We start from the raw sequence: 121,896 nt of genomic DNA, 5'->3' as shown, positions 1-121,896 counted from the left end.
ATTAATAGTTGCGACTGGTTAGGACAGTCAGCTCCCAACACACACCTGCTATTATATTGCCAGGATGAGTGCTGAGAGTCCTCCCAGATAATACTTTGTGAATCTATAATCTAAAAAATGGGTTAATAAGAGGTCATCACACTGAACTGTGGTTGTTTGCGCTCCACTGGGTCTCCCTCAAAGATGGGGGGGGCAGGGGCCCTGCCCAGTGGTTGGGAGAAGAGCCCGCACACACAATTGGTCCAATGCTTTTATTGACTGACCCTGACACACAGGTCACCTGGCTAACCCAGTCTGCAGCCAGTGTAGATGGGAGAGCGGGAGGCGGAGAAGCCTGGAAGAGCCCAAAAGAAGAGGTCTGGGCATCAGACAGGACATCCTTCTGGTCTGGTTTATTGTGGAGGGTTTCTAAGAGGTGGCCGGAGCCCAGGGACAGGGAAGATTTTTACAAAAAGACGCGCACTACGTAAAAAACCCTACTCTGTGCCCAGCTTGGGCTTCGGCCCCACAGTCCACGGCTTCCCCGAGGGCGGAGGGGTCCCCCAAGTTGCGGGTCTGGGAGATGCTCCGACCGTCGGGGCAGCGGGCAAGCAAGTACCACGATGCAGCCTCCAGGCCACCGCGCCTCTGCTCCTCGGTGGCGTTGGTGGCGTCAGTGGAGCCCAGAGTGCACCCCAGTGTCCCGCCATACCTGGGAGGGCGGGCGGCCTCAGAGCACGGCCAGGTTGTGGCAGGACTTGGAGCGGGCCTTGAGTGCCCGGCGCCGGGCGCTGCGGGCCGTCAGGCGGGCCAGGAAGCGGCGAGCGCGCTGGCCGAGGCTCGCCCGTCGTCTGGGCGCCGCGGGCTCCCGGGCCGAGCTGTCCCGGCGGCGCAGGCGCAGTTGGCGCACCACGCCCTCGAAGAGCTCGGCCACGTTGTGCTGCAGCGTGGCCGACGTCTCGATGAACTTGCAGTCGAACACCACAGCGCAGGCGCGGCCCTCTGAGGGGGCGGGGTCAGGCGAGATAGGGTGGAGGAGGAGATAAAGGTAGGAAGAACTGTGCTCAGCCTCGATCAAAGCAATTTTTCCTTTCCCCGTGCCTTTTGTCGGGTGCCAGGGAACTCAGACATACATCAGACCTGGCTTGGAGGAGTTAGTTCGTAGGCTTGTGACTGATTCTGGTAGCAGAAGGAGGCTAGAAAGACAGGGAGGCTGGGAGCGGGTAGAGAAGGGCCTTGAATGCCGGGTAAGGGGTCTCATCTGTTCATCGGAATTATCTGGGGGAGCTTGTTAAAATGCAGATTCCTGAGCCCACCCACAGAGATTGTGATTCGGTAGGTTGGGATGAGGTCTGGGACCCTACGTTTTAACAAAATCTCCTGGGGATAATGTTGCAGAATTTTGCATAGCATATGGTCTTCCACCTCCAGGATGCCCCTGGGCTGCGAGGCAGGGGCCTGGATTCTATTTCTCGGTGGCTGGTGATCCTGTGGAACTGGCAACCCCACTCTGGGTCTCAGTTTCCATATATTTTAGATTTTGCCCTGTGAGTAGGACCATCTTTATGCGTCCCACCTGATTTATCAAACATATTAAAATATTCCCCATCTCACATTAAAAACAATTTATATATAACTTTAGCCGTTTTGGTTTGCAGTTGCTGGCTGACACAATTTTGTCTGTAGACAATTAAAGCTTTGTGAAATTTGAATTGATAACTTTCCCACTGTATTTTGTTGCCTAATAATTGTCTTTTCCAGGTCTCAGATGTAAGCCCTTGAACAGCTTGTAGGCCCTGGGCCTATCATGCCTAGTGGATAAAGTGTCTCTGACTAAGGGCATAGGAGAGCCATAGGGGAATTTTTCAGCAAAGAAATGGCAAGGTCAGATCTGGTTCTGGAAAACTCTGGCAGCCAGCAAGGAGAACCAATTGAGTGGGGATAGAGAAGTGCAGGGGTTGGCCCAGGCTAGAGTGGAGATGCCAGGAAGGGGCAGAGGCTGTGGGCACGTAGGGAAGGGAATGCGGGGTTAAGGGAGGTGGACCTGACAGGATTTGGGGACTGGTTTGGAATGGTTCCTAGTTTTCAGGCATAGGCAAATAGATGCAGGATGAGAGTGAGGTGGGGATGGTCACTGAGATGAAGAACACTGGAGGAGTTGCAGTAACAGTGGGACGGAGACAAAGGGGAGGAGGAAGGGGGAGTGGAGGGCTCACCTTCCACGGAGACTTCCCGGCAGCGTGCCAGGTCCGCCTTGTTGCCCACCAGGATGATGGGCACGTGGTCCGCCTGATGTGTGCGCCGCAGCTGAATGCGGAGCTCAGAGGCACTCTCGAAGCTGCCTCTGTCCGCGATGGAGTACACAATGACATAGGCACTGCCCACCTGCAGGCATGACTCCTGGCTCCAGCTTTCATCCTGTAGGGGAGGGACCCCAGGCCCATCCTCAGAGGGTACCTAGGCCCTGGCTGAGAAAGGTGGGGGCTAGGATGGTCTAAAGCATGGAATGGGGCTGAGGTTTATACTCAGGATGGGTTTGGGTGACAAATTCTGCCACAATTCCGTGTCAGCTTGGGAAACTACTGATCCTCTCTGAGCCCCAGTTACTCTGCTTGAAAAATTGGGCTAATGACACTCCCTTACTACATTCTGTCATTCATTGGTCCTTCTGTAGGCTGGGCACCAGACACAAAAGATTTATTTGGTTCCTCTTCCTGCTAAGGAGGGCTCTGGCTTTGCCTGCTCAGCTCTTTTGTCTGGTTTCTAAGGAGGGTTCGGTCTTGCTAGACAGTTCTGTTGGTCTTTTGCAGTTTAGAATTAATAGAAAAAAGGAAGGGAGAGAAGTGAGGACAGGAAGCTGACTTCAAGAGAGGGGTGAGGTAACAACTGGAATGTAAGGGAAGCGGGTAGGAGAGGCCAGGGGCATTTTAAGAAGTGGAGTCCTTTCGGGTTGTTTGACAAGGAAAGGGAAGAACTGGAGGAAGTTTGAGATTCTGTTTTGGATGATGATCTTTTGTCAGACTCTGAGTCTGGACCACCTGGGGAACAAATTTATAAGTGTTTAACAAAACACAGTTCCTGTCCTCCAAAAGCTCATGGTCTGGAAGGGAGGGTATGGAAATGGAGAGTTATACTGCAGTGTTAAGTACCATTAAGAGCGGCAGATACAAGGGGCTGGAAGAGCCATGGGGGGTCCGTAGGCAGGGAGAGGTTAGGCCAGAAGAACTCAATCTGGCAGAATGTGGGTGGGCTTCACAGTGGACTGGTGAGTGGGGTTTGAAAGGATAAGCAGGCTGAGCAGGAGAGAAGAGAATGTGGTGGAAGCATTGTTTGTGAGGGGGAGAAGAAGCCAGAAAAGTTTTCTGATAACCAAATAAGATAGATGAATAGGAAAGCATCAGATCCATGGTCAACCTCATTGTCAAAGGGAGTAAGTTCTCAACAGCCATATTGAGACTTCCCTAGGCCAAATAACTGTGGGCTGAATCAGACAGATGTGGGTTCTCAACCTTGACTATGGATAGGTTCCTTCCTCCCTCTGGGTCTCAGTTTCCCCATCTCTAGAATGAGAGGGAGGGTCTTGACCATTCATTCATTCCTTGCACAAATATTTATGGAGGATTTGCTATGTGCGAGCTGGTGCTATGAAACCAGCTGCTATGAAAGCTGGTTGGTGCATGGGTTGGTGGGTAAGAACCCCTTGGGAGTATGATTAACAATATAGATTCCAGGACCCCATTTTTGTAGGTTCTTATTCATTAGGTCTTGGGTGAGGCCTGAGATTTTGATTTTGATACTCTCTCCAGCGACTCTGATGGTCAGCCAAGCTAGGGCACTACTGGACGAGCTAAAGGTCCACCCAATTCTGCCTGATTCTGCCTCTGTGCCATCAAAGAATACCATGTTGCTCAAGGATGGAAAGGATGGATGCTTATTCCATTAAGACTGCTACTGTGTGGCCCCTCTTTGGGACCTGCTTACACAGTCACTGACTGGGGAAACTGTACCAGTCTCTCCATTTTACTTGTAGGAGAACCAAGGGCCAGAGGAGAAGTGAAAACTCTCAAGGCCACACAGCCAGCTGGGCACAGAATTTCAATTCCTGCCTTCTAGTCCAGTACTCTTCCCTCACACCGTCTCCCAAATGGGACTCCTAGTCTGATCCCTCTTCTTAATTCACTGGACTCTGCCCCCCCAGGATTCTCAACGGCATCCAAAAAGTAAACCCTTCCTCATCAGCGTGTGAGCTCCATGAGGCCAGGGGTTACGTCTGCCTTATTCACAGCTGGGTCTTCAGTGTCCTGGCCCATGAGATACACCCAGCTGGTGCTTCGTAATGAATGGATGAGAGATGGAGTGAAATCTCAGCTGGAGGTTCAGAAGGTCATGCTCCTGGGGGGATGGAGAGGGGCAGTCCTAGTGCATAAGAGGACAGGCTCTGGGGTCTTACAGATCTGGGTTTGAATCTCATTTGCTATCTGAGAGCTTTGGACACATTACTTAACCTCTCTGAGCTTCGATTTCTGCATTAGCAGAATGGCAATCAGAAGAACACTCACCGGATAGTTTTTGTCTTGACTGAACGTTATAATATACGTCCAGTGCTTAGCACAGGGGCTGACACTAAGCAAGAAGGTGCTCCATAAATGTCAGCTGCCTTTATGAGAATCATCATCATTATTATTATGCTCACTTGGACCTGGGTTTCCTTCTATGCTTGTTAAAAGGAACTGACCACAGAGCTCCTTCATCCCTCGCTTTTGGGCCTATTACTGGAGCTGTCAGCCATTCCTGTCAATCACCCAACACTGGCCTCCTCAGCCCCACCCGATGGGCAGGGCCTCCCTGTATTTCATGGGAGGAGCCTACCCTTTAGCCGGGTGGGATCCTGGGTGATTTTAAGATCCTTCTTTTTGTTTAGCTCTATTTCTTCAACGTTCTACAATAACCATGTATTACCTGAACAGCAAGAAAAAAGAAAACTCAAACAAAATAAGAAAAGCATACTAGGGACATGTCCCTGCCTGCTGCTCTCTTCCTACTCTGGAAGGGATTGGGGAAGGACACACTTTAGCTTCCTTTTTTACTATCAAGTTATAATTAACAAAAATTATCATTCTTTACAATTCTTCACCCATGCTCAGCATTTTTTCATGCTCCAGACTGCGCTCACTTCTGTGAAATTGCATAAGAAGTTTTTAAAACCAGCTGGTAAGGGAGGCAGGAACGATCAACCCATTTATCAGAGAAAACTGAAGCCCAGAGCGGGGAAGTCAGAGGGAGTACGTCAGTTGCACAAAGCTACACAACTGGTCAGAAAAGAAAGAGGGCTTCACCTCAGGCATTTTGGTGCTAAAACCAGTGTTCCTTCCTCTGCACAATGTGGGTGGGTGGGTGGAGTGGGACGAGGGTGCTAATAAGGAGGAGGCTGGAGGGGGAGAAGCACATCCTGGGATGTCTGCAGGGAGGGGGTCAGTGGACCCAGAAAAGGGCCGGGTCATGAGCTCCCTCTGCTTTTGGTTGGAAAGGCTGCTTAGGAGCTGTGGGTTTTGGGGAGTGCTGAGGATGGCCCCTGCCCTGTCCTTGCTCTGTGGTGTCCTTGGAGTCTGGTAATAGGCTCAGCATCCCTCCCCCAAGTCTTGTTTGCTGTGTCATACCAGTTTCTCAGCCTCCCAGGTGTCCATGACCACCAGCGTGGTGTCCTCTCCATCCACTGTGAGGGTCCTCTCGTACACATCTTCTGCAACCGAGGAAAGAGCCGGAGCTCAGAGAGGTCTGGGGAGGGTGTGGGTACCTCCAACCCCCGCTTCTGGTCACAGTGCCCCCTCCACTTCTTGAAGTGCTTACCACACTTGTCTGATGCTTGTCTCTCCTGATAGGACAAGACAGAAGCTCCACGAGGAGCCCATGTCTCCCCAGCTACCAGTACAGTACCTGGCACATAGTAGGTGCTGAAAAAGCTATTGTTGGTGTGGTGGATTGAATGGATGTGGGCTGATGGGGTTGAAGCTGGGCTGGGGATTCTCCCAGTCCTGCTCTGTGCCTGGCTTAGTGTATGCTTCAGGCAGGTCACATTACGCTCTCTGAGCCTCAGTCTCCCCATCCGTCACACATACAGGGGTACAGATGGATGCCTCTCATATGGGTTCTCACTCTCAGAGGGCTCAAGGCTGGGGCCTGACCAGAGTGTCCCCACCTTCTCTCTGCTTTTAACCAACCCCCTTCCCCATTCATCTTTTGCCCTTTCAGCCAGTCCTGCAGGAATCCATCTTCATTTCCTCTCTCCTGTCCCTGTTCCCCATCATTGCTGGAGCCCCTGGCCCTCTCAGCTCACTGCCTCTTTTGGGAGTAAAGGAACCCAGAGCCCAGTTCTTGGAGTCTGGGAGTCTATTCTGGGCAGGATCTTACTTTTGCTGCAGATCCTGGTGGCCGTGGATGGGACTGGGAGGACCTGAGAGTCAGGGGGAGCTGGGGCTGGCAGTTTCTGAGCTGGGTGGAAGTCCACCATTTCTTTACTCTCAGAACTGCTTTCCTTACCACATGGAAATGAATCATACACCTCTCATCCATGAGAAATTGGCAGAATTCTCATTCGCTATTCAAAGAATTTCCCTCCCGTCGACCATCGTGCAGGCTGCACAACTCTAGGAGGGCACTGTTCACTCCACAGTCTATGTGAACCGCACCTCTTAGCATCGAGCAGTGCATGCGTTGTACAACTGTTCTTGGCAGCCTTGTGACCCTGATGACAGTGCTTTTTATGCCTCTGGCCACATCCCAGCTCATCCCACAGGGTCCCTACCTCCCAGCTGTTCATGGAGGTCCCGCTCTTGCTTCCCTGCAAAGAGGCTGGCCAGGCTGGTCTTCCCTACGCCAGGATCTCCAAGCAGTACCACGCGGTAGAGGGCCTCCCAGGAGCCTTCAGAGTCGCTGGATTCAGAGGACCAACCGTTGGGGGCAGGTGAAGGTTTCCGGGTGGGAGGGTTGAGGGAGGCTGATTGGCCCAGCCGGGGATGCTGGGATTGCGTGGAGGGCGCTGCGCACAGGAGGCCAGGCTGGTGGCCCCGGGGGGACAGGGGCAGAGGAGTGCTGGCTCGACGATGCAGGGGCGTCTTTGCTTCTTGCTGAGTGTTTAGTGTCATCCTTGGGAGGGGGACTTGGCTCCTTCCTTCCTTCTGTGAGCAAGAAGGGAGAATGGGCGGTGTGAGCAGGGTGCTTTGAGCCCCCCTTCTTCTGTAGAGTCCTGACAGCTGCTGAGATGGCCTCCTCCAGAGCCCCCTCTTGAGTTCACATGGGAGGAGGAGGAGTCTGGGCTCCTTGGGGTGCGGGCTTTCTGGCTTCAGGCCGAGGGTATACCTGGGCCAGGCTGGGAGGAGTGAGTGTGCGAGCTGTGAACACACACATGCATGCACACCCAGAGGCCATTTCCTATGCCTTGAGGATGACCCACTCCCCATGACACAGTCAGGCAGAGAGGCAGCAGTGAGGCGGGACGTCCACACAAGCACGCACACACTTGTGTACACAGACCTGCCCTTCCCATTCAGAACATGCCGTCCATGCTCTGAAAGGCGCCTGAATTGCCCCCTCCTCCCCTTCCCCACAGGACTCTTCACCATGATTCAGGGTTGGGGGGTACAGAGGAGAGTTGAGGGCCCCTCAACTTGCTCACTTCCACTGCCCCATCTCACGAGGGCTGAGGAAAAGGGAGGAGGGGGTGGGCTGGTACTCCGAAGGGCGAGGGGGATCTGGGGGTTCCCTCTGGCTGAAACCGGAGCGCTCTGGTGCCATGGGAACGGCGTGTCTGGCCCGCCCTTTACGTGAAAAATTCAGGAGAGGTTGGCGCGACGGCCTCCAGCTGCTGTTGGGGAGCGGGGCTTCGAGACAGCCGGGACCCAGGTTTGGAGACAGGACAGGGTCCTGGCGGGGGTGGGGGCTGGGAGGAGAAGACCCAGAGGGCCCGGGAGCGGATATGTCATTCCCCGAGTCTGAGTCCGAGCTCACCCAGCCTGGGGTCCTGGGTGCGAATCCCCCGGTCCCGGGAGGGTTCCCTGTCCGAGACTCCCCAACCCTCGGGGCCCCAGGTCGGAGGACCCTCACCCCCGGGAGGCGGGTTCGAGGCCTCCCTCGCCCCTGCCTACGCCGCAGAACCCCCCCACGCAGGCGCCTGGCGAACTCCGCTCCAACTTGACTAAGTTGGCGGCGGGCTGCGCCGGCCTTTACCTCGCCGTGGGGAGGGGTCCAGGGTCCCCGGCCGCAGCCGCCGGCCGCTCCAGGCTGTACCACCGCCGCGGCGCGCAGCCCCTCGGGCGGTCCCGCCCAGTCGCCCCGGCGGGGGAGGAGCCGCGACCCCGCCCCGTCCAGCCCCGCCCCATTAGGGCAGCCCGGGGGTCCCCGCCCCAAGGCCTTGGCCACTGAATGACTTTTCGCAGAGCTCAGCTGACCCGCTGCCTCAAGGGCTTCGCCTGGGGTGGGAGTGGCGGTGGCGGTGTTGGGGTGGAGGGCCAGAGAGAGGAAGGATGGGGATTCTCGATTCCTGGGTCTGGTTCCCCTCTGCCTCCGCATCTGTCCACTCCAGCCATAAGGCGCACCGACTTTCTCCCTCACAAGAACCGCTTGGAAAGCTTGTTAAATATTCAGGTTCCAGCTCCCACCCTCCAGAAGAGGCAGATTCGGCAGTCCTGGGAGAGGGGTTCGGCAATCTGCGTTTTAAACAAGTGTCCAAGAGACCCTGATGCGGAGTTCATGGACCCCACTTTAGAAACTCTGCTCTGGATGGAAAATTAATTTTGGGAGGTGGCTTGAGGGGAGGAGGGAGCCCAGGAAGTCTGCACTGAAGAGTTCTAAATATCTTATTTTAACATCATTCATTCATTCATTCACCAAATTCTGGGTTAAGTACCCCTTACGCAGCTAGGGCTGGCCGGTGCCTGGAAGAATGGCTGTGCCCTCTGATGAATATTTACTGAGCACTTGTGCTGTGCCTGGTATGGTATGTGCACTTTTCACTAGCTCATTTAATCCTGACACAACACTAAGAGGAAGAGAAAACTTACCTGGGCCTGGGACTCAGGTCTCTGCTTCTCAGCCCACTGTCCCTTTCTATCTTGGCCCATGACTTTTTTTTAAATAGCTTCCCAGGCCTAGAGGAGGAGGAAAGAGACACTATGATCTCGCTATAGGAGAGAAGTTGGCTGTAGGGAACTGGTGGTTTTGGCCTTCTGTGGGCCTCTCTTTGAGGAGGGTGCTTCCTTTTCAGTCATGAGGGACTGGGGCCAGTATGTTTATGGGGCCCGCAGAGACCGGGCTGTACCTGTGGGTGGGGCTCCTTGTCATGGGTGAGGGGGTCCAGGTGTCTGGCCTAGAGCACTCCCACAGCAGCCTGGTGGACTAGCTCAGCCCCCGCAGGGCTCTGGGCAGACACTGAACCCCCTCATGCCTGGCTTCCTGCTGAGGTTTGGCCCTCCAAGCTTCCCTGTCCCACCTACAAGATGGGCTGCAAGTGGTTCGCTGTTGTACGTTGTCCGGGAGGGAGGCGTCGTAGTTTAGAAGTCCCAGCTCTGCAGCTCAGTGGCTGTATGGCCTTAGTCAAATCACCTCCCTTCTCCGGGATTCAGTTTCTCTGTTTAAAACTGAAATCTGAGCAGGTTTCACCCTTGCTACAAAACTTACAGTTGTCTACAATACAAAAGCCTGAACTTGACCTTCAAGGCCGATGGCGCTCTGGCTCCTTTCCTCTGCAGGGTCATTTTCAATCTCTCCTCCCAACAAATCCTTTGCTCTGGCTACGCCCCACTCCTTCAGGCACATTCTATTCCTTCTGTCTGGAACACCCTTTCCTCTACTCATCTTTCAAGATGCGGCTCAGATGCCTGTGTAGCAGACGCTGTTCTAAGCTCTGTACACAAATTCTCTCAGTGGTCCCCAAACTTTAGCGGTGCAATAGAATCTCTTGGAGGATTTGTTAAACCGCAGCTGGCTGGGACCCACGCCTAGAGCTTTGATTTTGTAGGTTTGGGTAGAGCTTGATAATTTGCATTTCTAACAAGCCCCAGGGTTTGTAGCTGCTTGCTGCTCTGTGTCCTACACTTTGAGAACCACTGTATTATTTCGTTTAATCTTTAAATGTGCTAGGCAGCCATTGCGCTCTATGAGGTAGGTACTATTACTCTTCTCATTTTCTGAATAGGCCTAAATATGTGCCTGTTTGAACGGGTTTCTGGTCCCATCTCCTGGGCATCAGGAAGGGAAACCTCCATGTATTTAGCTTTGCAAGGGGGGCTTGTCATCATTTCCTAGATGACAGCCTGGGGCTCAGAGAGGCTGAGTGACTTGCTCAAGGTATCACAGCCATCAGGGGGAGATGCTGGCATTGAACCAGGTCTCTCTGAAGCCAAGGCTTTCCCTACCCTCTCAGGTGGGGAAGATGTCCAGTTTCTGACCCAGGCATTGCTTCAGGAAATCCTGTCCCCGGCTTCAGAGCTCAGTAACCTCCAGAGGGTATGGCTGACCAGTTCCCCATGTCGTTGGCTGAGATCCAGCTGTAGCCTTGGGCCCACAAGGCCTCAGACTCCCACCTAGGTCTCCTGCTGCCTACACTCCTGCCTGGATCTGTAGCCCAATAAAGGCTGGGCTGCAGGCAGCAGGCTCAGGTCGCTTGGCTCGTCTCCTCTTGTGTTCTTCCCAGTGGCCTCCCCAGGAGCCCTGTGGCCATGACACAGCTGCTTCTGCTCATTGTGGCTCTCCTGGTCCTGGGTCATGTGCCGCCAGGTAACATCGCCTGTGTGTGTGAGTGTGTGTGTGTAGAAAGGAGGACTGGCTCTCAGGGCCTGGGGACAGAAGGGGCCTGGGCCAGTGCTGACGTTCTGGCCCCACCGCTGACTTGCTGGGCAGCTTAGACTGAGTTGCTAAAGCAGCCCGCCCCTCAGTTTCCTAATCTTTAAGATGAGATTCACTCCACAAATATTCACTGGAAAAATATTTCCTGTGTGCCAGGCATTATTACAACTGCTGGAGACCCAGGAGAGACAGAAAACAAGGTTCTTGCCTTTGCAGAGCTGATGTGTTAGTCAGTGGTGACAAAAAATAACCAAATAAACATATAATGTGTCAGATGGTGATAAGCGTTAAGAAGAATAAAAGCAGAACTAGGGGTTTGTGTGACGTATGCTTGTGGGGATGACGGGTGAGCTGATGGGGATGGTCAAGGAAGGCCTCTGATAAGCTTTTTTTTTTTTAAGTTTTTATTTTGGAAAGTTTGAAATTTACATGAAAGCAGAGAAAATAATATAAGGCACAAAGCAAGTTTTTAAAAAACTTTTTAGGGGCCAGCCCGTGGCTGAGTGGTTGAGTTTGTGTGCTCTGCTTCGGTGGCCCAGGGTTTCACTGTTTGGATCCTGCGTGCAGACATGGCACCGCTCATCCTGCTATGCTGAGGCGGCGTCTCACACAGCACAACCAGAGGGACCTACAACTAGAATTTACAACTATGTACTGGGGGGCTTTGGGGAGAAGAAGAAGGGGGAAAAAAAAAGAAGATTGGCAAAGAAGTTAGCTCAGGTGCCAATCTAAACAAAAAAAGACTTTTTATTATGGAAAAATATAAACTCATGCAAAACCAGAGAATAATGTAATGATGTGAGTTTTTAAAAGGAATCTTTTTATTTTAGAAAATTTCAAACATGAATAAAAAAATAGTACAAAAACCCTTATGTATCCATCCCCCAACCTCAACAATTATCAACTTGAACCAATCCTTTTTTCTTTTTCACCTGCCCCTTGTCCCCAGTGAACTATTGTGAAGTATGGTCATGTGCCACATCAGGACGTTTTGGTTAATGATGGATTCATGTACGACTGTGGGCCCATAAGATCAGTACCATATAGTTTAGGTGTGTCATATAGCCTAGGATGTTAGGCTATACCGTCTTTGTTTGTGTAAGTACACTCTATGATGTTTGCACAATAACGAAACTACCTAGCAATTCATTTCTCAGAACGTATCCCTGTTGTTAAGCAATGCATGACTGTAGTCTCAGATGTCTTCTAACTTTCTGTAAGGAAGGTTTGAGCAGAGATGTGATGACAGTGAGAATACAAAGAAGATTGTTGCAGGCAGAGGGAGCGGCAAGGACAAAGGAGGCGGGAGGGTGACAGGTGTGTTTGAGGAGCAATGAGGAGGCCAGTGTGGCTGGAGTGGGGGGCATGGGGAGACGAGTGGAGGGAGAGGAAGTCAAAGGTATGAGGAGAGGACAGTGGATGGTGTAGGAGAAAACGTAACAACTTCTGTATCTCGGGGTTGTTGGAAGGTTGAAATGTGATGATGTGTTAAGAGGAGTTATTATAGGAACTGCCCTCACCTGGGCGTCAGGGCCTTGGGTTTAGGTAGATCCACCACTTACTGGTTAGGAGAAGCTGGATAAGTCCTTTTCCTTCTTTCTTTGTAAAATGAGAGGGTTGACCTGAATGAGCACTGGTTGTTCCAACTCTCTAAGTTGTCATTCTGATAATCTCCCTTTCCATTTATTGAGTATTTACTACGTGTTCAGGCAATATGCTCTAGTGATTAAATGCTCTACACAGCCCTCTGAAAGAGACTGGTCCAGATGAAGAATCGGAGGCCAAGGTCATTCAGCTGGGAAACAGCAGAGCTGGGATTCGGACCCAGGCGGTCTGAGCTGGGTTCGCACCACACCGTTAACCATTATACTACACACCGTCTTCAGAGTGTGGATTCTTTGCCTCGTAGAGATTTTGAGGCCAGCTCTGTATCATTCTAAGATTCCCAGCCTTGGCAGGATGGAAGGATGGGCCGGTTGGCAGGGCTGAATAACACCCATGGGTTGGCCCGGGGTATCGTGAGGATTCTGTGGGGTATCTTAATCCAGGGAGAGGCAGAGGAGCCTTTCCCCTGTACCTCCCAGTCAGCCCCCATTCTTCTGAGTTGCCAGGTCACCTGTCTGGAAACATCACTGTAACAGACAGGCCTGTCTAAGCGATCCTCCTCGCCCCTCACTTGGCCACATCTGCCCTGATGGCCATCGCAGCACCCTGATCGTTTCCTTCAGCGTGTTTACCACTCTACTTATTGTATTTATTTGCTTGGGTTTTAACTGCCTTCCCTGCTCGGAGCTCCTTGAGGGCATGGACCATGCCATCTTGTTCATTGTGGTACCCCTAATGCCCCATGTCTGTTGTATGAATAAATAAAGGAGATGCCCCACTGCATGCTATGATCAAAGACGCTTGGAGGGGGTGCAGGACCTATTCCCCCAAAGCCTTGCCTTTTCCATGCCCATGGTTGGAAATTCCTCCACTAAACCCTAACATTAACAGGTCCCTCTGTGTGTGAGGCAGTTTGTATAATGGTTACGAGTGGGGACCCTGGAGCTGGATTGCCTAGGTTTGAATCCTGGCTCTGCTCCTTAATGGCTATGTGACCATGAGCAAAGTTGTTAGCCTTTCTGTGCCTCAGTTTCCTTGGCTGTATACAGGGATTGTAATAAGACCAACTATAATCGGATAGTGTTGTTATGAAAAGTGCTTAGAGTATATCTGGGATGTGAGTTAACCTGGACAAGAAATTAGTCTCTAACTTGTAACCAGTGGTCTAACTTGCCCCCTGTGGGCTAATCTGGACTGAGATCTGTGGTCTAAATTGTCATTGGTTGTCTCATCTATGAGTAGTGGTCTAGCCTGTTATCTCTAGTCTAACCTTTGCCCTGTGGTCAGAGCTCATGTCCCATGGCCTAACTTATGACCTCTGGGCTGCTCTATGACCTGTCATCTAACAGATGACCAGAGAGCTCACTGGTGACTTGTGATCTAACCTGGGCCCTGTGGCCTAACTTGTGGTCTGTGGTCTAAACTGGGGCTTGTGGCCTAACCCTTGATCTGTGGTTAAATCTGTGACCAGTGGTCTCAACTGGAACCCATGGGCTGCTCTGTATCCTGTGGTCCAACAAAAGCCCAGAGAGCTAACCTGTGACCAATGGTCTAACCTGTGACCTGTGGCCTAACCCTTGATCTGTGGTCAAAACTGTGAACAGTGGTCTAACCCACAACCCCTGGGCTGCTCTGTGACCTCTGATCTTCCTCTGCATAGGGAGAAGTGAATTCAAACGGTGCTGGAAGGGCCAAGGGGCCTGCCGGACTTACTGCACAAGGCAAGAGACCTACATGCATCTGTGCCCAGATGGCTCCCTGTGCTGTCTCCCCTACGGACTCAAGGCTCCGGCGGCCCCCAAGCCTGAATCTGTGTAGCCGGTTCTGGGGCTGGCACCCTTGCTCTCTAATAAAACACATGCTGCCGACTGTCTCCTCTTGCTGCTTGCTCACTGCCCAGCCACCCCCGGGGCCAGGATTTTTCTACATTCCTTTGTCTCCTATTTTAGCATTTCAAGAGTCTGCCCAGGTGGAAAGGACCATAAGGATTTTATGAAAGTGAAGTTTTCGTGTAAGTAGGGAGGGGTGATAGAGGAAAAGTCTGCTTCTTTCAGGCCCAAGGAACTGTGGGGACAGCAAGGCAGGGGGAAAACACGAGCAGAGTCCGCGAGGTAGCTTGACAGACATGCATTCTAATTACCCTGTATTGGGATTGTGCTTGGCTGAAAAAATAGGAAACTCAACTTGCAGAGGCTTATTTCTCTCACATAAAAAGATATCTGGGGGCTGGCCCGGTAGCACAGCGGTTAAGTACGCACATTCTGCTTCAGCAGCCCAGGGTTCACGGGTTCGGATCCTGGGGGTGGACATGGCACCGCTTGGCACACCATGCTGTGGTAGGCGTCCCACACATAAAGTAGAGAAAGATGGGCATGGATGTTAGCTCAGGGCCAGGCTTCCTCAGCAAAAAGAGGAGGATTGGCAGCAGTTAGCTCAGGGAGGTAGGCAGCAACCACATCAGGCAAGCATCTCTGGGATCCTCTTGGGTCACATATAGCTACCAAAACTTTAGGCTTTATGTCATTATTAGAGGGAGGGGTGGAGGGAGAGGTTCCCCCTCTTTCAATGTCGTTGGAGCAGGGGGGAGGGTTGGCATGGGCTAGTTTCTCACTTTTACCTGGAAAGCAAAAGCTTTCCCTGGAACCCCCCTCAGCAGACTTCTGCTTACTTCTCAAAGGACCAGAACAGTGTCACATGGCTATTGATGTAAGGGAGGCTGGGAAAAAGGTATTTGGCTGTTCTCGCCTCTATAGTAGACTTGAGCTCGGGATAAAGGGAGCTGGAGAAGACCCTTAGTGTTGGTCCACCCTCTCCCTGGGGGTAAGCCCTGAAAGGGGCAGGTGTTTTGGATAAGTTGAGGGGAATGCCAAGGGCAGAGGGGCTCTTGTCCACTGTCCTTTGAGACTTTTCAGAGAATGTCAGGGTAGCCTTGGAGTAAGAGAAAGGACCCTGCGTGGCCAGGCTAAGAAAGGAGTGGTGAAGTTCAAAATACTCAGCATCAGAAGGGATGCTGAGCCTGGGGCTGGAGCAGTCTTGGAGGCTACCTGCTGTGCTAGGTGGGAATCCTTTGGTTTCTGGTGTGGGAGGGACCTGGGATATGCCAGAGGCAGCTGGAGTGGAGGAGGGGATACCCAGGGGACTTGGGCAGCAGCTCTTTACTAACTGGGGGGAAACACTGAATTATTTTCATAACAAAGCATACCACCTGAGTCTCAGTCCTCCTTCTGTGCCTCCCTTAGTTTTTGGGTGGTCTAAACATGGGCCTGTTTTAGAACCTAATTTGGTGGGGGCAAGGTGGGCTCGGTGTCTGGAGTCTAGAAAGAGGACAAGATAAAAACCCTAGAGATGGCCACAGAACCACAGAGAGCTGACATGACACTGGGCCTCAGTGAGTCTGCAGGAGGCCACACCAGTTCATCAGCAACCAGCCTTAGCTGGAAGCCAGTGGATGTTGTCAGTGACAGGCCCAAGCCACTCAGCTCCCAGCAGATGCCAGCAAGCACTGGACCATTGCGTCTCCCCACCCTTATCTCAGCCATCGTATTTGGGAGGAGCAGGGAGAGGAGAGGAGGAATCTGAAAGCTTGAGCAATTATACCAAAGAGACCAAGTCTCTCTGAACTCAAGAAACCTCAAGAGGATATTTAAATTGTTGAATTAGACCAAGTTTTGAACTGGATTGAACTAAATTTAGTTCGGCACTCCGACCCCTCCCCCCTCAGTTGATTTACAAAGAGTAAAGAAGCTCTGTTTTCCTTGCATAGTCTAAGGGGTAGTGGGAGGGAATTTGTGACCGTGTTGCAGAAGATGGTGGTGATTTCAGGAGCGAGGAGTCAGACACACTCAAGTTCATATCCCAGCTCTGCCACGTGCAGGCCACCGGCCACGTGATGAGAGCAAGTCACCTCCGCTGTCTGATGTCAGGATCCTTCTCTGCAGAAAGGGCATAATGACAGCTCTTAAGAGGGTAGCTGTGGGATCAAATGAGATGACCCGGCACTGTATAAGTGCTTAGTCAATGAAAGCTGCTGTAATTGCCAGCACTTTTCCTGAGCAAGAAGCACGCAACTGGACTTCTCCACATAATTTCAGTCTTACAGAACATCTGCAAGACCGATACAAAGAATTCCCATAGATCCTTCACCCAGGTTTTCCAAATATTAATATTTTTTTTTTTTAAAGATTTTTTATTTTTTCCTTTTTCTCCCCAAAGCCCCCCGGTACATAGTTGTGTATTCTTCGTTGTGGGTTCTTCTAGTTGTGGCATGTGGGACGCTGCCTCAGCGTGGTCTGATGAGCAGTGCCATGTCCGCGCCCAGGATTCGAACTAACGAAACACTGGGCCGCCTGCAGCAGAGCGCGCGAACTTAACCACTCGGCCACGGGGCCAGCCCCCCAAATATTAATATTTTACTACTTTAACCTTATCATTTCCTCTGTCTGTGTGTGTGTATATATAAAACTATATATAAATTTAGTAATATATTTATAGTTATATATACATCTCAGACGATGATCCTTTATACCTAAATACTTCAGTGGATTTTTCCTAAAAACAAAAGCATTTTCTTATACCACCACAGTGCAGCAATAAAAATCAGGACTTAACATTGACAAATTCTATTGTCTAATCTTCAGATTAGCAAAAGAAAATCCATGGATCAGGCATTACAGTCATTTGTTATGTTTCTTTGATCCCTTCTAATCCAGAACTGCTCAGTCCTTCATGACACTGACGTTTTTGGAGAGTGCAGGCCAGTTGTTTGGTGGAGTGTCCTTCAGTTTGAGTTTGTCTGATGTTTCCTCGTGACTGGATTCAGCTTAGGCCTTTTTTTGGCGGGAACACTACAGACGCGAGGCGGTGTGGCCCTCAGTGCGTCATGGCAGAGGCAGCCACTGGCCTTCCGAGGGCTGAACCAAGACAAAACAGACGAGACGGTTTTCTGAAGCTTAAACCTCACAGGTGCAGGGCTGTCTCCTGCCCAGTGTCCTAACAGACCCTCATCGAAGCCTATATCCAACCTCCCGGGTCATAAGGATGCACCTAACAATCCCAGGAGACAAGGCAATTCTAGGGAGGGAGGTTCCTCAAGATGCTTCACAGATGAGGCTCCCGAGCCTGGAAAGGAAAGGGGCTTGTCCAAGGCCGTGCAGCTGCCAAGGCCCAGAGCCAAGACTGGACTTAAATCTTTGGACCTCAAGTCAAGGCTATTTCCAGAGTAGAACAATAGCCACACGTGGGTAGGACAGGCTAGTGTGAAGGGGGAGCTTTGTGAGGAAGGGAGCTCCCTGGCACCGGAGGTACGCAAGGTGAGCCGGGTGGGTGGGGGAAGCCAGAGGAGGGGTTTTTGCTCTGCATGGGTGCTCAGAAATCCTATTCAGAGCACAGACCCTCCCCAAAGAGTCACTGAATGGCTGAGCTTATGAGGATAATAGAATCAGCCTTTAGTAAGTGCCGACTGCTCACTTCATTCTCCCAGTCGTATGATGTTATCATCCCCTCCTTTTCTGTAAGGCAACTGAAGCGCTTAGTTAAGTGAGCTGCGCAGGTCACATGCCCAGTAAGCTGGGACTCCACCCCTGTCCTCTGGCACCTCATTTTGTCTTCCAGACTCACCCTTATTTGTACTTTTAAAATAACATTTTTTTTCCTACTTGTAGAAGTAATAATATGATCACCTGCGAAAACTTCGAAAACAGAAGCACAAACAAGAAAGCAAAATCCTCAGTGATTTCACTCCACACAAATACCCACAAATAAAACAGGACGCAAAACGTGACTTACAAATGAAATGGATCACACCATACATATTTTTTTGTGTCCTTTTTTTTACTTATCGAAGATCATGAACATTTCCTAGTCTTCCAAAACAAGATTTTTAGCACTAAAATGCTTCCTGAAATTTCTTTAAAAATTTCCAATTTTTATTACTTGAGTAATACGATTAGGACACATTGTGGAAAAATAAAACATGGATGAGCTTCAAAATATTCAATACTCTTTCAAAAGCCCTGTTAGCTTTTGGTATATATTTTGTCAGGATGGAGATAAAAAAAGTTATATATATATTTTAAAGAGATTGCAAACCAGTGTGGATGTATATATAATATATATTATATTCATATATATATGCGTTTTCACATGCATCAGGCATTCTTCTATTAGAGTATGGATTAGGGGCATTTCTCATTCTGCTGATCTGGTGGATCCCCTTGGGCTTACAAGGAAAGAAGAGAACAAGGTTACAGTGAGGGATCTTGTAGGAGTTCAGGGTATGATTTGGTGACTCCCCACACCCTCCCACCCTGGGTTTTCAATGGCAGAGTGTTGAGTGGAATTGCTTCTTGTGCCAGGGCTACACTGAAATCTGAGAGCCAGGCAACAATCGCATATGGCCCAAATTACTCTTTTTTTTGTGAGGAAGATTGGCCATGAGCTAACATCTGTTGCCAATCTCCCTCTTTTTGCTTGAGGAAGACTATCCCTGAGCTAATACCTGTGCCAATCTTCCTCTATTTTGGGTGTGGCATGCTGCCACAGATGGCTTGACCAGCAGTGTGTAGGTCCACGCTCATGAACTGTGGGCCACTGATGCCGCGAAGCGCGCGAACTTAACCACTACGCCACCGGGCTGGCCCCCTAAATCACTCTCGAAAATGCCTTAGGAAGGTGCCTTTCTGGAGCCTGCCATACACAGCAAGCTTCCCACCGTCAATGGAACACATCATGTTTGCTGATTACACCAAAGAAAGTAATTGGTTATGTTTAGGGGCCGTTTTTACGAAAAACAATTCTCTCTCCACAGTGGAATCGCACAATGCAGTGTGATGCCTTCATTGCCAGGTGCTTTCCCGGCCGGGGAATCGAGACAATCCCCTCACCCACTCACCCAGGCACTGGATCAAGGGGGGTTCCTCTGGCTTACTTGGACTGCTATTGCTCATATTTGCAATACATATACCTGAGAAAGGCCTCATTTCCAGAATGTGTAAAGAACTCCCACAATTCAATAAGAAAAAGACAATCTACTAATAGAGTGGGTGAATATTTAAGCAGACAGTTTACAAAGGAAGGTATACAAATGGCCCATAAGCCTGTGAAAAGATGCTCAATATCATTAATCACCAGGGAGATGCAAATTAAAACCACAATGAGATACCGTTACACATCCAGCAGAATGATTAAAATAAGAAAGGCTGCCCCCGGTGAGTGTTGCTGGGGACCTGGAGCAGCTGGAACCCTGATACACTGCTGATGCGAATGTAACGTGGACAAGCACTTCGGAAAAACATTTGCAGAGTTACTTATAAAATTAGATGGAAATGTGTACGTACAAAGACTTCTCTATCAATGTTCACAGCAGCTTTATTTATATTATCCCATAACTGAAAACAACCCAAATGTCCAAATGGACGGATAAATTGAGTTACATCCATACGGAACAATATTACTCAATGAACAACAGTAACAATTTACTGGTATACACAACAAGAATTAATCTCAAAAACATGTTAAGCAAAAGAAGCCAGAAACAAAGGCACACATGCTAAATGATTCCATTTATATGAAGTTTCAGAAAGGCAACACTAAACTGATTTTAAAAGACAGAAAATAGTTGAGAAAAAACCCTGAAAAATCTCATTTCTCCATATGTCTCTTTTTTTTCTGAGCACATGCAGTTGAATTTGGGTAAGTTATCTGTGCTTATGATGCAGGTCCTTTTGTCTCACAAAGAATAGACCATCCAAGGAGAGAGGACTCTAAGGGCAAGATCAAGATTCTCAAAGGGGTGATACTGCCCTCTAGGGGTTATTTTTGGAAATTACTGGGGAATTTTTTTTTCTTTTTTTGGCGAGGAAGATTGAGCCCAAGCTAACATCTGTTGCCAATCTTCCTCTTTTTGCTTGAGGAAGATTGGCCCTGAGCTAACATCTGTGCCAATCTTCCTCTATTTTATATGTGGGTTGCCACCAGAGCATGGCTGACAGTGGTATATGTCCCTGCCAGGGATCCGAATCTGCAAACCTTGGCCACCAAAGGGGAGCACGCCGGACTTAACCACTACGCCACTGGGTGGGCCCCTGGGGGCATTTTTTTTTTTGAGGAAGACTAGCCCTGAGCTAACATCTGTGCCCATCTTCCTCCACTTTATATGTTGGACGCCTGCCACAGCATGGCTTGCCAAGTGGTGCCATGTCCACACCCAGGATCTGACCTGGTGAACCCTGGGCTGCCGAAGTGGAACGTGCGATGTTAACCGCTGCGCCACTGGGCCAGCTGGGGGCATTTTTGATTGTCAAAATTAATGAGGTCCCTACTGGAATTTAGTGAGTTGGGGAAGGGGGATGCCTGATGGAATGCAATGTGTGTGACTGTCCTGGAAAATGACGTATTGACTTGTTTCCCAAACAAAATTCCAATGTCCTGCCAGACATTTACGTAGATGAAACCCGTTTGTAACTCTCTAAGCCCGGAACCTAAGGCTGTTTTGCAAGCGTTTCTTGGATATTGAATTTTCCTGGAATGAAAGTACTGTGTAGATCAAGGGATGATTATATCTTGTTTTGGTTAGAGCTTTACCCAAGCTGTTCACCACTTTGGAAAGTCAGGACACAGGTAGTGAACACTTCGGGTGGGATTTGAATTGCACGTGTAGTACGCCCGTTTGAGCCTGCGTTTGAAGCTATTATGCTCAGGCTATGTATAGGTACAAGACCTGACTATTTCATCGTGTCTTTAAGTGGACTTACACATCAAAATACATATTGTTATAAAATGGTTTCTTTTCTCCTTCTTTGTATTATACTTAGGGCTTAATTTAATTTTTCTTGAAATTATGTGAGTTATAATATTTATGAATTTTAAAGTTTTTTTTTTTTGGTGAGGAAGATTGGTCCTGAGCTAACATCTGTTGCCAATCTTCCTCTTTTTTTTCTCCCTCCCCAAAGCCCCAGTACGTAGTTGTATATCCTAGCTGTAGGTCATTCTAGTTCTTCTATGTGGGATGCCACCATTGCATGGCTTGATGAGCAGTGCTAGGTCTGCGCCGAGGATCTGAACCAGCGAATCCTGGGCTGCTGAAGCAGAGTGTGCAAACTTAACCACTTGGTCACAGGGCCGGCTCCTGAATTTTATTTTAGAACAGAAAAGGGGCATTGCAAATATTTATTATAAAAAGGAGCATTGGGTCTCATAGGACCCAGTGAATGTCAAGCTCTCACCAACAGACTAGTGGGACCTCATGAGGGGATGGAGATAGAGGCCGTCCACTACCTCAGAATTCCACCAAAAAGCCCACATTGCATTGATGTTCATTTCCTTCTAAGCAGAGGGCCTCAGTGTTTCACGGGGAGAAGGGCAGACATACTCCTCCCTAGAAATTTATTGCGAAGATACATGGAAATGTGAATACGTGGGACTCTGTGCATGTGCCATCCATTTATACTCTTCTAGCCCTGCTCACAGCCTTGGCTGAAGCGATAGCCATATGCAGACAAGGAGGCCCTTCTCCCCCATGCCCCAGACACACTTGATTGGTGAGCACCTCCCCAAGTGAAGCCAACCCCATAGGAGGACCAGCGACCTACGAGGTGGGTTGGTACAAAATGATGAACTGGATCAGTCAGATTCTCTGTTACAAGAATTTGAATTGGGAAAGACATAGAATAAAGCAGTTTATCATTGGACTTGAAGCTGAAAAGATGCCTTAGTAAAAGTAGGGTAAAGCATAATTTGAGGAAGCAGAAGCTTGGAGTAAATAGAAGCAATTGGAGGAGAGGCAGACAGTCCTCTCCTTTAACACGCAAATTGTTCCTGAACTTGGGTTTTCAATCCACACATGAAAGCGTTGCGTGGTCTACTACACTGCCTGCCTCTCAGATCTCATCTACTATCTCTCTTCTCTTGCACAGGAAGCTTTAGCCACATGGCCATTCTTTTAGTTTCTGGGACAAGACACCTGCCCCTACAGGCCTATGCATATGCTGTTCTACCTGCAATATTCTTCTGCAAACCCCCTCCCAACTCTTTGCAAGCACGATTTCTCATCTTCCAGATCCCAGGATAAATGCCACCTCCTCAGAGAGGGCTACCCTGGTGGCTCACGGAGGTCCGCCTCCCTCATGACGGTCCTTATTCTCAATCACTATGCTCTTCATAGCCCTCGTCACCATACGTAGTTATGAATTTATTTCTTGTTTATTGCCTTTTTCCTCCACAAGTTGTAGACTCCATGATGGCAGAGCCCATGTTTGTTTTATTTACCATTGAATAACTAGAGACTAACATGGTGCCTGGCAAATAGTAGGTGATCAAGAAATGTTTGTGATATAAATAAATGAATGTGTTTTATGGGGATTATGATTCAGTAACTCTAAGACATGGTAAAAAAATCCTTAGTTTCACAACATTTTAGATGCAATTTTCCGTGGTATAGTTCCAGCATTGTGTACATGTTCATCAATTTTGCTCCAGTTCTTCCTAATTTGGACCCACAGTCCAGTGAGCATCTGATTGTGGCTAAAGAGTCTCTGATTTTAGCACACCTAATGGTTTCCATTGTTATCCCAATTGTATTAAACTTATGATTTACAAAAAAAAAATAATAAACTTACGATTTCCCCTTTCACATCACTAGCGTCAGCACTCTATTTTTTCCGTTTTCCATTAATTCAGCTGATATTTATTGAATATGTATGATGTATTCAATAATTCCTACCGAGGATTCAGCAGTGGACAAAATAGATAAATTCCTGCCCTTATGGGAAAAACTCTTTATTGTGTTGCCTCAGTGGAGGATCATGGCTTATCACTTAAATTTACAGCCCCAGGGGCCCTGACTGAAGTGGAGGCCAGGTCCCTTTGAGGGAGGACTCTGTACTAATGCCACAAGTATATACTGAAAGTATTCCTTCAGGCCAAGGTGCCTGTGGCCATTTGCCAGGGTGACTATGTATTTGGTAAAGGCAATCCTATTTCTGAGTTGACAGTAATGACTAGGGACTAGAAATGTCATGTGTCAAAATTGGAGGATGTATGGACGTCAGATGATACACACATTTTGGACCAAGAATATCTCACAGTTGAACAATTGAATCCCCCTTAAGCTGTTGGTGATTCCCCCCTTCCTGAATATGTAATTAGAGTAGATATATTGGGTAGCTGGCAGAATCTTCACATTGGCTCCCTGACCAACGCAGTGAGGGCTATTTTGGTGGGAAGGGACAAGTGGAGGCCACTGACACTCTCCCTGAGTACTATAGTAAAAGACCAAAAGCAATACTGTGTCCCTGGGGAACTGTTCTCAACTTATTCAGATGGCGAGGCTGCAGAGAGAGAGCTGGGGGCGTAAACACCCTGACGTTACTCCCTCCCTCCTCTGAAAATCCTGCTGAGATTACTCCATTTCTTAAACCCAACTGGAGGCCAGAGGCAAGAGATGCTATTGATGCAGTCCTTCCAGGGTCAGACAGCAGGGTGGAGAAGGGTAGAGAATGGAACTGGAGGAACTAGATGGGCAAATGGAAGGTTCTCTCAGGCTCAGGAGTTGTAGCTACTTCCTGTACTTACGAATATCTGGATTAACTCACCTCACTTTCAGCTTTTTTAAGGGTTCCAACCAATGTGTGACCCATCTCCTATATTGAATCCCTTTTTGGAGATACCTATTATGTTTTTTTGTTCTCCTGACTGTACCCTGTCTTTAGTCAAATATTGATTCTATTTATTTTTTTGAGGAAGATTAGCCCTGAGCTAACATCAGCTGCTAATCCTCCCCTTTTTGCTGAGGAAGACCGGCCCTGAGCTCACATCTGTGCCCATCTTCCTCTAATTTATATGTGGGACGCCTGCCACAGCATGGCTTGCCAAGTGGTGCCGTGTCTGCACCCGGAATCCAAACCAGCAAATCCCAGGCCTCTGAAGCAGAATGTGTGCACTTAACCGCTGTGCCACTGGGCCAGCCCCTCTGGGCTTACAATTCTTAAAGCACTTAATGTTCATAGCTTTTACCTCTTTTTTAAAAAGCTTGATTTTTATTATATATTGAGAAAGGAAAGGAGTATTTTAAAAACATATAACAGTATAAAAAACAGTAAGACAACAAACATGTCTATACCTACCATCCAGATAAAAAAATAGAATATCAGCTTTACCCCTTCCACTTCCTATATCCTTAAAGTTAACCATTATCTTAAATTTATACTTTATTGATAGTTTTGTCATCTATGTCTACTTTCCTAACAAAATATTTGTTTATGTGTGCACAATTTTGAACAAGTTCTGGAAAAAATTCTGTTAGATTTTGATTGGAATTTCACTTAACCTAGGAAACAGTGTAGAATTGACATCTTTAAGATATTGAGTGTTCTAATTTATGAAAATGATATGTCTCTCTATTAATTTAGGCTAAGTTGTCTTTCAATAAGGGTTTCTAATTTTCTCCATAAAATTCTTGAACATGTTTTGTTTGAAATATTCGCGGATATTGGGAAGTGCTTTTTCTTTTGGTTGTTAGCAGTTTGACTATGCTATGCTTAGACTGGATTTTCTTTGTGTCTATCCTGCTTGGAGTTCACTAAGCTTCTCGAGTCTGTGGATTTATGTCTTTCAACAACTTTGGAAAATTTTCAGCCATTATCTTTTTTTAAATTTATTTTTTATTTTAAAAAATTTTTTAAATATTTTTTTATTGAGCTTATGATAGTTTACAACATTGCGAAATTACAGTTGTACATGATTATTTGTCAGTCATCTTATAGGTGCACCCCTTCACCCTTTGTGCCCACCCCCCACCCCCCTTCCCCTTTCCCCTGGTATCAGCCATTATCTTTTAAAGATATTTTGTTTTTTCCATTCCCTCTGTCTTCTCCTTCTGAGATTCCAATTACATATGTTTTAGACCATTTGATATTGTCCCATATGTCTTTCATGCTCTGTTATGTTTGTTCTGCATTCTTTTTTGTTCTCTCTGTGCTTTGATTGTATTTCCTACTGATCTATCTTTGAATCTACTGATCCTTTCTTCTACTATGCTCGGTCTATTGTTAAGCCCATCCAATAAGTTTTTAATTTTAGATTTTGTATTTTTCAATTTTGAATGGCCAATTTATTCTTAGAGGTTCCACTTGTGGTAGACTGATACATTGATGATTGCCAGTGAATCACGCCTTCAGTATTCATGCCCTTGTGTAGTCCTTTTCCATACTGACCCTGGGTCATGTGACTTGCTTTGGCCAATGGGGCTTGAGAAAACACAATAACAAGTTTGATAAATGCTGCATATTGGGGCTTAGCCTCTTAGACCTACCATCATTTAAGAAGCCAAGGTTAACTTCCTCGAAATGGAGAGGCCATGTGGAAAGAGTCATATGAGTGACCCCAGGTGAGAATATCAGAAGAACCACTCAATTAGCACACAGAACTCTAGTTCTTATTTTAATCCACTAAGTTTTGGAGTGGTTTATAGTGCAGCAATAGAAAACTGATACACTATTTTTCTGTGTATTAGTTTAAATTATTCATCCTTTCAATCTTTTCTTCTAATTTCTTTACCATTTATAATAGTTATTTTAAAGTTGTCCGTTAATTCCAACAACTGTGCCATCTTTGGGTCTGCTTCTATTGACTGTTTTTATACTTGATTATGAGTCAAATTTTCCTTTTTCTGTGCATGTCTTTTAATTAAAAAAAAATTTTTTTTTAAAGATTTTATTTTTCCTTTTTCTCCCCAGAGCCCCCCAGTACATAGTTGTGTAGTTTTAGTTGTGGGTCCTTCTAGTTGTGGCATGTGGGATGCTGCCTCAGCATGGCCTGATGAGCGGTGCCATGTCTGCATCCAGGAACCGAACCGGTGAAACCCTGGGCCACTGAAGTGGAGTGCTCAAACTTAAACACTCGGCCACGGGGCCAGCCCCTAATTTTTTTTAATTATGTGCCAGAAATTGTATTTAAAAGAACTGTAGAGACTAGAACAGGTATTATTTTCATTCAGGGAGAGCATATTCTTTCCTCTGTTAGCCAGTTGGTACTGGTTGTTAACATACCTCTGCAGACCAAGACAACAACGTGCCCTTAGTTCTTGTTGTGTTTCCATATAGGTATGAGGAAAATCTGGAATTTCAAAGTAATGATTTATTAGATGATAATGAGGTTACAGAGATTAATACTACAACTAAAGACAGTTAGTAAGAGCACAGTAGAGTTACTGAGAACAACCTGAGTTAATCTCTGAAAATGAACACACTTATACCTTAAGCCTCCATCTTAAAAAATTCTAGAAACATAAAGATACATAAGTATACCTTTCATTGGCTGTCAAAACAATATCACCATATATCGTGTAGATTCCAGAAAATTCTACCGCATACTTGTGAGAAAGTGAGATTGAAAAAGAGAAATAATGTCTTATTGTTATTATGAAAATAATTTTGACTTCATGGACCTCCTGAGAATTGCTGGGGGAGACTAACAGGCAAACACAGGGATCAGCCAAAGGTGTTTATTGACAGAGCTCAGGCATCCACCTAGGTGAGACCCAGGGTAGCTTCATCTGCATTTTCATGGCTTTAGGGTCCAAGGAACCCGAAGAACCGTGGGTCATCTTTTGGCTGGTACTTGGGCTTCACACAGCACATTTTACTATTTGTGCAGTAAACATAGATCCTTTCCTTCCTGGAGCATTTGTGGCGGCATTTGCCATGAAGATTCCAGCATTTTCGGGTGCCACCTGACACAAAAAAGAAAGAAGCATGGAGACAGTGTCAGTTCTAAGAAGAAGTAGGTTCTAGACTTGAAAGGTCTGTAAAAGGATTAAAATGGATGTGATAGAGGGTCCTCAATTTCCCTTGACTTTGATCCTGGCTTCTCTTCTCTTTTTCTCTTCCCCTCCCTTTCTAAAAATTGTGGTAAAATACAAATAACATAAAATTTACCAGTGTAAGCATTTTAAAATTTTCAGGGGCATTAAGTATAGTCATAATGTTGTGCAGCCATCTTCACTATCTAGTTCCAGAAATTTTTAATCACCCCCAAAAGAAACCCTGCACCCCTTAAGCATTCTCATTTTCCTCTCCCCTCATCCCTGGGCAACCACCAATTTCTCCTCCTCTCTACAGATTTGCCTATTCTGGATATTTTATGCCAATGGAATCACATAATATGTGAGCTTTTGTGTCTGGCCTTTTTCACTTAGCATAATGTTTCCAAGGTTCATCCATATATATATATATATATATATATATATATATATATATAGGCTAACGTTCCATCACTCTCTTCATAATTTTATTTTTGTTTTGTTTTATTTTTGCCAAGGCCTATCATCAAGATGGTGGCTGTACTTATTTTTTTTTTTTATTACGGTAAAATACACATAACATAAATTTACCATCTTAACCATTTTTAAATGTACAGTTCAGTGGTATTAAATGCATTCACATTGTTTTGCAACCATCCATCCTCATAACTCTTTTCACCTTGTAAAACTGACACTCTGTACCCATTAAACCATAACTCCCCATTCTCCCTTCCCTCAGCCCTTGGCAACAATCCGTCCATATCGTCACCTTTTCTACCCCCAAACTTGACTAACTGACACATTATAAGGCTTTCAAAAACAGCTCTCAAAAGAACTGTTCTGACAGTTTCCGGCATGAGATGGCACCAATGGCTTCAACCAAGAGGCACAAAAATCTGGAACAGTTTCCGACTATTCCAACCACAAGTTTTGCAGGAGTTAGAGAGGAAATCTACTATTTGAGCCAAATCAGGACCTCTTTCTTCTCTTTGTTCTATAAAAACTTCAAGCCTGCTCTGACTTGGGTCTCCAGCCGCTTCCTGATGTCCATCAGCTGAATAAAGCCTGTAACCTCTATTTGTGTCAGTTAAACTATTTTCTTCAGTTTGGTGCCATGACTATTCTCTGTTTCACTAATTTGTAATTAAATCTTTATTATTTCCTTCTTTCTGCTGTAGGTTTAGGCAAGGCTTATTTTGTGATTAGGAATAACCTTTCTTTGAGATTATTTTTTGACCAATATGGGGAATCAGGGAAAATTTGTGCTTCATTGGAAAATTACGCATTGCCTGGAGCAGTGGCCCTCAACTGGGACGATTTTCTCCCTTAAGGGATGTTTGGCAACGAAATGTCTGGAGACATTTTTTGTTGTCAAAACTGATGTGCGGTGCTACTGGCAATTAGTGCGTAGAGGCCAAAGATTCTGCTAAATATCCTACAATGCACAGGACAGGCACAGCAAAGAATTATCCAGCCCAAAATATCCAGAGTGGCAAAATGTGAATAGTAGCTGACAGCGTCAATACTCTCTGGACTAGACAGATCACCAGCTTCAGAGTTATCTGATTCTGATTCTGTGGGAGTTACTTTACAACTCTATGAGCTCTTGATAAATGACAGTAATGCAAAAATAATTATTTCTCTCTATATGCAAGTATATTCTGTTCCTTAGAGGTTCAATTGACTCCTCTCTTCCCCTGGCCCATGGAAAAAGAGAGTCATTTTCTGTCTATTGGTAAATTTATTTCAACATTCTTTTGCTCCATATATACATTTGTCCTTTGAACCAGTTATAAAATCTGCTTCATTCTCTCATTATAAGTTAAATAAAATCTTTAACACGTGTTTGCCAGGAGCCATGGCTACATCATTTGATCGGCTGTTTGACAGGGTCCAGCCGATTAACACCGAGGGGTGCAGGGTCGCCCCTTGGTGAAGAATAACCGGCCAGCCCCTCACATAGTTCTGATACCTGTGCTGCTTCTAATTGCCCTTCATTCCTTTTCCTTTCTTAACCTCTAGTTTTCACTCCTTTGGGTGGCTGCTTGGGAGGCACTACCTCCTGGGAAAATTAGATATAGTAAGAGAATGTGACCACCTCTAGGTAACTTTCAAGATATTTTTCATTTAATTATTGGAGGAGCACACAGTCCCATTTGAGACAAGCAGAAAGGAATCCTGCCCAGATAAGATGTCGAATTAGGTTTATGGCCTCTGTCTGGTTAATGTTTCCTTTTCCCTCCAGTTCTTTGTCTAAATATATATGCATCGTCCTTCTAAGTTTGCTGGTTAATTGGATGATCAAGAAGTATCTATATATTATTCTTGACCTTCTGCTTTCTGTTAAAATGTTATAGAGGTTTTCTCCTAAAAGCAATAAATAATAAATAATTGATGAGTAGAAGGGCCGAGGGGTGCAGGGATGCCCCTTGGTGAAGAATGGCTGGCCGACACCCCTGATATTTTCTGAATTACATGCATGCTTTCTATCAAGGTTATGTCTATACTTATTTCTGTTTTTTATTCTTGAAGATATATAGTTTAGCTTAGCTTTTCAGCCCTTTACTTTACTAACAAAATGATATTTTCTCCGGGCAGTGTGCTTAAGGGACTGTTAGCTCTACAATCTAAAAGACAAAGGAATGCTTTCACCCCCTAAAGGGCGCGGGAATGTAAAGATGTTTAACTGCCCGCTGAGAATGCAAATAGCCCTGGGGATAAGATACCCTGGAGTCGCCTTTTGTTCCCATTAACTATCTACACTAATGGCGTAAATGATTGAGGGAGGCAGGGATGGCTCCCCCAGGATGTAACCAGACGGAACGCTGTCCTGTCCGGAGGCCTGGACCTTCTCTCTTTGATTTAACTTTACCATGAATTACGACAGATGTCTAGGTACCTATCTCTTTTAGCTTAGAGACAACAAACACTAGTTAATTGCGGAGAAGACTACCATTAACCTTATGCTCTATAGAATAGAATGCTAATAAATATTCTTGTGCTCGTTTTTTACTTCCTTATCTCTCTGAGAATATTTGTAGAGCTATTTCTGTACCAATCTTGAAAAAACATAAAAACGACACTTGTGCACAGTAAAGTTGGACTTGCTAACACCAACCCAAGTCTCACGTCCTATTTATTTTCCCCTCATTGCGCCGACACCGTCCATCCCTCAGGAACCTGGACTCAGCCGGGGTGGGACTCTGGCACGTGTTCAGTTTTATATCTGTATGAGAGCCATTAGTTTACTTAAAAAAATTGAAAGAAAAAACTTTTCTGGAACCTTGAGCAAACTGCAATCATAAGCACCAGATTCTGAAAAAGTGTATTGAGAGAAATGTGGACGTTTATTTCAATCAGATGGATTACGGAAACACTAAGAAGGCCGCTTGGTGTTTCTGGACTGTCTGAAACGGAGCTCGGTGAAAAATTTGACCTATCACAGTAAAGAAAACTTAAAAACTATTTAGACAACGTTGGTGGGGACGTTTTAATTGGATAATGGGGACAGCTCCAGTTTATGTCCCATCTGACAGTTTCATAACCCTAGGAAAACAGTAAAGATGAGACATGAAAAGGAATCACCATCTCAGGGACCTTTTATACAACTCCCTAAATCTCAAGGATTTGCATATGTACTTACTATCGTCTGCCTTTTCTGGGAATGACCAGACACTTTTCCTACAGCTGTTCCTACAAGATGGAACAGCTCTTCTTGTGGCTGAAAAATGATTATAGTTTGTCTTTCCTACTTGGGAAATGCTATTTACCTTTCTAGGGACAGAGGCACTCATTTTACTAACAATGTTACTAAAAATATTGTCATAATCATTTGACAACTTGAGGAATTCCAGAAAGCTGCTGTTCATCATCAACTGGCATTAGACATCATCCCACCACGTGAGGGGGCCACATGCGTAATTGTCAGTGACGACTGCCACAGGTACATTTCCCAAGACCTCTCTGATTTTTAAAATTTTTTTGGTGTATCAATGCATCTGTATAGGCAACCAAAACATCTATTGAGTGAAAAATATAGTCTGACCTCTGGAACCTAGGGGTTTGCTTCTGGTGGCTTCTCTTGGATATTACCAACAGGATTGTGGTCCCTGGTGCACACTTTTCTCCAAAGGTTAGTGCTCCTTTTTCTTTTTCTCCTGGTAGGAATACCACTCAGTAAGGGTGCCCTACCATGCCTAATCAAGACCAGCAATATCATCCTGCCCAAACAGACGACCTAAGCTACAATTAAAGACCAAAATTCCCAAGAACAAACTGCATCCCCAACCCACCAAGGGCCTTCTTGATGTGGTTCCCAGAACTTACGCACCTCTGTAATTTTGGTTTCTCTCCCAAAGATTTGACTGGTGATAAAAAGAGTTCATTTTGGCCAAGAGAAGAGCCTATAAAAGGATTTCACAGATATGATAGAGGATCCTTAGTTTTCCTTGCCTTTGACCCTTTTTTCTTATCATTTTTTTTCCTTTACCCCATTTTTTGCTACCTACTCTGCTCATGAATCTTAACTAAGTGACAACCCACGATGCTTTCAAAAACTGCCCTTGGAAGAACTGTTCTGACAATTATTAGGATGGGATTGCACCCACGATCCTGAGCAAGAAGCATGACAAATGGAAACAATCCCCAACCATTCCAACCACAAGTTTTGCAACAATTAAGACAAAATCTGGTTCCTAAAGCAAACCAAATAACACATATGAAAACTCCAATCCTGCTTTGGCTGAGAGAGCTACTTTGGTGTGCATCAGCTGAACAAAGCCTTTAACCTCTATTTGAGTCATTAAACTATTTTCTTCCGACAGTTTTAACAGAGGGTCAAAAAAGGGGAAAAAGTGTCGGGAAATGGAAAAGGAAGGCTTTGTAGGGGTGGCAGAGACTCATATCTTCTCTGGTCACCCAATCCCAATTGTAGATTTTCATGGATATTTCCTCTCAGAGGATCAGTAATGCATAATGATTAAGAGCATGGACTATGGAAGCCCCAAAGGCCTGGGTTTGAAACTTGGTTCCACCACAAGTAAACTGGGAGATCTTGAGAAAGTTACTTCCCTTCATATTTCTCTTTTGAAAAAAAAATAGCACCTATTTTATAGAGTTGTTGTGTATACTAAATAAAATAACACAAAATCCACTAGCATTAAAAATTCAGAAATGAGGTTAGAGAAATAATGAGGAGTAAAAGAAAAATCTTTTTAGAAAAACGTCTAACCTGGAAGGGCTACAAAAGCAAATAATCTTAACAGATAATATTTTAAGAGAAAAAGAGAAAAAATATGCAAAAATTAAAAAGAAGTGGGATTTCTTCTTCAGGCTGAGATGGAGTGACAGGGACCATATTTACCCTCCTGCTTTAAACAACAAGATAATTGGACAAAACGTGTATGAAAAAATGGTTTTCAAACATTGGACAACATGCAGCATAAGATCATGATCCTTGAGAGAAGGGAAACAAACAAGGTGAGTCCTATGATTGCACCAGTTTACTGCCTGGAAGCAGTTTCTGGGCTGTAGTGTAGGAAAAGGAATTGAAATAGAGCCTGGTGGTCTTACTGAATGGGGGAGATGGAAACTGAAGTTCAAGGAGGCCAAGTCAGCTAGGACTTGTGGGTCACAGTGTGAGAGAAGAGGGAGCTACACACACACACACACACACAGAGCAAGCGAACTATGGAGATCTGCAGAGATTACTCCTCTAGTCTTTTTTTATTATTATTTATTTATTTTTGAGGAAGATTAGCCCTGAGCTAACTGCTGCCAATCCTCCTCTTTTTGCTGAGGAAGACTGGCCCTGAGCTAACACTTGTGCCCATCTTCCTCTACTTTGTATGTGGGATGCCTACCACAGCATGGCTTGCCAAGTGGTGCCATGTCTGAACCCAGGATCCAAACTGGTGATCCCTGGGCTGCTGAAGCAGAACGTGTGCACTTAACCACTGTGCCACTGGGCTGGCCCCCCTCCCTCTAGTCTTGGGGTACTTACCTGTGCATGTGTAAGAGGAAACCACCAAAGGCCTAGGAAAGAACCACCAAAAAGAAGTAGGCAGAACAATTCCCAGTGATAAAACAGAGTGGGGAATAGTTTGTGTTCCTACCTGACTGAATGGAAAGACCTTGTAAAATCTGCAGCATTTGGTACTCAGAGGCTATTATCAGTAGTGGGGCTGAATTAGCCATAGATTAGAGGAAGTCCTGTACCCATACTAAAAAGCTTAAATGTAAGTCTTGAAAAGATTAATCTGATTTCAACTAACTTATTGCATGCCAGAACAAAATCCAATACTCTTTAAAGGAACACAACAAGATCCAGCAACTGAAAGTGTAAAATCCACAATGTATATCATTCAAATAATTTTCAAGGCATGTAGAAAAAGCAGGAAAATATGACTCATAACCAGAAGAAAATCAATTAACAGGCCCAGAAATGACACAGATGAGAGAACTAGCAAACAAGGATGATAAAATAGCTACTATAAATACACTCCATATACTTAAGAAGGTAGAGGAAAATGTGAGAATGATGAGCAGAGAAATAAAGATGCAAAAAATGTTCACACAGAAATATTTGAGATGAAACATTAACTATTAAATGAAAAACCTACTTAGTGATAATAACAACAGAGTAGACACTGCAGAAGTAAAGATAATGAACTTGAAGACACAGCAACAGAAACTACTCAAAATGAAACAGAGAGAAAAAATATTGAAAAAAAAGAAAAGCATCAGTGAGCGACAAGACAATAACACGCAGTATAACATATATACAACTGGAGTACCAAAAGAAGAGGAGGGGGGAGGGACATAAAAAACTTTTAAAGAAATAATGGTTGAAAAATTTTAAGTTAGATGAAAACTGTAAACCTATAGAATCAAGAAACTCAGTGAATACCAAGCAGAATAAAACATACAGAAAACCACGCAAAGGCATACCATAATCAAATGTTTGAAAAGCATGTCAAAGAAAAAACATCTTAAAAACAACTAGAAGAAAAGACATGTTAAGTATGTAGGAAAGAAGGTAAAAAATAATAGAAGATTTCTTGTCCGAAACTGCACACTAGAAGACAGTAGAGATATCTTTAAACGAATGAAAGGAAAAAATACAATCTAGAATTCTTTGCATAGCAAAAGTCCTCCAAAAATGGAGAAATATGCTTTTCGAGATCTTCAAAAACTAAGAAAACTTCAGGAGCGACATCAGCAAGATGGTGGAATAGGAGGTCCCCAGCCCTCATTCTCCTACAGAAACACCAATTTGACAACCATACAAATGTGAAGATGTAAATCTTAGAGCAACCATTAAGATAAAAACAGAGGTACAGCTAAAAGGCAAGAGTGGAGACAAAGTGGAATCACAAAAAACTCAACTAATCTGAAAGATGGGAGGAAAAGAAGCTAAAATGAACCAAGAAAGGATGGGCAGATAGAAAACACATAGATGGCAGGTTCAATGCGACCATACTGATATGTATATTAAGTGTAAACAATCTGAACATCTCAATTTAAAGGCAGAGATTGTCAGACTGGATTAAAAAGCAACACGTAACTATATGTTGTTTATAAAAAAATTCATGCTACATATAAAGACATAGTTATGTTAAAAGTAAAAGGATAAAAAAATACCATGAAATCACAAATCAAAAGAAAGCTGGAGTAGCTTTGTTAATATTTTAAAAAGTATATTTCAGAACTAAGTAAATTACCAAGTACAAAAAAAGTCATTTCATTGTGACAAAGCCTCAATTTATCAAAAAGACATCTTAAATATGAATGAGTCAAATAACAGAGTTTGAAAATCTATGAAACAAAAGGCTGATGGAGCAGTGTATACAGAAGCTGGAACATAATAACGTACACCTGAAATTTACACAATGTTCTAAGCCAATAAGACCTCAATAAAATAATTGAAAAAACAGTAATTTAAAAAAAGCTGATAGAATTGAAAGGAGAGATAGACAAATTCACAATTATAGTTTCAGATTTCAACGTTCTTCTGCCAATAATTGATAGAATAAGTTATAGAAGAATCAATAAGGATATAGAAGATTTGAACAACATTATCAACTAACCTGACTTATAGATATTTATAGAACACTCTACCCAACAACAGAAAAATCTACATTTTTTCAAGTGCTCACAGAATATTCACCAAGATATATCATATTCTGGGTAATGCAACATCACAATAAAAATAAGAGGATTGAAGTCTTACAAAGATGTATTTTCTGTCCACAGTAGAATTAAACTGAAAATCAACAAGCAAAATGTAGCTGGAAAATCCCTAAATATTTGGAAATTGAACAGTATACTTCTAAATAGATAATGGGTGAAAAAGAAATCAGAAAAGTTTGACATGACTAAAATTAAAAGTACAATACACAGAAATGTTTGTAGCACCAAGATAAAGCAGCAATTAGAGGGAAATTTATAGTTATGCTTATTTGAGACAGAATGGTCTTAAATCAATGATCTATGCTGATGTCTTAATAAGCTAGAAAAAAGGGCAAAAAACCTAAAATAAGTGAAAGGAAGAAAATCATAGAGATTGGAGCAAAAGTAAGTGAAACAGGAAATAGCGAAATAATAGACAAAATAAAATCAAAACCTGCTTCCTTGAAAATATAAAAAAAATTGGTAAACTTCTAGCCAGGGCTGCTCAGGAAAAAAAAAAGTCATTAATTATTATTATGAATGGAAGAAAGGGTCTCACTATAGAGTCTATAAATATTACAATGATAATAAGCCATAATATGAACAATTTTATGACCATAAATTTGACAACTTACATGAAATAGACAAATTACCTGAAAAACACAAACTACTGAAGCTCACTCAAGAAGAAATAGACAAATCATGAGTTTGGCCCTGTGGTTGAGTGGTTCAAGTTCTGCACACTCTGTTTCCATGGCCCAGGTTTGCAGGTGTGGGTCCCGGGCGTGGACCTACTCCACTCATCAGCCATGCTGTGGAGGCATCCCACATACAAAATAGAGGAATGATTGGCACAGATTTTAGCTCAAGGTGAATCTTCCTCACCAAAAAAAAAAAAAAAAGACACACACACACACAAAAAGAGGTAGATAAATAAAAAACCCCTTTATTTATGAAAGAAATTGAATTTGTAGATAAGTACCTTCCCACAGAGAAAACTCTAGGTTCAGATGGCTTCATTGGAGAATTCTACCTAACATTTAAGAAATAACGCCAATTCTGTTTAAAGTCTTCTAGGGTTGCCTTGTTACAGAAACTGAAGACATTCCAGGAAAATAAAACTAAAGACTAACATCCCTCATAAACTAGATATAAAAATCCTTAACAAAATCCCAGTAAACTGAGTCCAGAAATGTATAAAAAGGATAATACTTCACTACAAGAGTGAGTCATTCCAGGAATGCAAGGTCAGTTCAACATTTGAAAAATCAATCAATATAATTCACCACATCAACAGACTAAAAGCTGACCCCCCAATCATATGTTCATTTCAATAGATGCAGACAAAAACATTTAACAGAATTTGTCATTTGTTGATGATAAAAAAACCCCTCTCAGCTGACACTGAATAGAAGGATACTTCCTCAACCTAATTAAGGGCATCCAAGAAAAGCCTGCAATACCATCATACTTACTGATGAGTGACATACAGATTTAAAAGGCAGAAGTCGAACTGTATTGTTTAAAGACAACGTGGTCATCTATGTATAAAATCCTAAGGAATGTACAAAAAAAGCTATTAAACCTAATAAGTGAGTTTAGCAAGGTTGCAGGATACAAAATTGATGTATAAAATTAATTGTATGTCGGGGCTGGCCCCATGGCTGCAGGCGGCCCAGTGTTTCGTCAGTTTGAATCCTGGGCGCGGACATGGCACCGCTCATTGAGCCACGCTGAGGCAGTGTCCCACATGCCACAACTAGAAGGACCCACAACTAAGAATATACAACTATGAACCAGGGGGCTTTGGGGAGAAAAGGAAAAAAATAAAAAAATCTTTAAAATTAATTGTATGTCAATATACTAGCAACAAACAGTTGAGATTTTAAAAATATTTACAACAGCATAAAAATATGTAACAGTGATAAATTTAACAAAAATATATGTGTATTTGTTTCTTATTGTATCGCTGCTGTAACAAAATTACCACCAACTTAGTGCCTTAAAACAACATAAATTTATCCTGTTTCACTGGGCTGAAGGCGCCAGCAGGGTGGGTTCCGCCTGGAGGCTCTGAGGGGAGAAGCTATTTCCTTCCCCTTTTCACCTTCTACAGACTGCCTGCATTCCTTGGCTTGTGACCTCTTCTTCACATCACTTCCATCTCTTGCATCCACTACCACTTCTCCTACTCCACAATCTGATCTCCTGCTTCCCTCCTTTAGGTCTCTTTCGATTACATTGGGTCCGCCCAGGTAATCTCCCCATCTTAAGTTCCTTAGCTAACATCTACAAAATCCCTTTTACCACATAACATAACATATTCAAAGGTTCTGAGGATTAGCACTTGGACATCTTTGGGGAATCATTATTCAGTCCACTACAATATGCAAAACATTTTAAATACAAACTACAAACCATTTCAGAGAAAAAGAGACGATATAAATAAATGGAAAGAGATACCATGTTCATGGATTCAAAGTTTTACTATTGGTAAGATCTCAATTCTCCTTAAGCTGATTAATGCAGTCCCAAGAAAATTTCCACCAGGCTATTTTGTAGAAATTGACAAGCTGACTCTAAAATTTATACGAAAATGCAAAGGACCTAAAACAGCTAATTTTTAAAAGAACGAAGTTGGAGGACTTACACTACCTGATTTCAAGGCTTATTATAAAGCTACAGTAACCAAGACAATGTGGTACTGGCATAAGGATAGACATATAGATCAGTGGAATGGCAGAGAGAGTCCATAAACTGGTCCCAACCTCTATGGTCAAATGATTTTCGACAAAGGTGCCAAGGTAATTCATAGGGGGAACAGGAAATTCTTTTCCTCAAATGATGCTAGCATATCCATGTGCAAATAAGTGAATCTCAACCCTTATCTCACACTATACACAAAAGTTACCTCAAAATGAATCATGGACCTAAATGTAAGAGCTAAAACAATAAAACTCCTAGAAGAAACTGTAGGAGAAAAAGTTTCTGACTTTGTGTCAAGTACAATTTTTTTTATGTAGGATACAAAAAGCATGGGCCACAGAAGAGAAAAATGAATACATTGGACTTCTTCAAAACTAAAAGTTCTTACCCATCAAAAGATACCACTAGGTAAATCAAAAGGCAATTTATAGACTTGAAGAAAATAGTTATAAAGCGTACATCTTTTCTTTCTTTTATTGAGGTCACATTGGTTTATAACATTGTGTAAATTTCAGGTGTACATCATTATATTTTGGCTTCTGTATAAAGTGTACATCTTATAAAGAATGATTACCTAGAACATGCGGAACACACTAGTCAACAGAAAACCCAATTAAAAGTGGATACTTCACCAAAGAAGACATATGCAAGGAAAATAACCACATCAAAATATGCTCAATTTAACTGGTCATTCAGTATTTTAGCCATTAATAAAGCAACAATTAAAACTACACACCCACTGGAATGGCTAAAATGAAAAGACAGATAATACCATGTGTTGACAAAGATGTGGAACAACTGGAAACCACTTTAGAAAACAGTTTGCAGTTTTTTATAAAGTTTATCACAGACATATCATACAAGCCAGCAACTCCGTCCTCAGGTATTTACACTAGAGAAATGAAGACTTGTACTGGGCCATTCATAGTAGCTCTATTTATAATAGCTAAAAACCGGAAACTGCCCAAATATCTAAAAACTAGTGAACTGATAAACAATTGTGGTATAGTCACACAATGGAATACTACCCAGCAATACAAAGGAACAAGCTACTGGGACACGAACAACATGGATGAATCTCAAGCATTATGTTTACAGTTGAAAAAGCCAGACACAAAAGCATTCATGTTGTATCATTCCATTTATATGAAATTCTAAAAAAGGCTAAACTAAAGTGACAAATGTAGACTAGTGGTTGCTGGTGGCTGGGGGACAGGAGAGGTGACTGACTGCAAAGGGGCATGAGAGATCTTTCTGGGGTCATGGAAATGTGCTATTACCATCACTGTGGTGGTGGTGACATGAATGTATACATTTGTTGAAAATTGTATTGTACACTTAAAATGTATACATTTTATCTCGTGTAAATGATAACGATAAAACTGAGAAAAAAGACATAAAAAAAATTTCAATAGAAAGTGACAAATATTAAGACAGGCAAAGGAGATTCAACATAGAGACAAGAAGAGGCCTTGAGAAAGAAAACCAGAGCAAGATATCAGAAAAACTACTACACAAACTGTAACACAAGAAAATGTTCTTTAAATAAAAGTGTATCTGAAAAAAAAAGTGTATCTGAGTATATCTGATATAGTGGTGTGGGAGAAAGAAAATACAGATGCAATATGGAATATTTTAAGTACAAATCCTGTAGTCTGCACTTTGAATAGGAAGTACTGACATGAATTCATGAGGTATCTTACATATATTCAATGTGTAGATTTTCCCCCGTAGTTCTGTCTATTAAAAAGATGTACAAAGAAGGACCAATTTAGTAGCACTGAATATTTCTAGCATCTAGATTATAGTTTTGAAATACTATTTTCCTAGTAAAGAAATCAGAGCTTCTCGAAGAAATGGTTGCTTCAAGATCTGGCGCAGGAACTGTACGAGACGAGCCTAGAATATCTCGTCACACGAGATGACCAGTTGCGAACCAGTGAAACTGCTTTTGTTACTTAACAAAAGGGCAAAGTGCTGAAAAACCTCTTCTCAAATTATGCCTGCCAGAAGCTTAGTATTTGAAATCATATCGGCAAGACTGGAACATTACACTCTGCCCTGAGGAACGGAGTTTCTCAATACAGAAGAGCAGCCTCATTTCCAGAGCCAGCGACAGAGTGTCAGAGAAGGGGTTTAGGAAAGGAAATTCCGCATGTCTCTTAATTTTGTCCTTTTCATGAAAATGGGACACTGAACCCCTTTGTCAGCCTAAGCCTGATGTGAACCCCTTTACACACCATCCCAGGGCCCTGCCTTGCCTTGAGGTCTGTCAAAGACTGCTTCCTCTACATTCTACCTAAACTCCGCCCTGCCCCTCAATCCTATAGCAGCCCTATTGGTTCCTTCACCGGGTGAGATGCCCCTTGGTTCCTTTGACGTGTATTTTTTTTGCTGCGGCAAGTTAACTATCCGACTTGGTCAGAAATCAGGTGTGCCCCTCGTGGTGCTTGTAAGACGGGCTTTATCACAAAACTATCAAAGACTACCAGGAATATGTAAAATAAGGCACAGGAATGACATTAAAGAGGCTCCCACCAGCCAAGGATGGGACAATTTGAGTTTCACTAACAGTAAAGATAGCAAAGAATGAAAATTTATCAAATATATTTAAATCTATGAGTTTATAATGATATTAAAAACTATTTTGTCACATTTAGGGGATGATAGGAAAATAAATCATTATCTTGCAGATTCACACACAAAGAAAAAATCACCAAGCATTTATTCTGTCCTCCCTATGTGAACTGTACTGCTGGGTAACCAAATAGCAGATGATGAGGAGTGTCTTTCTTATATTAGTATTCCAGCTAACCAGTGAAAACGCATCATAGAATATCATCATTTTGCAATGCCCAAATAATTGCTGCATCTAGGCTTTGAGCATCGATGACTGTAATTGTCACCAAAAGAGAGACAACCAAGATATTATGTTCCTCCTGATAAAAGAACATTATCACCATCAAAAGTTTTGCCAAAAAGGGTAGAACTTGAGCCCGATCAAACCTCTGGATCCAGGTACCAATGTGCAGGAAATACAGAGGTCAGAGGAAGATGCTGAACTTCACCTTGAGTATGCAATTAACAAAATCTATACTGTGGGAAACTACGGGCCAAAGGACCCATCAGGTAAATTATAATGACAAGAAAGGGATGAAGATGTAACTGGTAAATTAAAAAATTAAAAGAATCTTACGAGACATCAGATTTTAAAAGTGGGCATGACAAAAATAGGGTTTCAGGGATGCATTCTTAGCAAGGAACTATTAAGAAATGCAAAGAGTTGACTGCAATAAAAGTCAGCATAGTGCTTACTTTGGGGGAGGGAGACAGTTGTGATGCAGGGTAGGTGGGGGGCTTCTGGGGTGACTGCAGATGTTCTGTTTATGGATCTGGATGGTGGTCACAAGAGCGTGCACTTCATAACAATTCATTCAGCTGCACATTTGTTGCATGTGCTTTTCAGGATCTGTAATTCTGTGTTTTACTTTACAAAGAAGAGAGGAAAACCCTCACCATTTAACAATGAAATCTCAATTTTTAATTCCAGAGTGTCAAGATGAGCTGTTGTGACAGTGAGAGGAAAGAGGGTCTCACACACTGTGTCTTGGCCTTTTGGGGCCACTTAGCAATAACTCACACATTTAAGAATTGTGCACAGTCTTTACCTAGCAATTTCCTTTCTAGATATCTGTCCTAGGGAAACACTCACATGTATAGATCAAGAAGCTTATTCACCGGAGATACAACTATAAACTCGTTAGAGGTAGACACCTGCCCTCAGGGAGCTTCCAGTCCAGCGAGGGGAGAAACAGCCATTAAAGAAATAGCTACCCGGATATTTGACTGAGTGGAGATGCGATGAAAGTTCCAAAGGAAGAACTCTGGGTGCTGGGAGGAGGCGTAATGGGAAGGTAGGTGACGTGCCCCATAAACCTAATGTCTGCTGGGTCCTGGGGCTTTACACATAAATGTCCCGAATTTCCACAACTAACCTAATCTTAATATTTTGAAAATATTAAAGTGAAATCTATTTCATTCCCCTTTAATCATGAGAGACTTTGGTTGCCAAAATGCAGAATCGGGCAGAGATTCTGGGCTTTGGGGGAATGGTAAACAACAGTTAGAATGACAAAGTCCCTGCTCAGCTTAAATGAGATGAACTGTTTTAGTTCATAGCAAGACAATAATTTTAAGAACCAAAATTTATCAAAAAACATCAGGGATTTCCAAATTTCAAAGAGCTCCTTTATATATTATTAGGTGAGGAGCCTGGTGAATTCAAGAAACATCATCTCACCATAAGCTACAGGCAGCAAAGGCTGAGGGTCCTGCTAAAGAAACTTCCATTCAGTCTTTGTCACCACCACCTGACCCAACAGGAAGTAGGAGGGAAATGCTCTTCCTAGGCGAAACTGGGATGCTTAAATCCACTTCCTGTAGCCAGGGCAGCAGCAGCCTCAGGCCTGGGAGCTCCACTAGACCCCACACCTCACCTCTGCCGGGTGGGCTGACCATGGACCCACCAGCAAGCTAGGGACAAAGACCTTCCACCCCGCCCCACTGGTGGCCTGCTGTTTACTGAATGAACCAATCAATTAATTAACTAACGACATATCAAGTTACTTTCTCCGAAACCCAGATGCTATCCTGGGAACCAGAAGGGGGACACAAGAAAGGAGAAATGCTAAAAGACCGAATATTTATTCAAAAGAGACTGAACTAACTTGGAAACCATTTTAAACCAGGAAAGATGAGTATTTAACTGCTGAGGCTAGGCACGCACAGACCCTCTGCTCCCTCCCCCGCCTCCTACCCCTAACTGTCCCACAAGCAGGATGGAAGTTCCTGGGAAAATTCAGATAAGTTACAGAAAATAAAAAAGCTACATTTTTTTTGCACACCAAAATTTCAGTGTGTTCGATGTTGTTCCCTCAACCTGATGTTACGATACCCGTACTATCGTTGTAGCAGTTTGAGAAAGGAGGAAACTGAAACTCTGAGCATCTGAGCCACTTGCTGCGGATCCACAGAGTTAGAAAATGGCGGGGCAGTTTCGAACCCAGTTCTGGGACTTTCCTCTCTACCCCAGGTGAGTGGGGTTTCAGGCAGTTGCCACAGGCACATAGAGAACTGAGGTCAGCTTGTTTGAGGAAATTCACACATTCCGACCCTGTGGAAAGGTTAGATGAAAGCCTTGGGGTGGACAGAAGCTTCCATCGGTTGAGCAGGAGGGGCCGGATAGCTCATGCTGGCGTTGGTGGAATGGGTAAGTCTGACCACGGCCCTTGTCTGCTTAAGCCTTCCCACGGCTCCCTGCCCTGGCATTCAAGGCCCATCAAGGCCCGGGCCTTGAAAGCTCCCTCAGCTTTACTCCTCGCCACGCCCCTAACCCACGCCTCCATTTTGTGCCAGTTCCCTGAAGGCAGCATGCTCTCCCGCCTCTGGACCTCTGCATAAGCTGGGCTCTGCCTGGGACACCCTTCCTTCTTCCCCCTCTTTTCCTTCCCCTTCTGATTTCCACGCTCTTCTCAGGACTCTGGGTATCCCTCCAGGAGGACTCTTCTGGCCCTCAGGCTGGGCTGGTCCCACCCATGTGCTCCCCAACTCCCAGACTCCCCTCTGTTGCAGCTCATGGCACTTGGGGTTGCAAATGCTATTTATCATCCCCCACAGGGCCATGCCATTTATCTCTGTGGTCCTAGCTCCCAACGCAGGGTCTGGCACAGAGACAGGAACAGCGAATACGAGCTTTTCTCCCCCCTTAAGATAGTTGTGATCTTTACAAAAGCTAGATCATTCTGGGGACTATTTTGTGAAAGAGCCCCTGCTGCCCTCTCCTCTTCTGCTTCGCCTGCCCACCTCTTCCCTTCTTTCTCACACGCTACGCCACCTGCGCATGCTCCCTGGGAGAGCAGGGGTGGGGTTGCTGAGCGAGAAGCTCTGAATGTTGTAGGTAGTTTCCAAGATCTGGCACCTGCTGCAGGTGAGGGCTCCTCCTCTACGTGGCCCCGAAAGGTGACCTCCTGAGGCCTGGCAGCCCATCCTCCCCGCCCTTGGGATTCTGTGACCAGGCCTCACTCTCCGCACCCTGCCCCTCCCCGGAAGAGGTCCAGGTTACCTGGAGTGAGGTGGGACAACAGCAGCAGTGCAGCCAGAGTCAGCAAAAGGAGCTTCATGGCTGGAAGTGGCCCAAGGCGAAGCTGCAAGTCCGATGCGATGGCAAAGCTAATGGAGAAGAGCTCTGGGCTCACTGGCTTGTGGTGCTTTTGTTCAACTGGAACAGATGTCACCCACACATGCCCTCAGCTGCCCACGGGTACAGCCCCCGCGCCCCCTGAGCCCGCAGGGTGTAGTTGCACACCCTCAGCTGGCACGCCTCCTTTGGTCATTTCGGCCAGCAGGGAGAGGTCAGGCAGCAAGGTCCAACGTCCAAGGCTTAGTACAGGTCCTTCTACCCGGCTCCAAACCGCCTAAACTAAGCGACCACAAGGGGGCGCCACGCACAAGAAATCCAGAAGGTCGGGGAAGAGTTAGAGGGTGACGCTGAGCAGTATTTTGAAGAATAAATACCAAAGCACCGGGCAGATGAGCCAAAATGGTGTTCCAGGCAGAGGAAAGTCTGTACAAAGGCTTATATTGGTGTTGAAAATGAGAAATATGCATAACTGGAGCTAAAACTGGGAGGAGAATGGTAGTAAGAGATGAAGCTCCCAGCACCAGCCTGGCTGTGCCCTCTCAGAAGTACCAGCAGCCTTGGCCACCTGCCATCTGAGTACTTACCATGCAGGGTCGTCCCTCTGGGCACCAGGCTGTGCCCCTTCTCAGGAATCACAGAAAAACAAATTCAAATGACAGCGAGGTATCATTTCTCCAATCAAATTGGCAAGGATACTATTTTATTGGTCATCCCACAATTTTGTAAGATACAGGGAAGGAGTAATATCTTGATTGTGGAAGTGCAGACTAGAGCAACTTTTTTGGAGGGTGTTTGCCTTTAACCAGATCCTAAAATATGCACATCCTGCAATCCAGCAACTTCATCTGCAGGACCTGGTAGTGGCCCCCTGGGTGCTCAGCAGTGACTTCCCTTTCTTCTAGTGACAGCCCTTTGATTTCTTTTGGGGAACCATCTCTCCTTCACTCTCATATTCAATCTTCCAATCCTGCTTTTGGACATTTCATTCTCTGATGCGCAGACTCATCTTTTAAAAATATAAATTAGATGTTGTTGCCGTATCCTATGGCCATCCTTTGCACCCAGGATACAATTCAAACTCTTCTCCCTGGCTTACCTGATCTGGTTGCTGCATACCTCTCTGATCTTATCTCACACCAATTCCCCCTCCTCCCCCACTCCTCAGCCAGGCTGGCCTTTCTTCTTTCCATTGTTCCTGTCTCAGGGCGTTTGTGCTTGCTATTCTGAGATTATTGCTATTCTGAAGCTATTCTTGCTAACCTGAAATATTGTTCCTGATTTTCCTATGTTTGGCTCCTTCATTCCACTTATGTTTTAGCTTAACTATTACCTCCCGAGAGAATATTTTTCCTAACCACTCTTTCTGACGTCACAAATTGTCACTCTATATTGATTTTATTGAGCCCCTGCTGTATGCCATCCTAGAGCAGGAATTTTGAAGTCAGATAGCCTTGGGCTGAATCCTTGACCTTTAATTTGTGAGCTTTCTGACATTGTATAAGTTACTTAACCTCTGTGGATTTAAGATTTTCACCAGTGAAAAGAGATCTTAATGTTACCTATCTCATTGAAGTGTTTTAAGGATTAAATGAGTAATCTATGTAAAGTGCTTAGGACAAGACTTGAAACAGAGTAGCTTCTCATTAATTGTTAATGATTATTATACTATCACATCATCATAGTCATTTACTTAATCTCAAAATGTAGACATCTTAGAGAAAACAATATGTAATAACAATGCCTGGGATTTCATCTGGGAAGAATCAAATGTTTGGGGTGAGTTATCTAGATGCTTCTTAACTCATATCTGGCTCCTGAAGGCTGGGCTAGTCTGGGGCTGTCAACCATAGCATATGGCAGATCATTCCGTATGGCTTGGGCTTCATTGAGGGGTAGAAGGACTTTCTACACGGAATCTCAGTGGTCCAAGAGCAAGCGCTCCAGCAAATAAGCAGAAGATTGCATGGCCTTTTATGACCTAGCCTTGAAAGCATCACTTCTGCAGAACTTTACCAGACAAAGCAGTCATAGGCATGCCTGGATTCAAGGAGAGGGAAATTTCTTCCCTTGATGGGAGGAACTTCAAATAATTTTCAATGTTTTAAAATCACCTTCCACATGTTAGACATTCAAGTGGAGGTGTCAGGCTAGATATGTCATGAGTCAAAAGAGATTAGAGAAGAGCTTAAGGCTATCAATGTAACTCTTGGAGTTTTCAGAGTATGGATGGTATTTAAAACCAAAAGACTGGGTAAGAACCTGTAGGTGTGGCAATATGAGTCAGTTCTAGGAAATGGGATGAGAGCAGAAGTGATGTGTGCCACTTCCTGGTCATATCCTTACAGAAAGTATCCTCTTACCCTACATTTCTCGTTTTTGGGAAATGGAGAAAACTGGAGCAGCTACTTTTTATAAATGGATGGAAGCTACCTGTTGAGACTAAGCTAATGAGGATTATTTTAGGCTGGTTACTGTTAAAAACTGCAGATGAGAAGGAGGCTCTGAGGGATGGAATTTGCTTGCCCTTTGATGAGAGACCTTTGCATTTGTGAAGGAAGTCTCCATCTGTGGGGGGTGTCTCCCTCTCTGCACCAGGAGAAATGGGGGATGACCTTATCTCTAGAAACTCTTAATGGGGACGGCAAGGACTTAAGTCTTGTTTATTGTGCTTGTCTGGTAACCTCATGTAGCTGACTCCCCCCACCACCAGCATCCTCCAGGAAGTAGAGGACATCCTGACTTAATCCGGTCCGGTTCTTATCTAAAGTTATAGGACCACCCAATAACCAGAACCCACCTGCACTGATACCATTTTAATGACTTTTTAAACATATTCTTTCCTTTGTCTTGTAAAGAGATAACTCACATACCTATGCCTTAAATTTAGCCCTAGTCTCAACCCATGTTTGCAGCAGCAGCAGCGGGCGCAGCAGCAGCTCCTCCTGCCCGTGGGTCCTGTCCCCGTGCTATTTCACACTATTCTCTAAATAAAAGAGCACTACTGCCAGACCTTGAGAGTCCAAAAGATCTTTCTTTCGACTCCTCGGCTCACCGACCCCGCATCATAAGCCATCTTAGTAGCCTCCAAATTGTTGTGTGAGAGGAAAATATACTTTCCTTTTATTTAAGCCATTGTGTTTTGATGTTTCTTTATTACAGCAACTTAACCCACACTCTACTTGATTTTCCTAACATTTAGTGGTGCAGGGAGTAGAAAAGAATGCTAAAGTAGGGAATCTAATTGGAGACCCCCTGCACAAATTTTGGACCTCAAAGAGCTATTATATCAGTGGGAACGTGAATTAGAAATAATGGTGTTCTCACTATTGAGAGAATCACAGAAAAAAGTGTGCCTGTCTTGAGTTTTAGCACTGGGTGGAGATGGGGGAGTGATACTGGCTCAACACAAGGTTGGCACGAGGGAAGCCATATTGTAGAAAAGAAACCATATTGTAACTTTGAATGACTTCTGATTAACTAGCCCTGACCCACCAGCCCTTTTGAATCTTTGCTTTAGTTTGCCTGGATAAGTAAGGGTCTATCTCCAGGGGATTTGCAGCCTCTGTAGATTTTATGGCCCCTTGCAGCTGAGATAAGATGATAACTTTGTTCCTTTGAGTTCCTTAGGAATGTGATGACCTCTGTGCAGAGGGCCTCTGCGTATAGCTGTCATCAATGACAACTGAAAGATCAGAGTATAGGGTGTTCTGGTCTCTGACGCATATCCAGTAAAACAAAAGACTATTGGGAACTAAGACCAGATGTCTGCCCCCAACCAGGGGATCAGATGGAGGCCCCACCCAGAGACCAGCTGTATCCCCCACCTGGAGACAAGCCCTGTATATAACAGGCCTGTAGTCTTTGTTCTGTAAGATGGTTCTTTTGGACATTGGTCGGCCATCTTCCCTCTTGCTAGCAAGCTGTAATAAAAACTCCTTTTTCTCCTACCACCTTGCCTCTTGAGTATTGGTGTGTCTTATGGTGGGCAGATGACCCCCCCTTGGACAGTAACAGGAGGACTTGTAAATATAATTAAACCCTCCTGTGGGGTTGTAGACGAAATTTGCAATACCTAGGTGATACTCAAATTCTCAATTAAGAATTTACCTGATGTGCCTGGTTGGAAGAAAACAGAAACTTTGAAAGAACCCTCTTCAACTCAGGCTACAAGGAATTCCCATAGATAAAGTTCCAAGATGATCTCATTGTCAAAAATCACAAACCATAAGGTAACAGGGAAACATGACTGAAAGTCAGTAGCAACTTCATTAGGAGAATCAAATCCATAAAGACTTCAGATATTGGAATTATCAGAACCATGATATAAAATAAATGTAGTTAATATACTTAAAGAAATAAATCCAGGGAACGAAAACATGAGTATAGATCATGAGACTGTAGGAGAATTACCAAATGAATGGAAAAATAAATAGAATTGCTAGAAATGAAAAATATGATTGAAATTAAAAATTCAGTAGAGACTACCATTTTCTAGAACATAGCAATCTACATTACTTGGATCAAACTTCTTGCAAAATGACTAAAATACTGCATAAAATATTTAAAAAACATTCCTAAGGTATCAAGGAGCTGACAAGATAGGGAATAATTAAAAGGCCAAAATTGAAGGGAAAATGGGAACCCAGAAAGATGTGTAGAGCCCTGGAGCTCCTTTTGCCCTGAGGGCATCTGCAAACTTGATGTTTTGATGGTCTTGAGGTGAGAGGAAGAGAATTCAAAGGCCAGGGCCCACTCAGGGTAAAGTTCAACGCGAGATTATGTCCTCACATTAAACTGGGACTACAGAGTTCTATACATCAAGAGTAAGGGTGAACCATAAGTAAAGCTGCTTTCCCTCACTCAGATATGTTCTTTGTTGCTAAGCAGAGCAAGAGAGAAAAGTCATTAGGATGATGTAACTAAAAGCTGATCTTCAGTGGCTGGCCCGTGGCTGAGTGGTTAAGTTCATGCACTCGGCTTCAACAGCCCAGGGTTTTGCCAGTTCAGATCCTGGGCGCAGACATGGCACCACTCATCAGGCCATGTTGAGGCAGCATCCCACATGCCACAACTAGAAGGACCCACAACTAAAAAAATATACACCTATATACTGGGGGGGTTTGGGGAGAAAAAGCAGGAAAAAAAACCAAGATTGGTAACAGTTGTTAGCTCAGGTGATAATCTTGTAAAAAAAAGCTGATCTTCAAGTGTTTTTGTTGCTCAGATGTCACCTGACTTGCAAAACAAAACAAAACAAAAAATCCCAAGCCTTCAAGTTATGAATTTATTTGAAAGTGATTGCACACTGGTAATGTTCCAGGCATTTGGCAGAAGAAATTGAAGCTGGCTATCTGAGGGTTATTGTAGATATTCAACAAGAACATGGTTGCCTTTTGACCTTGTTCCCAACACAGACATAGATGGATCTTGTCAATTTGCTGTTTTCTTATTTAACTTGAGGGGTAACTCAGGTCTCCAGGATTTGTGAGTTTGTTTTGCAGAAGAAAGAGAATGCCTTTGGGGAGGTTGCGATCACTGGATGGCCGGATCCCAGTGGTTGTTGCAGACTGCCCAGGGGCTTATCAGGAGTGACCCCTTTATTTCTCCCAAGCTCCTTCTGCCAAGCCCCTTAGCTCTGTAAAACCCCATTTTCTGCTCTTGTTAATGAGGATTTGAGTGAACCCATGCTCCCACCTTTGCATCTTGGCCAATTCGAATAAACCTTTCTCCATCTCCAAGCATCATGTCTCAGTGTTTGGCTTGTTGCACATTGGGCACATGAATTTGAGATTAAGAGGTCTGGTATCAAAATGCAAATGCTCTCTGCAGGAAGGCCCCAACGAAATCACAAATAAAATTCAAGGACAGTTAATAGTACATATTCAAAGATTATGAAGCACACAGAGAAATAAGGCACCGTCAACAAGAACCATAAGAAACATACCTATGAAACTTCAGTTATTAGAATTATCAGAGTGTGTGCATGTGTGAGATGTTTAACATAACATTTAATTAGAGTTCCAAAAAGAGAGAAGAGAGAATGGTGGCAAGGTTATTTTGGAAAGTTAATGGCTGAGAATTTTCTAGAACTGATGAAGTACATAAACTCACAGATTCAAGAAGCCCAATGAATCTTTAACAGAATAAATAAAAAGAAACCAACATTTAGACTCATCATAATGAAACTGTAGAACACAGACACACACAGACACACACACACAAAAGAGATAATATCTTAAGAGCAGCCAGAGGGAAAAGACCGATAACTCTCAGAGAAGCAACAGTTAGGCTTATAGTTAACTTTCTTTTCAATAACAATGGAACACAGAAGAGAGTAGAATGATATTTTCAATGTGCTATGATAAAGTGTCCATCTAGAGCTATATAACCAGAAAAAATATAAGAATTAGGGTGAAATAAAGACATTTCTCAGCAAACAAAAATTAATCAAGATTGGTACCAACATACCTTTACTAAAAGAAACCTTAAAGGATGTACTTTAGGCAGAAAGAAAAATAATCCCACATGAAATGTTTTAGGTGCAAGGAGAAACGATTAGCAAATAAAGCGATACATGTGAGAATGACCTAAACAAATATTGACCATATAAAACAATAAAAATAACTTACAACAGAAGGAAGTCAAGAGCAACAATAGCTCATCCATAGAAAGGGGGTCTTCGTGTCACAAAATAAGAAGGTTCCTATTAACTTTATCCATCCAGTGAATTTTTTCAGGTCTAAATTTTTTATTTGGTTCTTTTTAAATAAATGTTTTCTGTTTCTCTGCTGAGATTTTTTTTCTTTTCATTCACTATAAGCATGTTTTTATGATGTCATTGCGCAAAATTATAGTAACTGTTTTAAAAGCCTTGTCTGTTAATTCCAACACCTGAGTCATCCTGGGATTGATCCTGGCTGATTGTTTTTTTCTCTTGAGAGTGGGTTACTTTTCCTCTGTCTTTGTATGTTGAGTAATTTTGGATTGTGTCCTGGACATTATGAAAACTATGTTACATAGATTTTCAATTCTCTGATATTTCTCCAAAGAAGTTGACTTTTTGGACATATAATTAATTTGGTTGGACTCAAAATGCAAACTCTGTCTCTTGGGTAGTAGCTCAAACGTTAGTCCAGTTCTTTTATTCTTTGCTGGGCCGCATGAAGTCTGCTCTGTACACATGAGGTTCAGGGGTCAGCCAGAGATTTGGTCAAAGTTTGTAGACAGCAATTGCACCTCCTTCTCTCCATCTCTCCTGCCTGGTATTCCCACCCTAACTTTACAGTGTGGTTCCAAACTCTGTCCTCTGTTTTCCAGGCCAGAGAGACTGCAGGTTTTCTATCAGAGTTCTAGCTGTCCCACATGGTGCCAACTGTGACTGCCCTGAAGGTGGAAGCTGAAAAAAGTAGAAACTTCATGTCATCTTCTTCTTTCAAGGGTCAACGCCCTTCCAGAATCTGGCTGCTTTTGTTTTGTGTACAATTCCTTCAAGTAATACTTTTTGTATTTTGTTCAGAGATTACAGTTGTTATCTGTGGGAGGTTAGTTCCAGAAGAAATGGTCACATTAGAAGCTCACTTCAAGATATTAACTTTAAACTATGGCAAATTAAGTATGCATGCTAAAATTTCTAGAATAACTCTAAAGAGAGTGTTTTTGTTTTTTTAACTGGGGAGTAACAACCAATTAGAGGATCTTCGTGATAGTTAAGTATTTCTGCATAACAAATTACCACAAATGTAGCAGCTTAAAACAACGCACATTATTATTTTACAGTTTCTCTGGGTCGAGAGTCACCTAGTTAGGCCAGATTCTCTTCTTCAGGGTCTCATAAGGCTGCAATCGAGATATCATCAATTATTGAAAGAGTGTTCAAATCACTTACTATAATTATGGATTTTCCTATTATTCCTTGTAGTTCTATTAGTTTTTGCTTCACACACCTTAAAGATATATTTTAAGGTGAATAGCATTTAGTATTTTATGTCGTTTTGATGAATTGGCCCCTCTATCATTATGAAGCTGACAGTGAGGATATAGATAGTTAAAATCACTATCAACGAACTTGACCTAATTACTATTAGGTTTGATTTGGGGATTTTTAATACCTCTAGTTGACATGTTTAATCTTTCCTCTAACTTCTTGAATATATGGAATACAGTTATAAGAACTATTTTTTCGTCTTTGTTTACTAATTCTATTATCGGTGTCATTTCTCACCTGATTCTATTGATTGATTTTTCTCCTCTTTATGGGTTATATATTTCTGCTTCTTTCCCTGCCTGGTAATTTTTGATTGGATGTCTTTTGGGATCAGGAATAATTTTATATTCTTAAAATATTTCTGAGGTTTTCTCTGGACACAATTAAATTTGATTATTTTTGGTCCTTCTTTTAATCAGATTTTAGTGTGGGGTTAATTTCCTCCCAGCACTAAGGCAAAACTCTCTTGAATGCTCTATCTGATATCCTGTAAGTTATGAGGTTGAATACTCTGGCTGGTTGGAACCAGAACTGTTTCTATACCTGTGTGAATTCCAGGGATTGCTTCCTTTCAGGTGGCCCAGGATTGGATGGTTTTCTGACACACACGCTCTGGTAATTACTGAGCTGAAGACTAGAGGATCCTCGAGGGGTCTCTGGAGACCTCTCTCTTTTTCTCTGGGCAGCTCTCTCCTCTCTAACATTCTACTCTGTAAACCATATCTGCTTTGATCTCACGGGACTCCCAGTTCTGTTCTCTTCAACACTGGGGGACATCAGGCTCCAAATGGCTTCTTTCTTCCTGTGTCGTGACCTGGAATTTCTCTCAAGGCAATAAGGTGGGTCAGTCATAGAGCTCATCTTATTCATTAATCAGATCTCAAGAATCACTGTCCCTCGTTGCCCAATGTCTAATGTCTCCAAAACTGTTGATTCATACATTTTGTCTGGCTGTTTAGTTATTTCAGGTGGGAAAGAGCTGTTTCAGATGGAGTGACAGGAGCTGTGTTGACCTGTTCCTGTTATAGTTCCTGTTACTCCATCTTGGCCAGAAGTGGAAGTCCTAGTCCGAGATAGTTTACCCACAAGTTCTATCAAACATTCACGGGACAATAATAAAAAAATAATAACAAAAATTTCAGCTTACACAAATTCTCTCAGAAATGATAAAAAGGGAATATTTCCCCATCCATCTTTTGGGGTCAGCATAACTTGGCTTCAAAGCCCAAAGAGGACACGATTAGGAAGACTAATCTCACTTAGGAACATAGATATGTGAATCTTAGACACATTGTTGGCACAGAAAATCCAGAAATATATAAAAATGTTAATATTTTGTCACTAAATTGGTTTTATCACAGGAATGCAGGTTTGATTTAAAATTAGAAAATCAGTTAATATAATTTGCCATATTAATAGTTTCTGGTTAAAAAACACAAAAATTAATAGCATTTTTAGGCATCAGAAGTAAAAAAAACGTAATTTTTAAAAGCACACTATTGGACTTTTGGGGTGAAATACACTCATCTTTAGTCATTCATGCCTCAAATCCCACTTAAACTACAGCAACCAAGGAGTTTTTTTTTTTTTTTAAAGTCATAAACTAATAAAGGGAGAATGAGGTGGAGAAGACAATAACAATGTGGAAGCTAGAAAGCAGATGGATGGGTTGGAAATACAGTAACAGACTAAAGAAAAGTGAATTAAAGCTGACAGTGGGAAAAACCAAGAACTAACCCAATTTAAACCACAGAATAAATAAGAGCCCAGAATCCGGTGGTACCATGTCCATCTAGAAATAAGGAGAAATGTGGAAGAGTTAAAACATGGAGTTTTGGTTGAAAGGATGTTTAAGAACAAAATCCTTAGATGCTGTGTCTCTTCTCCCTTTTATACGGACAGCCATCACCTTACGCCTACAATACTACAATACCCTAATCATGACAAAAGGCTTAAAGACTTTCTCTAGCAAGGATGATACAGAAGGCCTCGGGACTCGGGGATCCCAAGCATCATTGAAAGTAAGTTTAATAAACACAGAGTATGAGGCTTAACTGAAGCATGCAAACTGCTTGCCGGAAAACCCTTTAACCTCCAGCTTTCATTCCCCACTTAGCCCTCAAAATTTCCAGCAGGAGATTAATAGAGAAGCAGAAAATATCTGAAGATACTGACATTGGCATTTCTCCACTGAATGGCCCAGTCAAATCATCTTACTGTCAGTGACACAACTGGCAAGGCCCATCCATGTGCTTAGAGCTTCAGTCAGAATTTTAGCCCCTCACTCTCAAATATCAACAAATAAATATTATCATTGAAGTCTCTCTTATGACAAATAGAGACCAAAACCAACTAGAACAAAGCACTCATGGAGTTTCTAATAAGCTTTGCAATGGCACACTGTTATATCTGAGTACATAGTTAAGGATGATCAGTCATATGATCCTTGATTGGAGGAAAACACCTCATAAAATAGACCAACCAACCAACCAAAAACTTATAGGAAACAGATAATGCAGGGAGGAAAATGTCATTAAAATCCTCAGAGAAATTAGAGAAGTTACTATAACCATGAAACAAAAATAGGATGCTATAAAAAGGAAAAGCCAGGCAATAAGTAAGAACTCTTAGAAATTAAAAATATGATAGCATAAAATGGAAAAGAAAGATTAACAGTGGGCCGGCCCGGTGGTGTAGTGGTTAGGTTCATGGGCTCTGCTTAAGTGGCCCGGGGTTCACAGGTTTGGATCCCAGGTGCAGACCTATGCACTGCTCATCAAGCCAGCTGTGGTGGTGTCCCACATACAAAATAGGGGAAGATGGGCACCGATGTTAGCTCAGGGCCAATCTTCCTCACCAAAAACAAAAAAAACAAAAAAAGGGAAAGATTAATAGAAAGGTTGGAAGATAAATTTGTTAAAAACATCCCAGAAACTAGAGGAAAAAACCCAAAGGAATGGAAAGCAAGAGAGAAAATATAAAAAAATTAGGGAATCAGTCCGAGGAGCCCAACATCTGAAAAATAAGAATTCCAGAAGTAGAGAACAGAAAAATAAAATGAAGGGGAAGAAATTACCAAAGAAATCCTATAGAACAATGGACAAAAATATAAATAGACAATTCACAAAGAAAGATAAAAAAGGGCTTTCAAGTATATGAAATGAGGGGCTGGCCCCGTGGCTAAGTGGTTAAGTTCGTGCACTCCGCTGCAGGCGGCCCAGTGTTTCGTTGGTTCGAATCCTGGGCGCAGACATGGCACTGCTCATCAAACCACGCTGAGGCAGCGTCCCACATGCCACAACTAGAAGGTCGCACAACGAAGAATATACAACTATGTACCGGGGGGCTTTGGGGAGAAAAGGAAAAAAATAAAATCTTTAAAAAAAAAAAAGTATAGGAAATGATGTTCAATTTCGCTCACAATAGGAATTTCAGAAAATTGTCTCTTGTGGGTTGATTTATGTGCCCCTGCAAAAGACATCTTAAAATCCTAACCCCAAGTACCTGTGAATGTGAAACAGTGTCTTACCATGTAAGCATAGGGTCTTCCATGCTCCTTCATTAGTATCCCATGGACCCCATTCCCGAAATTGCGTGGTCTGTTGTGACCCACTCAAGGATCTTGGGGAGAATACTAAGCCTTTATAATAACCAGAGCAAATCTTTGTGCATCAGCTATACAAGGAGGAGGTCCAAAGTGGGACCGTGGTTTGCCAAGTGCCATATAGCCTATTGGACGTAAGTATCAAGGGAAGAGGCCTCTGATCCCAGTGTGTAAAGAGAGTTGAAGCCTGATGAGGGCAGCCTTGAGAATCCTTATGTGTAAACTCAATTAGCCTGGCCTGTATTGGTGGTGAAAACACGGAGTTCTGCAGCATTCCATTTTCTGTGCTTTTTTAGCATTCAGAGAACCCACACATATGAGGATTCTGTTGATCTCTGCAGCCCATCTATTCCTATCTGCTCATGGGTGAGATTGAAGCCCAGAGAGGGAAAGTGACTGTCCCAAGGTCACACAGCAATTGAGTGGCACAGCTACCACATGTTGCTGATTATTTTCAACTCTTCCCTCTCTCACCCTCAATGCCGAAATCCTCCCTGAAGCAAAGCATTTTAGGCAGTGGGGCCTCTTCTCTTAGAGAGAAGATAATCAGAGAAACACATTCTTCCCAAGGTCTGAATGAATGTCTTCCTTTCTCTACTCCCCTATTCCCAAATTGAAAAGTTACATTTTAAAAAAAGGAGTTTGCTTAACTTATGTTAAAACTGTGACAAAGGTGGTTCTCTAGACCAGATAATGTAGGGCTTTCTAGGGCTTAGTAAAGACTGCATTATTTTGGGTCTGGCCCCATGGCCTAGTGGTTAAGTTCGCACGCTCTGCTTTGGCGGCCCAGGGTTTCGCCAGTTTGAATGCTGGGCACGGACATGGCACCGCTCATCAGGCCATGCTGGGGTGGCGTCCCACATGCCACAACTGGAAGGACCCACAACTAGAAACACACAGCTATGTACCGGGGGGCTTTGGGAGAAAAAGGAAAAATAAAATCTTTAAAAAAAAAGACTGCATTTTTTTCTATGTGTGACATGGAGTCTTGGAGGGTTTCAAGTTATAACAAGGGCTGACATATGTTTAAAAAAAAAATCCTTCTGGCTGTTGTATGATTTCTCCCTGCTGGTCCCTAAAAGACGTTGGGCAAAGGGAGGCGCATCAGCTCGGGGATGTGTGGTCCCTCTGTGGTGGGGGGCATTGGGATAGTGGCTGAGAAGTCCGAGGGAGGCAGGCTGTTCCAGGGCGGGCTGTTCCCGTGGGCAGCTGAGGGCACGTGTAGGTGACATCTGTCCCAGTTGATTAGAGGGAGAAGAGAGCCCAGAGCTCTCCTCCATTTGTCGTCAACTCACCAGACCTGAGACTACTCCTGGGGTTGGCTGAAGTCATGAAGCCTTTCCTACTGACTCTGGCGGTGCTGCTGCTCTTGTCCCAGGTCGTTCCAGGTAACCTGGACCTCTTCAGGGGGTGAGGGGTGGAGAGCGGGTCTTGGTCAGGGCGCTCCAGGGCCCGGGAGGATGGGCTGGCAGGTGGCAGGTGAAACACCACTCATCTGGGGAAGAGAGGAGAGCCCCCAAATCCTGGGTTAGACCCCGCCCCACCATTCACTAGCTCTGTGATATCCCCGGGAAACTCCTTGGCTCCTTTGAGCTTCAATTTACTCATTTATCAATTTGAAATCATAAATCAGGTTGAAGGATTAACACTGAACACACTGAAACTTTGCTCTGCAAATGTAGCTTCTTTATTTTCTAAACCCACAGAATAGGGGAACCGGCACCCAGACAGCCAGCTTTGCTGGTGGCAGGTGCCAGACCTCAGGCACCAACAATGACCCCAGACTTTTCCCTTATTCCCTCGGACCCCCTCTCTTTGGTCAGCTCCAAGGGTCAGGGGCAGGTGGTGTAGGTTGTGAGGGGCATGGGGGAGGTCAGCGAAAGCATGGAAAGCGACCTTTTCTCACGATAACCCCTTGGATTTCACACTATTCACAACTGCCTTAAGGGAGACGGAATCTCATGATTACCGTTGCCTGTCTGTGCCAGCCCCTGAACTAGAGCCGTGGAAAGGTTTTAAGTAGAGAAGGGCCCTCGTCAGACTTTCCCAGCGCAGGGTGCTAGGACCGTCTACTCCTTCTCATCTGACCGGAGCTTCCATCCCCACCACGCTCCAGGCATCTCCCTGACGTTTCCTCAGGGTCAGGACCTGAGCACGCTGCTTGGGAACACTCTGGACTCACACCTTGTGTCTGCTCATGGTAGACACACACACGAAACACCATTCACCTGGGGAGGAGGGAAGGCCCTCCAAATCCCAGGTGAGAACCTGCTCCACCGTTTATTAGCTCTGTGACCCCCAGTAAGCTACTTGGCTGCTCTGAGTTCCAATCTACTTGTTTCTCTATTTGAAATAATGTATTAGATTGAGAGGTCAACATGGAATACACTGAAATTTTGGTGTGCAACAAACAACTGTAGCTTCTCTATTTTCTATAACTCATCTGAACTTTCCCAGGAACTTCCATCCTGCTGGTAGGAAAGTTGGAGCTTGCAAAGGGCACGCGGGCTGCAGATAAACTCAGCAGATAATTACACATCTTTTCTGGTTTAAAACACTCTCAGATTAATTCATTCTGCTTTGAGTGAATGTTTAGTCTTTCAGTGTTTCTGCTTTTACCCTCCTCTCTCCCTTTTCCTTCCCATCTTGGCAGCTGGATTTAGAGGACAGTGGATATGTCATTACTTAGTTAAATAATCCATTTATTCAATAAATATTGTTAGTGGATTCCGGGGGCTGGGCACTGTGACAGGTGCTGGAGACAGAGCAGTGAACCGACCACCCGCCCACGCCCCACCCGCCAACCAGTCACACAAACAAGATCCTTGTCCTCTCAGATCTTACATTCTGTGGGGAGGAGGGAGGCAGCGACAGAGTAAACAGGGGAGGGGATAGCAAATATTAGAGGAGCGGATTTGCTATTTAAAAAGGGTTGTTAAGGAACTTCCTCACTGAAAAGGTGACATTTGAACAAGATGAAGGAATTGAGGGGTGAGCCATGCGGATACGTTGGGAAGAGCATTCGCGTATTAGCAGAACCACTTATAAAGAGATGCTTCACTTCATCTACTTTTGGTTACCTTTGGGTTTAGAAGGTTCAGAGAACACAGGGTAAATGCTTGACCCTGTCTTTGCCCATCAGTTTGCAAGATAATGAAATTGTTATTTGTCAGCCTCTGAGGTTGAGCCATTAGATTTTCTGAAATATTATTTTGAACTTATGGTTCTAAGCCACGAGTGCAATCTATTGCAGTTATCCCTATGGAAACACAAATTTCCCTCTTCTTGACCAGTGGCAATCTCTTCACTTTGGCTCTTGAGTGTTTTGATACATCTCTACCAGTCTTTGATAGCTTCCTTTGTATCTAGTATGGCAGAATATTTCAGGCTCATCTTATAATTTCCCGCCCAAGACCCAGAATAAGCCATATCTCCAAGAAGCCCTGGTTTCTTTTATTTCAGTGGGAAATGGTATTTTAAGACTACAATATGGGTGCCAGGGATACTAATTTCTATTGGTTGGTCAATGTTTCTAGCCTTTTTCAGTGACTAGAGCTGAAAAAATTCTATGATCTATCTATCTATCATCAATCATCTATCTATCTATCACTCACATATTTAAAAATAAAATACCTGTGAGTTTATACTGGTACTTTCAATTCAAATTGAGAACTCAGATTCAAAACCAACTTCCTCTATTCACATCAGTATCTTTTTTCTTATACTGAGAATTCTGATTCTCAAGGTCACAGAAGACGATAGAATTAGAATATCCCATAATCACTCATTTGATTTACTCTTCATTACATATACAATAGTTTAAGTGTAGTAATACCACCACAACATGATCATTCAAACTAGTTAAAATTTCTGCATTTGCTCTCACCATTATTCTCCCATTTTGATATGTTACTGTATCTATATTGTCAGAACATATCGCCATTACATACTCTGCTCCCTCCTTTTAACCCTCATTAATTCTAGTTCTACAGGCAACTTTATATTTAATGTTTGTTACCAGTCCTGCGTCAAAGCCTCCCTCCTTTGTTTGTCCAAAACTCTTTCCCTAGTAGATTCCTTAGGAAGGGCTCATGGGAACAATATTTCCTGAGTTTCAGTATGTTGATAACAGTTTGTTTTTGTCCCTTGTACTTGCAAGTCAGTTTTGTCGGATGTAACATTGTTTGCCCACTTTTTCTTGATTTGAGTGTCTTCTTCTTTTTTTTTTTTGAGGAAGATTAGCCCTGAGCTAACTACAGCCAGTCATCCTCTTTTTTTTTGCTGAGGGAGACTGGCCCCGAGCTAACATCCATGCCCATTTTCCTTTACTTTATATGTGGGACGCTCACCACAGCATGGCGTGCCAAGTGGTGTCATGTCTGCACCCGGGATCCGAACTGGCAAACCCCAGGCCGCCGAGAAGCAGAACGTGTGAACTTAACCGCTGCACCACTGGGCTGGCCCTGACTTGAGTGTCTTAAATATATGACTCCATTTTTTTTTCTCTGGCATAAAGCATTGTCAAATGTGTCTAGTTTTTATTTTTTTATTTTTTAAAGATTGGCGCTTGAGCTAACATCTGTTGCAAATCTTTTTTTTTTTCTTTTCTTCTTCTTCTCCCCAAAGTACCCCTGGTACATAGCTGTATATTCTAGTTGTAGGTCCTTCTGGTTGTCCTGTGTGGGATGTTGCCTCAGCATGGCCTGATGAGCGGTCCCATGTCCGCGTGCAGGATCTGAACCAGCGAAACGCGGGCCACTGAAGGGGAGTGCACAAACTTAACCACTCGGCCACGGGGCTGGGCCCTCTAATTTTTTTTTTTAACAAAAAAGTATAGTTTAATTGTTTTCCCTTATGTCACTTTGTATTTTTTTGGCCTGAATGCCCAAAGCATTCTTTTTCTTTAATGTTCAGTAATTTTACTGGACTATAACTTGCTTTGGGTCAGTATTCTCAAGTATGCCATAGATGCTTTCAGTATATGTTTTCAAATCTTTTTCTATTTTGGCAAAATGTATTGAGCAGTTTGTAGTATTTGTTCTGGTCCCTTGATTTTGTTTTCTTCTTTAGTGGTTCCTATTATTTGTATAGGATTTCTTTTGCCTATCATCAATATTTGGAATTTTCTGTTGATTCCTTTTTATCTCTTTCTTCCTTTCTTTTTGATTAAAACATCCTCTTTTCATCCTGTGTTTCTATTAAGCTACTACCTCTTGTGTTTATTTGATCATGTGTTTCTTCTAGTTTAGTCTTTACTTATGAAATGATTTTTAAAATTTATAATTCGTTCTGAGGTGCTGTCATGTCATATCTGAATTTATTTAAAGCTAGTGGTTTTTATACACTATTTCACTTAATCTCCACAACAGTGCTCTTAGGTGGGTGCAATATGTTCGTTTTAGAAAAGAGGAAATTGATGACCTGAGAAGGGAAGCAATCTGCTCAGCATCTTCCAGTTGGCTTGCTGTGTAGACAGATTTCAAATCCAGGTCTGTGGGTTCCAACTGTCCATGATCTTAACCCTCATGACCCACTGAACCCGTGAGAGGGCACGTTCAGGAAGGGCTGGGATTGGAGTGGGTGTCCAGAAAGGATGTGAGACGTATTACCACCACCCTATAAATCTGGAGCTGACTCCCCCGTTTTCTATGGTCCCCCTTTCCTGCCTGGCTGTTAGTCCTCTCAAGCCAGGACCTATTTCCCCTCAGGACTGATGTCAGCTCCCTTCTTTTTTTCTCTGTGTATCAGGCAGCGCTGAAAAATGCTGGAATCTTCATGGCACCTGCCGTGGGAAATGCGGCAAAAACGAAAAGTTCTTTCTTTTCTGCAAGAGCGGTAAACCGTGCTGCCTGAAGCTCAACTTCCAGCCGAATTTACCACTGAAGTCACTTAGTGCTTGAAGTTCGAGGGCACGAAAAAGAAGATAACCTTGCCCTGAGTCTGGCCTCAGTAGATTCCTGAGCTTTATTAAAACTCCATTGGCTGACTTCTGCATTTTTCTCAGAACATGCCTTACTTATCAAACTCAGGCGGAAGAGGTGTGGGAAAGGAAGTATAGATAGGAGAGGAAACTGGACCTACTGTGTGCTGGGTGCACACTTATTACCTCAGCTAATCCTTTCAGCCAATCCGAGAGGTAGATACTGTCATCACTTTTATTTTCTGGATGGGGAAACTGAGGTTCAAACTGGTGAAGTGATTTACCCAATGCCACTCACATGAGTAACATGAGGACGTACTGGGACTAAATCCTGGTCTGCATATAGGCTTGCAAATAGCTCCTTGCCTCCTGGAATGTTGCCAGTATAAATAAAAATGCATGTTGTATTTATTTGAATCTCTCAAGTAAAGAGCTGGGGGTCGAGAGCATTACAGTGGGGTCCTGTTTTCTGGGATTGTTACAGAGGCTGAAGAGTTAAGCAGGAAACTGTTAATCCTTAGGCCTAATTCTTCCTCCATTGCTTCTCTCTGTATATACTATTTTAATTTTTTTATATTTAGTTTAAAATTTTCCTCAAAACCATACATCCACTTAATTTTAAGAATCAGCTTTGAATAAAAGACTATAATAAATATAGGAGTCACCCCTTTTCCTTCCTCCATTTCTTGCTCTCCAAAGAAAACCACTTTCACATCTCTTGGTTGTTTCTGTGGATTTTACTTCCATATCCACACATAATATGCTTATTTGTATTGTTAATTTCTGTTTTCAGTTTTAGGTATTATCTGTTGAATTCCTGCTATGGAAGATGAGAGTTTGGCTATCTTTCATCTCCTTTGAATGTGTTCACAACCATTAGGTGTTTTATCAGTTTTATCTTCCTGGAGACCTTTCTCCCTGGGCACTTGGACCTGCTCCACTCTGAATTAGAAGCCTTACATCCGTGACCTTTTCGGATCTCCATTCACGTCATCTTAAGGATTCTCTTTGATTTTCTCATGAGATGAATGCCTTGCTTTCTGGATCCTAGGTCTTTCTTGACTTCCTCCTTTATTTTGGCAGAGCACCTCCTGGTAGCTTTCTGAAAATGTCTGACCTCAATGCACTAATCTCACACTTGCATTAGTAGTTTGGTTGCCCATTCTGTACTGGAAATGGTTTTCTCTCAGAATTTTGAAGGCATTGCTGCATTGTGTTTCAACACCTAATGCCACCGTGGAGACATCTGAAGCAATTCTGAATCTCCTCTCTTTGTAGGTGATCTGTTATTTCTCTCTGAAAGCTTTTAAGATTTTCTCTTTAACTACAGGTTGTTGAAATTTCATAATGATTTGCTTGAATTTCTTGCAGGATGATTTCAATCAGTTTTGTTGCGTGTTCAATTCGCCCCGTCCGTCTGCAAACTCGTGTCCTTCAATTCTAGGCCATTCTTTTCTTGACTTAATTCTTTGCATTTCCTGCCCCTTGTTTTGCCTGTAGTCTATTTCTGAAATCCTTATTTTTCAAATGTCGGATTCCCTGACTGATTCTCTAATTTTCTTATATTTTCTTTACTGCTTTTATCTGTGTCTTTTTAATCATATTTCTAGAAAGTTCATCTTTGTACTTTTATACTCTGAAATTTTTTTCTCGTTCTTTATTTTTTCTTTCTTTCTAAAAATAGCATCCTGTTCTTGTTTCATGGTTTCAATAGCTTCTCTTATTTTTCTGAAGATTTTGATGATTTTTCTGATGATATTATCCCTTACCTACTCTGTTTCTTTTTATTTGCTTTTTTCTCTTTGACCTTTCTTTAATGTCAGAAGCTTTCCTCACCTGGTGAGTAGTTCTTGGTTACATGCTTATATTTTGGAGTGGGCCTCTGCTAACTGGCTTAAAACACAGTGCCTGTGTCTTCAGGTTTTTTTCTCTTGGACGGGCTAGATATCCCTGAGAACACTCTACAATCCTTATGGAGCCCTCATGAATGGGGTTAGTGCCCTTAATAAAGAGACCCCGGAGAGCTCTCCCACCTCTTCTGCCGTGTGAGGACACAGTGAGAAGACGGCTATCTGTGAACAAGGACCCGGGCTCTCACCAGACAATGAATCTGCTGGTGCCTTGATCTTGCACTTCTTAGGCTCCAGAACTGTGAGAAATAAATATTTATTGTTTAAGCCATCCAGTCTATGGTAGTTTGTTATAGCAGCCCCCAAAAGACTAAGACATAAAGTGTCTATGTCTTCGGGTTTTTTCTGAGGTTGGCATTGGATTTCCCTGGGCAGAATCCTCCACAGTCCTGCTCAGAATGTGCAGGTCTGCCTGTTGCTGTCCTCAGAGTGAGATGGGAAACATGGAATATGTAAAACCTCACCTAACTCTCCTGTGTTCCACATGATACCCCTGCTCTCAACTGGCATCGTGTCCCTGTCCCCCTATCCAGAGACTCTTTGTATCAGCCTCCTCAGAAAATAAAGCTCTAGTTTTCTGCTGATAGGGGAGGGATAGTCATGGGAATTACTTGGGGAACCTGCTAGGCTTGACTATAGGGGATCAGATAGAGATGGAGAAGGGAGGTGGGGCTTACATCAACTGGTGCTCAGATCTTGGGGGACCACATTCCTGCTTGCAGCAGAGCCCAGGCAGTGATCCCAGTCGGCAGCTCTGCCCATCTGCAGAGCCAAGCTGATGACCCCATCTAGCCCGAGAGCTCAGCTGCAGTTCTGCCTGATTTGGGTCCCGAGCCAATGAGCCGTACCAGCTGTGGAGCTCATTCTATGACCATCCAGGCAGGGAAGCAAATTTGCAGCCTTGCGCTACTGCTATGTATAGCCTCCAGTCCTGCTGACCAGGAAGCCTAGCCAGGGAACCTGGGCAGCCAGGGAGCCCATCCTACAACCATGCCTGGGCAGGGAGCTAAGCCAGCAGCCCTGCCCAGTTGTTAAGTATAGCCTCTGGGCCTGCATAACCAGAGAGCCAGAACAGTGACCCTGCCAGGAAACACAGCCTGAGGCCTCGAGCAACCAGAAGTGATTGCCAAGCTCTTTTAATGGTCCTACCTGACCAGAGAGCACAGTCAGTGGCCTTGGTTGAATGCAGAGCCCAGCTGGCAGGTCCACACAAACATAGCGTCCAACCAGAAGCAACCCGAGCCCCAATCCCCGACCTCAGAGGGTATCACACGCCAGTTGTGAAAGGCTGTGAAGTGATCCTCTAAGATCACTTTCACCACTCCTGTTCAACATAATCTTGGAAATCCTAGCCAGAGCAGTCTGGCAAGAAAAAGAAATAAAAGGCATCCAAATTGGAAAAGAAGAAGTAAAATTCCCTCCGTTTGCAGACAACGTGATCTTACATGTAGCAAATCCTAAAGACTCCACCAGAACGCTGTTGGAACTAATAAATGAATTCAACAAAGCTGCAGGGTACAAAACCAACATACAACAATTGGTTGTATTTCCATACACTAATAATGAATTACCTGAACAAGTAATAAAGAAAGACAATCCTGTTAACAATAGCATCAAAAGCAATAAAATACTTAGAAATTAATTTAACCAAGGAGGGGAAAGATCTGTAGCTGAAACCTATAAGACTTTGATTAAAGAAATTGAGAAGACACAAATAAATGGAAAGATACTTTGTGTTCACAGATCAAAAGAATTAATATCGTAAAAATGTCCACACTACCCAAAGCCATCAATAGAGTCAATGCAATCCCTATCAAGATTCCAATGACACTTTTTTAAAGAAATAGGAAAAATCCTAAAATTCATATAGAACCACAAAAGATCCCAAATATCCATAGCCATCCTGAGAAAGAACAAGCTGGAGGCATCACGCTTCCTGATTTCAAACTATATTACAAAGCTATAGTAATCAATACAGGATGGTACTGGCATAAAAATAGATACATAGACCAATGGAACTGAATGAAAGTCCAGAAATAAACCCACCCATATAAGGTTTAACTAATATTTTACAAGGGAGCCAAGAATACTCATTGGAGAAAAGATAGTCTGTGTTGAGAAAATTGGATACTTACATGCGAACAATGAAACTGGACCTCTACCTTTCACCATTCACAAAAATTAACTCGAAATGAATTAAAGACTTAAATGTAAGACCTGAACCCATGAAACTCCTAGAATAAAACCTAAAGACAAAGCTCTTTGACATTGGTCCTAGCACTGATTTTATGGATATGACACCAAAAGCATAACAGTAAAAGCAAAAATAAACAAGTGGGACTACATCAAAGTAAAAAGCCTCTGCACAACAAACAAAGTGATTAACAAAATGAAAAGGCAACCTATGGGATGGGAGATAAGACTGAAGCAAGTGATGCTTATCTTAACATCAACAACAGTGCTGTAAAGAAAATACTCTCTGTTTCTTCTCTGTATTACTCACACCACCTCACTTCTGGTCACCAAATGTGTGGGTTTTTACCCCATTCTGACCACTTCTCCAACACTGGCTGGTGTCCTGCAATTCAATTCAGTTGTGACACCATCTCCCTGGAGTTGGCATCAGACTCCACAAGTTAAGGGCTCAGGCCCACAAAACTGCCCCCACTTCAGACACCAACCACAAGTCCCAGGTTGTCTGTCACCTGTACTTCTCATCAACCAGCTATAAACTGGGGCTCCTGTGGCCCCCTCCTTGGGTTCCATAATTTGCTAGAATGGCTCACAGAACTCAGGGAAACACTTACTTATATTTATGTTTATTATATAATAAAAGATTCGATAAAGGATACAGATGAGCAGCCAGATGGAAGAGAGACACAGGACAAAGTTTGGGAGAATCCCCAGCACAGGAGCTTCTTCCCCCGTGGAGCTGGGGCGTGCCACCCTCCTGGCACACGGATATGTTCTCCAATCTGGAAGCTCTCCGAACTCTGCAGTTTAGGGATTTTCATGGAGGCTTCCTCATGTAGGCATGATACATTGTTAACTAAATTTTCAGCCCCTCACCCCTCCCCAGAGGATGGGTTGAAAGTTCCAAGCTTCTAATTATGGCTTGGTCTTTCCGGTGACCAGCCCCCATACTGAAGCTATCTAGGAGCCCACCCAGTGTTGCCTCATTAGAGTAAAAGACGCTCTTATAACCCAGGAAATTCAAAGGGACTTAGGAACTCAGTGTCACTAACCAGGGTCAATAACCAAATATTAGAACAAAAGATGTTCCTAGCACCTTTATTGCTAGGAAATTGCAAAGGTTTTAGGAGCTCTGGCCAGGAGCTAAGGACAAAGACCAAAATATATATATTTCCTCTTATATCACAATGGCTAACATTTGTTAAGTAATTTCTATGTAACAGACACTCTACCAAGTACTTTACTTGTTTTACTTTCATCAAAGAAAAACCAGACCTGAAGAGCAGTTAAAAGTAGTAAAAACAAAGCAGTCTAGGTGCCCATCAACAGACGAAAGGATAAAGAAGATGTGATATATATACACAATGGAATACTACTCAGCCATTAAGAAATTATGAAATCCAGCCATTTGTGACAACATGGATGGACTTTGAGGGTATTATGCTAAGTGAAATAAGTCAGAGGGAGAAAGTCAAATACCATATGATCTCACTCATAAGTAGAAGATAAAAACAACAACAAACAAACACATAGCAACAGAGGTTGGATTGGTGGTTACCAGAGGGGAGGAGGGGAGGGAGGAGGGCGAAGGGGTGATTAGGCACCTGTGTGTGGAGATGGATGGTAACTAGTCTCTGGGTGGTGAACATGATGTAATCTACACAGAATTTGAAATATATTACGATGTATATCTGAAAGTTATACAATGTTATAACCCAATGTTACTGCAATAAAAAAAAAGTAGTAAAAACAAATTTTATTCAGGACTATTGCAATAGGAGAAAAGAGACCTCAGTATAGGACTGAGCTCAATTCTGAATACAGCATGGGCAAATGGGAATTTATAGCCAAGGAGCAGGGTGGGGTCAGTGGATGGAGAATTACTTAAGAGGGAATGTGGCTGGCCCTCTGGCCAAGCGGTTAAGTTTGCAGGCTTGACTTTGGCGGCCCAGGGTTTTGCTGGTTCAGATCCTGGGTGTGGACCTAGCACTGCTCATCAGGCCATGTTGAGGTGGTGTCTCACATAGCACAACCAGAAGGATCTCCAACTAGAATATACAACTATGTACTGGGGGGCTTTGGGGAAAAGAAGAAGAAGAAGGAGGAAGAGGAGGAGGAGAAGGAGGTAGAGGAGGAGGAGGTGGAGGAAGAGGAGGAGGAGGTGCAGGTGGATGAGGAGAAGGAGAAGAAAAAAAAGACGATTGGCAACAGACGTTAGCTCAGGTGCCAATCTTGAAAAAAAAAAAAAAACCAAGAAAATGTCTTAGTCCATTCAGGCTGCTACAAAAAAATCCCATAAACCAGGTGGCTTATAAACAACAAATATTTATTTCTCACAGCTCTGGAGGCTAGGAAGTCCAAGATCATAGTGCCGACAGATTTGGTATCTGGTGAAAGTCTGTTTCCTCATAGACGGTTGTCTTTTTCTTTATAACCTCACATGGCACATGGTGGAAGGGGCAAGGAAGCTCTGTGGCCTCTTCTCTTTTTTTGTTTTTTTGAGGAAGGTTAGCCCTGAGCTAACATCTGCTGCCAATCCTCCTCTTATTGCTGAGGAAGACTGGCCCTGAGCTAACATCCGTGCCCATCTTCCTCCACTTTATATGTGGGATGCCTACCACAGCATGGCGTGTCAAGGGCTGCCATGTCTGCACCCGGGATCTGAACCGGCCAACCCTGGGCGCCAAAGCAGAATGTGGGCACTTAACCTCTGCACCACCGGGCTGGCCCCCTGTTTTCCAAAGCACTAATCCCATTCATGACAGTTCCACCCTATGACCTAATTACCTCCCAAAGCCCCCACCTCCTAATGCTATCAAATTGGGCATTAGGATTTCCACATATGGATTTGGGAGGGACACAAACATTCAGTCTACAGCAGGAAACAGCAGGGGTAAGGGGGTTAGATATCACCTTCGTGGGATGGCAGAGGCTGAGGAACCTGATTAGATATTGAGGGTGATCAGATATGGAGGACGGGGGGATTCTAGTTAAACCACTCTGGCAGAATTCTTGCTAAAATTGGACAATGCAGAGACAAACACAGAAATTCAAAATTTGAGACCTAGTTGCTAAAGAATTCAGGGGAGCCTGAATAGAATTTGGCAAGGAGAGAATCTTCGTTACTTTGTGTAGCTGACACAATAAGTTTTTGCAATACATGCCGTTATTTTATTATCAACATTATGATCAACAGTAGAGGATGTTGTCGATACATTGACCAGACTCCCCCATGGACTGGGGTTCCTATCCCTAGTTGCTGCCGGTGTTGCTGCTAGGGTCACAGCTGTCCCCTTCTCTGGAGAATTGCCCTTGGCCAATTGGAACGGGAGCTACTTTGCCCAGAAGGTTGCATCATCTTCCCCTCAGGGGCAGCCTGTAGCCAAGACTGACTGAGACAGGGATGCACGAGGATGGCCTCCTTGCCTTAAGGTAGGACCAACTGTGTGGTGCATTCTCACTCCAGAGTTCCCTTTGGGATCAGGCTGAAGACGGTCTCAGCCAGACCACATCCTTGCTTAGCTCCTCCCCCTGCCCTGTCCTGTTCCCTCACTCTCTTTTTCCTGAGAATACTCCCTTAAGAAATCACGTGCACCCAAATCTCTATTTCAGACTCTGCTTCTAGGGAAACCTGTCCTAAAACAACCTATTTTCTTGATCAGAAAATTGAGTTTCAGGGAAGGTCAGTAATTTATTTAAAGTCACCCAATTAATAGATGGTAGACCCAGGATATCATCCACATACATCTACGTCCAGCACCTCTGCTCTTAACTATAATAGTATCCTGCCTTAGGTACATTGATTATCTTAGCTTCCCGGTTATTCATGGAGGTTCAAACTGAACGACCATAATACCGAACCTCTTAATCTCAAGTTTGTGTGCCATGCACAAGAAGCCAATCACTGAGATGTCAGTGCCTGTAGACAGAGAAAGGTTTATTTGAATTGGCCAAACAAAATGAGAAGCCTAGAGGATAAGTTCTCTCAAATCCCCTTAACAAGAGATGAAAACAGCAGGTTTCATAGAGCTAAGTGGCTTGGCAGGAGATGTTTCAGAGAAACAAAGGGGTAATCCATTTTTCTCACTCCAGATAAGCCCCTGGGCAATCAGACTTCTGGGGGGCGGGGTGTTGTGGGGGCGGGGCGGTGGTGGGGTGGGGGGGTGGTGGTGGTGATCTGGTGATCTTAACTTCCTTGAAGGCATTCTCTTTCTTCTGTAAAACAAGCTCAGAAATCCTTGTGACCGTCAAGTCACACTTCAGGTTAAACAAGAAAACAGCAAATTGACAAGATTAACTTCTTTTCGTCTATGTCTGTGTTGGAAACAAGGTTGAAAGGTAATCATGTTCTTACTGAATATTTACAGGAACCCTCAGGTACCCAGCTTCGACGACATAAGTTACCCCCCAGCCTTTGGACCCAGAATACAGTCTAATTTGGAGGGAGGCCTGTATAGTCAAACTACTGGGCCTTATCCTTCTTAAAACACACTCTTTCGGGTGTTGCCTGCTTTGAGAAAGGAAGAGGAGTATGTTGAGGGATCTCACCAGAATGACAAGAGGACATGTTGCCTACTTTGAGTGTGGGCAGAAGAAACTTGGGATGATTAGCTGGAGAAGAAAACACCAAACGGACTCACGATCACTGTCTTCAGGTGTTTGACGTGGAATTGTTTTTGCACTCATTCTCTGTCGCTGTAAGAGAGCAGGAATTGGGAAGATGGGTAAATGTGACAGGAGGATAAATTCTGGTTCAACAGAAATAACTTCCTAAAAATGAGAGGATTCCAGTGATGGAGCGTACTATCTTGACACATACTAATTTTTTCATTACTGGAGGTGTTTTAAGAGTGAAGGCAAAGGTTGTTTAACAAGGAGTTTTGCTTTTGATACATAACAGATGAGATGGCCTCTGAGGTCCAAATTCTAAGACTCTATGCTCAAAAACTAGAAAGAAAAGGGTTCCATATTGCTGACACCAGGGATTTTTGAACTTTTTTTTTAAAGCAGCAGAAAACTTTTTTTTTTATTTAAGAAAAAATCGAGGTATAATTGATGTATATCATTATGTGAGTTTCAGGTGTACAACATAAGGATTCAATATTTGTATATATTGTGAAATAATCACTACATTCCATCTAGTTAACATCTGTCACCATACATAGTTACAAAAATTTTCTTTTCTTGTGATGAGACTTTAAGATCTGCTAGCAGAAAACTTTTTAAAAACAAAAATTTACATGGAACTCAACATATCAAGCAGATCAAGATGAAGCTGCTCAGCTTAAAGTGGGAAGAGAGAAGGAAGGAACCAGAGCCCTACCTTCTTAGCCTCCCTCAATTCCCTGATTTGTCAACAGAACCAAGTCTAAGTTTCTTAGATTTGCATTCAAGAACGTTAAAAATCTTATCACTATGCAATTCTCCTACATTACATGGTGCATGACCTCCCAGCTGTAGCCACGCAGTATTTTCATTGTTTCCAAATGGCTTACAAGCATTCCCGCCACCGCTCCTCTGTTACACCCGTCCCCCATTGGAATACCCTCTCACATCCTCCCCCTCTTCACCATTTCTCTGAAACCTATCTTCCTTCCAGGCTTGGAGCAGGTCCTCCATGAAGCCTTTGCTGACCACCCTGGGTTTTGTGATTGTCCCTATGCTCTGTTCTCCTGTAATCTATTTTTGGTTTCGATTCAGCACAGACTACTTTCTATCGTTTTTATTCATGTGGCCATTCTGTCTCACTGCTGGATGATATATTTGGAGGTCGTTAATACTATTCATCAAATATTTCTGGCTTTCTGCGTTCTAAGCCCGTTGGAGGACTGCACTTCTTGGCCCTCTTGTGGTTGGATGGGGCTATGTCACTATTGCAGCCAGGGAGCTATCACACATTACTTCTAAGGTCAAGGCATATGATGGCTAATTCAAGACCCTCCAGAGCTCTGTTTTCCTTTGCCATGGTGATCAGCAACAATTGAGTGGCTTTGCAATCAGGCTGGGTTCCAGAGTGAGAAGATGTGGAGCAGTGTTTCCTGCCGACCTGCGACGGATATGCAGCATGAGTGAAAAGTAAACCTTTGCTCTTATAAGACACCACCAAGAGTCTTGTTTGGTTACTCTATCATATCCTAGTTTATCCTAACATAGTTGGCTATTAGAGGATAGTAGTTTATAATGCTCTGTATTTCTGGTCTCAGTAGAGTACCCTGTACATAGTAGATGCTTAATCAAGATTCGATTTATTTAGCAAACGTTTCTTGAGTGTTTTTGGGAGGATATGAAGTTCATTTAAAAATGTTTGCTTTCCATTTTCCTAAAGAAGTTGTAAGCGTTGTAAGGACACGAGCTCTCTCAGATAGTTCTCCAGCCACCACCTCCCCAGCACCTTAGTCCTTGATCCACAGGAAACTTAAAATGGCCTGGGTAGATTTTGACGGGGACAAGGTTACAGAAGGGCATTCTAGGCGGGATGAAAATGACCTGACGTGGAGACAGCAGTAGTTACTTCCTGGGAAAGAAGACACATGAAATGAAGTATTGAGGGAAAGAGCAGTGTCTGGAAAGATATAGGTGACAGTAAAGATAAGAAGCCAGTGAAGACATCCTGGGAGGCACAAGGAGAGCTAGGAACAGAGATAAGCTTGGAAACGTGCTCTGACAAAAAGTTGGGAACCTTCTTTATCATCTTTCGCCAGAGCTCAAACCCAGTTACACTGTATACACTCCAGACACAGAGGAAGGGTCTGTCCTTGAGCCTGGATCCTTGGTAGGCACTCTGGGTTTTAGATCTGAGACCCAAAGTTTTGAAAATTTCAAACTTGATTCGGAAAAGCACAGTGAGCAGAGAGGTCTCTGAATCGCTGGCAATCTGTGTCCCTTTTATTGAACATGACTATGTTGACTAGGAAGGAGAGCCAGGTAGAGCTTCAGGGAAGAAAGACGTCAATGGTCAAATGCTCCAAGAAGTCAAGGAAGGTGAGAATTCATAGTAAATAACAATCACTACCAGTCATCAGGGGCTTCCTGCACGCCAGGCATTGTTCTGTGTGCTTTACAAGTGTTACCTCCGTTAATCTTCACCGCAAACCTCCGAGGTCAGTAGTATTGTCTCCATATTAGAGATGGCAAAACTGAGGTTCAGAGACACTAATTGGCTTGTTCCAAGTCACATAGCTAATAAGTGGCATGGTGAGGATTTGAACCCAGATTTGTCTGGATCCATAGCTTATGGTTTTTCATTAGCCTACACTGCCCTTGGTGTTAGATTTCAAGTAAACTGAAGAGAAAAGCTCCAGCATGTCCATTGCTATTGCCAATTACATGTAGCACTAAGAACCAGAAAATCTCCAGGCCTTATATGGGCCAGTTAGTTTCATCTTCCTTTCCCACTACCCTCCACTGACCCCACCCCAAAGACTACAAAGAAGTGAAATGTAGATGTATTTCCTTTCCTCTGGAAGTGGGAAATAACTACCGGTGGGTGGCAGAAATCTAAGAAGGGAGTGGAAGGGTCCTGGGCAAGATGTGATCGATCCACTGGAAGCATGAGAAGGTTCATTTTCTGGGCTAGGCACACTCCAATGAGGGAGGCTTATGGTTTACACTGGGTCAAAGCAAGAGTCAATGGCCAGGCAGGGAACGGATGTAGAGTTTTCTGACTCTCAGATACCACCCTATTTTCCACTAGGCCAGAGATGGCAGTGGTACCCATCTCAGGCTCAGAAAGAGGTCAATGGTGTTGGGTAAAGGACCAAAGCACTGCGGGAGCCTATTTAAGGAGTTGAGCACATTTGATTGGCCTCAGGGCCAGGTTACCAAGTACACCTTCAGTACGGGGACTCTGGGCTCCTGGACACTTCACAGCAGAGTCCACTCATCAGTGTGAACCACTTCCTCCTGAAAGCCTCTCGCCTTTCCACATCCTCAGGTAATCTTCCTAATGGACCATTTGTAGACTCCTTTCCAATTCTGTAATCTTCTCTGGAAAGCACCTATTCTTACCAAGATTCCCTCAAATATTTGTTCCTTATTTTGCTGGCTCTGCTTCCATCACTCTCTTTGCTCCTTTTCTTTTCTTACTGACAGACATTCCTCTCACTCATCAAGTGCATATGGCTTCACGCTTGGCAACAAAGAAAAGCTCAGATTTGCAGATAGCAGAAAGGGAGGTTTTCCCACAGGTTCCCGTCGTTTTACAATGGTTTATCTCTATCAGCTAATGAATCGGATTCTTTTTAGTCAATCGGATTATTTTCTTGGAGAGCTTTGAATGAGAGCTATGGCAAAATGGTTGGCTCTCAGTAGAAGTCAGGAAGTAGACATGCTGAATCTTAAGAATGATGGACATCCCAGGGACGCAGATGAATATAGCTCAGGTGTGGGGGAGTTCCTTCTCGGCTTGTGGAACAATCAGGGCATTTTGTCCCGCGGTACCTTGTGCCAGATGGCAAGGGGTCTTATGAGAGTCTCCTCTACTGCTGAAAACCAGTGTTGTCTGCTAATTAATGGAAATAATGCATTCAGGTCATGCCTTCGTTAGGCCGCCTCATTCTGCTAATCAGCATCCACAAGAACAAACATGCAGGGCTATGATGGAGTTCTTTATTGGAGGAGAAGTGGAGCTCAAAACTGGAGTTCAGTGTAGGAGAAACTCTGTGCCGCTAAAGGTTCTTCGGATGTATGAAGAAAGTCCCTTCTAGACTAAGGCTTCCGCAAGAATGGAGTCCCCATGAGTTGCTCTCTTCTCTCTCCCATCTTTCAAGACTCAACCCAGTACCCTACCCTTCTAAGTAGAAACAACCTCCTTCCTCAAGAGTGGAGGCAGTTGTGCCCTTTATTCTTGCCCTGGGCCTTGTAAACTCAAATGACGCCTCACGGTTTTGTTTTGCAGCTCTTTTCAGAAGAAAAGGAAATGAGTTCCAGTCGAGAGGGCTGATTTCCTCGCTAATAACTCTCAGAAGTAAGCCCCTTGTCAATAGAGCCCTTTTTTTTAGTCCTTTGTTGCTGAGCGCTGAGTTGTTTATTTATGGCAAATTGGTCATCATTGGTCTTATGCAAAACCCTTCTCTTGTTTTATTTTACTGATTTGTTGATTTTTATCCCCATAATCAACTCCCATCCATGTCTTGCATGGGAAACTCTTCTGATGTTTAGTATGTACCTTTTTAATGTGCATATATTTTCAAAATATTTTGATTTTCGTCATCCTAAACGTTCTCTTGTGCCCCATCTCAGTCCTCCCACAAGCCCCAGGCCACCACTGATCTTTTTTGTCACTATAGATTAGGTTGCCTAGACTTTCATACAAATGGACTTATTTAGTATGTTCTCTTTTGGAATGGCTTTTCTCACTCAGTCGAATGCTTTTTAGATTCATCCTTATTGTGTGTAGCAGTAATTAATTCTTCTCTACTGCTGAGTAGATTCTATTGTATGGATATACCACGATTTATTAATTTATTTGTTTACTAGTTGATGGACATTTAGGTTGTTTCCACCTATGATGAATAAAGCTGCTATGAAAATTCATGTACAATTTTTGGTGTAACATATGTCTTCATTTATCTTGGATAAATACCTAGGGGTGAAATTTCTGGGTTGTATGGTAAGTGCATGTTTAACTTTATAGGAAACCGTCAAACAGTTTTTGAAGTGGTGATGCCATTACAATCAGCACTGGTGTTAAACACCCATCCACGTTTATTTGTGTGTACCTAATTCTCTAGCTTATGATTGCTATATAACACTCCATGGTGTGCATCCACCATGTTTTACCTTTCAACTCTCCCAGTGACGGAGTTCAAGTTGTCTTCTACTCCTTGCCACCATGAACCTTGCTTTAATAGCTATCCTGGCATATTCCCTTCTGGACATGTGTGGGGATTTCTTTGGGACATGTATCCAGGAGTAGAATTTCTGGGTCAGAACAGATGCTTATACTTGGTTGGACTAAATGTTATTAGATTCCTCCCCAGAATGGCTGCCTCCACCTCAGATGAAGATCCAAGTTTTGTGGGGCCTGACACTATGATTTTGGGATTCTTTTTAAGAAGAACACGAAATTGCAAAATCAAAATTAGGTCCCAAAGTAACTATTTATTTAGAATGAGCTGAGAAATCATAATGGATTCCTGGGCTCTCTGTAGATAATTTATCTGAAATGCTTACTTTCTAATGTTTCTCGATTGCAGCCTGTTTCCCCTCCTTACCTAGAACATTCTAGAATTCCCAGCACTCACCAGGGTCCAAGAAAGTGAGGGGCCCTGCACAGTCATAAGATTCCCTGTCACTCTGCCTCTGATCTACACCCACCAGCAGCACATGAGTATTCCTCTTTCTCCATTTCTCTGACGTCATCTGGCATGATTCGGCTTTCTGATGTTTGCCAGTCTAGATCCAGCCTGCAGCCTGATTTCATACAGCCCACGAGCTAAGAATGGTTTTTAAATTTTTAAATAGTTGAAAGAATCAAAAGAATAATATTTAGTGACATGTAAAAATTATATGAAATTCAAACTTCACTGTCTATAAACTGTTCAAGCGGAACACAGCCACAGCCATTTGTTGACATAGCATCGATAGTTGCTTTTCTGCTACAAATGCAGAGTTGAGGAGTTGAACAAAGACTGCAAGGCCTGCAAACCCTGAAGTAAGTATTTATTTTTTTTGATGAGGAAGATTGGCCCTGAGCTAACATCTGTGTCAATCCCCCTCTATTTTATATGTGGGACTCTGACGCAGCATGGCTTGATGAGTGGTGTGTAGGTCTACTCCCGGGATCCAAACCTGTGAACCCCAGGCTGCCAAAGCGGAGTGTGTGCACTTAGCCACTACACCAGCAGGCCAGCCTCATGAAGTATTTATTTATCTGCTCCTTTACAGAAAAAGTCTGTGACCTTGGTCTAGAGCATTAATTTTTCTTAGTGACAATAGTCTTATTCCATAGCAGAAAGAAGAGTTTCTTTCTCTTAGTATGCCTTTGTTTCTGCCCATTTTGAAACGATAGAAGTTACCGTCACTGTGCTAAAAAGCACTTGGCGCTTTTCTGACCTATCTGCTGGCCTTATGTGTCAGTAAGCTATTACTATGTAACATTCTGCTCCAAAACTCAGTGGCTTAAAACAACAATCCTTTATTGCTGCTCATGTGTCAGCAGGTAAACTGGAGTTTGGCTGGATGGCTCTGCTGGAGGCAGGAGCAGCAGGGCAGCTCTATTTCTTGCTGTAAATCTGTGGGTCTTCTGGGGTGGCTCTGCTCCATGTATGTGTCATTGTCTTTGGACCCCCAGAGTATGCTCTCAGGGAGATGGCAGAGGCACAAAGGTCAATGAAAACATTCATCACCTCTTAAAGCCTAGGCTCAGAACTGGCACACCGTCACTTCTGCCCCTAAATTGTTGGCTAAAACAAGTCACACAGCCAAGACAAAAGTGAAGAGGGCGGGAAGCACATTCCTCCTAGGATGAGACCTTGGCAGAGGTGTGGATTCAAGTAGGGGTGAAGAATTGGGGTCAATAACGCAATCTACCATACCTTATAGGAAATACCACAACAGTGCTAATGGCTTTTCTTTTGCCATCTAGGAGGATACTACTTGTTCCTGTTACACATGAACAGTTAAAAGGAAGATCTGTGACCTTCCTGATCATCCCACTCTACAAATGCTGACATTTTAGTCTCCAGTGGTAATGACCATGGAGCTATCAAGGTACTTCTCTCTGCTTCTGCCCTTCCTTTAGTATCCTTAAAATGAACCACAAATCTATGGGACATCCTAAGATGTCTTTAGTGCTGGAAAGAACCCAAAGAACACAGAAGTATCACTTCTTTTCTGTCTTACTTGTGCTCTCTATTTTCATTTACTAGAAATGAATTAATAGTAAAAACATTTTCTCCCTTCTTGGCTCCCAGTTGTATTATATAACTCTTCAAAGGCAAGGCTGTGTCTTCTCTTTGTTAGCTTAGCTTCTTCCCCCTCTCCCAGCCTCCTCTGGAAGTGTGGAAGAGGGTGTAACCGATAGCCATTCAACTAGTGTGGTTGATTACTTGCCTGTTGTCTAATCTTAAATGACTGTTCCCTTTCTGGTTCACTGATCATGGCTCTGCCATGCTCCTTGGGGCAATAAATACCAGTCTGGACTGCCCAGAATGGAGACCTCTGCTTGTCTTGCCATCCCAGAAACCTCCTGTCTCTTCCTGAGCTCCAGTCACTCATGAAGCTCCTTCTGGTCTTGACTGTTACTCTGCTCCTGGCGCGGGTCACCCCAGGTAACCAGGATCTCTCCCAAGGGGGAGAGGGTCAGCGAACCTGATGCATGTTCAGGGGACTCTGTGGGCTCTAACAGCTTGGGCTGGGAGAATGTCGTGGCAGGTTCCCTAAGGGCCTTTGGGTGATCTCTCTAGCCAAAGGGAAGTTTGAGTTCTCTGGTACCAACTGATGTTCCCAGTGCTGTTACTTGACCATTCTGACTTTCTCTCTCTGGTTGGCTCTGGAGAAGTTGAACATGATGCCCCTGGCAGGGAGGGTACATGGAGGAGAGAGACCTGGGCATGGAAAACAGAAAAAGTGGGAGCTTTGTGAAAAGCATTCCTTGGGGAGATTTGAATTTTGATCTATTGTTCCCTCCATGAAAATGCTTCCTGAATTTCTGATTGTTTGAGGATTCTGATTCTACTCTCTCAGCCAATCTCAATTTATCTAGGCTACTTTCGGTTGTAAGTTCTGCAGAGCAGCTGTTCCTAATTTTACTGATTGGTTAAGACCAGCAAAAAGCCCCAGGATGTTGTGAATAGGGGAATGTGACATTCTTGGCAGTTTTGACTTAGGAGTTTCTTCTAGAGTTTTACCCTAGAAGACTTAACAGATGTCCAGATGGATGTGTTAAGGATTCCTGTCCCCTTTCATTGATATGGTCAAAGAGAGTACCAAAGGGCAAAGCGAAAAGGTAACTGATTGATACTGGGCAACTGGGTACCTCATAATATGGGGAAGATGAAACCCTGGAGAGAGAGAGCCCTCTTGCCTTCCTCAAGGGAGCTGGCTGGGGAGTGGAAGCTTGGGCATGGAGTATAGTAGGTCCCAGGACCTAGTGGGGAGGACTTTGGGGTTATGACTGGGGACACAAGTGGGAAAAGAAAGGACAGTGTCCTCTAATCTTCTCTAAACCTGGAGGATGCCTTGTGAGGGCTTCTTCCCTACAGATCTCCTCATTTCCCTTACTACTGTCTTCTCTACTGGGCTTTGGCCTCCCCTTTGCTTTATTTCAAGACTGACTCTGCTCCCTCCTTCCCTTTTGATTTCAGCCACGAAGTGCTGGGGTAAGTTGGGAAATTGCAGAACAACATGCGAAGAGAATGAAATATTCCATATATTATGCGGTACTGAAGCTAAGTGCTGTGTAAATCCCAAGTATGTGCCTGTCAAAACTAAATTCTCGTAGAACTAGAAAACAGGGATTAAACTCCGCCGTCTGACACCTCTCATCCAACATTGAGTCTAACATCATTGGATCCAACAGTTCTATTAAATTGTTTTTGGCTGTAGCCTGTTTGTGTCTGGCAGTTCCACCTAGCCATACTTAGAAATAAGTAAGGAAGAAAGGAAGGTATGTGTGGGTATTAGGATGGACCGGTAGGTGGTAATAAACTCAGCCTTGCACATAGCTCCTAGTCTGCTGGCCCAAAGCTGGTCCCAAATAATATAAATAAGATGTTCATTCTATCCATTTGATTCTTGTTTTCTAGTCCAGTGCTGCCAACAGAACTTTCTGCAATGATGGAAATGTTCCATATCTGTGTTGTTCAATATGGTAACTACTAGCCACATGTGGCTACTGTGCACTTGAAATGTGGCTAGTATGACTGCAGAATTGAATTTTTAGTTTAATTTAATCTATACTTAAATTTATATAGCTAAATGTGGCTCGTGGCTATTGTATGGATGGTATAACATTAGAGTCGAGAGATATAGGGCTGAGGCAGGCTAGGGGGCTCAATCTCTGGATATTTTGGGAGGAGTCAAGCAGGCAAGCAAAAATCTGTGATGAACACAAGAACGCATTCTTAGTCTGCTACTTCTCTTTCCCTACGTTCACACCGAAGGCTGCAACTCTCCCCTGATAATACCTGTGCTTCTGTCCTGTTAGAGACTCTAGGATTGTGTCTCAAAAGTTTTCTTCACCCTGGAGTGAGCAGGGTATCAGGCCCCATGTGAATTCCTGCTCCGTCTCTTTCCTTTCCCCCTAGTTGGGGCCACATGATATGGAACTGCTGGCTAGTCCTTTTCCAGGACTGATCCTGAACTGAGACAACAGGGATTTTTACCATCTCCTGCCCCATGATTTGGGTCATGGTCCTAAGTATTCCCATCTATTGCTGCTTGTGTGACTAATCAAAGAGAACTTGATTCTTTATCCTGAGTTGGATAGTTCTGTTTAGAGCCACCCAGCTGCTATCCAGTCCCTTCATATGAGAACACTGAACCTGGCATCAACCTATGGCTTGACTCAGTCATCCCCAGTGCACATTTTTGATGAAAACCTCCAGCCTCAGTGTCTATGTACCACCATGTCAAAGTGTCACAGTGCCAAAGGAAGAGCACTGGATTCAGGATCAGAAGATCTGGGTTCAAATCCTCACTTGATCACATATCAGCTGAGCCTAGGCAAGCCATTTAATCCTCTCTGCTTTATTTTCTCATCTCTAAAATGAGGATTTATCCTACCTAAGGCACAGGGTTGTCATGGGGATTAAATGAAATAACAGATAGGAGCCCAGGATAGAATCTAGCACACAGTTTATTCTTGGTAAATGTGAATGGATTCTAGATTGATCTCACTTCCTGATTTTCTCCTTTTAGAACCTGCGTAGGAATTCCCTGCCTGTAAAAAACGAAGATCCTCCTTTCCCACTTTGCCTCAACTACTAAGAGTGATTGAGAATTAATCACTCTTAAAATTGAAATGAAGCCCTTGACCCCACTGCTTTTTCACTGGTCATCTCAACCTTCTGACTCCACTTCCGTCTATACTCAGCTTGGATATCATGATCTAGGCCCATGACAGTTCTCTTGCAGGCATACTCAACTCCCAGTTCCACACTGCATGGTATCGATCTGTCAGGTTCCCAACCTGGTGGAACCAACCACCTGCTTCCCTTCTCCATATGTGCACTTTAGCAGCTGATTCTTCTTAGAGAAAATTATCTAACTGGCCTCACTGACTTCACTGGAAATTCAGGGCCTCAAACCTCAAACAGCACTCAACACTGCCCAGTTAACCCCCTGTTTTCTTCTAAGAAGCTTGATTTCTCACTCTCTGAAATCACTCTTCTCTGCTTTTTCCTCTCTCTTCAATCTTCTATCACTTCTTCTCTCTAAAATACCACTCCTTGCCTCATATTTTGAGAAAATAGAAGCCATCAGAAATAACTTCATCTTCTCTTTGCTAAGTCTACATAGTCTTGCATCTGGCCCTACACCGCCTGTCCTCCTTTTGTTTACAATGGAAGAACGCTGCCTACTGCTGAGAAACCAATCCCTCCGCTTGTCCACTTGCATCCCCTCCCCCTACTCAAGGACTTCATCTTCCTTTATTCTCTGCATACTCCCCGTCTCCGCTGGACCATTTTTATACAAAGATGCTCTAGTGCCTCCCATCTTAAAACAAAACAAGCCCACACCCCTTTCTGGACAATGCCCCGCTTCTTTGCAATTCTTCAAAGGAAAACTTCTCGAAATGTTGTCTGCCTTCACTTTCCGTATTTTCTCATTTCCCATTCACTTTTCAACTCAATTCAATTTGGCTTTGACCCTGCCGTTGAAACCTTTCTTGTGAAGGTCACCAATTATCCCTAATGTTTCCACACCCAATAGAGGCATCCCTATTTTCCTCTAATTGACTTCTGAGCAATATTTGACAAAGGGGCCACTACCTCCTTATTGAAATGCTTTCTTCTCTTGACTTCTGTTACCAGATTCTCTTAGTTTTCCTCCAGTTGGCTATGCCATTCCTTTTCAGTCTTCTTTTTGGGCTCCTCCTTCTCTTCCCAATCACCAGGGCTTGTTTCTAAGTTCTTTCCTCTCTGTTCTTTTTCATCAGGTGCTTTGAGCACCTTCTATATGCTGATCACTTCCAAATTCATATCTCCAACCCCAGACCTTCTAAAACCTCTAGACTGATATATTCGCCTCCTTAAGTGACGTCTTCATTTGGATGCCTAATGTATCCAGAACGGAACTCCTGGTGGTACCTCACTTGACCAAGCTTATTAGCACCCTATTATTTCCCTTTTCAGTAAGTCGTAACATGTACCGCATTGCTCCAAACCTGGAAGCCATCCTTGGTTCCTCACTTTGCCTCACTCTGTTCAGTCTATTAGCAAGTGCTGTGGCTCTACCCTCAAAATACATCTCAAGACCACCCATTTCTTTCCATCTCATTCAAGCCACTGTCTTCTTAATCTGACTTTCTACAATAGTCTCCCAACTGGTTTCTTGTTTAATCCTCTAATTTTCTACATAGCAGCCAAAGGGTAAATTATACCCTGTCACTGCTCTGTGTAACACCAAACAGTGGCTTCCTGTTTCACCAAGAATAAAATCTAGACTCCCTTCCACAGCCTATGAGGCCCTGCCCGACCTCACCTTACTTACGTCTGTGACTTCTTTCTTCTCCCTTGCACTTAGGTCGCTCTGGCCTCCCTTCTGTTCCTTCATGTCAACAAGTCCTTCCTTTCCTGTCATAGAGCCTTGCTACATGCCACTCCTTCTGCTTGAGAAGGCTCTTCCTCTGTTATCTGTATGGTTGTTTTTGTTCTATCCCCCAGGCCTTAATTTAAGTGTCATCCTTAGTTATCAAATTTAACAAAGTCCTTTATATCACTCTGACAACTTCTTCCTTAGTACTTCTCAAAAGTCAGTAATTATTTTGTTCACTTACTTGTTTCTTGTCTATCTTCCTGGGAGAATTTGGATTTCATGATAGCAGGGTCCTCATTGATTTTGCTCACTATTCCAACCTTGGTGCCTGGAGTACAACAGGAATGCAATAAATATTTTCTAACTCTATGAATATTAAAGCCCAAGAAAGTCACTTTCCCACTCAAACAGGTCTCCCTTCTCAAGCACTCATGCTTGACCATTGTCTGAGACATAAGACTTTGGATGCTTTCCCCTTCACTTCTCATATCAAGAAAGCTATCAAGTCCCCTTGATTCTTCCTATATGATGTCTTTGTAGAAACCCAACTTTTCCTCACTGTTGTCAGGACTGCTCTCTCAGCTCAGCCCCTCATCATCCCTCTTCTTTCCTCATCCTCCAGGCTGTCTACTCTGAGTTTTGCTGTAAATCCTTTAGTCTCCCTGCCAGGTTCGATTGCCTCCCCCATTCTGGCATCCAATTTCACAAGGGTTCCTTACTGAATAGAGCACCATTCTCTCAACATATTTGATGATGAAACACCTTAAATTTGTAATTGGATGTAATGGTTAGAGTTTGTCAGAGACTAACTTAAGCAGAAAGGGCATTTCTTGGAAAGATAACATGTAGCTCATAGAACTGACTGGAAGTCTAGACAATTGGGCTTGGAAAGATCAAGGGACAGTGGACAGCAGAAATAATCTACCAGGATCCCAATACCAGCATTACCATCCTGGCAGTGGACACCAGCATCACACACCTAGATCCTTGCCCAGACTTCTATCACAGTGGCTTTTGCCTGCTGGCTATGAAGTGAGTATTTTGTCCACCTTCCCTGTGGTTTGGATTTAGTTCTTTAAGATTCAGTGTTTTTTGTTGGAGCATCCAGTTGGCTGAGCCTGGGTCGTATGCCTGCCTACTAACTCCCAAGGCAGTGCAAAAGAATATTTGCCTTTAGTGCTTTCTATAGTGGGAGGTCAGCCCTCCTTTCCATCAAGATCTAAAGAATGGAGAATTACTCCCAGATGGAAAGGGGTTCAGATGCCGAATGTCCAAAGATGCAACAGATGATCACTACCAGGGAATATTACCCTGAAGACTCTCCCTTCACCTATAGTGTTTTCCCTTCCACTGTGATCTTTCTGCTCGCCAGGACCAGGACTAGGACTAGGGCTGGGAGAAGGAGGTGCCTACGGTGCAACATATAAGGAGGCACTCACTCACAGGGTTGTTCAAGTGCCTCCTTATATGTTGCACCCAAGCCATCTCCTTTGCCCCACCCTAGTCCCACCCTTGCCGATTGCATCCTGCACTTCTCCTTTGCAGCACCCACCACACCTGTACTTACATTTGTTCATGATAGACTGTAATCTCCATGAAGGCAGAGACCATTGCTGATTTATTTTCTGTATCCCAGAACAGAATCTGGATATTCAGCCATTATTAGTTGAGCAATTGTTTGACTTAATGAGATACATATTTGGCTTAAAATAGACAGCACAAATGGTCTCACATGAAAATTCCCTTTCAGGAGCAGCTTCACGTTGGAAGAGTATAAATGTCTGATATTCAATAACCATGGAATGATACCAAAAATACATAATGAGGTTGTAAGACAAGGCACTTAGAGGGATGATGGTCACCGCATTCATCACTGTGATTGTCATTGGTCAATGCTTTCACCATTGCTGAGCAGATTGAAAGGATGAGTCAGGTGGTGTCTTCTCTGAATGTCTGGAGTTCTTGAGGCTATCACGCCTTGCCATGAAAGCAAAATCATTGCATATTAATGAGATCAACTATACAAATGTACTTAGTATTTTTTAAACAAACATTGTGACAGAGTGATATATTAGGAATTTGAGGTAGCAATTACTTGATAATATTTTTCCATTTTACTTGAGCAGGCATCAGCCAAAAGAATGAAAAGATAATTATTTTTCTGCCCAGTTATTGGGAGGGAAGCCAGGACTCTGTGTTCTGAATCATGGCCTCTCTTTTCCACAAGGGAATTGAAAGTGTGTGTGCGTGTGTGTGTGTGTGTGTGTGTGTGAGAGAGTCAAGAGCTGCCCTGAAGATAACTCTTCCTTTCCCCCAACCCCATCTTCGTTAGAGAGGCCTAGGTGCAAGGAGGGCAGTTAGACTGGATTGTCTCAGGAGGAGTGGGATGAAGATTCTTTGCTTTAAGTTCAAGAGAGGAGTAGCCTGGCATTTGGGATGTTGAATCTCCACACAACTGGGAGAAGAGATAGGGGTTTGGTTCCGAGGGTGTTTGATAAAGCATTCCAAGGTGACATGCACTTGGATGGAGTTGCCGGCATGGAAGGCAACCACTGTGAAGACAGCCACTGTGGTCGTCACCCTGGGAGAAGCAGCAAAGTCCTCCTTGGTTGGGCCTGTGGTCAGTGGAGAGAGCCACAGTGAGGAACAACTCTCCAGCTGCCCAGAGCTGCTCAATGAACAGCTGGTGGAGCTTATCAGCAATACCCTGAGCATGCGGAGCAAGACAAATGAGGATCATCATCATGGACTAAGGATCAGGCCCTTCCTCACTTCCCAGAACCATGGGATCCCTGTGGACCCCCAATAGTAACTGCCATTGGACATCTCACTAACTTTGCAAGGGGTATCTTGGAGCTGAAATGAAAACAAACATAAATAAATAAAGCGTTTCCTGAGGCTTAAGTGTGGTCAAGCATTCATAACTGGCATGTGACTATTAATATTTTAATGAATTTTACAAGAAATATTCATGCTAGCATCTATTTCTTTCACGGAGGATTGCTTGAAACAGGACACAGTTGGGGATACACTGGTGTAGGGGTCTCTCCAGCATCAAGCCCCTCTACAACAGCCCCACCACACTTTCGTGCAGCCTCGGCCCTCAGATCATCTTTCTCTGAGCTGTGGGCCCTCACTTGGATACTCTTCCTGCTTCCCTGGAAAAGCGAGGTGATGCCGTGAATGCGCGGAGGTCAAAGAAGTTTGTGAAAGGCTGTGATGTTATGGTTCTCATTTCTTTTACCTTCTTGTCATATTATTAACCTCACAGGTTAGAGGGAGGATTAAATGAGATCAAGTAGAAGTGCCTGGCCTGTGTGGGACCCTCGGAACTTGATAACTAGTACTTCCCTCCCCCGCCCCACTGTGGGATTCAGGTGCGGAGGGAACGAGTGACCCTTCAAAAACTTAAAAATGCAAGCTCACAGATTTCAGGGGGTGGGTGGTGCTGGTCTTAGAGAACTGGCCAGGGCTGGCTGTACCCGTGTGGGAGGCATTACAAAGGCAGAGGCCACAGTCTGTTCTGGTCTTGGCGGGTCCCAGGAGATACCACGCAGGAACCAGGAGCCAAGTTGGCTCTCTGACCAAGGCCTGCCTCTATCCCTATCTCCTGGCCTCTGCTCCCACAGTGGCTTCTGCTTACTGGCCACCTTGGCAGCCCCTGCTCCTTGCTCCCCCTTCAGCCACTTCCCTTAGCCCTGGCCCAGATAACAGAGAAATCACCATGCAACTGTCAAGTTCCAGAGTCAGAGAATGTAGGGCATTGAGGAGAACAGAGGAACTGAACTGGACAGAGCTCTAGGCCATGGCATTTGATGATCTGTGAACAAATTCACATGCACATATGCACACAAAAATACAGAAACACACACTCATATACCAATTACATGTCTATACACAAACTGGATGCACGTAAAAACATACTTACACCTATACATTCAAATACTCACACAATATATATACAAATAACGCATGCACACAAAATATATATAAAATACACTAAATTTGAGCTTGCACAAATATACACACATACACACAAGTACATATAAACAAAGTGCAATGCAAATATAAACCCAGACACCTAAACATAAATGTGCTATGGCAATTACACTGTCTTTTTCAATTTCTGCTTATCTCAGTTAAGGCCTTTTCCCTGAATAGTCACAGTGCTTTTTGGGCAATCTGTGTATACAAGGATTCATAATGGGGCTTATGAAGTCTTGCAAAGAGCTGTAATCAGGGAGGGTCTGGAATCTCCAGGTTGGGAACTTCTGGTCGATTACAATAATAACAGCAGATACTTATGTTGCGGTCACTAAGTGTCAGGTATTGCTCTAAGTGTTGGATGTGTATTCACTCATCAACGACCCTATCAAGTAAGTACCGTCATTACCCCACTGCATAGCCAAGGACACAGGTTCAGAGTTAATCATAATTTTCCAAGATAACACAGCCAGGAGTAACTTCAGAACACACACTTGTCAGCATTCTGCTATGTCGTCTCATCAATGCTGAATTCTTAAGATGCTAAATGACATACTTAAGGACACATGGTAAGTTGCTCAGTTCACAACCCTGGACCAAACCATTTACCTAGCATCTCCATTGCACTGCCGGATAGTGCCCCGCACGCTCCCGCATCCTGATCAGCTCCATTGCACTCCAGCAAGTCCTTGTGAACACTTTTAGTGAGTGACCTTAAACACAGAGAAGTTTACAGTCCTGCCCGAGTAGAATTCAAAGTAAAACAATACTCTGAAATTTACGGACCATTCTCCTGACCTTCCTCTGTGGAGATCTGCTCTCTATTCTCCGTTCTCTTCCCCACCTAGGACGCCCTTGGGCAGTTCACTTCACCTGACTGAGTCTTGATTTTGTCATATGGGAGTTGGAGGTGTATTATTTCTGCTTCTGAGGATTGTTCTTAGGATAATAATAATGATAAATACAAGGATGACAATAATATAACTAATGAAAAACAGCAATAATAATAGTTAATAGTTATTCAACACCAACTATGTGCCAGGTACTTTGCTAAGTAATTTGCATGTTATCCCATTTAGTTAAATCACATACAGTTATGATTTGTATTTTATTATGGGATGCTCAGAAAATGTACCTTATTCAAGGTAACAGGTATTAAGTGGCAGGGCCAACACTCAAATCCAAATCTGTATGAAACCAAAACCTATTCTCCAATCCTGATATTCTAGGATTGTAGAATTCTCTTCTTTCTTTGTCTCCCTTCATGTGTCCTTTCTTAAGTTTTATCTGAGGCCCAGCCCTTTATCCAGCTTCTTCAGAAGCTTGGCTAAAAGGACACAGTCCACATGGTTTCTCTACCCTCTGGAAGGACTTGGGTCGCCTCCTCAGTTAGATCACTTCTCAACGTTTTACTCAATGTATAAGTTATTTATTTAGTCTACCAATATTTATTAAGCACCTGCACTGTGCCAGGGTGTCAGAGATTGCTAGCTCTTCCCCAATATCTGTCTTTCCTTTCTTCTTAGTAAGACATCCCTGAATTTTAGCTAGCCATGGTTGCCCAAAATAAAGAAACTATTTCCAGCCTACCTTGCAGCTGGTTGTGGCTGTCTGGATGAGCTCTAGCCAATGGACTGGAATGGAATCAATGTGTGTGGATTCGGAGTGGGGTCCTTAAAGGGAATGGTGTGCACTTCATTTCCTTCTTTCTCCTCTCCCTGATGGCTCAGTGGAGACTTGGTGGTGCAAACTGGAGCAGCTCTCTTGGATCATCAAATGAAGATGCCTGTTGAGCATGGCAGAGGGTGAACCTGGAAGGAAGCTGTCTTCCAGCTGAATTGTGAAGCTGCTATACTTAACTGCTTGCCCAGACTTTTCTGCAAGAAAGAAATCGATGTCCATCTCTTGGAATCATTGATTGAGGAAACAATATCTGTTAAAACAGTTGAATTAATATCCTCATTAATACGCCAGGTGATGTTGTGGACACTGGAGTTACAAGGCAAATTTCCGAAATTCCATTGGGAAACACAAAGATTAAACATGTAAAATAAATTTTAAAAGAACAGATAAATCTATGAAGATCACAAAACAAGCAATTATGATACAGAGTAACTGCAGGTAGTTGCACCATTATCTAGGCTGACCAGGAAAACCCTCTCCAAGGAGGTGACATCTGAGATGAGACAGAACGATGAACAGGAGCCAGCCATGGAAAGGTCTGAAGGAAGAACTTTACAGGAAGAACAAATGACAAATGCTAAGACTCTAAACTAAGACCCTGAGCTGAGAATGAGATGGGCAAGTTCAAGGTTCAGAGAGACATATATGTGTATATCCTTCTGTTAGAAAGTTGAGAATAAGTATTTTTTAAAAAATTAAATTTCTTGATATATTTATGTATTAATTAATTAATTAATTCCTTTGTGGGTCTCAAAAGGCCAAATGGCTTTAATTTGCCTGTCTCCTTACCAGGAGGGAAAACCACTTTTGGCACAGGTACTGGCCAGTTGCCCACACTCTCATCTTGTGCTTTGCTACAATATCTGCTACACACTGTCCTTTTGCCTGTCTGATCTCCTACAAATCCTCTCCTGCTATAATTCACTGCCCACGGCCCTGCCAATAAAAGCGAGGCTCATCTCTGCTACAGAGAACTCTATTTCCATCTCCTGCAGCACAGCCACCTCCTTCTCCCGTGACCTGCCAGCCATGAAGTTTCTTTTCCTGTTTCTTGCCATCTTTCTGGCCATGGAACCAGTGGTATCAGGTAACTTGGGTCTCTCTCAAGTGTTTGGGATCCTGGTCATGAACTTCTCCCCTTTCTCTCTCTCCTCACTGTGGGCAGCATCTGAAGCCTTCCCTCGTTTCATGTGACTTTGAGATGTTTTCCCATGATCATCTCATGTCCACATCTCTCCCTGATTATTTTTTGCCAAGGTGGTGGGATGATAGATGTTTGGAGCACCTGGCATTTAAGGGCAGGATGGCATTCCCGGGTGGGATCTTGGGAAAGGGCTTAGGGGTAAAAGTTTGGGTGTAGGTTGGGGACTTGTTGGAGCCTTTGGGAGGTTAGATTGAAGGTTGGGGGTGAGTTCTGATGGGAGAAAAAGACCTTGGGGTTGGAGTGATAGAGGAAAAATCAGGATGAGCTGGAGATGAGGAGTTGGCTCCCCTGATGGTTTGGGATGGGCTGGAGAGGCGGTGGGACTCTTGGTTGAGTGGAGCTGATGTTGAGGATTAGACTGGGGCTTGGGCTGAGGCTGGGAGTCGGTACCGGATGGTGCAGGATGTACTTTGGTGAGGTACTACTGCTTGGAGATGAGGTTGGTGATTTGATTAGGTTAGGATTTGGCTTGGAGTTGGGGCTCTAAGGGCATTGAGTTGGGTAAGGCTGGGAGTTCTAATTAAGACTGTATTGGGTTTTGAGTTTGAATTGGGAGAATATGGGATCAAGAAAGATTGGAGGTTGGGTGTGGCTGGAGCTGGGGCTTGTTAGGCTTAAGTTAGACAAGGCCAGGCTATTTGTAAGGAGCCAGGTTTTTGTTGATATGTGAATGAATCTCCTCCATCCCCTAATATGACAGGTGTTCATTGTCTTTTCCCCATCATTCCCAAGCTCCATTATGTGGGATCTTCATTAGCATCAATTGATCCCAAAGTTAGGGGTAGGAGGTTGGAAGATAGGAAGACAGAAGGGTGGGATGTCTGAAAAAGTCTTTCCTGAAAGCTTTGGAGTTCCAACCTTGGAACAATTCTGTCAGTTCTCTCCCCTCTAGAGATCTCTTCTCACCTTTCCTGAGACTGGGTCCAGTATTACTTACTCAACCCTCTGCCTCCCCTTCTCCTCTGTTCTCCTGCTCCTCCTCTGACTCCTCTTGTCTGTCCTCTTGAGGGATACTAACATCTGCTTAATGGTTGTTCCTATGCCCAGTAGCAGACTGTTGGATGAATGGAAAATGCCGGTTGGTGTGCAAAGATGATGAAGACAGCGTCACACGCTGCGCAAATCGTAAACGGTGCTGTGTCCTTAGTCGTTACTTGACAATCCAGCCAGTAACAATTGATGGAGAACTCCCCTGGACTACTCCTGTGATGACCACATATAAGTCCAGATCTGTCAATAGAAGAAGATAAATGGAAATCATGGATAGAAATGACTTTGCTTCAGGTTCCTTAGTTCCCACTTTCCATTAAAACTCACAAAGCTGTTTCTTGTGTCTGTCAATTATGAGGAATGATACTCCAAATGGATAGAGGGAGGGGGGATGGCAGGATGGGGGTTAAGAGATAGCAGAGAGATGTCACTGGAGCTGGGCCACAGCGATGGGATGATGATTACAGTCATGAAGATAGTTCCTCATCTAGCAGCCACAGGAAAAGCTACTGGGTCAGGAGTGGACTGAGGAGCGTGTATGAGAAGCTAAGAGATTTAAAGGCACAGCAGATACCCAGAGAGTGGGAGAATCCTTGGGCTGGGAGAATTGGTCCATCTTAGGGGGTGAGTGGACTGGGAGGGGACAGGGGCTGAGTAGACCTCAAACCCTGGGATCTCTAAGGAAGTTGGCTGAGATGCCTTTTGATGCTTGAGAGCCCACAACCCCAAAGATCAAAAGGCTTCCACATGGTAAAAAAAGATAATGACATGAATTTACTCACTTATAAATGAACTTGCTTATTATTCATTTTTACATTCTTTCATGGATTCATTTATTCATCCATTCGCCTCAGCTTTGGTTGTTACCATTGTCAGACTTTGTGCATATTTACCTCTCAGAACTTCAGCTCCCTCACCTGTAAAACTGGAATAATAGAACCCGTCTCAGGGTTGTGGTGAGAATGGAAGGAGGTAATGTAGAGCACAGAGCCCAGGGCCTGGCACGCCCTCAATGAATGTTAGCTGTTTTTATTGTTTATTGATTTATTCAAGGATTTAAGGACTACATGCTGGGTGCCTTCCCACTGTGTCAGACCCTAAGGGAGACTCTCTGAAGCCTGTGTCATTTGAACTGAGAATTTAACCCTGGGAAAAGACTAACATATGGGGAATATTTAAGAATTCTGATTGGGAATCTCGAGGACCTGGGTGTTTTCCCCGGCTTTATTATCTCAAATCCTACTCTCTGGGCCTCATTTATCCAACACAGTTGTTCATCCCTGAACTGTTGTTTGCAGTGAGGTGGAAGACCAGGCGTGCTCTGTAAAGCATGGCGCATGACACAGAGACAGATAGAAGGGGTCGCTCTGATCCGTGGAGATAATTTGCTCTCAATTCAATATTTCTGCTCTTAGACTTTGGAAAGAGAGACCCCTCCTTCTCTGATTCTGGTCCTACTCTTGGCTTCCTCTGGCTAAGTGCCTCCCCGTGGGGTGAGGAGCTGATGGGGGCGAGGGGAATATATCCACCTAGAGACTGTGCCCGGCCCCTCCTCTGACTTCCTAGACCATGCTCTGAGGAGCTGGGGCCTGGAATTCTCTGCCCAAAGAACCGTTGTGCTTGCTTTCAGGGACTGCACGGGCTTTTTCCCTAGGTCTACTTTTGGAGGGTGGGGCCCACTGTATGTGCACCCTCAGGCAGGAGGAGTGCCAAGGGACACTCTTCTTTGCAGGGGCCGTGAGCAGAACTTGGACGTTCAGGCTGGAACATCTACGTCTGTGCATGTGAAATTCCTCACAGCATGAGGCCAAGCTGGGGATGGGCGGGAAGAGAGGTGGGCTGTGGGCTGTCTTCTTGTGCTGCCACGTTCCTGCACAGAACTCTGAAGAATCCAAGAATGATTAATTCAAACTTGACCTTCCAGGTCAATATGAAAGGATATTTCATAAAGTGAAATAGGATATATTTTACTTATCCCCTTTGTTAGCTTGATTCATAACTGTTACATATTCAGACATGTAATATATGAACCTCTGTTTGTATTCTTGCCCCAGGACGCACAAATGTTAGGATTGTGCCTGGAATTTGGAGCCCGCTCTGGCTCACAACCCTTCTCCCAGCCCACTGCAGAGGCAGGATGATGCCTGTCTGCGATCCGGGACCCTCAGGCTGCAGACCAGAGCTACTGCGCCCTGAGGCCTGGGTGGGACCATCCAAAATACTTGCTTGCTGGCCTCCCTGACTTCAGATTTTCTTTGCATTAGTCTCTCTTATCAGAGGGATTCATTTTAGGAAATTCATCTGACTGTGTCGCCCTCCTGCTTGGATATCTTCCTTTGCTCCTCACTGCCCGGGGTTGGACATTCAAGGCCTTCACATGGTGGTCCAGCTTTATCTCCCAGGACTGCTGCTCACAGACTTTCTCTTCAGCCACACTGGCCTTCTCACCATCAATACTCAGGGCCCAGCGATAACCTCTCCCCACACAGCCATTCATGACCCCACTAAATTAATTCATTACGAGGCATTACCTATTCACTTGGTCAACAATATTTATTAAGAACTTCTTTTGTGCTTAAGTCGGGGCAGACAGAGACAACCCTGGGATGTGATAGGATGGTGGGGTGAGAAATCGGCTTGGAGCTCACCATTAAGTGTGGCAAGTTTTCAGAAGACACTTAACCCCATGTCTGCATCTCTGGACTTGGACTCTGGGCATGTGAAATTCTGAAAATTCCCTCCAATTACTCCTTTGGGAGATAAGGCTCCAATCCTGCAATCCCCTGCCAATCTTCCCTCATTCCTGATAGCCCTCAAACTGGGAGAATCTCGGATCTAGGCAACTTTCCACTGTCTTCCCATTTCACTGATGGGGAAATGGAGGCCCAAGGAGGAAAAGTGACTTATGTTCATAAGTAGATTCGAGACAGTGCTGAGAGTAATAAGCAGATCTTCCCTGACTTCTGGTGAGAGGGCTGAGGGAACATCGAAGGTGATATCAAGTCAACGTGGGTGATGTGGTGAGTGGTGGCGCAGAGCGATATGGGCCGACAGGAGGGTAGGTGTCAGGAGCTGCAAAGTCCCTGACAAAAGCTTTGGGCTTAGTTTGGGCACATTTGAAACCCCTTTCTGGGATGCAGTGGCTTCTCTCCAGGGGAAAGCTTGGCCTGCCTGCTCCACCATCTAAATGTACAGTTCCATTCGCCATTCTTTTGGATGCAAATCTCACACTGGCCCTCCTTCCCAGAGAAAATGAAAAAGAACCTTATTTCCAGGGGATGTGACAGAAAAGATGTGGTTTCTACTCTTGTAAGTCTTGCTTGAATATCTCCTTTCTTCCTTGTAGGCTGAGGGGTGGTGAGAATGGGTAGAAACATTGGCAGCAGACAGTCAGCCCTTCTGGGGCGAGGGGGTTGATATTGCAGTTGTAGACCCCACAGGGAAGACTGGGCACCTGCACTGAACCTTTCCTAGGATAGATACACAGGCCTGCTGGTATGGCTGAAGCTCAAGTCAGCCTCTGTTCTGTATGCCAGCATCCATAGTCTAAGTTACATTTGCTACTTAGATGAGGAATTCATCTTCGATTATTGCCTAAGCTCCACAGAAGTAAAAATATTTCCTCCTTGGAAAGAAAAGGCATATAAAAATATGCCCTTGCTTAGGCAGCATATGTTCTTTGGTCAAAATAAAATGGAGTAGATCCCTTTAATTCAATGCAAGGGCTTCAGATATCATTGTGTGTGTGTGTGTGCACATTAGACTTCGTATTAAACCTGTTTGGACATAGGGGACCCTATGTGCCTAGCACTAAGTTCAAGGCCTGGCAAAGACTGGGTGCTGATAGCCATTTGTGGACTGAGTGAGAGGTCTTGAATGTGAGGTTGAGAAGTTTGGGTTTGACATTGAAGACAATAGAAGGCCATGGCTCCAGCTGTCCTTATCCAAGAAGGTACCAACCTCTCCCAGCCAAGCTCCATTATGTAGAGAAGGCAGCATTGCTCATTGGAAAGAGCATGGGCTCAGAGTCTTAATGAGTGGAGTCTGAGACCTTGCTCCACTTCTAACAGTTATGGGGCTTTTGCCAAAACACTGCATCTCTCTGAGCCTCCTTTTTATGAGGCAAGAAAAGGAAATAGAGACATCAACTTCAGAAGGTTATGGTAAAGATTTGAGTTAACATCTATCAAGTGGCGCACAGTGGGTGCTCAGCAAATGGTAATGGTCATTTTTAAAATTTTCTTCCCAGCCAAAGGATCATTCTTGTTTTGGAGACCTAAATGCCAAGGAGGAATAATAAGAACACTAATGGCTAACTTTAATGAATGCTTGCTATGGACTAGGAGGCATGTCTTTGGTTCCTACGTGTGCACAGGCTCCAAAAAATCTCTGGCTATCACTGAGGGACTAACATCTGTCTAAATTCGTGGGACTATTCCCACACTGTCTTCACAGTTGTAGTACAGGCAGGAATGGGTCCTTCAGAAAGGATCATGTGATAATGAAAACAACAACAAGAGTTGTTAACATTTGTTTAGATCTCACTTTGTGCCAGTCCCTAATTGCTTTTCATTTACTAAGCTATTATTCTTCACAACTCTAAGAGTTAGGGACTATTAGAGTCTACACTGTACAGATGAGAAAAGGGTGGAAGAAAGAAATACAGAAATTCGCCCAAGGTTACACAGCAAGTAAAGCAGGAGCCAGGATTTGAACCCAGGTTTTCTTGATTTCAGATCCTATTCTTTTAACTACTCTACATCTCCTTTGGTTATTTTATTTGTTTATATTTTAACGTGTTTATTTATTTATTTGTATTTTGCTTTATTAAGGTAATTGACATAGAAGAGTGTAAGATATTTAAAGTGTACATCGCAATGATTTGATGTGTGTATATATTGTGAAAGGATTCCCCCATCTAGTTAATTAACACATCCATCACCTCGTAAATTTTTTTTTGTGAGAACATCTAAGTTCTACTCTCTTAGCAAATTTCAATCATACAATACAGTGTTATCAACCATCATCACCATGTTTTACATGAGATCCTCAGAACTTAGTCGTCTTATAACTGAAAGTTTGTATCTTTTTACCAACCTCCTCTCCCTATTCCCAACCCCCTCAGCTCCTGGCAACCACCTTTTTACTCTCTATTTTTATGAGTTTGATTTTTTTTTAGATTTCACATATAAGTCATACCATGCAGTATTTGTCTTTCTCTCTCTGGCTTATTTCACTTGGCATAATGCCCTCAACGTGAATCCATGCTTTTGCAAATGTCAGTATTTCCTTCTTTCTTATGGCTGAATAATATTCCATTGTATATATGTAGCATGTCTTCTTTATCCGTTCATCCACTGATGGACACTTAGGTTGTTTCCATATCTTGGCTATTGTGAAAAATGCTGCAATAGACATGGGATTGCAGATGTCTCTTTGATATCCTGTTTTCATTTCCTTTGGATACATACCCAGAAGTGGGATTGCTGGATCATATGGTAGCTTCCATACTGTTTTCCATTGTGGCTGCACCAGTTTACGTTCCCACCAATAATGCACAAGGCTTTCCTTTTCTCCACACCCTCGTCAACTTTTTATTCTAATTTATTTTAACTTTTTACTGTGAAGTAATTATAGAATCTCAGAAAGTTGCAAAGATGGCACAGAGAGAGGTCCCATGTACTTTACATAAATATATTTTGCAAACCAGGATACTGATCTTGGTGCAAAGAGCGTGCATACTTCTACGACATTTCATTGCAAGTGTAGAGTTATGTAACCACCACCATGATCAAGGTACAGAGCTGTTCCATCACCATGAAGATCTCCCTCCTGCTACTCCTTTATAGTAGTACAGACTCTCCTCTCTGCCCTCACCCTCTGTCTCTATCCCTAACTCCTGGCAGCTACTAATCTGTTACCCATCTCTACAGTTTTGTCATTTTAAGGTTGTTGTATAAATGGAATCATATGTGATCTTTTGAGATTGGCTTTTTTTCCACTCAGCATGATGCTCTTGAGATCTGTCCTAGTTGTGTGGATCAATAGATCATCCCTTTTCATTCTGAGTAGTTGTAGCCAGTGCATTAAGAAAAGAAAAGAAAAGAAAAGGCATACAGATTAGAAAGGAAGGAACAAGACTGCCTAGTTTTTCAGATGTGATAATGACTTATGTAGAAAATCCCAAGGAATCTCCAAAAAAATCTAGAATTAATATATAAGTTCAGCAAGGTCACAGGATAAGAGGTAAATATACAAAAATCAATTGTATTTCTATATACTATCATTAAACCTGTGAACACTGAAATTAAAAATACAATGCCATTCACAATCACTCCAAAAAGTATTAAATGTTTAGCTGCATATTCAGTAAAATATGCACAGAAATTGTATGCTGTGTTTACATATGGTAGGATTCAACTAGCAAAGATGTCAATTATCCTCAAATTGATAGACACAAAACACAATTTCTATCAAAATCCTAGTAAGATTTTTTTGAGGATGTAGACTAGAGTATTCTGTCTATATCTTGTCTGTAGAGAAATCTATGAAAGAATGAGAAAAAGAAGAATAAAGTTGGAGAAATCATTCTACCAGATTTCAACTTTATACAGCTGAAGTAATCAAGACTGTGTGGCACTGGCAGAAAGAGAGACACATAGATCAATGGGACAGAATAGGAAACCCAGAAATAGCCCCACATGAATACAATCGATTTTCACAAACGTGCAAAAGCAATTCAATGGAAGAAAGATATCTTTTTCAAAAAATGGTGTTGGAGCAATCAGAGATCTCTAGGCGAAGAAAAAAATGAAAAAATTAAAAAAAGAACCTTAATCAAAACCTCACGCCTTATACAAAAATTAACTCAAAATAGATCATAGATTTAACTGTAAAATGTAAAAGTATAAAACTTCTAGAAGAAAACGTAAGAAAAAACTTTCAGACCTAGGGCTAGCTGACAAGTTATTATATATGCAAAGCACGATCCATAAAAGGAAAAAGTAAATTGAACTTAATAAAAATGTAAAACTTTCACACTGCGAGAGACAAGGATAGATGAAAAGACAAATTACAGACTGGGAGAAATAGTTGCAAACCACATATCTGACAAAGGATTTATAACTAGAATGTGGTAACAACTCTTAAAACTCAATGGTAAAAAACATTCCAAATAGAAGAAAGGCATGAACAGACATTTCACTGAAGAGGATATACAGATGGCGAAGAAGCACGTGAAAAGGCGTTCAACGGCTGCAACAATTAGGGAAATGCAAATTAAGATCTCGATGAAGTTCTGCTACATGGCTATTAGAACAGCTAAAGTTAAAAGTAGTGACAATACTAAATGCTGGCAAGGATGCAGAGAAACTATCCTTTTTACATTACTGGTGAGAATGTTAAATGGTACAATCACTCTGGAAAATAGTTTGGCAGTTTCTTTTTAAAAAACTAAATATATACTGACCATACTACGCAGCAAATGCACTCTCGGACATTTATTCCAGAGAAAGAAATATTTAGCTCCAAAAACTTTTAGATGCATGTTCATAGCAGCTTTAATCACTTTTTAAGGGATTCTGTTTTTAAAAAAGACATTTTTTAAGGCTGGTTTTAGGTTCACAGCAAAATTGAGAAGAAAGTACAGAGATTTGCCATCTACCCTCTACCCCTACACACGAATAGCCTCCCCATTATCAAGATCTTTCACCAGAATGGTACGTTTGTTACGACTGATGAACCTATATCGACACGTCATTATCACCCAAAGTTCATAGTTTACGTTAAGGCTCACTCTTGGGGTTGTCCACTCCATGGGTTTGTACAAATGTATAATGACGTGTATCCATCATTACAGTATCATATAGAGTATTTTCACTGCCCCCCAAATCTTCTGTGCTCTGCCTGTTCACCTCTCCCCCAACTCCAATTCCTGGCAACCACTGATCTTTTTATCGTCTCTATAGTTTTGCCTTTTCCACAATGTCATATAGTTGAAATCGTAAAGTATGTGACCTTCTCAGATTGACTTCTTTCTCTTAGTAATATGCATTTAAGTTTCCTCCATGTCTGTTCACGGCTTGATAGCTCATTCCTTTTTAGCGTTGAATGATATTCCATTGTCTGGATGGACCACAGTTTATTTACCCATTCACCTACTGAAGGGCATCTTGGTTGCTTCCAAATTTTTGACTGTTATGATAAAGCTACTATAAACATCTGTGTGTAGATTTTTGTGGGGACGTAAGTTTTCGAGTCCTTCAGGTAAATATCAAGGAACGCAAAGGCTGGATTGTATGGTAAGAATATGTTTAGTTTTGTAAGAAACTGCCAAACTGTCTTTCAAAGTGGAGGTACCATTTTTCATTCCCACCAGCAGTGAATGAGAGTTCCTGTTGTTCCACATCTTCGCCAGGCGTTGGTGTTTTCAGTGTTGCAGATTTTGGTCATTCTAATCGGTGTGCTGTGGTATCTCATTACTGTTTTAGCCCTTCAGGTTTTTGCTATGCTCCCTGACCTGTTAGATCTATGTTACTGCTACATGGAAAGTAACTCTTTGTATTTTCCTTTGCTCAGGCAGACGTCAAATCCTTCAGTGCATGGGTAACATGGGAATCTGTAGACCCTCTTGCAAAAAGAATGAACAGCCCTACCTCTACTGCAGAAATTATCAGTCATGCTGTCTCCAGTCCTACATGAGGATAAACCTTGCCGGCAGCGAGGAAAACACTGGCTGGAGCCAAGAAAACCGCTGGCCAAAAATTTCTTGAGTGCTAGTGACCACCACCCTCGTCATGCTGTCAATACCCCTCATTAAAATTCATGCACCTCCACCTTTGTCTGTCTTTCATCCATTGGAAATCATTGTGAGAGTCTGGGTTTTGCATGCTGAGATATCTGTCCCCTTCTGGATCCAGCCCTGTGAGAGAGAAGGCCAGAAAACTTGAGTGATAAGAAGAGAGAGTCTAGACAAACCAGGGAAAATGGGGAGAGGTACTTGAATTCACTGAGGGAGCGCTGAAGGGTTTAGGCAGAGCTTTTGCTTAATCTGTGCTATATAACGCTCAGAGGGGGACAAGAGCTAGTGGGATGGATGCATAGGACAGTGGATGGAAGTCTTGTAGACAAATATATCTTACTGCATGGAAGAACTTCCCAACCAGCCGTTATAATGTAGAATAGATTGTCTCATCAAGGTTTCAAGTTGTGAGGCTGGAGATCTGTTTGGTGATTTTTTTTTTTGAGGAAGATTAGCCCTGAGCTAACATCTGCCACCGATCCTCCTCTTTTCGCTGAGGAAGACTGGCCCTGAGCTAATATCTGTGCCCATCTTCCTCTACTTTATATGTGGGATGCCTGCCACAGCCTGGCTTGACAAACAGTGCATCGGTCCACGCCTGGAATGTGAACCAGTGAACCCTGGACCGCCAAAGCAGAACGTGTGAACTTAACCACTGTGCCACTGGGCTGGTCCCTGTTTGGTGATTATTGTGGAAGGAATTTAAACATTGGATGCTGTTGTTCTTTTTGATGATTGTTAAGGTCTTTTAGTTCCTGAAAATCTGGGAGGCTTGTGCCCCCAATTACAACCCACTCTAGCTTTTCAAGGTAAAATCCTAATTTTACTTTTTATGTTTACCTCCACTAATATCTTACTTCTTTCTCCATCTTTAGTTGCAAATTTTGTCAAAAGGAGAGTGGCTATACTTGCCAGTTATCTTCATTTCCCTGCCTTTCCTCAACGCGTTACAGTCTGCTGTTGTGCTGTTGAACTGGCCCTGGCCGAGTTCACCAGTGGACCTCCTTTTTGAAAGTTTCATGGCTGTTGCTCAACTTATATCTCACTCTGCCTCTTGGTAGCATTTCCAACCATGGTTCACTTCCTCCTTGAAAACCTTAACTTGGTTTGCTTCTGTGTCTTCACTCTTTCTTTCTTCTCCTCCAACTTTTGGGCCGCTCCTCCTCCATTATCTTTTGGAGTTCCTCTTCTGTCATTCCTTTGAGGCTTCTCTTCTCTGTGCAAATAAAAACTCTCCACATTCCTAGGAAAAGGCTGACAGTTCTATAGCCATGATGATAAGCAAATACCTTGAAAGGATTTAAACCTTTCTCATGGATCAGTGACAACTTGCTTCAGTGAACACACTTCTGAAAGCCAAATTCTCGGTGACAGAATTATGCTTTGAAAGTCAGCCAATCAGTGCTGGATTCACTTCGGTGCACACACGTCTAAGTTGTCTTCAACCTATCCCCACATCGCTTCCCAACACCACTCCCCCCAAATGCTTCCCCCAAGCATTATATAAGTTCATCACTTTGTTCTGCTTATTGAGCCTATGCCTGACCAGCATGGCTCTGTTTTCCTTAAGCAATCATTCAGCATTTTGGATTCACACATTGAGTGGGTTTCATCCTTTCACAATAATCTTCTCTTCTCCTTCCTTCTGTGCTGCCACCCGTCCTCTCACAACAACAAAGCTTATGATCTGGACCTCTATTTCTGGCAGAACGATGGTCTAAGCATGCAGATTAACCCTCCCATTGAAAATATATAAAACAACATTAAAATATACAAAAAAGCTTCTTAAGCATCCATGACCTTGCAAAAGAGTAAAGAATATTGAGTTCAAGAGAAACCACGTGCTTTTCTGGAGGCAGGAACTGAAGCTGGCTGTTGTCTTAGAAGCATTTGCTGAATCAGGTGGACCTGAGATTTGATTTCCATGGCTTTGGCCAGGGTGGGGGTAGGCAGGGGAGAGGAGACAGTGCCTAGGGACTGAAAAAATGTGAGTCTAAGAGGAGACCTCTACATAAATTTCAGTCCTGAAAGTGTTATATCTGCTGTGTAAGGAGAAAGCAGATACGGCATTCTTTCTCCTTCACCAGATGTTTTCAAGGAGAATTGCCTGGTCGTGAACCTTGGTGCTCCGTATATGGAGAAAAATCACCAGGAATTTACAATTTCAAGCTGGCTCTCACATAGTCTTTTAGCTAAACTCACAGTAAGTATATGGATGATCTGAAAAAAGATCAAGGCGATGATTTAGCCTAAAGTTGTCGTAAACTAGTAGCGCCAAAGATGTCTGACAGAAGCAAGAGAAGGAGGGAGACTTTAAGTCCAGGCTAAACTAAACTACTCAGATAAAGCTCCAAGGGAAATGCACAGAGCAGAGACCCAAATCACAAAGCACACAAGGAAGCAAGGCGCCACATGAATTAAGGCCTGCAGAAATGACAGACCAGAGATGCAGACTTTCAAAGATTTCAAATGTTAGAAGTATTAGTAATAATAATTTTAATAACAATTTGAAAAAAAGAAATTCATGAGATTTGAATTTTCCATCATCTATTGGGTATTAGCTGATCCCTCTGAAGAAGCCCCTCAACGTTAGGTAGAAACGGTATGTTCGAAACTGAGGCTGAAGAGATCTGGAAAGCATAAAGAACCTGCAGAAGCAGGTGGCTCAGATGCTGCTCCGTTGTCTCTCCATCACACACTAATGGTTTCATCAGGAATTCCCATGGTTAGCTAACAAAGGGTGAAAGAGCAAGGCCAGGTTTGTGGAGCAGTTTACACGATATGCTAGCGCAGACAAGAGTGCTGCATACAGCCTGATTTAGAGATGCCCTGAAATTAGACAGTGAGTAAGGAAAATCCGTTCAGTAGAAGGAGGGATGGTCTAAGATATGGATCTATAGTAATTCATGGACAGCGATGGGTTGACTGGCCAGTTGGTCAGGTTTTCAGAAAGAGCAAGACTTGTAACAATGAGGTGTGCAGTAGAATTATGTGGATGGACCTCTCTGGAAGAGGACAAGTTGTGAAGATATTTTTATGCCACTAAAGGGAGACAAATAAAACTCTCAGCAACCAGGTGGACAAAATGAACCATCTTTTCACCCAAAATTAAGAGGCCATCCCTACCCTTGGATGTTCGTGTGTGAGCAAGGCTTGGTCAAGGAAATCAGCCACAGAAGCCAGTCTTTCAAGAGCTTCCATTCCAAACTTGAAGTAATTGGGGCAAAAAGGAGTCTTCGTAGCTCACACCTGAGCCAGCCTGTTGCCTACAGTGAGCAATAATACAGTTGGCGCTCCATATCCACAGGTTCCGCATCCACGAAGTCAACCAATCGGGGACACGGAGGGACAACTAACGGACTTAAACGTCCACGGATTTTGGTATCCGTGGGGGTCCTGGAATCAGTCTCCTCCGCGGATACTGAGGAACGACTGTATGTGGCTTTAGGACCAAAGTTCACTAGTAGTCAATGGATGCTTTCACCGGAGGTGTCTGTTACAAAGAAGGCTTTCAGTGTCCTACAAGTTACTGTTATGAATGCAGGAATTTAGAATTTTTATTTATTTATTTTTTTGAATTATGATGAACTCTAATTTATTTATTTATTTATTTTTTCTGAGTTTTTAAAAATTGAGGTAACATTGTTTTGTAACATTATATACATTTCAGGTGAACACCATTATATTTCAGTTCCTGTGTTGACTACATCATGTTCACCACCCAAACACTAATTACCATCCATCATCACATATATGTGCCCTACCACCTGTTTGACCCTCCTCCCTCTCCTCTTCTCCCCTGGTAGTGACCATTTATACTGTCATCAAGGCACATCCCTTCCCGAAACAGTTGTTGAGAAGACAGAAGGACAAATGGAAAGCTAAGCATTAGAATACTTAACTAAGCAATTAAGCTGTGTATAGGTCACCAGCAAACAGAGGACACTAGAAATGGGTTAAAACTTGTCGTGGAAATAATTTGAAATTTCAAGAAAAGCACTGAGGTGTTTACCACTGGAAGTAGTGGAAATTTTTGGACTTCCTTATACAGCTATGTTTCTCTAGAATTACAGATCGATGGAGGGCAGGAGTGGGTCACTGGGGTATTTTCAGTGCTTTGTCTATATGATTTAGTCCATCACTCTAAGGACAGGGGTGAGACACAGCCGAGAGGAAGTCAAGAACTTTGATGGACTTCTGTGTTAGGGGTCAGAGTTCCCACTTCCGTGGCATAATTTTCATCTTCTTTGTTCGTGATGTCTATGTCAAATTTGACTGTAGTGGGCACTACTGTTACATAGTACTCAATAAAATTTGAAGGTGTAGTGATGGGAATTTTCTTGTTAATGGCCACTTGCTTGTTGTCTTTCTTGACTGAAACACAGCAGGCTTGATGCTTTTTACAGGTTGATTTGACCACTTCATCAGCTTTGCAGACTTTCCTGCAGTGTCCCCGCTTGTGCCAGCATCTTTTTCCACCCCTATAGGCTGAATGATAAAAGGAAAGACCACTGATTTTAGGTTACTGATGCTCTCAATTTTATAAGCATGACTGTGTATTTGACATCCCATAACAACTTCATGGGTTATAACTACACTATGGCTGTCAGGCTCCCAGCTCAGGCCTGGTAAATACCATGTTTCTAAAAATATCTGTCCCCTACCTCCTATCTGCCAATTTTTTAACTTTTCTGAGAGTAAGATGAACGTTACCATAAATGAAAAGAAACTTGCTAGTCACAAGGAATTGGAGCTAGTTATAATGAAGCTACCAGGGCCTGTGGGAAGCTACCCACATGAAGAGTGTTCGTCTTGTTGTCACTGTGATTATTTGCATTGTTTGTAGCCCATGTGGTTAAATTCCTTTGAATACATCCTATTGCAAAATATACGTTCAAATGAGTATATACAATATACCTGTGCAGTTTCAAGAATAATAATAAAATGAATACCCATGTACCCACATTCTGATTAAGAAATAGAAGATTACTGGAACCTTAGAATAGTGTAGGCATTCCTAGGTGAGATGCTTTGCTTGCTCAGGTGTTAGGCCAGTGCTTCTTAAACTTCATAATGTGTGTATGAATCACACAGAGGTCTTCTTAAAATGCAGATTCTGATTCAGCTGGTGGGGCAGGGTCTCAGTTTCCGCATTCCTAACATTCCTCTACGTGAGGCCAGTACTGCTAGTCCACGGACTACATTTTATATGGCAAGTTTTCGGGGTACAAAAAAACTCAGTAGCTTCTATGTGTTTAATATTATACCTTCTATGTTTACCAAACAGATGCCATAAACTTAGAATTAAAAATCTCATGTATTTGGAAATTAAATAATATGGTGAAAAATAAAACAAGTTGGAAGAGTAGTAATAAAGTCAGAAATAATGAAGTTGGAAGTAATGAAGTCAGAAAATTTATAGAAAGACTGTTTAGAAAAAAGAGGAAAATAAAAATAATATCCACAGTGAAATGGTGAAATGAAGACACAAGGCGTATTAAAAATAACAAGGGAATTATCAACAACTATACACTAATAAAATTGAAAACCTAGATGAAATGGGTAAATTCTTAAATATATTCCAGTTAAGGAGTTGAAATAGCATTGAAAAACTTCTTCTTCCAAAAAGCTTCAGCCCTGGATGATTTTTAAAATTTTGGTAAAATATTTATAACAAAATTTACCATCTTAACCATTTTTAGGTGAACAGTTCAGGAGAATTATGTACATTCATAGGGTTATGCTGACCATCACCACCATCCATCCACAGAACTCTTTTCATTGCAACCCTGAAACTCTGTACCCATTAAAAAATAACCCCTCCTCCCCAACTCCTGTGGTAACTACCATTCTACTTTCCTTTTCTATGAATCTGACTACTCTAAGTACCTCATATGAGTGGAATCATACAATATTTGTCCTTTTGTGACTGGCTTATCTCACTTAGCATCATGTCTTCAAAGTTTATCCACATTGTAGCATGTGTCAGAATTTCCTTCCTTTTTAAGGTTGACTAATGTTCCATTGCATGTATATGCCACATTTTGTTTGTCCAGTCATCTGTCAACGGACATTTGAGTTTCTTCCACCTTTCGGCTATTGTGAATAGTACTGCTACCCTAGACGATTTTAAAGGCGAGTTCCATTAATTTCACAGACGATCCAAATACTATCTTACATAAAATGTTGCAGAAAATAGGGGGTGGGGCGGGGGGAAAGAGGAAAGCTGCCTGCATCATTTTATGAGGCTAGTATAATCTTGATTCTAAAACCAGAAAATTATAGGCCCATTTTATTTATGAATATAGATTCAAAAATATCCTAAATAGGGACCAGCTCGGTGGCATAGCAGACCTATGCACTGTTTAACAAGCCATGCTGTGGTAGGTCCCGCATACAAAGGGGAGGAAGAAGTGCACGGATGTCAGCTCAGGGCCCACCTTCCTCAAAAAAAAAATCTTAAATAAAGTATTAGCCAACAGAATTCAACAGGGTATTAAAATACACCACGATCAGGTAGGGTTTAACTCCAAATGCAAAATACCATCCAATATTAGAAAAGCTATCAAAGAAATTCACCACCTTTACAGAGTTAAGGAGAAAAGTAATAGATTTGTCTTATTTGATGCAGAAAAATGATGAAATTTACTTATGAAACTTATGATGAAAACCTTAGGCAAAGCAGGAAAAGAGAGAATTTCCTTAATTTGGTGAAGGCTATGTATCAAATTCTAGAGCTAACATTATCTAATGGGGAAACTAACTCCCACTGAGGTCAGGAAAACAAAGATACTATCTATTATTGCTGTTATTTAAAATAAGAGTGGCAGATCTGGCCAAAGCTTAAAGGAAGAAAAACAAAACAAATGTACAAAGATTGGAAGGAAAGAGATAAAATTGTCACTCATTCTAGCAGTCATGATTATAACATAAAAAGGAACCAACAAATTATTATAATTAGTGAGTTCAGTAATTATGTCAGATGAAATATTAACTTACAAGAATCAATAGCACTTCTCTATACAACAACTAACTAGAAAATAAAATACATAGCATAGCTATGAAGCATCTTGTTTTAAACGAAGAATCCTCCAGACCTCTATGGGATACATTTTAAAACTTGAAGAGGAAGATGTGATCTTGGATGGAATGACTTAGTTCTTATAAAGATTCACTTTCCTTTAAATTAATCCATAAATTTAATGCAATTCTAATCAAAATCCCAGTGGGATTTTTTTGAGACTTGATTATTTTACTTTAAAATTTATAATGAAAAATAAAAGCCACTGATAGCCAAGATTACTTAAAAAAATCAAGACAAAAGTTTGCCTTTCTAGAGCCTGACAGACTATAAAGCCATGGTGTACAAAAACATACAGTATTGTCACAAGAACAATAGACCAACAGAACAGAATAGACAGCTGAAATAGATCCGCGCTTAAGTGGGCAACTTAATATGCAATAACAATGGCGCCATGAGTCAATGGAGAAAGCATAAATTATTTAGCATGCTGCATTGGGAAAATTGGCTCACTCCATGAGAAAAATAAGAGGGATTTACACATTCTATCTGGTGTCTTAAAGATCTACATGTGAAAGGCAAAGCTGAAAAGTTGTTAGAAAATAATGTCAGAGATTCCCTTTGAGACATAAGAATGGGGAAGAACTTCTTTCACAAAATCGCCAAGCACAACTCACAAGGCAAAAAATTGTTGAATTTGATAAGATCAGAATTAAGAATTTCTGTTCAGTGAAAGACACACCATGGACAAAGTTCATAAACAGAGAGATGACAGATTAGGGGGAAATATACCCGGTGACTAAAGCTGACTGGGGAATAATATCAAAAATAGATAAAGAACTCCTGCATATCAGCAAGGAAGCATCACTTGCCCAGTAGAAACAATGGGCAAAGGATATCTATAGGCAGTTAACAGAAGTGGAGTCACTTGTTTTTTCACTCAACAAATGTTTATTTGAGGCACTGTTCAAGATGCAAGAGGATACATCCATTAACAAAATAAGCCAAACTTCCTACTCTCATGGAGATTTCAGTCTTTTCAGGAGGCAATAAACGAGACAGTAAGAGAAGAAAGTAAAACATTTTTTTATGTTAGATACAGATAGATACAAATGATGAGCATTATGGAGAGTAGTGAAGCAGGGATGCGGGTAGGAAGTGTGCGATTAGAAGGGAAGTAGTAAAAGACCTCACTGAGAAGGAAGTGAGAGAGTGAGCTACCAGACTAACTGGGGGAAGAGTGTGCTAGGCAGAGGAGCAGCAAGTACAAAGGCCCAGAGGCACGATCTATTCCACCCAAAAAAAAGGTGGCTATGGTGACTGTAGAATAAATTAGGTAGAGAGGAATTGGAGAAATATAATGGAGGTTGAGATCACTTAGGGTCTTGCAGGTCATTGAAAGGAAGCCATTCATATATTTTGATCACGGGATAAGAGATGCAAATTAAAGCAACAATGTGATATTACTTTATACTGATCTGACTGGTAAAAAATAATGCTGAGTGTTGAAGGGATTAGGGAGATGTGGTGACCTCCTGCACTGTTGGTGAGAGGTATGCAGATTTCCCTCTCCCTATAAATATAACTGATTCTTATTCTTCTTTCTTAAATGTTAGGGTTGTCCAAGATAAAACATGAAGACTATGCTTCATTCATCGTCTCAACTACTCCTTCCAAGGGATGCCTCCAAATGTATGTCTCTTACCAGAACACTCAGACTTGAAACCCCAGAACATGGAATATTCCTTCACTCTCCACGTGCTCTTTGTTTCCATGATTCATGGATTGCTTTTACCAAAGCTTTCACATCTGTCTCTTTCCTAGTCTCAACACCCTCAACAGAGCTCAAAGCAGACACGATTGGCCCCATGTGGATCGTACAGAATTGTCCCTGATTGCCTCTGGAATTGCAACTGGAGAATTACTCAAAACCCTGAAAGCCAGCAATTTCTACCAGCAGAGTCCTAAAAGGCATATATGAGGGAGGAATTCATGGAGTAAAATATTTTACACCTACCTGTAACCTGGTCATTTGACTTGAAGGAATCTATTCTATGTAAATCCTCGTCCAAATATGTGAACACACTTGTACAAGTATGTTCACTGATGTGCTGTTAGAAAAGTAGGATATTCCCAAATGACCGTACGTAAATTATGGCTTATCCTACAGTGGAATTTTACAACTTTACAAAGAATGATGCAGATCTTTAGGTGGTGACATAGAAAGATGATCACAAAACATTATTAAGTGAAAGAAGAATGCTGTATAACTATGTATATAGTGTGCTTGCTTTTCTATAAAACAGAAATATTTAGATTCATTTTTATATGACTTTGTTCATACGTTGAAATATACCTTGACATATATAGAACAAAAGAGAGAGCAGGGTATTTTGAATAAGAAACTATTCCGGTCCTCTTCGGTAGCAATTTCAAAGTTCTGGCCATGACTTTAAATATACTTAAAAAAAGCAATGGTTATCAAAAGCCTACCTAGACTTTCCTTGTAGAAAGGAGAAAAAAGGTCAGTTCTATTTTTCACATGACAGCTCTGCAGATATTTTCTGACCTGTTCACCAAACTCAAGATTATGAGGAAAAAAACCCCAAAGGATCTCATTTAAAGCTGTAATAGGACTCTTAGGGCCAAGAAAACATAAGAAAGTGGGCTTTGGGAATCATTTTCAAGAGCTGGCACAAGCTGGAAAGAGAACTGAAGTGAGTCAAGCTTTCCTCTGGTTCTTTAGGTGGCAGCTTGGAATATAGATGAAGGACAGCTCTGGATGTTGGGGTCACCCTGTCTATTGTCCTTAAGAGACTTATCCTACACTTAGTTTCTACCTCTGCCAGGGACATGGTCCCAATGTAGGGGCCACAGGGCTACTCAAGATAGGGAGTTTAGCGACAACTGGAATTTCCATGGGCCACAGCCCATTCTATCTCCATTTTTGCAGCTTCCCTGGGTTCTGATTACCTGGGATCACTTGTGGTAGGAATACAAGGGCAGCAAGAGCCAGGATCAGGAGTTTCATGGTCCTTGGGAAGTAGGTGGCAGTGAATCCAGGAGTCCAGAACACTTTGTGCAGTGTGAATATCAACTACAGTTTTATTGGCCTCTCTAGGGTGGGGGCAGAGGGATGAGGCACTGAACTGGACAGAAATGTAAAAGCTAATCCATGCAGAACATCAGTCTATTGGCTGGTGAATCAAATGAGCATCTGATACACAGGCATCAGGAGGGCACACAGAGCATTATAAGTCACAGGCTTTTAGGAAGGGACTGCAGTTATGGAGAGGGAGGTCTTACACACTAGGACATCTTTCCTGGCTTACTCAGGCCTCTCACTGAGGTCCTGTCTTCTTTGCTCACAGTCCCTCTGACTCTAGCATAAGCTTACTTTTGGACTATTTACTTGTGTGTCTAAACCCACTGGAGTATGAGATTCCCGAGAGTAATGATCACATCTCTCATTTTTGAATCCCAAGACACAAAGCACATTCTCAGCGAAAATTTGTGGAAATAAAAGGTAATGAACACATATCTATCTATAGTCCAAATCCCTCACTTACACATGTACCCCCCAGGGGAAGTGACTTGCCCAAAATATTAGAGCTGGCTTGCTGCAGAATTTGAGGGAGATAATTTATAATAGGACTGAAAGGGGGATGTTAACTCAGAAATGCTCTCCACTCAAGGCAGCTCTGCAGTAACTTGGGATGCTACTTTTGACAAGGGCACCCTGGGGACAGTTGGAGGTCTGGGAGTCATCTGTGAAGGCCTTGACATTCAGATCTGCCTTTGGGATGCAGAACCCCCATGTGACCCCTGGAGTCAGCCTAGTCCTGCCTTGTTTTAGCTCCATATTCACCCTGTATCAACTCTTACTTCATCTTGTTTGCTTGGGGCTATATGTCCCTGTAAAGCTCTAGAGGAAGTTGCTCATTTCCCCTTCTGGGATAGATGACCATACCTGCGAGAACAGTCTGTAGGAATTAGCAGGGCTGTCACGTGGATGAGAAAATTGTTCTCTTCTGGATGGCCCCATGTGGAGTGCCCAAGATGGTGATAGTCTATTTCCAAATTAATTTTAGGTTAGTACTTTCTAACAGGCTGAGCTCTGTTACTAGGACATGACTGCTCAGAGAAGTAGAGGCTATTTTGTAACTGACTTTGTCATGCTGAGGCTGTGACGGAATATGGGGAATTTCTACATGGGATAAAGAGTAGCGTTTCTGGTTCCACTGAAGCGTGAAAATCTACATTTGTAATTTTATGAACGGTGTCTTCCCATGCCCTAGTGATGAGAGAGATTCCTGACCCTTTCTAAAGGGAAGAATTTGAGAAAAATAATTTTTTGTCATGCTATAGAAAAGTAGGAACATTGGATGATTCCACTCCAATTCATAGATCCTGTCCTAATGTCTGAGATGGTGGTGGCGGGAAGGGAGGAGCGTAATTTCTAAAAAAACGCGTCCTGAAGGGGAAGAGCCCATTACAGGGGAGGAGGTAAGTGGACGCTGTCCATGGTATCACAGTGAGTCCATGGCCCTGTGCCCACATTCACCCATTCTTGTTAAGGGATAAACTGAGGTCCTATCCATCAACAAATATACCTGGAGGATATTACTTAGTTGTTTTTCACCATCTATTGGACTTTCATTTTGCTGAAAGCTGGTCATCTTATTTTTTTAGCAGCTTTATTGAAATATAATTAACAACAAGTTGTGCATAAAGAATGCAACTTGACAATTTTGACATGTTTACTCATGAAAACTTCACCACAATCAAGACAATTTACATATCTGCTACTCTTCAAAGATTCTTTTTACCTCTTTGGAATCCCTCTCTCTTGCCTCTGCCTGCCCTTTCCCTCCATCCCTAGGAAACCTCTGATCTGCTTTGTAACCATACATTAGCTTGCATTTTCCAGAATTTTATATGAATGTAATCATATAGTGTACTCTCTTTTTAAATCTGGCTTCTATAATTCACGGTAATGATTTTGAGATTTAATCTATTTTGTAACAAGTTTCAACAGTTTACTCTTTTTCACTGCTATGTAGTATTCCACTGTATGAATATACCACAGTTTATCCATTCAGACATTTGGATCATTTCTTTTTTGTTGTTGTTTGTTTTGTTTGTTTTTGCTGAGGAAGATTAGCCCTGAACTAACGTCTGTGCCAATCTTCCTCCACTTTATATGTGGGTTGCTACCATAGCGTGGCTGACGAGTGGTGTAGGTCTACCCTTGAGATCCAAACCCGTGAACCCAGGCTGCTGAAGTGGAGCATGATGAATTTAACCACTATGCCAGGGGGCTGGCCTCTGGATTGTTTCTGGTGTTGCCTGTTGCAAATAAAGATACCATGAATAGTCTTGTGCAAGTCTTTGTATGAACGTATGCTTTCTGTTCTTTTGGTTAAACATCTGGGAGTAGAATGGCTAGATAACATGGTGGGTGTCAGTTTAATTTATTGGGAAATTGCCACTCTGTTTTCCAAAGTGATTGTATCACTTTGCATTCCCACCAGCGATGGATGAGGGTTTCAGTTCCTCCACATCTTTACCAACACTCGGTATGATCTGTCTTTTTAATTTTAGCCATCATAGTGGGTGTGCAGTAGTTATCTCATGGCGATCTTGATTTGTAACTCCCTAATTACTATAATGTCGAAGTTCTTTCCACCTGTGAAGTTGTTTTGGCCATTCTAGATCCTTTGCATTTCCAGATGAATTTTAAAATCAGTTTGTCAATTTATACAAAAAATACTACTACTATTTCAATCGTGATTGCATTGAATCTATAGATCAATTTGGGGAGAACTGACATCTTAAAGATAATGAGTTTTCCGACCTGTAAACACAGTATATCTTTCCACTTACTTAGGTCTTCCTGAACTGCATTCCATAATGTTTATAGTTTTAAACAGATCTTGCATATCCTCTGTTAGATTTATCTCTAGATATTTCAAGCAGTTTTTTTTTTTGGCATTTTTATCTTTTTAAAAAAATTATTATTTTATTGTAATGATAATAGTTTGTAACATTGTGAAATTTCAGTTGTACATTATTATTTGTCAGACACCATATAAGTGTGCCCCCCTTGTGTCCACCCCCCACCCTCCTTCCCCCTGGTAACCACTAAACTGTTCTCTTTGTCCGTAAGTTTGTTTATGTTCCACAAATAAGTGAAATCATATGGTGTTTGTTTCTGTCTGCTTATTTCACTTAACATAATACTCTCAAGGTCCATGCTTGTGGTTGTGAATGGGATGATTTCGTCTTTTTTTTTAATCACTGGATAGTATTCCATTGTATATATATATACCACATCTTCTTTATCCAATCATCAGTCGATGGGCCCTTGGGTTGCTTCCACGTCTTGGCTATTGTGAATAGCACTGCAGTTAACTAGGGCTGCATACACCTCTTTGTATTGTTGATTTCAAGTTCTTCGGATAAATACTCAGTAGTGGGATAGCTGGATCATATGGTATTTCTATTTTTTAATTTTTTTGAGAAATCTCCATACTGTTTTCCATAGTAGCCGCACCTGTTTGCATTCCTACCAGCAGTGTATGAGGGTCCCCTTTTCTCCATAAGCTCTCCAACAACTGTTATTTTTTGTCTTGGTGATATAGCCATTCTTATGGATGTAAGGTGACATCTCATTGTAGTTTTGATTTGCATTTCCCTGATTATTCGTGATGTTGAATATCTTTTTATGTGCCTGTTAGCCATCTTTATACCTTCTTTGGAAAAATGTCTGTTCATATCCTCTGCACATTGTTTGATTGGGCTGTTTGTTTTTCTGTTGTTCAGTTGTGTGAGTTCCTTATATATTATGGAGATTAACCCCTTGTTGGATATATGGTTTGCAAATATTTTCTCATAATTGGTGGGTTGTTTTTTTGTTTTGATCCTAGTTTCTTTTGCCTTGCAGAAGCTCTTTAGTCTGATGAAGTCCCACTTGTTTAATTTTTCTTTTGTTTCCCTTGTCTGAGAAGACATGGTATTCAAAAACATCCTTTTATGTTCAACGTCAGAGTGTACTACTTACATTAGCTTCCAGGAGTTTTATGGTTTCAGGACTTATCTTGAAGTCTTTGATCCATTTTGAGTTTATGTTTGTGTATGGCATGAGATAATGGTCTACTTTCATTCTTTTGCATGTGGCTGTCCAATTTCCCAACACCATTTGTTGAAGAGACTGTCTTTTCTCCATTGTATAGTTTTGGCACCTCTGTTGAAGATTAGCTGTCCGTAAATGTGTGGTTTTATTTCTGGGCTTTCAATTCCGTTCCATTGATGTGTGTGCCTCTTTTTGTACTAGTACCATCCTGTTTTGATCACTATGGCTTTATAGTACATTTTGAAGTCAGGGATTGTAATGCCTCCAGTTTTGTTCTTTTTTCTCAGTATTGCTTTAGCAATTCGGGGTCTTTTGTTGCTCCATATGAATTTTAGGATTCTTTGTTCTATTTTTATGAGGAATGTCATTGGGATTCTGATAGGGATTTCATTGAAACTGTAGATTACTTTGGATAGTATGGACATTTTAACTATGTTTATTTTTCCAATCTATGTGCATGGAATCTCTTTCCATCTCATTATGTTATCGTCTATTTCTTTCAATAATGTCTTACAGTTTTCATTGTATAAGTCCTGCACCTCCTTGGTTAAATTTATTCCTAGATACTTTATTCTTTTGTTGCAATTGTAAATGGTATTGTATTCTTGAGTTCTCTTTCTGTAAGTTTGTTATCAGAGTATAGAAATGCAACTGATTTTTGTAAATTGATTTTGTAACCTACAACTTTACCTTAGTTGTTAATGATTTCTAATAGTTTTCCAATGGATTCTTTAGGGTTTTCTGAATATAAGATCAGGTTGTCTGTGAACAATGAGAATTTCACTTCCTCGTTTCCTATTTGGATTCCTTTTATTCCTTTCTCTTGCCTAATTGCTCTGGCCAAAACCTCCAGTACTATGTTGAATAAGAGTGGTGATAGTGGGCATCCTTGTCTTGTTCCTGTTCTCAGAGGTGTGGTGTTCAGTTTTTGCCCATTGAGTATGATGATGGCTGTGGGTTTGTCTTATAAGGCCTTTATTATGTTGAGGTAATTTCCTTCTATTCCCATTTTGTTAAGAGTTTTTTTTTTTTTATCATAAATGGCTGTGGATCTTGTCAAATGCTTTCTCTGCATCTATTGAGATGATCATGTGTTTTTTATTCCTCATTTTGTTAACGTGGTGTATCACATTGATTTGCAGTTGTTGAACCATCCCTGTGTCCCTGGTATAAATCCCACTTGATCATGATGTATGATCTTTTTGATGTATTGCTATATTCAGGTTGCCAATATTTTGTTGAGGATTTTTGCATCTATGTTCATCAGCGATATTGGCCTGTAGCTTTCCTTTTTTGTGATGCCCTGCCAGGCTTTGGTATCAGAGTGATGTTGGCCTCGTAGAATGTGTTAGGAAGCGTTCCATCTTCCCTAATTTTTTGGAATAGCTTGAGAAGGTTAGGTACTAAATCTTCTCTGAAAGTTTGGTAGAATTCTCCAGGGAAGCCATCTGGTCCTGGCTTTTATTTTTTGGGATGCTTTTGATTACTGTTTCAATCTCTTTACTTGTGATTGGTCTATTCAGATTATCTATTTCTTCTTGATTCAGCTTTAGGAGGTTGTAAGAGTTTAAGAATTTATCCATTTCCTCTAGATTGTCCATTTTGTTGTCATATAGCTTTTCATAGTATTCTCTTATAATCCATTGTTTTTCTGTGGTAGCCATTATTTCTCCTCTTTCATTTCTAATTTTATTTATCTGAGCTTTGTCTCTTTTTTCTTTGTAAATCTGGTTAGGCATTTCTCAATTTTGTTTATCTTCTCAAAGAACAAGCTCTTTGTTTCATTGATCCTTTCTACTGCCTTTTTTATTTCAACAGCATTTATTTCTGCTCTGATTTTTATTATTTCTCTCCTTCTACTGACTTTGGACTTTGTTGGTTCTTCTTTTTCTAATTCTGTTAGGTGTAGTTTGAGATGGCTTGTTCGGGATTTCCTTGTTGTTAAGGTGAGCCTGTATTGTGATGAATTTCCCTCTTAATATGGCTTTTGCTGCATCCCATATGAGTTGGTATGGTATTTTTTGATTTTCATTTGTTCCAGATATTTTTTGATTTCTCTTTTAATTTCTTCTATGATCTATTTGCTGTTCAATAGCATGTTGTTTAGTCTCCAGATCTTTGTCCGTTTCTCACTTTTTTTCTTGTAATTAATTTCTAGCTTTATAGCATTGTGATTGGAAAAGATGCTTGCTATTATTTCAATCTTCAGAAATTTGTTGAGGCTTGGCCTTGTTTCCCATCATATGGTCTATCCTTGAGAATGTTCCATGTGCACTTGAGAAGAATGTTTATTCCACTATTTCTGGATAGAGTGTTCTATATATGTCTATTAAGTCCAACTGGTCTAGCTTTTCATTTAATTCCACTATTTCCTTGTTGATTTCCTGTCTGGATGATCTAGCCATTGTTGTGAGTGGAGTGTTGAGGTCCCCTCCTATTATTGTGTTATTATTAATATCTCCTTTTAGGTTTGTTAATAGTTGCTTTATGTACTTTGGTGCTCCTGTGTTGGGTGTACAGATATTTATAGGTATTATTTCTTCTTGATGGAATGTCCCTTTGATCATTATATACTGTCCCTCTTTGTCTCTCTTTACCTGTCTTATCTTGAAGTCTACTTTGCCTGATATAAGTATTGTGACACCTGCTTTCTTTTGTTTGCCATTAGCTCGGAGAATCATCTTCCATCCCTTCACTCTGAGCCTGTGTTTATTGTTGGAGCTGTGTTTCCTGGAGGCAGCGTAAGATTGAACCTTGTTCTTTAATCCATCTCACCGCTCTGCATCTTTTTATTGGAGAATTCAATCCATTTATGTTTAGGGTGAATATCAACATACGAGGGTTTAATACTGTCATTTTATCACTCCTTTTCTGGTTCTCCTGCATTTCCTTTGTTTCTAGTCCTCTTGTATTTTGGCCTACCAATCAAGTTATGTAGTTTTTATGTTGCATTTCTTTGTTTTCTCCTTATTTATTATTTGTGTCTCTGTTCTGCTTTTTTATTTAGTGGTTACCGTGAGGTTTGCATTAAAAATCTTGTAAATAAGATAGTCCTTTTTCTGATGGTCTCTTATTTCCGTACTCTAAGCTGATTCAGTCCCTTTACTCTTCCCCTCCTAAGTTGTTTTTCTCACATCTCATTCCACCTTGTGTTGTGAGTTTGTGATTAAAATGACAAGATTATCTTTGTTTTTGGTATTTTCCTTCCCTTTATCTTTAATGCTATTCTTGAGTATTTGCTAACCTATTCTGATGTATAGTTACAATTTTATGATTTGTCTGCCTACTTAGCTGCTTACTCCATGCTTTGAGGAAATTTTAGCATTGGATAGATTTGAACTTGTTAATCTTTAAGTCCTTTCATCCCTGAAAATATAGTATCTTTTCTCAGTCACTACAAAGTCATGTAGGATTACTGTATAGCACATATTGTACACTATCCCACCTCCAGTTAACATCTTCAGCGTCTGAACTCTCACCTCCTTTTTATAGACAAAACTTTTGAAAGAGTAAGTCTTCTCATCTCCATTTCTTTCTTCCCTGTCTGCTCACCTTACTAAAATTTGGCTTCTATTCTCATCCTGCCACAGCCACAGCGTGGCCAAGTTACCAATGACCTTCCTAAAACCCTCATGGTTGTGTTTTATTTATAGTGTGATTTGCCCTTTGGCTCATTTAACCCCATTGCCCATTCTCTCCTTACACTCTTCAAATCTCTCTTGGCTTCTATGACTTTATTCTCTCCTTATTTTCCTCCTAGCTTTTGGGCTGCTGCTTTCAGTCATCTTGAGGGAGGGTGGGTTGGCTCTTGGTATTCCTCTGGGTTTTTCTCTTTTCTTACAATGAGCACTCACCCAGTGTTACTGCAGCTCCAGTTAAAAAAATGTCAATTTACATCAGCCAGTTTTCTAAAGCCATCCCATGAGTGACAACTTCTTCAAATTTATCTGTTGTGGTTTCAACAGCATCTTTAACAATAATGTTTTATCTGATTTATCAGGAATGTTCCATTTTGGTTGTTGATAATAAAATATACTTTTCTAAATACTAACCAGGGCATGGTTAATACGCCACTCAAAAATTATGAAAAAGAATCATAAAAATTCTAAAAATTTTATAAATCATATATTTACATGGATGTATCATTTGATACACCAGGAATATCAAAGTAGTGGAGGAAAGATGTGTGCAACAAATAAGTCTGACTATATTAATCAAAAATGAAGCTAGATCTTGACTTAATGTACACCGAAATCATTTCCAAATGGACTAAATGTTTTAAAGGAAAAAAACCAAGTGTACTAGAAGGTACACACAACTATTTTCATAATCTTTCAGTGGACAAACACTTTCCAAGTTTGAAAACCAGAACAAATTTCAAGGAAAAGATACAGAACTGACCACTTAAGTTTACATTGAAAATTTTATTGCAAAATACCCCTAACTGTCAAAATACAAACTGCAAAGATGTTAACTTCTTAAAGATTCCAGGAGGAATTCTATAGTTCCACTTCTGATGAGCTATGTGTTTTGGAAAGTTCTACATTTATATCTCTTGCTTAAAATTCTTCTTTAAGCTATTGACTCACTTATCAAATTACATACTTATCAATTCCACCTGGATTTGTCACAATTTCTCTCCTAAATCCATCTACTTGCCCCTACCCCTGTCTTCCACATTTCAGTAAATGACATCACCATCCACGTTATTACTTAAATGTTCAGAGTCATTATTGATCCTGACATTTCTCTGCCTCATCTCTTCTTACTATATCTAGTCCATTAGCTAGACTTTTATCTAGTCCCATTGTGCCTCCACCTCCAGAATAGATACCATATTCATATGCTTTTTTCCTATTGTGAATATCCTGGTCCGGCCACCTCTACTCCCTCTTAAATGGTCTTTGTGTTTCCACTTTTTCCCCAACTCTAATTTATCCATTATAGTAGCAACAAGAGAGAATTTGAATAAAACCATATTCCTTACCATAGCTTGTACAATACTATATAATTTGGCTCTGTTTACCTCTTGAATCTCTTTCATGTCTCTTCTGCTCCAACCACTACAAAAAGTAGTGGTTTTTTAACCTTTGAGTAGATCAGTCTCTTTCCCACCTGGAGCAGAAATTGTCAGTGCTCACCAAATATTCAAGCACTCCTCTACATTCCTCAGCTTCTCATGTAGTTAGAATGGGGCAATTTGGGCTCTGGCCAATAGGATTCTTATATAAGTGTTGTGAGTCACTTCAAGGTCTGGCACTTAAACACATTCCATGTGTCCATCCAGTTGTCTCTTCCCATGCTGTGGTGACCTTGGGGGCCCTGGGCTCCAGATGTTATAACAAATGGGGAATGGACCACTTGATCCATCTTGGACTTTTTGTTAATGAAAAATAAAACTTTATTTGAGATTTTGGAGGTTTATTTATTACCACGATAGAGATTTTCTTGTCCTAATTAATTTAAGATTTGTTATAAGAAATAGGTTGATGCCTTAACAGAAACTTAAAATATTTGCTTTAGCTTAGCAGTCCAGGAGCAGGCAGGGAGAAAACTGTTACTGGAAGCTCAGAAGATGGTTACCTATACTATACCCCGGCAGAATACTTGGTAAAGCTGTTGCCTATAACTTGAGAGGCAAATCATGTGCCTACTGATCTTGTAGCTCTAGGGGAAAAGTATGGAGAATGAACACATGTTCTGGTGTACGCTGGTTGACAGTGGTTGTGTTTGGCATGGTATTCCAAGAAAGAGATGACTTCAAGAAAGAACTGGCCAGTTTGCAAATAGAAATGATCTGGAATAGAGGGAGTCTAGAAATTGAGGGCCTTGCATGGTTAGAAAACCAGACTCATCCTAGATCCCAAATAATAAGAGACAGGCTTGAAAAAGGCATTGAGCAACTGAATCTCAGTAAAATATTTCAGTTGGGATAAAGTGACTGAGAGAAAAGTTGACATTAGTGATGTGGACTTCCAATATAAAGCTGAGAACCTCAAGGTAGCTGCCATTCATGAGAAAAAGAGAGAGAGAGAACAGCACAAAGAAGCACAAAAATAATTTGAGGTAAGTAATGAAGTGGGAAGGAACATTGGGTTTGTGTAGTTGGAACTGACTGGAAGCAAATTGATTGGGACCCTACTAAGTCTTCTAAGGTAAGGTAACAGATTGTCAAAGAAACCACTAACCCTAGGCAACAAGTCTCTGCCTGAGTTGTAAAACAAACAATCTTTGGTTCTCCAATCTTTCACGAAGGAAGGCAGGCTTCAAAGGCAAGTTCCCAAACTCCAATTTCAGATATGGCCAGGAAGAATTATGTATAAGGAAGAAGTTCTTTATAGGGGATGTATTTGGGGGTTACAGAGAATAAAGGGTAAGGTCTCAGACAACGGAATCAGGGCTTCAGCAAGGACTCTCCCCTAAGCACAGGGTAAGAGCTTCACAGTTTGGGCCTAATAGCATTTCAGCACTGCTGTGGACCAATGGCTGCTGGTCTTTTCTAAAGGAGAATTTTTATTATAGTTATTTTATTCCTGATCTAGCATTTTATATGATGTGGATCGGCAGATAACTGGTCCTTTTAGTTCACAGGTTGTCAGATTGAGGAGACCCACATCTGGACCTGATGATGAGGGCCATGAGTCACTCAGGAATGCTGGGCTTTGAGCTGGATTGGATTTTGAATTGTATCTCATGGGAAGGAATTGAGTGTGTTTCATATGCAGGAAGAAGAGATTAAGAGAATGTGACCATTTCAGACCATGGTAGAGTCTGTTAGGGCTCACCAAACATGCATGTGTTTCTCCTTTATTTTCTAGCCTTTCTTGCAGCTAGAATGGTGTCACGTGACTGGGCTCTGGCCAATGGGAATAGGTAGAGAAATGATGTAAGTCTTCCTGCCTTGGCTTTTAAGGACATTTTACATAAATATCCATCCCGTTTTTCTTTTCTGTCATAATTTTAGATGCCACGTGTTTCAGATGTTGTAACTAACTACAAGATTGAGAAGGTCTGAGTGATGCACATTGGGCTTTGTATAAGCAAAAATAAGTTGTTATTGTTAAGCCACTGAGGTTTCAGGATTTGTTTGCCAATGCAATATAGTCTATACTATCCTGTATACCACTTATTACATATTCTTTGTATCCTCTTCTCAGAACATCTTTCCTATGATTTTTTTCATGGCTATTTGCTTCATGCTTTAGCTTGAATGTCATATTCTCAGAAGGGATTTCTCTGAATACTGCATCTAAAGTAGGCACTCATTCAAGTTGTTATTTGGTCTGAGTCTCTTTCTTGTTTTATTTATAGCAGCACTCACAAATTATTTATTTTCTTCCTTGTTTATTTTACATTTTCTTTGCTAGACAATAAGCTTCATCAGACCAGGCAACAAGCCTGTAATCTTTAACATTGTTGCTCCAGTGTCAGCTGGAAGGTCTTTCAATATAATAGGTACTTAGAAATATTTGTTGGGGCTGGCCCGGTGGCTGAGGGGTTAAGTTCCTGCACTCTGGTTTCAGAGGCCCAGGTTTTCACTGGTTTGGGTCCTGGGCGTGGACATGGCATGGCTCATCAGGCAATCCTGAGGCGGTGCCCCACATAGCACAACCATAAGGACCACAACTACAATATACAATATACAACTATGTGCTGGGGGCTTTGGAGAGAAGAAGAAAAAAAAGATTGGCAAAAGATGTTAGCTCAGGGCCAATCTTAAAAAAAAAGAAAATGCTTGTTGAATAACTCAATGAAATTAACCCTTTTTGGCCTCAGTTTTCTCATCTATAAAATATGGCAGTACTAGTCTCTATGTCACAGGATTATTTTTGAGTGCAGCTATGTTTGAGTAATGATTTCTTCTTAGAATTCAAATTTAATTCTTATTGTTAAATTCCCAAGAAAGTAGGTAGAGCTTTTGATATTCTAACATCTGAAGTTTGGAGAGAATCATATCAGTAAGAAGTTCATACTTATTTAGTAACAAAAACTGGTTGAACGGGGGTTACTGGGCTAGGATCTTTCTGCCAGACTGTGGCCAGTACTCCTGGGCTTAACCTCACTTGCTGTTATAAGCTCTTTCTATTTCAGGACAAGATTTTCTTACAAGTTCCCATAATGTGAGATGATTACACATTCAAACCATGAAAAGAAGTTCAAGGCTTCTCCCCTTGTTGAGTCTCCAAGAGGATGGAAATGTACAAAGATCAAAACCAATTTGGAGTCCTTGAGGGCTCCTAAGGGGTTCTTGGCAATGGACCTTTTAATGGAGGTAACAAAAAGGTATAAAATGGAACTGATATTAACCTCTCTCCTCCCTATGGTGCTTATGCAGGAACATTTATTTGAGCTTTTTTTTTGTTCTTTTCTGGGTTCTCCTCCCCTAATGCACATCCCCTCAGGAAGTCATGTGTTTATCATGCAGAGTTCAGCTACCTCCTATATAGGCCCTTGGATTGCCAAATATGATCTGAGC

General features: G+C 42.6%; 6 protein-coding genes across 8 annotated transcripts; 3 read left to right on the top strand and 3 right to left on the bottom strand.

The window, feature by feature from the left end:
• Positions 1-237: 237 nt before the first annotated feature.
• REM1 (RRAD and GEM like GTPase 1) lies at positions 238-8,344 on the bottom strand. 2 transcript variants are annotated; one of them, XM_044748543.2, is made up of 5 exons: positions 8,203-8,344; positions 6,782-7,154; positions 5,637-5,719; positions 2,196-2,397; positions 238-981 (listed from the first exon to the last, which is right to left on the bottom strand). In XM_044748543.2, the coding sequence occupies exons 2-5, from the start codon at positions 7,119-7,121 to the stop codon at positions 710-712; spliced, it is 897 nt and encodes a 298-aa protein (XP_044604478.1). In that variant the 5' UTR covers positions 7,122-7,154; positions 8,203-8,344; the 3' UTR covers positions 238-709. The 2 variants fall into 2 exon arrangements, with proteins under 2 accessions (XP_044604478.1, XP_014700511.1); XM_014845025.3 differs by having other exon boundaries at positions 5,637-5,716.
• DEFB124 (defensin beta 124) lies at positions 7,752-14,313 on the top strand. Of its 2 annotated transcripts, none has more exons than XR_006514158.2 (2): positions 7,752-7,878; positions 14,084-14,221. XR_006514158.2 is itself a non-coding variant. In XM_044748544.2 (2 exons), exons 1-2 carry the CDS (start codon positions 10,692-10,694, stop codon positions 14,239-14,241), a joined length of 216 nt encoding a protein of 71 aa, XP_044604479.1. In that variant the 5' UTR covers positions 10,562-10,691; the 3' UTR covers positions 14,242-14,313. The 2 variants fall into 2 exon arrangements, 1 of the variants encoding a protein (XP_044604479.1); XM_044748544.2 differs by lacking the exon at positions 7,752-7,878 and adding an exon at positions 10,562-10,749 and having other exon boundaries at positions 14,084-14,313.
• Positions 14,314-26,963: 12,650 nt separating this feature from the next.
• Positions 26,964-71,521, bottom strand: DEFB123 (defensin beta 123). The gene is given in 3 exon segments (XM_070486354.1): positions 26,964-27,154; positions 27,157-27,205; positions 71,456-71,521. Coding segments are annotated over 3 exon segments (282 nt in total). The 3' UTR covers positions 26,964-26,987.
• Positions 71,522-72,861: 1,340 nt separating this feature from the next.
• DEFB121 (defensin beta 121) lies at positions 72,862-79,346 on the top strand. The gene is made up of 2 exons (XM_070486353.1): positions 72,862-72,883; positions 79,210-79,346. Exons 1-2 carry the CDS (start codon positions 72,862-72,864, stop codon positions 79,344-79,346), a joined length of 159 nt encoding a protein of 52 aa, XP_070342454.1.
• Positions 79,347-89,299: 9,953 nt separating this feature from the next.
• Positions 89,300-90,724, top strand: DEFB119 (defensin beta 119). Its single transcript, XM_014845021.3, has 2 exons — positions 89,300-89,357; positions 90,525-90,724. Exons 1-2 carry the CDS (start codon positions 89,300-89,302, stop codon positions 90,722-90,724), a joined length of 258 nt encoding a protein of 85 aa, XP_014700507.1.
• Positions 90,725-103,441: 12,717 nt separating this feature from the next.
• Positions 103,442-109,316, bottom strand: DEFB118 (defensin beta 118). The gene is made up of 2 exons (XM_014845098.1): positions 109,259-109,316; positions 103,442-103,752 (listed from the first exon to the last, which is right to left on the bottom strand). Exons 1-2 carry the CDS (start codon positions 109,314-109,316, stop codon positions 103,442-103,444), a joined length of 369 nt encoding a protein of 122 aa, XP_014700584.1.
• Between the last annotated feature and the right edge of the window lie 12,580 nt (positions 109,317-121,896).

Source organism: Equus asinus, chromosome 15 (assembly GCF_041296235.1).
Source record: "Equus asinus isolate D_3611 breed Donkey chromosome 15, EquAss-T2T_v2, whole genome shotgun sequence".
NCBI lineage: Eukaryota > Metazoa > Chordata > Mammalia > Perissodactyla > Equidae > Equus > Equus asinus.
This window is presented reverse-complemented; position numbering and strand designations above follow the sequence as displayed.

Excerpts from the sequence above, each read along its gene's own strand:
- DEFB121 (XM_070486353.1), top strand. The coding sequence starts at position 72,862 with ATGCTCCAAGAAGTCAAGGAAG. Across the intron at positions 72,884-79,209 it reads GCTCCAAGAAGTCAAGGAAG|CCACGAAGTGCTGGGGTAAG; the intron begins GTGAGAATTCAT and ends TTTTGATTTCAG.
- DEFB124 (XM_044748544.2), top strand. The coding sequence starts at position 10,692 with ATGACACAGCTGCTTCTGCTCATTGTGGCTCTCCTGGTCCTGGGTCAT. Across the intron at positions 10,750-14,083 it reads CCTGGGTCATGTGCCGCCAG|GGAGAAGTGAATTCAAACGG; the intron begins GTAACATCGCCT and ends TCCTCTGCATAG.
- DEFB119 (XM_014845021.3), top strand. The coding sequence starts at position 89,300 with ATGAAGTTTCTTTTCCTGTTTCTTGCCATCTTTCTGGCCATGGAACCA. Across the intron at positions 89,358-90,524 it reads CATGGAACCAGTGGTATCAG|CAGACTGTTGGATGAATGGA; the intron begins GTAACTTGGGTC and ends TATGCCCAGTAG.
- REM1 (XM_044748543.2), bottom strand. The coding sequence starts at position 7,121 with ATGACACTAAACACTCAGCAAGAAGCAAAGACGCCCCTGCATCGTCGA. Across the intron at positions 5,720-6,781 it reads CCTCCATGAACAGCTGGGAG|AAGATGTGTACGAGAGGACC; the intron begins GTAGGGACCCTG and ends CCTCGGTTGCAG. Across the intron at positions 982-2,195 it reads CCGGGAAGTCTCCGTGGAAG|AGGGCCGCGCCTGCGCTGTG; the intron begins GTGAGCCCTCCA and ends CCGCCCCCTCAG.
- DEFB118 (XM_014845098.1), bottom strand. The coding sequence starts at position 109,316 with ATGAAACTCCTGATCCTGGCTCTTGCTGCCCTTGTATTCCTACCACAA. Across the intron at positions 103,753-109,258 it reads CCTACCACAAGTGATCCCAG|CCTATAGGGGTGGAAAAAGA; the intron begins GTAATCAGAACC and ends TTTATCATTCAG.